Here is a 135,352-nt window from a genome sequence, read left to right on the forward strand (position 1 = left end):
GATGGAAGAGTGGCGAAAGGCACTAAGCAGCTTGGACTTGAAGGTGGACGTCTCTCTTCCATGGATCTCTGCAGAACCACTGTCCACCTGTCTGCTCCCCATTCCTTCCTGGAGGCCTACCTGTGTACACTGCAGCCTCGGGCCCTTGTGCCCTCCACCTCACAAAGGGGCTCAGGCAGAGGGGAACCTTGGCGGAAGAAAGAGGGAAGCGGGTATGCCCACTCCTGGCTCCTTCCCTGCAGCGTCCCCAGCATGGCCTGTGTCCCTTGACCAACGATGGCCCCTACACCCTGGCTGGTCACTGAGGATGAACTAGGGAGCACAAGATGGAGATGGAGCAGCAGCTGAAAAGGAGCTGGTGCCCTGTGGATAAACTACAGCTCTGATCATGGCCATGCAGGAAATTCCGTTACACTTGGGGGCGGGGGTGTCCCACAGCAGGCTTTCATTTACCACTGTTTTTTGTTTTTCTTTTAAATTTATTTGACAAACAGATCACAAATAGGCAGAGAGGCAGGCAGAGGGAGGAAGGGAAGCAGGCTCCCCGCCAAGCAGAAAGCCGGACGCGGGGGCTCGATCCTAGGACCCCGGGATCATGACCTGAGCTGAAGGCAGAGGCTTTAACCCACCGAACCACCCAGGCATCCCCCATTTACCGCTGTTTTGTAGATTGTTGGCCAACATGGCCACAGAATCTCTTCGTGGACCTCCAGCCCGCTGTATTCTGACACTAATGCTGCCCCCAGGCAGAGGCATAGTCTGTTCCTAATGCTTAAAATGGTGGGGGGACGCTCAGAAGTGGCTTTGATCAACAGAATGGAATGAAAAGATGCTGGGCAAGTTGCTCAGGCCAGGATTTAAGAGCTTGCAGCCTTGCTCCCATTCTTACCAAATCCAGCCACCACCGAACACCAAAGACCCATCAGACTCACCTGTCAAGAGAGGCCCAGCCCCAGTTGTTTGTATGCAGCTGCAAGGAGCCCAGGGCAGACTGAGAAGAGCCACCTGGTCAGCCCACAGAACTGCAAGAAATACCAACTCCTTGCTTCTTCAACCATTCAGCTTTGACATAGCCGGCTAGACAGCAATAGAGAACTCTGATGGGCAAGTACTTCTCTCCTTTGCAAATATTGCCCTTCCTTCACAGCCCTGCCCATTTTTCACCTCCTCCACTTCCTCTTCTGAAATCATCACTCCCTCTCCTGAACCCCACCACTCTTTGTTCCCACTTCCCTTGTTTGTGGCCCTTCTGGCATATTGCCTCATCAGCTACCAGGCACCTTCCTGAGACACGGGGTAACTTTATCACCTGAATCCCAATTACCCATATTCCACACCATTCCAGACATGACATGGGGTGACTTACACATTTAAAATATTATCTTACTATGCTCACAACACCAGAGATGGGTATGGTAGTCTTTATTCCTCAAATGGCAAAATTGAGGTTCGGAAATGACATGAATTGCCCAGAGTCACCGAAGAAGGGATGAGCCAGGATTTAAACCCAAGTTTACAACTCTCAGATGTCCCTACTGCTGTAGTTATGGGTATTATTTGTTCCTGGAGAGAAAGGATGTTGCTTCCCTGCTGGAGGGGAAGGGGAAGTCACAAGGACAGTTCCCACTGGCCATCCTGACCTTCACTACTGACATATGTCCCAAACCTAGGAATCCAGAATCTTCTCATCAGGGCATCTGTCCCCATGTCACCCACCCTGCAGACACACAGAAACATACACTCCTGGTGGCTGGTCTTTCTTCTCAGTGTCGATCTGCTCTGTATCTTAACACAGCCTCTCATCTTCCTTGCTCAGCAGATCAGGACCAGGGCTGGTAAGGTTGGGGCTGATGGATCAGGAAGGATCAGTCAACATGGTGTTCTCTAGCCCTGTCAGTAGAGGTGTGGCTGTAGGGCCACAGGGCCTGAGTGGGGGTCCAAAGAGAGGCTTTGATGAGCCCTCTTTGTCGAGGAATGAGGAGGAACAGAAGAAGGCTAAAACAGAATCCTTTCATCTGTTGAACTGATGTTTACGGAGACCCTCCCCCCACCCTTCTGTGCCAAGGTCAGGGCTGAAATAACAATGGATGAGCTCTCCAGCTGAGTTTCAGGGTTCATCTTAGTCAGTCAGGGAAACTGAGGCTTAGGAGGAGGAGAAGGCTGCCCAGCACCATACAGCAGTGACAGAGCACAGTTCTCCTTCTCCACCTTTTCAGCCCTGTGGCTGCCAGTCTATAGCTCAGAGGACCCAGAAATGCACAGGTGCTTAGCATGAGCAAAGAGACTGCAAGGCCACCCCTCCTCTCTGGCACAGGGAGGGAGGGGCGGAGACATCCAGGGTGTGGGATGAGGGAGTTTGTAGGAGATGGGGCTGGAGCATGTGCTTCTTTTGTGCCATTATACAAGGTCAAAGAAACTCAAGGTCAAGGAAGAAAAACCAGGTGAGAGTGGCCCCTCTCTTTCTCTGTCCCTTGAGTGACATGACAACAGGGGACCGAGACCTCAGAAATCCCTCTCTTCCAGCAGTCTCTCCCATTCACTGAGGGGCAGGCCAAGGAGAGGGAGGCTGGCAGGGGGTTTCGCAGCAGGGGTGAAAATCACCAACTCCAGAGCCTGGTGTCCCCTCCCGCACACTGGCTGGGACTTGGGGCCTGGTGTGGTTGGATTTGCAGAGGTCTGGGAAGGCTGTGAAGGTATGTTCAATAGATGCCTCCAGGAAGCCTTCTTAGATCATAGCACCTTCCACTGGGCTCCTAACGCCAATCCTGCCTTCTGGGGAGGCACTCAGCAGAACTCCAAGTGTTGGTCCACGGGGATATTGTACTTCAGCTTGTGGGCTTCAAAGAGGTCACACAGCTCCCTGATATAGCGCTGGTGCAGCTTGTCCACCTCCTCCTGTGAGGGGTATGGTGTCTTCTGCACCTCAATGGGCTTTCCCACTGCAAGGCACAAGTGTGGGTGTTGGTCTGGAGCAGGAACCATGGGGCTGCAGGAGCCCTACCCCACAGCATCCCGGCACAAAATGCTCTTACTGCCATCCCTTTCAACCCTGTGTTGGGTGATGGCTTCTAAGATGTTATGGTAACTCCAAGATTCTGATATAGTAACAACATCAGTGAGCATTGCCACATGCCATGAAACGCACCAGGAATGCACCAGGCGCTTGCCACGCATCATCTTCTTTAATCCCTGTAACAATCCTATGGGAACAGAAACTCTTACCCCTGTTGACAGGTGGTGTAATGAGGCTCAGAGAGGCTAAGCAACTTGTTCAAGTCACACAGCACGGAAGAATCCCATTCCAGTTTTCAAATCCTGGGGATATGCTCCACAGGGTTCTGGGAGCCCAACATGTCATGATCAGAGGTACCTGTAGATCTAGGACGAGGTGGGCCCACAGCCCACACAGCTCTTCCTCCTCCTTCTCTCTCCATCTGGCCTGTTCCAGGGAAGCCCTAAGTGACCTCTTTGGTTGGGATAATCGCTCCCCGGCCTTCTCTTGGCAATAGGTCTGGGGGCAGCAGGAGAACTAACACTCTTGAAAATATTGCCACAATACACAGGGAAAGTCATGGTGTAGGGGTACACCAAGTCTGTGCTCAACTAGCAAATAAACAGATGGAAAAAGACGAACCTTCCTCTATAGGCTTCATCAGAGGGATCTAGCTGGGATCCAAGAAGAAAGCAAATGAGGAGTCCCAAGAGCTGAAAAAGATAGTGCTGAGTCCATGGACGAGAGCTCATGCCCATTATTTATGGGATAATCCCTCAGGTTCTAATCCAAGTGTAGCATTTCCTACTCTACACACAATTCTAATAGACTTGGAATGCCCTTTTCTTGTACCCATCCTCTCCAGTAAGCCTGAGGAGATCCTTTGGGTCAGAATTAAACCTTCTTCTCTAGAAACATAAAAAGTCAAATAAATCCTGATCCGATCCTCATCCTTGTTACTCAAAGGCAGAGTGTTATTTTGGAAGTTACTTAACTTCTCAGAGCCTCAGTTTACCATTAGTGAAAGGGGGATGGTAGTCCCTGTCTTGAAGGTCGTTAGGGCAGATCGAGCTGCTGCACAGTAGGGACCCTGCCGGGCACACAGCAGCCACTCTGTAATCCGTGGTGACTATTGTTCCTTGTGCCTGTTTCAGTTCCCATCCCAGAGCGCCTTCTATCAGGCTTACCTGCTCAACTGATAAGCAGTGTCTGTTTCCTGGTCTCCTAAGTGTGTTTCCCCATCTAGAATATGAGCTCCAGGAGGGCAAGGATGTGTCTGACCTGTCTCCATGTCCCCTTGCAGCCCGGAGCCCAGGCCTCTTTCCCTGTAGCCCCCCACCCCCCACCCCACCCCCCGGGCCAGGCTGGCTCGTGGCTCACCCACAGTGGTGATGGGCTGGCGGTAGGGTATGAGACCAAAGCTGTACTGGAAGACACCACGGCCATGGAAGAGTGGGAGGGAGATGCCCATGATCTTCTGCAGCCGGTTCTGGATCCAGCGCAACCAGGAGCCAGGGGAGTTCTCGACCTGGTCAAAGAGTTCATTCTCCCCGAAAGAGAAGATCGGCACCAGAGGTGCCCTGGAGAGAGACAGGAGAGGATATGCGTGGAAGGTCTCATAGGAGGCCCCAGCTAGCTTCCTGCAGGGACCCAGCGACCGGGAATTAGAGCAGAGGATGGAGCCCTGCATCAGCAGTCAGAGGCCTGGGTTGTCTCCCAGCCCTGCCATAGCTTTGCTTTCTGACCTTGGGCAGATCCTGGCCCGTCTCAGGGCCACAATCTCCCAGTTGTAAGGGACAGACAGACCAGAATGTTTCAGAGCCCTCCCAGATAGAAAACATCTGTGAGCTTTGCAGAGAAATCTCTCTGGCCCCAGATAGCTTGTGTTTTACAAAGATGCTTCTAAGTAGAAGAGTTCTGTGATATGCCCCACACTCCATCCTCCCAGATCCACAGATGTCAGATCTTGTACCAGCTTTGGGCAGACATGTCCCTTCCCACTTAGTGCCTTTGATCACCAAGCCTCCCTTCTGCAATCTTCTCTGGTATGTGGGCATGCCATAGTACATCTCTCACCAAAATTTCATCTTTGTTGTAAACAGACTGAGAACCTCCCTGCCAAAATACAAGCCACTTAATCTCTGCTGTCTTCCCACCAAAATCTAACCCTTGCAAATCTCCCCTGGAGCCAAGAGCCCTCTCCCCAGATACCCATGCATCAAGGCGAGCCTGACGAAGCCTTTGCGGTTCCGGAGCAACAGCGTGAAGGCTCCTGGCCTGGCGTTCAGGGCCTCCTGGGCACCCCCTACAATAATGGCCAGCAGATTGCCACCTTCCTTCCTGCTCAGAATGTGAGCAGCGCTCTCCTTGTCCGACGTGACCAGCCCTAGGGAGAGAGGAGGGTGCTCAGGTATAGGGAAGTGGGCAGGGATGGTGGTGTGGGTGAGACAGGAGAGAGAGACCACCGAAAGTGGCCGCAGAGGCCCGGGTCCCCACCCCACTGCCTCCAGTTGGGCGTCCCCTGAGGACTGGAACTGAGTCCTCTCCCGGCTCGCGGCTGTGCAGAGTACTTCTTTGGGTCTAGCTACTTCTCCCATTGCACACGCACTTGCAAGAAGTATGGAAGTGCTGGCAGCCCTCCCCTCCCTAAGCTGCCTCATCCCTTGCCTCCAGCCTCATCCTCCTGGGCTACCCATGGGTATAAAGACTCACCCCCCGACATGATGTAATCCCTGAAGAAAGGGGCCCGGAACCACAGGCTCAGCATCATCAGACGGGGGCGGATGCCTGGGAAGAGCGAAGGGAAGCCCGTGCTGTCTGTGCACAGGTTGACAAAGGCTCCAGCTGCCAGGACCCCGTGGGGGTGGAAGCCCGCAAGGTAGTTCCGGGAGGGGTCCAACTCAGCAGTCTTGACCAGCTGCAAGGACAGCAACCTGGTGAGCTGGAGCGGGACCTGTGTGCCAATCCTGACCATGCCACTCATCAGGGTGACCTTGGGCAAGCCGCTCTCCATCTCTGAGGCTCAGTTTCTTAGGAATACTGAGATACGGTATGTGAATGCACCCAGGGACACCCTCTTATATTCATGGCTGACTCTGGACAAACTGCTTCCCTCTCAGGCTCTCCATCTGTAAAATGGGGACATTTAGCCCTGACCTGCCTACCACCCAGGGCTGCTAAGAAGCCCTGGTGTGCAGTACCCTGAAATTACCAAGATTACTACAGGACCAGGTATCATTTGAAGGCATCAAAGGGACACACGGGAGTGCCACCATGCTGGAAGAGCCCCAGTTTAACAAAACTCAGTGTAAGAAAAATGGGTACTTAAGACCTGGGAGTGAGCATTGCAATCTTGCTATCTTAGCAGCAGTGGTTGGAAGAGCACGCAGCCAGAAGGCTTATCTACCCTCTGTACAATGCAAGTGTCTCCCTGCTCCCCCTACACCAGACCCTCATTGCCCCTCAACCATTGTCGTCTGCTAGCAAGCAACTTGCCAAGGTCTGGTCATGTCTGCAGCATGGAGCAGGAGGTAGAGACCACCAGCCATCACAGATGGCCTGGGAGAGGAGAGCTGCTGTCTTTAGCTGCTCCCAGGTATAGCAGAATGAGGGTGGAAGGGCAGGAACTGAGCTAACAGATGCTGCTCTTGGCCTGCCCATTCCTGGACAGGCTGCTCCGTGGTCCAGGGTGCAGACTATAGCTGCGGGCAGAGACTAGGTGGTGGTAGGGGGCAATCCTTCCGCCACCCTGCCAGGAACTGCAGGCCCACCTTTTACACTGCTCTGCACTTCAGGAGCCACAGCCATCAAGAGTCTGAAGGCCCCAGAAGCCCCTGGGCCATGCCCAAAGCCCCTGATGGAACTGCCCAGTTCCCACAGCAGTCTGCAGCCCTTTCTGCCCCCAGGTCAGCTTTGCCATGGTGAAAGTTCGTCCTGTCATCAAGCTAAAACTTGCAGCGGGTGGCTCCCTGAGGATTCTTGCTGCCACCTTTGGGGTCCCAGAGGCCTGGCTGCCTGTCCTCAGAGCAGCCTGGAGGGACCTGAGGGCAGCGACAGTGATATGAGCCAACTGCCCCCATCCAGGCCGACCAACCCCAGATTCTCCAGCACTTCACCTGGACTTGTTTTCCGCAATCCCCCCACCCTGCCCAGTATGGCCCCCAGTTACCCACTGATCATTGGAGAAACCTACAGGGACCACAGCTGGAGAGACCACTGTCTCCCACACGAGGACAAAGGTCTCTGCTCCCACAGGGGAACTTATTAGAGGTGAAGCTAAAGCCAGAAGAGAGAAACCTCTAGTTAACCTCAGTGGGAAAGGCGCTTGCTTGGGAACCCATCTGGCATGTTCCTCTACAAACACACCTGGCTCCCCACACTGACGCACGGGCACACGAATTCTTCCTCAGCCAGCAGGAAGGCAATTTTGCACAAGCCCTGGAAAGGCAATTGCGCAATAGCTGAATACCTAAAAGCAGGACTGACCTTTTACCCTAGCAACTCCACTGCTGAGGAATTTCAGCACTGTATTTCATTTTGGCTGTGTCGTTGTGTAAAATGACACGTGGACGAGATTACTAACTGAAGCATCATTTTTTTGGTACTATCCAAACCTCAGCACCCCCTCCAGTGCCCATCAACAGGGCCCACTGAAGCAAATTCTCACAACATCCATACAGTGGGGCACAGGGCAGCCCTAGGGAGGTAGGAGCAAGATCTCCCTGGCCTGGCAGGGGAAGACAGCCCCAGTTACTGGTTAGGACAAAGCATAGGGCAAGTCAACGTGGGCAGAGTGTCACTTACTGTGCTGGGAAAGGGGACATGCACTTGTTCATTTGCAGACACACTAAACACTAGTGGTCCTAGTGGCCTCTGGGGCGGGGACTTTTCACCCACGTACCCCCTCGTCCCTTTGGAATTTTGAACAAGAACATATTGCCTATTTTGAATGAGCAATGAATGTATAAATGAACAAATGAATGAAAGAATGATAATCCTTAATAAAGAAGCCTTTGCATATAGAGAAATACCCTGGTGAATGAGGGCCCGTGTCTAGGCACGCGTGCCAGTATCTGCCCGGGCACTGATGTGTGCGTGTGCAAATGTGTGCACTGACAGGGCCATCACTGTCCCGCTATCTTCCCAGGCCCATCTCTCAACAACTGCCCTTGTGCCCTCTCACACGCTTGGCGGTGACCGCCACTGTCCTGATGGCTCCTTTATGGCTCACAAAGCACCCACGCCACCAGCTTGTGTAACCGTGGCCCTAAGGAGGGGGGCTGCAGTGTGAGAGCCCCCATTTGACAGCTGAGCAAAACTGAGGTGCGGGGGGGGGGGCGGTAAGCGACCTGCCCATACACAGATGACCTGAGCTCAGTTCTACTGTCTCCCGCTGAGAGCACCTGAGAGAGCCTTTGTTGCAGAACCAGAGAGACATCCCGAGACTCAGGACTGTCTCAGGGGCCATTTCCTTTCTAGTCAAACTTGGAATGTCCAGGGCTCTCAGGAGAAGGCGTTTCCTGCACCAGCAGCCTGCCCCTCCCGGCTCCAAGACCTGGCCCTGGAGAACCTGTTCATGACCTTTTATATACCTCGATTACTTGGCAGTTTAAAAATGCAGGGCAAGCAAGGTCTGATTCAGTATTCTGGCTCCGGCCTTGGGGCATCTGATTTGTGGCAGATTTCCCATAGGATTACGATATCTCCCTGGCCCTGGCAGCCTTGGTATGCCATCAAGATGGGCTTCAAACCCCCTCACCCCTGCCCTCTCCCCCTTGCACTCACAGGCTCACAGAACAGACACCCACTGACATCTGCAGCTGTATCTCCTCAATTCTAAGATACACCATTCCTTTGCATCTTAACATTATGTTCTCAAAATGCATTTGATGATTCCTCTGGAGGGATTTTTTTCTTAGTGGTACATAAAATACTGCTGCTTTACCATTAAGGATATCTTAGAGGGATGCCTGGGTGGCTCAGTCCCCCAACTCTTGACATATCAGCTTGGGTCTTGATCTCAGGGACATGAGTTCATGTCCCGTGTTGGGCTCCACACGGGGCGTGGAGACTACTTTAAGAAAAAAAAAAAAAAAGAATGTCTTAGAGTTTAATACAGATGTGCTAAGCATGGATAGCTGGAAGGACTGCCCCAGGTGGTACCCATTCCCAGCACCTCCCGTCAGTATACTGACGAGCCATCTTCTGTTCATGCTGCCAGGGACTTAGTGGTGACAACATCCCTATTTTACAGATGAGGAAACCGAGGCACGAGGTTAATTAACTGCTTCTGGGTCACATAGCTAGTAAAGTGGCAGAGGCAACACTTTAACACAGGTGGCCTGGCTCCTGCAGGCTCTGCCACCTTGCAGGAGTCCCCAGGTGAAACACGGTAGGGGTTAATGTGAAAGGAAGCACTTCCAGGAAGGGTGCCAGCCCAGGGAACACAGCTCACTCCTGGAGAACTTGAAAGGCAAAGGGGGAAGGTGAGGCATGAGCAGGGGGTCCGGGGTCCAGGGACCTGCAGGCTGGTCAAAAATTAGATTTCATTTTTAGGTGTCATGAGAGTCACAGCTGTTGTGGCATTGACTATCCTGGCTGCTGTGTGCAGGATAGACTGTAGCAGAGTCCAGATAAAGAGTGACTGGTCAAGATTCAGGTAGCTAGTGGGGGAGGAGTTTTGGAGTCAGACCCTGGGCCCCAGAGCAGTTCTCAACCAGGGTCAGTTCCCTGAGCCCACCAGGGGACATGTAATGTCTGCAGCCGTTTTTGGTTGTCATACCTGGTGGAGGGGAGTGCTACTAGTGGGTAGAGGCCAGGGATGAAGCCACCCCCACATCCATCATTTAGCCCCAAATGTCTATGCACAGAAAGCCTCCTGAGAGCTGATGGCTGGGGAGGGACAGCAAGAAGAGGAACTGAGCAGGAAGGAGGCTCCCTCCCTGCAGGGCAGCCAGAGGGCTGAGAGAACAGCTGTGCTCAAGGCAGAGGCAGGGCCCCTGGGGCAGGGTGGGTGGTCAGGACAGGCACAGCTCAGTGCAAAGGAAGACCTTCTTCCAGGCAGAGCCCTCCTGTGATGAAAGGAGCCATCACAGGATCAAGTGTTACTCCGTCCAAGTGCACGCTGCAGATCTGTCCTGGGCAGGCGGCTGGCTACCCACCTTCTTCTGACTCAGGCTAAGAGCCCCCAGTATTCTTGGTGGGGGGTAGGAGGGGGAGTGGGAGGGAGGGCCTGAAGTCCCCAGTGACGTCCACAGGGCTGTGAGGAACAGAGGGAGGTCCCAGGTGTGGGAGGAGAGGTATCCTGTGCTTCCCCAGGCTTGCAGCATTTCCTGACACCAGGCCACAGCAGTCCACCCTTCTCATGCCTTGGCCTGTGGAGACAGTGTTGACTCCAGGAGGATGAAATCTTCCCTGGGGGAACCTAGCTCTGGGGCTGGCCTTCAGCATGAGGTGGGATCAGTGTCTCCTATGGGAAACCCATCGCCTGATTCTTCACCATCAGCTCTTTAGAAGCCTGTAGCATGAGTTCAGAAAGCTGCAAGGCCCAGAGAGTTTCCTAATTCTGCTTGGAATTCCATCCGTAGATGCTAGTTCATAAAATCAACCTAAGAACTGATAGAAGAATCTCAGAAATCTATATGCATTTTACAAGGGAAAACAGAATTCTGTCAGTGTGTGCGGGAGAGTTACCTACCTTCCGCCCTTCTCAAGATCCCAGCGGGGCGGGGCCGTAAAAGTGTGTGGAAGAGTGGGAGGGTCTTCTGGGAAGAGGTGGGGAAGGGGATCTGTGGCCCTTTCCCCAACCCTGCAGGCTCCCAGCCTAGGATTGGCAAAGTCAAGTGCATGCTATCTCGCCCTCTGCTGGCGATGTGGTGGTACTGCCTGCCCTCTGCAGGGGGGATGCAACAGGCCCTCAGTGGGCATTAATCCAGAAACACTACACAAAGGACTGAGGCAGATCATCAGGGCAGTGTCCCACCAGGGCCAGTAGTGCCTGGCTAGGGGAGGATCAGGAAGGGCAGTGGATAGGATAGGCGCAGACCCTGTTTGTCTTTGTGGACAAGATCCCAGAAGCAAATATGGGGAGAAGTCCTCCCCCAACATGGACTCCTGGGTTAGTTCAGCGGCTGCTCATTCACTCTACCCTTCCACAAGAAGCACCCCTCACGAGTGTGGAATTCTCTGCCACTCAACTTCCTGCCCTCTTCCCAGCCCCCAGCGTGATGCCCTACTGCCTGGCCCTGCCCATGCCACCCTTGCCCTTTGCCCAGGAGGCCTGCTCACTGTGGAGCTTGGGGCTTCGTACCCCAGCTCTTGCCCAGCTTCCCCAAGTCCTTGCCAGGCCCCAGGACTCTCAAAAGGGAGTCAGGCAGGAGCCCTGAATCCACTGCTGAGTGCCCAGGAATCTGTGTCCTCCACTCCCTCCCCCTTTGCCAGCTAGGGACCTAGCGCCAGGAGGAGTGGGAAGAGGTGGAGCTCCAGGATGGGAGAAGCCAGGCAGGTGTGAAGGTCAGAGCAGCTGGGCTCTGGGCTGTCAGAGCCCTCCCCCCAACCACAGTCACGTGCACGTGTCTCCATGCTCCCCACTGACTTGGTCATGTAATACTAGCACCTAGTGTCCTGCCAACCTACATGGTGAGTTCCTGCTGGCTCAGCAAATCTGACCAACTCAGTGACGTGTGAGGCATCATCTGCACATTACATATGAGAACACTGAGGCTGAGAGAGGCTATGAAACTCCCCCAAGGGCACCACAGGCTGAGGTGGCACTGGCATTAGAACCTAGTCTGTCCTGCTCCAGAGGCCGCATTTTATGCCTTTCTTCTACCGTTTCCAGGGGACAGCCAGCTTTCCCTGCCTGGCACCTGTGTTCCCCACTGCCTGCCCACCCTGTCCCACCCAGCCAATACACCAGCCCTGCCCGGCCACTCAAGTCCCAGGATTGTCTGCCTGGCATTCGGTAAAGGAGGCAGTGGGTCTGTTCATGAAAATCTGAGGGTCCGCTTTACTCCGGACTGAGTTTGAGTCCAGGGTGAAGTATCCACAATGAGATGCCCCGAGTCAGAGTGAGAGGTTCAAACGTGCACAGGGGAGGAGGGTCAGTCTGCTTTCTAGATATCTGGGGAAACTGAGGCTCAGAATGGGCGAGGTTTTGCTCAAGGAAACCCAGCAATCTTGGAGATAGGGCAGAATAGAACTAAGAACCAGTTCAGGGCTCTCTCTCCTCTGCCCCTTACCCCATAGTTCATGCACACGCCTCAAAACCAGAACTTGTTGTGTGGAGTTGGTCACACCTTTGTCCCTCTCGGGGTGTCATTCTCCCCACTCTGATAAAGGGTGATGCTCGATGGTCTCTTGGGACCTTGAGCTTATTACCTTCACCCCCTCCCTGGCCGCTGAGGGGTTACACCTGTAGGATATATGTGTGTGCCCACAGAGCTCCTCCAAACCCTGACATTTTCCCAACCCTGGGAAATGACAGCCAGAACGAAGCGGGACTCTTCCCCAGGCCCCACAGTGGTGTAAGCTCTGGCCCCTTCCACCCAGCCCAGCATTCTGCTCCCCGCAGCCTGGGTGGCACTTCCCCCCCCCCGCAACCCCATCCCCACCAGTGCCAGTACTCACCGAGATGGGGAAATAGTCCCTCATGTACTTCCACAGGAAGCAGCGCCTTAGGGCTTGGATGGGCCTGCCCCCCTGCAATGGCTTGTCCCAGTCCAGGTACCACCAGGTCGCATACAGGACACTGACTAACCAGAATCTTGTGAACAGGAGGCCTATGAAGACCACAATGCAGATCTGGGCTGGGGAGGGAAGCAAGAGCTATGAGGGGTCTGAGAGGAAGGAGGTGAGACGTCCACACTGAGTCGCCGGTATGCCCCGCACTAGCAGCACCATCCCGTCCAGCCTGTGGCACCAGGAGGAAGAGCTCAGCTTCCCACGCCTTCAAGGAGGAAATGTACCCGCCAGTGTCTTGCTTGGAGGAGACTGGAACCTACATAGGTCCAACTTCAAAATTCATAGTTCCCGCTGTCCTGTCTCCCTTGTTCACTCTGGCCTCCTCCCTCCCCAACCCCCCACTCCCTCCATACCACCACCCCACCACCCCGTCCCACCTCCCTCCCTCTGTAGTCTGCACTCCCCAGGTGCTCAGTAAATGCCTGCTTCAGGACTGACTGGATTATCCGTTTCTGGTTTCCATTTTTGGGAACCTCAGAGAAAACGGGGACACTCTTTCTGCCCACCCTCTGCCCCATCTTTCCACAGATCAATCTGGCCAGGTCTTCCTCTCTTTAAAGCCCTGCCCTGGCTTTCCTGTAACCCTGGGAGGAGCTGACTGGCCCTACCCACCTCCTCACCCACTTGCACCCCCAGTACTCTGGCCACACTAACTGCGGTTCTTACAGCTTCCTGAACTCCTTTAGTCCCTTAGCTTTTGCGCATGCTGATTCCTCCTTCCCACAGTGCCCTTTCCCAGTAAAGAGGGAAGGAGAAAGAGGCCAAACCCCTGGCTGGCCGATGCTCAGGGGTGTAGCAGGGCTGGCCTAGGACAAGTCCCAGTGAGGAGCTCTCCCTCTGACCTGCAGGTCCGAATCCCTTGCCATAGGCTAATCCCAGCTTCATTTCAGGGTCAGCGGGTCTGTGGGCCATCCCTAATCTGATGCTGATGGAAAGAACACCGCTAGAGAATATGGCTCCTTCCCCACCCCCTTTCCTCCACTCAACACCATAAACTCATTCTCTTAAAGAAAGTCAGCTTTCAGTTGTATATTCTACTGGAAAGGACGGTAGTTGGGTGTGTCATTCCTGGCAGGTTTCTTGGTGGAGGGGACCTTGACCCAGTCCAAACAGTGGTAGAGCTCCTAAGGCAGACGACATAGCTCACTCGGGGCTCACACGTGTTCACTTTACACAGAGCAGCTCTGACGGGCCAGGTGCTAGTGGGCGGCCTTGAAGGACAGACACAGAGTCCTGCCCTCAGAAAGCTAACGTTGCAGGGTCCCCATTTGGGGCACTGTGTGTTTTAAATTGTTACTGCGATAAAAGGCGCATTAACATAAAACGTATCACCTTAACCATTTTTAAGCACAGTTCAGAGGCAGTAAGTCCATTCCCTGTGTAGCCCTCACTACCACCATCTCCCGGAAACCTCCCCCTCTCTCTCCCCTCCCCCTCCCAAATTTGAACCTCTGACTCCCTGAGCCCCCTCCCCCAGCCCCTGCTGGCCACCATTTGCTTTTCCGGCTCTACAAAAGGGACTGTTCTAGGAAGCTCGTAGAATCGTCAAGTGTTGGTCTTTTGGTGACTGGCTTGTGTCACTTCACATGATGCCACAGCGGCCTGCTCATGCCATCCGTGCTGCCCTGCGTGTCAGAATTCCCTTCCCTTTTGGAGCCAAATGCTACTCTCTCGTGGGTGCCGACCACGTGTTGTTCTTGTTCATCCAGTCCTCTGTCGATGGACCAAGGGCCTTTCAATCTCCCCCGTGGCCCCCATCTCCTGAACAGCTCCCAAATGGGGCCACATCTCCCCATCCTCTGCCAGCCTCGCTAGACCAGACTTGGCAGTCTTTTTCCTAAAGGAACAGGTGGTCAATATTTTAGACTTTGGGGTTCAAGACCCAACATGGATAATAATACATAGGTCCCTAACCATTTAAAATACAACCCCTTGAAAATGTAAACTTAGCTCATAAACTGTACAAATACAAAAGTGGTCAGTGGGCAGGATTCGGCCATGTGCCATAGTGTGGTGGCCCCTGATGGGGACTGGGATGGCTCCCTGCCATAGCCCATCCCCCCACACTCAAAACACAGTACATACCTCCCCTGCAGCCACAGGGAACTTCAGCTCCCAGAGTGGATCTCCCCTACCGTAAGCCCTTCCAAGGCTCCCCTTTGCTCCCAGGATGAGAGATAGGGTAAAACCTCCTACTCCCAGAACCAGGGGGCCCACATCCCTTTTCCCAGCCTTCCTCCTTCTAGTCCTCCAGGCCTGGAGCTACTAGACCTCTCTGGGCTGCTCCTGATATTCCCAGGCTCCTATGGCCGGGCTCGCAGGGCTGGGGGACCAAGGCCGGGTGGGGTGCGGGGACAGAATGTTCAAACACACTCCAGGGCCCCAAGATCACAGAAGGCATGCTGGGCCTGATGAACCTTACCCTCTGGGATCCCCAGGCCACAGCTTACCTCTAGGCCCCCAAGCGACCTTTGTCCAGGATCCCGCAGACTTGCAGTCAATCCTGTTAGGCCCCCTTCCCAGGCTGTCTCCACCAGCCTCTTAGCCTCTTATACACACCTCCTCCCACACCATCTGCCCTTCTCCTCTCTCTGCCCCTCCTTCCCTTTCTTCTTTTGGTTGTAGAAGGAACCCAGGACTCCAGACCTACAACCTTGGGCAGTTAAGTGATTTTGTTTCTCTGCCAGGGCTGTTTAAAATGTTTAAGAACCCTTGGGAGAGAGACACAGATGAATCATAAGGGAAACAGGATGCTGGGGGCCCGCTTTGCTGGGGGTGAATCCTTCAGTGGCAGAACTGCGAGGGGGTTCTGAGGGAGCATCTGGGTGTGTGTGTGTGTGATGCTGGTGACCAGCCGGTACAGAGGATCCCCGGACTGTAACACCTGGATAGTGGCATCCGTGCACAGGCTGAAGACCAGCCCCCAGGGAAGCACAGCCTACACTGTCTGGTGCTGGCATAGGAACTAAGGAATAGGAACTGTCTACACTGGCATAGGAACCAACCCCCACCCCCTGGCACCCCCCACCCCTCCCCCGTCACTCTCTACCCCTGCTCTGTCGCCCGCCCTCCTCAAAAGAGTTCCCTTTGGCAGAGTGGAGTCTGGGCCAGGGTGGTCTCCCTGGTCACCATCAGTGTGATTGTGGTGGGCATGGGGTGGGGAGGGGGACCTAAGCATACTTCCCATGGGACCCCAGCCCAGGGGTCCAGCCCAGTGTGCGCTGGGCAAAACAAGCACATTCCTCACTTCATCCTACAACAGCTCTACCAGCTGATTAGAATTAGAGACTTGCAGAGGTCAGGGGCTGGGTTGCCCAGCCAGACTCTGAACCAGGCTCACCTCGGACCCTCCCTCATGCCCCAGTCCCCTGGTAGTCTACCTTCCCTCACATTCCTATTCTTTCCCTGTTCCCTTCTCTTTCCCTACCCACCAGTCTGTTTCCTCCTCTCTGAAAGGAAGGCAGGAAATCCGTTCCTTCTGAGAAGCCCTACAGACCCTGGAACTTTTCCATAATCACCTAGGTTCTTCCACACACCACCACCAGGCAGCCTGAGGCAGGGTCTCTGTCCTCATACTAAGCTAGAAACTCAGTAACCTGTCCAAAGCCACACACAATGGCTTCTACCACACCCTGCTATCTCCATGCTCTGAGAGCTCTGAGAGCAGCAAAGTCCCCATTAGGGTGAATGTCTTTCCACCATCAATACACTTGTGCACCTGGAGTGGCAGGTGTCCATGACCTCCCAGCCCCCAGCCCCGCTCGCCTTACCCAGGGCCAGGAAGGAGAAGACCCACTGCAGGACCATGAAGGTCTGCAGCCTGCGCTCCCACGGCAGGAACAGCGGTGCAAACTTCACCATGCTGGCTCCTCTGATGGCTCCAGCGGCTTCTCGGAGCGTGTCTGTGGTGCGCGACACCAACTGATTTTTGTTGATATTGGAGGTTGCATAAGAGTTTGGGGGGGGGGGATGGGGGAGGAGCGTTCCCCACCCAACCCCACCCAGCCCCACCCAGCTTCAAGGCCTCTGGCCCTAAGGTGGCTGGGACGGGCTCCCTAGGAGAAACCTTTGAATCCACCTACGCTGGACCTAGGAGGAAGGAGGGAGAAAAGGAAGTGTATCAAGCAATGCCTTATCTGCCAATGACCTTTCTCTGCTGGAATCTTGCCCTTCACTTGAAAGGTGAAGCCCCAAGTAGATTAATATAATGCTGTCTTCATCTGTCCAATGACCTGGCTCCAATAACTATCTCCTGTCTCTCCTATCCTGTGGACTGCTCCTCCTTCCACAAGTGTGCAGTAATAGTTCACACCTAAAAATTCCTGGGCCCCAACATCTCCTCCATCTCCTACGCCATTTCTCAGCATGCCTGCATGGCAACACGCTTGGAAGAGCTGTCTGCAACCCCTGCCTTCACCTTCCTTTCTGTCCTCGCCTACTCCATACTTCAGATGCCACTTGTCCATGGAACTACCCTTGGCCAGTTCACCAACGGCCTCCATGTTGCTAAATCCAGGATCAGTTCTCAGATCTCATCTTACCCTGTCAGCATGACCTTGAAACCACCTGGCCAATGGATGTCATGCTCTCCTGGTTTCCTTCCTATCTCTCTGGCAGCTCCTTGGCCTCCTTTGTGGCTCCTGTCCTTTATCAGATTAAATGTTTGAACACCCTCCTGCCCCCTCAGACCTTGGGCCTTCTCTCTTCTCTTCACACTCCCTCCCTCAGAGATCTCATCCACACTCATGGCCTTGTAGTCTGTCTCCACAGTGAAGATTCTCAAATCTCTATCTCCAGCTCTGACATCCCCTGGGGCTCCAGGCTTGAATATCTAGGTGGCTACTTGACATCTTCACTTGAAAGCCTGATGGTCACCTCCATCATAGAATGTCTGAGACTAAACTTGATTTCCCCTTACCTGCCCGTGCCAACCTTCCCTCTGCTCTTGGCCATCTCAGTGAAGGGTAACTCCATGAACTTGACTGCTCAGGCCAAAGCCATAGAGTCACACTAGACTCTGTCCCCCTTCATCCACATCTATTGGTTGATTCTCCTAAATCTCTCCTTTTACATATACATCTTTGAACGGTCCCCCAATAATGGGTCCGTGATTAAAGGAGAGGCACTGATACAAAGCGAAGGTCAAGCAAAGTTTTATTTCGCGCCAAGCATCAAGAATCAAGCCGAATGTTCAGGGCCGTGCCTCTTACAGAGAGGGCCACCTCCCTCTGCTTCACAGACTAGCTTTTAAGGGCAAAGGCCATGTGGTTGGGCCTGGCCACATACAGGTGGCCAATGAAATTGTAACACACAGAGAAAGCTGTACAGTTATGTTTGGTCACACATAAGTGACCAGTTGAATTACAATTTACCCTAGTAGATATTTGAATTAGCCTAGGACCTTAGTGAGAATTGGCACCCAAAAGGCTCCCAAAGGGCGGGGCCCCGTCCTTGGTAACTAGGGAGACAGTATGCATCCCCCACTGATTGAATGTCTCCACCTGGCCTGACCCACCCTTGTATAAGGGCTTTGTTACCTGGGACTGGTTTCCGGGACTTGTTTTTAAGTAAGTCCCCTGGGGGAAGGGGGACAGGGACAGTTTTAAGGGTTAAACAACAAAGTTATTGTTTAACAGGATGGAAGTGCTCCGGCTAAATTGGTCCTTACAACCTTGAATTGAAGTGTATTCAACATATAGTAAAATGCACAAATCCTGAATGTACAAACGAATACACCTTCACAAAGTGAACACACTCATGGAACTACCACCCTGATCAACGAATAGAAAATGACCAGCACCCCATGTCCTGGTCAGCCACTCTCCTCCTCCCCGTAGGTCATCACCGTCTTTACCTGTGCTTCTGAACTTCATGAAGAGTGAATCTTACAGGATATACTCTTTGGGGACTGGCTACTTTGGCTCAAGATTGTATTTTTGAGAACCATCTGTGATGTAGGAAATACTGGAGTTCAGAGCCAACAGCCAAGAAAGAATTCTCGAGACATCTTTTGTGTAAAAAGGTGGTTTTATTAAAGCTCAGGGACAGGACCTTTGGGCCGGAAGAGCTGCACTGGGGTTGTGATTGATTATACACTTTCATGTGAGAGGGGTTAGGGACAGCATAAATTGTAAAGTTTAACAGGCGAGGTAAACATAACACCAGGTGAGGTAGGCACAAGGCAAGATTTATTAAAGGCACTCTCCAGCGAAGTTTCAGGGCTCAGGAGAAGGGGAGCCAGGAAAGTTGCCCAGGGAGGAGGTCGGCATTGTCAGGCGAGGTTCTGCAACTCGGGAAGGGGGAGTCGAGGAAGTCACGCTGGGAGGGAGTCGGCAGGGTCTCTTATCTGGCCAAGGCAGGGCATGGGCTCATATCCATACATGGTAAGGTATGTGGTGATTGGAGGGTATGGGGCAGGGGTGTCCTGATGCTCCTGTTTCCTGCTAGGTATCGGGTTACCTATGGAGCCGTGACCTGGGCATACATCCTTTTGGCGGGAGAGTCAAGGGTTAAGGAAGGGGGTGCCCGGAAGATGGCAGCCCCAGCGGTCATTTCTATTGTTCCTCCTGCATTCCTGGAGCCGCAGACCCAACATAAGTCTCTAAGGAATCTTGGAAGCAAGATCTCCAGGACCTCAAGGGGTCTAGCTATTGTTAGGAAAAGGTCATTTATTACTATCTAATAAAGCCATAGTCATGAGACTCTTCAGATGTATATCAGTGGGCCATATGCTTGGAGGATGAGAATGATTGTTAGCATGTATCTTGGGGAGGGGCGCTCGGGGAGCTCAGTCAGTTGGGCAGCCTACCCTTGACTTAGGCTCAGCTCATGGTCTCAGGGTCTTGGGATTGAGCCTCGCATCAGGTTCCGTGCTCAGCAAGGAGTCTGGTTGTCCCTCTCAATCTGCTCCACTCCTCACTAGTGTTCTATCTCTCTCGTTGTCAAATAAGTAAATAAAATCTTTAAAAAAAAAAATATGGGAGTAGAGATAAAGGAAGTTTGTAAAAGAATTTTTACAAGATAAGGTAGACTTATGGGATCCTGGGGGTCAGGATAATGTTAAGCTAAGATCGCCTTTTGCCCTTGGGGAGGTTTAACATGGAGGCAGCTGAGTTCCTGGAGGAATGTCACTCTATTTTAAGGACTTGTCAACGGGCTATAAGTAGTAAGGAAATTGAATGTTTCTTTTTCTTTGCCTTTGTTCCCCACATCAGTCTAAGTTGTATTTGTAGCACATTTGTTCTCATGGCCATATGAGATTTACTGTGTGAGTGGGCCACGATTTATCCATTGCATCGCTGAGAGGCATTCAAGTTGGTACATGTTTCTGGCTATTATGAACTGTACTGCTATGGATGGCCCCCCCCCCACACCACTTTATTGCAAAATACTTGCCGTGCATCACGATATAAGTTTCAGGTACACTGCACGATGATTTGATTGACATGTTTTGTGAAAGGATTGCCACAGTAGGATTAGTTTTGAAATATCATCTCATGCAGATACAATGAAAAGAAAGGAAAAGAATTTGTGTTTGTGATGAAAACTCTTAGGAGCTACTTTCTTAATGACTTTGCTATGTATCCTAAAGCAGCGTGGATATTTTTGTTCATGTCTTTTGGTGCAAGTCGGTGTATATTTCTGTCTAATGTGTGCCTGGGAATAGAATGCTGGTGTCCCTGGTATAAAGCCATATAGTTTTCCAAAGCAGCTGGTGCACATTTACACGCCCACAGCCCAACATAGGAGTTCTGCCTGCTTCATATCCTCCTTGACAATTTAAACATTTTAGTGAGTGTGCGGAAGGGCTTCATTATGGTTCTAGGATTTTCCTAATGCCAACTGAGGTTGAGCACATTTTAATATGTGTATTGGCCATGTGGATTTCATTCTCTCTAAAGTTCTTGTTCTGGTATTTTGTTGATTTAAATAACTCTTGCTTCAGAAAGCTGCTTTTCACCCCCACATCCAGCCCCTTTGACCGGCTTGACACCAGCTTTTCTATTGGGTCCTTCTGTCGTTAATGCCTCTTGGTCCTCTCACAGTCTCAGCACAGCAAGAGGGATAGCTGGGTCAAAGAGTGTGTGAATGCTCAAGCTTGGGAATAGTGCCAAACTGTTTTCCAAAATGGTGGCATGAGTTTACATTCTGACCAGGAATATGTGAGCCATCCCATAGATGCATACCCTCTCTGACCAAGGTATGCTCAGACTTCTTATTGTTTTGCTAGGGTGTGAAGTACTATCTCATCGTGGTCCTGATTTACATTTCCTGATCACCAATGGTAAACATGTCTTTATTTGTAGACATTTCCTTTGCTGCAAAAATCTCATGCTTAATTTTTACCATTTCTACCAGTGTTGTTTGTGGGTTTTGCCTGAATTTAAAGAAGCTTATCTATGCACTTATGCTACTGGTTCTTGGTTGGTTGCATATATTGTGACTCTCATTTCCTAATATTTAGTTTGTCTTTTCAGGTGTCATTTGATGAGCAAACATTCTTAATTATAAAGTAGTCATGCTTATAAAGTCTTTTAGTCAACAGACATTGCTTGGTCTGATTTAAGAAGCCTCTTCCCCTCTGTATTTTCCATTAAGAATTTCAAGTTTTGTTTTTCATATATAAATTCTTTTTTTAAAAATTTTTCATAAAGATTTTATTTATTTATTTAACAGACAGAGATCACAAGCAGGCGGTGGCTGGGGTGGGGGGAAGCAGGCTCCCCACCGAGCAGAGAGCCAGCCGGCCCAGGGCTGGATCCCACGACCCCGAGATCAAGACGTAAACTGAAGGCAGAGGCTTTAACCCACTGAGCCACCCCGGTGCCCCTTTAAAATTTTTTAAATTAACATATAATATATTATTTGCCCCAGGGGTACAGGTCTGTGAATCGTCAGGCTTACACACTTCACAGCACTCACCATATATAAATTCTTGATTCATCTGGATTTTTATAGAGTATGAGTATAAGAATATTTTATAAAGTATGAGTCAGGTTCCACTTTTGTCCTTTAAAGCAGATGACCATCTTTTGCAATTCCATTTGTTGAACAGCGCCTCCCTGCCACCCCGCCTCAAGGGTGTGACGTACCACTTCCATCATCCGTATCACATATGTAGCGGGTCTGACTCTGGGCTTTTCTTCTCTTCCATTGGCCAATTTCTCTACCTCCGCCAGTGCCACACCATCCCAATTGTTTAGTTCTCCTCTCTGGGACCACAAGCCTTCTCCTTGCTCTTCTAACCTGGAAGTGTCCAGACTGACATCATCCCTTTATTGTACCATCATTTTTGAATCATCTTAACAAATTCCCCTCCAAACTCTCCTAAAACATTGCAGTTCATAAAGTGTTGAATCCACAGTTCATTTAGAGAAAACACATATATGAATAAAAATGAAACAGGGGTACCTGGGTGGCTCAGTGGATTAAATCCTCTGCTTTTGCTCAGGTCATGATTCCAGGGTCCTGGGATAGAGCCCCACATCCGGCTCTCTGCTCAGCAAGGGGCCTGCTTCCTCTTCTCTCTCTGCCTGCCTCTCTGCCTACCCACATCCGGCTCTCTGCTCAGCAAGGGGCCTGCTTCCTCTTCTCTCTCTGCCTGCCTCTCTGCCTACTTGTGATCTCTGTCTGTCAAATAAATAAATAAAATCTTTAAAAAAATAAAAATGAAAGAAAGCAAAAATGAGTTAAATTCATGGATCATAGTATTGAGCAAAAGAGCAATAGAGACACCCAAAAGAAAACACAAGGAGGAAAATAAAGGTAAAAGCAGTAATTAATGAAATAGAGATTAGAACAAGACTAGATCTAATAAATACATTAAAAATTTTGTTTTCTACAGTGTGGAGATTCCTTAAGAAATTAAAAATAGAGCTTCCCTATGACCCTGCAATTGCACTACTGGGAATTTACCCCAAAGATACAGATGTAGTGAAAAGAAGGGCCATATATACCCCGATGTTCATAGCAGCAAAGACCACAGTCGCCAAACTATGGAAAGAATCAAGATGCCCTTCAACGGACAAATGGATAAAGAGGATATGATCCATAGGGACATCTGGGTGGCTCAGTGGGTTAAGTCTCTGCCTTCAGCTCAGGTCATGATCTCGGGGTCCGGGGATCGAGCCCCACATCAGGCTCTCTGCTCAGTGGGGAGCCTGCTTCTTCTCCTCTCTCTGCCTGCCTCCCTGTCTACTTGTGATCTCTCTCTGTCAAATAAATAAAATCTTTAAAAAAAATAAAAAAAGGATATGGTCCATATATACAATGGAGTATTGTGCCTCCATCGGAAAGGATGAATACCCAACTTTTGAATCAACATGGATGGAACTGGAGGAGATTATGCTGAGTGAAATAAGTCAAGCAGAGAGAGTCAATTATCATATGGTTGCACTTACTGTGGAGCATAAGGAATAACACGGAGGACATCGGGAGATGGAGAGAAGTGAGATGGGGGAGATTGGAGTGGGAGACAGATCATGAGAGACTGTGGATTCTGAGAAACAAACTGAGGGTTTGGCGGGGATGAGGGTTGGGTGAGCCTGGTGGTGGGTATTAAGGAGGGCACATATTGCATGGAGCATTGGGTGTGGTGCATAAACAATGAATTTGGGAATACACACAGAAAAATTTAAATTTAAAAAAATGTGTTTTCTAAAGAAATTAATGAAATAAACAAATTACCAACTGATGAATCAAGAAGAAAAGGGGCACATCACACAAAAACAAAATGAGAAAGGATAGTGGAGAAATAATTAAAACAGAAGAAATTTTAAAATTCAAAAAAAAATGATGTTGCAAACTTCAATGCAAATAGATCTGCATGCTTGGATGAAATTGACAGTTTCCTAGAAAATATAATTTACCAAAATGACCCAGTTAAAGATAGAAAACTTAGATTAATTTTCATAGAAGAAACAGAGAAAATTATCTCAAGGAATTTCCCCAGAAAACACTCCACATTTACCAACCCTTTAAAGGCTAGATAACTCCAATGCTCCGTAATTTGTTTCGAACCTTTTGAAATGAACAAAAACTTTCAAATTCTTTCTTATACAGCAAGTACAACATGGATAGCTAGGTAATTTTTTAGAAAGCAGCAAATGAAAAAGAGACTATAAACTTATTGAATTGCTTATGAATATTAATACAAAGTATTTAAATAAAATGCTAGAAATATTATATTAGAAAATACTAGAAAACATTCCATCACATATATCACGAACAAGTGGAATTAGGAAAGTCATTAATATAATACATGAGATTAATAGATTTTTAGAAACTAAATTCAATTAATTAACATATAATGTATTATTAGTTTCAGAGGTACGTGACTGTGACTCATCAGTCTTACATAATAATCAATGCTCATTACATCACATGCCCTCCTTAATGACCATCACCCAGTTACCCCTTCTCTCCCACCCCCTCTCCTCCAGCAACCTTGTTTCTTTTTTTTTTTTTAACATTTTTTTTTTAAGATTTTATTTATTTATTTGTCAGAGAGAGAGCGAGCGAGAGTGAGCACAGGCAGACAGAGTGGAAGGCAGAGTCAGAGGGAGAAGCAGGCTCCCTGCGGAGCAAGGAGCCCGATATGGGACTCGATCCCAGGATGCTAGGATCATGACCTGAGCCGAAGGCAGCTGCTTAACCAACTGAGCCACCCAGGCGTCCCCAGCAACCTTGTTTCTTATGGTTAAGAGTCTCTTGTGGTTTTTCTCCCTGTCTGGTTTCATCTTGTTTTACTTTTAACTCTCTTCCCCTATGATCCTCTGTTTTGTTTCTTAAACTCCATGTATCAGTGAGATCATATGATAATTGTCTTTCTTGATTGACTTATTTCGCTTAGCATATACCCTCTAGTTCCATCCATGTCATTGCAAATGGCAAGATTTCAATTTTGATGGCTGCATAATATTCCTATATGTATATACACACCACATCTTATTTATCCACTCATCTGTTGATGGACATCGAGGTTCTTTCCATATTTTGGCTATTGTGGACATTGCTGCTATAAACATTGGGATGTAGGTGTCCCTTCAGATCACTACATTTGTATCTTTGGAGTAAATACCCAGTAGTGCAATTGCTGGGTTGTAGGGTAGCTCTATTTTTAACTTTTTGAGGAACCTCCATGCTGTTTTCCAGACTGGCTGCACCAACTTGCATTCCCACCAACAGTGTAAGAGGGTTCCCCTCTCTCTACATCCTTGCCAACATCTGTTGTTTCCTGACTTGCGAATTTTAGCTATTCTGACTGGTGTGAGGTGATATCTTACTATGGTTTTGATTTGTATTTCCCTGATGCTGAGTGATGGTGAGCATGTTTTCATGTGTCTGTTGGCCATTTATATGTCTTCTTTGGAGAAATACCTGTTCATGTCTTTTGCCTGTTGCTTCATTGGATTATTTGTTCTTTGGGTGTTGAGTTTGATAACTTTTTTATAGATTTTAGATACTAGCCCTTTATCTGATATGTCATTCGCAAGTATCTTCTCCCATTCTGTCAATTGTCTTTTGGTTTTGTCAACTGTTTCCTTTGCTGTGCAGAAGCTTTTGATCTTGATGAAGTCCCAATAGTTCCTTTCTGCCTTTGTTTCCCTTGCCTTTGGAGACATATCTAGCAAGAAGTTGCTGTGGCTGAGGTTGAAGAGTTTGCTGCCTGTGTTCTCCTATAGGATTTTGATAGATTCCTATCCTACATTTAGGTCTTTCATCCATTTTAAGTCTATTTTTGTGTATGTTGTAAGGAAATGGTCCAGTTTCATTCTTCTGCATGTGGCTGTCCGATTTTCTCAACACCATTTGTTGAAGAGACTTTTTTCCCATTAGATATTCCTTCCTGCTTTGTCAAAGATTAGTTGACCATATAATTGAGGGTCCATATCTGGGTTCTCTAGTCTGTTCCATTGATCTATGTGTCTGTTTTTGTGCCAGTACTGTGCTGTCTTGATGATTACAGCTTTGTAATAGAGCTTGAAGTCCAGCCTTGTGATTCCATCAGTTGGGGTTCCCTTTTTCAATATTCCTTTGACTATTTGGGGTCGTTTCTGGTTCCATACAAATTTTAGGATTATTTGTTCCATTTCTGTGAAAAAAAGTTGATGATGTTTTGATAGGCATTCTATTGAATGTGTAGATTCCTCTAGGTAGAATAGACATTTTTTTAAAGATTTTATTTATTTATTTGACAGACAGAGATCACATGTAGGCAGAGAGGCAGGCAGAGAGAGAGAGGGGAAAGCAGGCTCCCCGCTGAGCAGAGATCCTCATGTGGGGCTCGATCCCAGGACCCTGGGATGATGATCTGAGCTGAAAGCAGAGGCTTTAACCCACTGAGCCACCCTGGCACCCCACTAGCATAGACTTTTTAATATTTGTTCTTTCAATCCATGAACATGGAGCATCTTTCCGTTTCTTTGTGTCTTCCTCAATTTCTTTCATGAGTGTTCAATAGTTTTCTGAGTACAGATTCTTTGCCTCTGTAGTTAGGTTTATTCCTATGTATCTCATGGTTTGGAGTACAATTTTAAATGGGATCGACTCCCTAATTTCTCTTTATTCTGTCTTATTGTTGGTGTCTGTCTTATTGTTGGTGTCCAGGAATACAACTGCTTTCTGATTGCTGATTTTATATCCTGCCACTTTGCTGAATTCCTGTATGAGTTCCAGCAGTTTTGGGGTGGTGTCTTTTGGGTTTTCCACATAGAGTATTATGTCATCAGCAAAAGTGAGAGTTTGATGACTTCTTTGCTGATTCAAATGCCTTTTATTTCTTTTTGTTGTCTGATTGCTAAGGCTAGGACTTCTGGTATTGTGCTGAACAGCAGTGGTGATAGTGGACATCCCTGCCATGTTCCTGACTTTAAGGGAAAAGTTCTCAGTTTTTCCCCATTGAGAATGAAATTCCCTATGGGATTTTCATATATGGCTTTTATGATATTGAGGTATGTTCCTCTATCCCTATGCTTTTCTGTGGATAGAGTTGCTGCTATTCTTTTCTTCGATCTCCAGTTGAGTTTGCAAGTGTTCAGAATGGTTTGATAACTGTCTAGCTGAATTCCTGGGACCAGATGAAATTTAGATCTCCTGCTCCTCGCCATCTTGGACTCCTGACACTAATAAATTTAAAAGAAAATGTACACAATTATATCCATAGATGCTGAAAAAGCTCTTAACAAAACACAGCATAGAATGAAAGTGATATGTCTTTTTAGTATAATAAAATATATACTTCGTTCCTAAAGCTAGGATTTTACTTAACAGAGAAATACTAGAGACATTTCCACTAAGATCAGCAAAAAATTGAAGAGGACCTCTACTAGTCAGCATTGTACTGGAGGCAGGAAACAAAGCAAGTAGAGAAGAGAAATCAGTAAGAGCACAAAAATTAGGAAGAAATAGAGAAAGTCTATCCCTTGCCGATGATAGGATTGTGTACCTACAAAGCCCTGAAAATATTTTGTATTTGTCTTTATTTTTACTGCCGCTGGAGTTCCTCATTTCTTTGTATAAACCCAAGCTTCACTTGGTATCATTCTTTCTGCCTGAAGAAATTCCTTTAATGTTTTTTATAACACAAGTCTTCTGGAATTAATTCCCTTGGCTATTGTTTGGCTAAAATCTGCATTTATTTTTTAATTTTGAAAGCTGTTTTCACTGGTAATAGAATTGGGGGTTGATGATTTTTCCCTTTCAGCTCTTTAAAGATGTAATTCTTATCTTTGTTCCTCTGTCTATAGTGTCTCTCTTTCTCTGGCTGCCTCCAAGATTTTCACTTTACCTTTGGTTTTTAGCAGTTTTAATATAAAGTGTCTAGGTTTCTCACTCTATGTTCTTGAGTTTATGGTTTCATATCTTTCATTATTTTTGGGAAATGTTCAACCTGTATATTCAATATTTGTTCTGCTCTGTTATTTCTTCTCCTGGGATTTCGATTACATGGATATTGGACTGATACTGTACAGCTCTTGAAAGCTCATTCTGTTTGTTCGTTCTTACTCCTTTTTCTCTTTGTGTTTTAGTTTGGGTAACTTTTATTGACCTATCTTCAAGTTCATGGGTCCTTTCTTTGGATGTGTTGAGTCTTCTGATGAATTTAGTAAGGTTCTTCATCTCTGTTTTTGAGTCCTAGTGTTTCCATTTGACTCTTTCTTATTGTTTCCTCCTCTCTCTTAATTTTAACACTAAGATCTCAGCATAGCAACCTGCCTATCTTTGAGCCACACACTCTCTTGGTTCCCTATGTTCCTCATCAACAAATGTGCTTCTTCCATTCTCTCCCTGCTGGGTCTCCATGGGTTGGTGCTAAGTGGCATCCCTCCACTTAGCTCCTGTCAGATAGCCCACTCCTTATACCCATTCCCCCAGGCTCCAGTGAGAGCTCCCTCCCCTTGTTCTGTAGTGCCTGTGAGGGGCAAGATCCCCTTGGTTTGGCACACAGTAGACACTCATATATTTATTGAATGAATTAAGAATGAATGAATGAAAGTATATGAAACATAAAGTGTTGGGGGACTGGAGGGGAACAAGCATGGAATTAGGAGTTGAATCAGGACCATTTGGTAAAAGGCCTTGAATGCCTCAGGGTTCTCACCCAGCAGGCTGAATTGCCTAACTAGAAAGAACTGAACTGACCTGGGACCAAAGCTAAGTGCTATGGGTGGACTACAGAATGCTGTGGATGCTGGCTGCTGAGTCCCACCCGTGTGGACAAGGCCCTACCTGTTCTGTTATTCTAACAGCTTCTTGCCTTTAGCAGAAGGAAGATGAAGGAACCTTTTTTGACAGTTTGGTCAGAGCCCAGGATTTCCCTCTGTGCCGCAGGCTGTATGCTGGGCACAGAAGAAAGATGTGGAGTGGTCCTGCTCTCTCCTCATTCCCTAGGTGACTTTAAGGAAGCAGAGACCTCCCTGGGCCTCACTTTCTACATCTACACAATAGAGATGGGGCTAGAGGTACAGGTAAAAGAAAAGAGGGGAAAGGGAAGTTGGGGAGTGGGGCAGAGGAAGAGAAAGAGAGGTGCTCCCTCTGGTGGTCATTCTGAGCAGCAGCATGCAGCGTGGGCTTCCCTCCCAGGTCAGGGCCTGCGGGTGCCCTGGAGAAGACGGGAGAACTGACTCACTGAGAGGGCTGAGGGATCTATTTCTGCAGGCTTTCGCTGGAGAACCGTTTCCTGGCCTTGTCGGGATGGAGAATTCGGAGCCCTCCTAGGGTTGTTGTCATCTGTTGAGCCCCTACTTGTGTGTCTGGGGCTTTGGGGTTTTGTTCTGTGAGGAAGTTTTAGTAGCTCATTTTACAGGGGAGGAAGCGGACTCGGAGGGCCTAGACAGGTTTCTCCAGCTCATCACACGAACATGACCTTGATTGATTGGTTAGTTTGGCTTGGGTTTTGTGGGGTTTCAGACCTTTTGGGCCGCACATAGGTCCTGGCCCTCTTCTCCCTTCGTTCACACTCTCTCTGGCTGACCTGGCTCGGGACGTGGTTGCTCCTTCCACCTTCCCCTCTCCTCTGGGCTCCAGATGGCCACCTGACGTCTGCGCTCACGCGTCCCGAAGGCCTCTCACAGCTGGCGCGTTGGGGTGTGGACTCCCGGTTCTCTTGCCCACCCCGTCCCCGTGCTGCACTCCTTCGCCTCTGCCAGTCTTCCCCTGTGCAGAAACCGGCACATCATCTGCCCGTTGGAGGCAGAGACCCAGGAGACTTTCTAGATTCCTCCCTTAGCTGGTCGCTCAGCTTCGCCCATCAGCAACTCCTGTCACGTTCCAAAACACCTCCCGCTTCCATGTCCCATCTCTGTTCTCCGTCTCCCAGACCGTCAGCTGCAGGCACAGCTGCACCAGCCTCTGGACTGATGTTCCTCCTCCTCTTCTTGGTTTCCTCCCTGGGCACATGGTTGTTGGGTAGGCTTGCACTATTTACCAGGCACTCCTCTGATCACTAGGAACAAGGTTGGAGCAGGACTGAGGCAAATCTTCAATGTTGTTGTTGTTCTTATGCAGATTCCCCGCTTAGCAACTACAGATGCCTTTCAAACTCTGCACCTTGGCCCCCAAGTATCTACATGATCTGGTCTCTGCAGAAGCTTCTGCGGCCACACTTTTCTTCTCCATCCAGGTGCATATGGTTTAGCCACACTGCTCTCCTTTCATCCTTTCACTCCCTTAACTGTGCCATCCCCTGCCACCTGGGGGCTCTACTTCTGCTGTCCCTTGGCCTGGAGTGCTCTCTCCCCAGCCTCTGTATTCCTGTGTCCTCTGCCCTCAGGTCTTGGTTAAATGACACCACACATTCCTCCCTCTCCTTGCATTTTGGATGTTTCCTCCACAGCCCTGATCGCAAGGAGTAGTTGAGATCAATAATCTTTTACGTTTTAAAAACAAATAAACCCCAAACAATACTCTTTTATGTCTGTCTATTACATAGTGGTAAGCTCCTTTCAGGCAGGAAACATGGTTATATAATTCACCAATCTATCCCAGCACCTCGCCCTTACAAGGCGCATTTACTGAAGAAAGGAACGTGGAATTAAGGCTTTCTCCTCCCCCCTTGGGTTTTTAGAGAGCTGAAGGAGGACCTACTCCCCTGAAGCTTCTTTTTTTCAGATGGAACACCCCAGGAATTGGTCTGGTCTATGCAGCATTGCCCAAACTCTGTTTATTGTCGTTTTGTGTTTTTTTTTTTTTTTTAAGATTTTTATTTATTTATTTGACAGAGAGAGAGATCACAAGTAAGCAGAGAGACGGGCAGAGACAGAGGGGATCCCTGCCGAGCAGGGAGCCCAGTGTGGGACTCGATCCAGGGCTCTGAGATCATGACCTGAGCTGGAGGCAGAGGTTTAACCCACTGAGGCACCCAGGTGTCCCTGCCCAAACTGTATTCTGCGGAACATTGCTATCTCAGAAAAGTTTCATGATGAATTGAATTTAGAGAGTTCGAGTACACAGCATGGTTTAGGCTGTGAGAAGTCCTGCTGTAAAAAGCCCATTTAGGTCTATTCATCCCTACTGTCCCCAACCTTGTCTGCCTAATTGTTTGGAAGACAATTTATTTAGAAAGTAAGCAGTCTCTGAGCTCAGGGGCAGTGGCCAGAATCTGCACAGGAAAGACAGCAGTCAGCCAGGAATAGGAACTGAAAGCTGAGGCCTTAGACCAGACAGGCCTCCAGGGTCTGAGTGTGGTTCCCCATGTCCTGGTGATGACACACATGCTGGGTACTACTGGCTGATTAATGGCCACCACAACGTCACCCCCAGATACTGTGCATGAGGCTAAAGGGACTGTACAGGTGTGATTAGGAAGGAGTTCTGATTATCCTGGATTATTCTGTATTATCCACGTGGACCCAATATGACCACAAAGGTCCTTGTAGGAGGGAGGCAGGGGTGAGTGTCCCAGGAGAAGGAGAGGTAATGATGGAGATGCAGACTAGAGTGAACTTGGAACACAGAGGAGGGTCCACAAGCCAAGGAACATGGACAGCCACGAGGAGCTGAAAAAGCAAAGATAGCAGATCCCCCCTGCCTCGGAGCCTCTAGAAGGAACACATCTTGCCAACTGATGCCCTGATTTTAGCCTAGTGAGACTGATCTCAGACCTCTGATGTGTAGAACTGGAAGAGAATACACTTGTGTTATTTTAAACCACCAAATTTGCAGCAATTTTTTTTCAGTAGAGATAGGAAACTAACATAGCCCCTTGCCAGGGTTCAGTAAGTCTTGGTTCTGAACTTTTTCTTTTCTCTTGCTGTGCCCAATAGCCATAGCAAAACCCTTAGCTAATAATCTGGATTCCAGGGGCACCTGAGTGACTCAGTTTAAGCATCTGACTCTTGATTTTGCCTCAGGTCATCATCTTGGGGTTGTGAGACCGAGCCCCAGGTCTGGCTCCACTCTGGGTATGGAGCCTGCTTAAGATTCTCTTTCTCCTTCTCCCTCTGCCCCTTCCCCTCTCTCTAAAAAAAAATATAATCTGGGCTCCATGAGCCAGCCTGTTCCTCTCTCTACTAGAAGACTCTCTCCCATATGTACCCCACCCAGCTTTCCAGACTCAATTCAAAAGCCACCTTTACCACGAGGCTTGCTGTGTACCCCCCACACCCACCAGGCAGAAGCAGAGACCCATGTCACCTGAGATGGGGAGCCCTTCCACCTCGCAGCACATCTCCCCTCATCCATGTCTCATTCTCCACCAGACTGAAAATCAACAGAGGTCTTGTGCATGGAATGAGCCGGCGGTGTAGTAGGGGAAAGCCCCAGGTGAAAGGGCTCCATTTTATGGTCCTCTGGTGAAACAAACACGCTCTGTCTGACCCGGCTGGGTGCCCTCATCTGTGCCTTCACCTAGGACGCCCCTCGTGAAGCCAGCATGTCACTCTGCATCCTGTATGGTTTCCTCAGGACATCCCACGAGCCCTTCAAGCCCAGTATGTTTGCATGCCATGAACCGACATCAACATCTCCCGAGCAGGTGCTCCTCCCACATTCCCCTGCCACCACTGGCACCACCACCCTCCCCTCCACGACGCTGACACTACCCAGAACTCTTCCTTCTCCTTCTTTCCACATCCAGTTATTTAGAAAGTCTTGTAATATCGACTTTAGGCACATCTCTCAAGTCCGTCTTCTTCCTCGGTCTCCACTGCCCCTGGTACACCCAGAGACCCCCAACATCTTCTCACTGGATCCTGCTCCAGCCTCCTCCTTGGTCTTTTTGCCTCCAGGAAGGCCCCAGCCAGCTCCTTTTCCACAAGTAGCCACCAGGGGGCGTTGTGAGAAGCTGCATGGAAGCGTGTTACTCTCCTGTTTCTGGCAGAGCAAAGGACAGACCACAGCTGTTGGTAAATGCCCACCACCTTCCTCCCCTGCAGGTCCCAGCCTACTGAATGGTGCTCCCCAGTTCCACCAAGAGATGGGCGGCAGCTTCCTTCCTCTGTAGCCACCTCTGTGACCCGAAGGGACCCCGCACTGTGAGGTCAGCCGAGTCCTTCTCAGGCATTCCTAGACTCAAGTCACATCCTCATCAAGACAAGCATTATAAACTTCTCCTGTGTCAAATACCATGTAATGTAGTAGACATTTTGAAAAGGATTTTTGTAATTTTGAGTTTTGTGAAGACCGAATTATTCATTTTGTTTTGTAATTTAACTATAGTTATTATAAGTACGTAAGAATTGGTTTGGGTTGCCCATGACTAGTTAGCATAATACTGCCTTTGTAGACATTTTAATTCAACATTTGTTAATTTTGATGTTGCTGTTTTTCTGCTCCCATTTTGGAGTCAATGTAGTTTTCTTCCCAGGGCTTAAATCTTGGTGTAAGCTGTTGAAAGTTTCAGGGGCCCTAAGCCACGAAGCCATGAGACCATTAAAATATTCCTGGACCTCTGCAAAGAGGCCTGGGTCTCCAAAGAGCTTAGGGCTGAGCATGCAGCTGAGCTGGATGGCTGGGGTGAGAGGGCTCCCAGCAGGTCACATACACACACACACACACACACACACACACACGTACATATGCACATACAGGCATCAGGGCCACTCCTGCTGTGCACTGAGTGGTGAGAGCAAGGGGGAAAGAGGCTTTGGGTGAGGAGGAAATCTGGAAAATTCTGAGCATCTGCTGCCTCCATCTTACACCTCCTATCTACCGTGCCCCCACTCCATGAGTTCTGTTTCAGATCTAGCTCTTTCTCTCTCTCTCTCTCTCTTTTTTTTTTGAAGATTTTATTTATTTATTTGAGAGAGAGCATGTACACATGAACAGTGGGGAGGGGCAGAGATTTTTATTTATTTGACAGAAAGAAAGAGTACAAGAAGAGGGAGCAGCAGGCAGAAGGAGAGAGGGAGAAGAAGGCTCCTTGCTAATCAGGAAACCCAAAGTGGGTCTCCATCCCAGGACCCTGAGCCAAAGACAGACGCTTAATGGACTGAGCCACCCAGGCGCCCCTCTCCAGCCATTTTTGAGCCCACAATCTGACCAGGCACTCAGTTTGGCCACCCGTGCCCTGGCTTCCTTCCCTTTTCAGGTGGTCCTTGACACCAGGGCACCAGGTTACCAATCTGGTGGGGAAAAATGGGTGAGAGGTCTATTTTCCACAAAGTTGATGCGTGTTGGGCACAGTGCTGGGTGCTTTAAGCAGGTGACACTATTTAAGGCCTACCTGACAGAAATCTTTATCTTTTCCTGACAGGCTGGGTCCCCTTCTCCACTTTCAGTTTTCCCAGTGCTCCACCACTCTGCAGAGAGGTAGAAGGCAGAATGTGGCTCCTCGTGGTCAAGTTTCAAGCCACAGTCTCCCATATTCATCAAGAGAATGTTCATTCTAACTAAACACTGCTTCCCCTGACCATTGCATTTGACCCTACTATTTAAGGCCTGCATGAAGGCATACCTTTTAAAATAGAAAAAAAAATGTAATTACTTAATTTAAGCAGTCATCATGAAAGATTCTGAGTCAGCAAACCAATATAATGGATTGTGGCTAATGTATTTTCCTTGCAGAAAGCAGATGGCTGGTATCCAGCTTCCATCAAAACTATAAAAGATGGCAACACAAACTTGGCCCACCCTTCCACTCTCCACCAAAACGTCATGTGGCTTTCTCAATTCCAGGGGCAATGTTTCAAGAAATTTAGGTCAAATACTGCTCAAGAAGCAAGAATTAAGTTTTCTAAACTGTCTTCTAGTTACTTTCACCATCATCATCATCACCACCACCATCACTATTTTCAACCCTATCACCACCACCGCTGTCATCAACACCACCATCCCCAACATCATCACTGCTACTACAACCATAACCAGCACCATCACCACTAACATCATCAACACCACCACCATCACCACCATCACCAAAACTACCCCTACCACCACCACCATCATCACCATCATCATCACCACCATCCCCAAAACCAACACTATCACCACCACCACAACCATCACTACCACCACCATCACCATCATCATACCACGATCCCCAATACCATCACCACTAATACAACCCATCACCAACAACACAACCATCCACAACACCACCCCTACCACCACCACCATCATCAACAACACCACCATCACCAACTCCACAACCATCCACAACACCACCCCTACCACCACCACCATCACCACCATCAACACCATCACCACTACCACCACTATCACCAATACCACCACTACCATCCCCAACACCACCATCATCACCACCATCCAGCCATCATCTATGAATGTCTACTATGTATCTGGCAGGATCTACTCCACATAGTTTTGAGGTTAGTATCTATTTTCCATGAAGAAAACTGAGGCCCAGAGAGAATAAGTCATTTCTCCAAAATCACCCAGCTGGAAAAAAGTAGGGTTGAGAGGGAAAGTGTGGTCACTCTGACTCTAATGCCTAAGTTTTTTCTACTGTGATATAATTTCTGTCCTCTTTCTCCTTTTATCACCCCAACACACCTCTTCCTTTGTTTATCAGCTCCTATTAGCACCTCCTCTCCAATCCTCCCTAATTTCTGGCATGCCTTCAAGATTAAATTCTTCATTTTCACCCACATGTCTTCATCCATGCTCTGTATAATGCACAGGTGGGCACCTTACAGCAGTGCTTACCAGTCTGTTATTATTTTATGGCCACTACTCTCCCATCCCCTCCACACTTATACTCCTTGAGGACAGACTGTCTATTGGTCAGTGTATCCCTGGAACCTAGGGCTTGGTTCATGATTTACTCATGGTTTACTCAAAAATCTGTTGTCTGAATCCATGAATGAATATATGGACGCATGGACAGATGAATGAAGAAATATGTGAATCAGTGGGGGAGTGATTAAGTGCACTAACAGGCAGTTAAAGAAAACTCTCAAATCTACATTTGTAAACTTCTCCAGTTCACCCCACTCTTATATCTCCAAACGCCTGTCAGAGCTTTCCACTTGGCACCTTTGCTGTCATGTAAAACTGAACCAGTACAAACCTAAACTCTACCCCAGCTGATCTCTTATTTCTTTTCTGACAATAGTGCTGCTATTCTTCCCAAGGTCCCCATCACAGGTCCTCTGATTGGTTCATTCAGTCAACAATATTTTGTACTTGTGTGTGTTTTGGGCTGTCTGCTACATGCCAAGCACAGTTCTAGAGAATGGAAACAGTATGAATAAGACAGACAAGTTTCTGCAGGAACCCAGAGGAGTCACAGTCAACAGTGGGGTGGAAGATAGCATAGCAGACAACAGACAGGTAAGAAGTTAACAAGATAATTCCAGAGCAAAATGAGTGATACTGTAAGGAAATACAGAGAATAACAAAAGAGAACTAAGGGATATCACACTAATAAGATGGGGAGGGAAGACTTGTTTGAAGATTTACTATTAACCAAAGGATAAGAATAAGCCATTTAGTAGAAGAGCTGAAAGAACATTCTAGGCAGAGGAACCAGCAAGTACAAATCTTCCCGGGCTGGAAAGAGCCTGGTGTGTTACAGGAACAGAAAAGGGGGGCAGATGTGGCTGGAGTGCTGTGAACAGCAGGAGACTATAGGAGAGGAGGTGTTAACAGACTGGAACCAGGTCCAGCAGGGGCTTGAAGGCCATGGACAGAAGTCAGATTTTATTCCAAGAGCAGTGGCAAGCCATTGAAAAGTTTCAAGCAGGGGAATGACATGACCCCTCTGGCAGATAGGCAAAGAGCTCCCCCCACCCCACCCCAACAGCCCCAGGTGCAGATGATTCACAGGTGAGTTATCTTAAGCCATTAAGAAAGGGTTAACTCCAATTCCATTTAAACCAGCTCCAATTCCATTTAAACCGTTACAGTGCACAGAAAAGGAAAGCATCCTCCAAATGCTTTTTGTAGAGTCATCATAGCTCTGGTGCACATCCCCCTCCCCCACCAAAGGCACAGCTAAAAGGAAACACACTGAGCTGCTTTATAAGTATCCACACCAAAAAAAAAAAAAAATCTTTTTAAATTTTAGTAAGTAAAACTCTGAAGCACTTTAAAAGAACAACACACCACAACCAAATTGACATTATACCAAAAAAGCCAAGAACGGTTTGATAGTAGTAAGCTACGTGATAATTACATGTGTTGAAAAATCAAAGTGAAAAAGACATGAGCATGTCTGAAGAGACTGAAAAGACATTTGATACATTCACCATCTATTCTGGATGTTTAAAAAATTTCTTAGTAAAATCGGAGCAAATGGATAGTTTCTGAATATTTTGTGCCAAAAGTCAACATCATGCTAAATGATGAGATACTGGAAACGTTCCCATAGAAGCGGGGAACAACAGTTCTACAGGCACATTAGGAGCAACTGGGAAAGAGGAAGAAATGAAAGATATAAATGAGAAATAGGAGACACAGTTGTCATTTTTGGTGAACGATAAATCTATAAACTATTAAAACTAATTAGAAAGTTGAGTATGGTTGATAAACAGAGATCAATATATGCAAAAAATCAACAGTCCTGCTGTGTATGACTATAATAAAAGATAACATTTAAAAAATATGTTAGTTCACAGGAGCATATGAAAAGATGTTCAACATCAGTAGCCATTAGGGTGACACTAAATTAAAACCGTGATGAGATACCACTGCCCACGTATCAGAGTGGCTAAGATAAAAAAGAAATGATAATACCAAATACTGGCAAGGAAGTCCAGACCTGGATCTTCCCTCCACTGCTGGTAAGAATGCAAGATGGCAGAACCATTCTGGAAAGTATATGGCAGTTTCTCATAAAGCTAAAAATACGCTGAAATGGCTCCTGAGCGCTTATCCTAGAGAAGTGAAAATGCGTTCACAGAAAAACTTTACATGCATCTTCAGAGCACCTTTATTTGCAATATCCCCAAACTGCAAACAACCCAAATATCCTTCCGTGGGTGGACAAGCAAAATGAACTTTGTCTACACAATGGAATAATACCTCAGCAATAAAAAGGAAAAAAGTGGTGATGTACGCAACAATTTGGGTGACTCTTAAGGCAATTACGCTGAGAGGAAAAGCTTACAAACAATATGATTCCAGCTAATGATGTTCTAGAATGTCAAAAGCTCAGAGATGGAGAATGGATTGGTGGTTGCCAAGGAAACCAGGGAAATCAGGGAAGGGTGTGATAATGAAGAGGTAGCAAGAGAGAGATCCTTTGTGGTGATAGAACAGTCCTGTATTTTGATGGCAGTGGTGCTTATACAAATCCATATACGTGATAAGAGGTTGTAGAACTCTGCATGAAGGTATGTTCAAAAATGAGTGCATGCAAAAACTGGTGAAACCCAAGCAAGGTCTGCAGTCAAGTTAATTGCATGGTATTAATGTAAAAGTCCTCATTTTGGTAATGTACTGTATGTATTTGAGGTGTTAGCACTGGGAGAATGGAGGTGGCAGCTACAGGGGTCTCTCTGTAGTGTTTCTGCAACTTCTCTAAGTTTATAATTATTTAAAAATAAAAAGGAAAAGACAGTGCTATTTCCAGTTACAACAAAAAAATATGACAAAAGAACATAAAAGAACTCAATAAACAGAGCTTTGCCTCTCTACATGAGTAGAAAGTCTCAAAATCCCCACAATGGAAATTCCTCTTAAAGACTAAATAAATTCAGTGAAATTTCAGAAAACATCTCATAAGACTTTTTGTTCTCATAAAAAGTCTCCAAAGTATTCAACAAGCTCATTCAAAGGTTCTTATGGAAGAATTAAGGGCAAGACTTCCAATGCAATGAAAGTTCCATGACCATAGAGATGGTTATCTATCTTGTTCAGTTCCGTACCCCAGAGTCTGAAACAGTGCCTGGTCCCTGGTGGGTGCTCAAAAAATATTTGTGAACAAATGGATGACAATCTAAAATGAGAGGAAGAAGAGAGGTTTGCCTACCAAATACTGAGACCTGCAATAATTTTAGACTATAATATCAGCATGGGGTAAGTAAACAGACTAATAAAACAGAATATAAAGTTTAGAAACACATCCACATACATATGAAAACTCATTTTCTACCAGAGGAAGCATTTTCAATCAGTGGAGAAAAGATAAACTTCAAACATGCTTAAAGAATGGGCATGTGTCATATGGTGATGGAAGGCAGGTAGCTACACTCGCGGTAAGCACAGCATAATGTATAGAAGTATGGAATCACGTGTTGTACACCTGAAACTAATGTAACATCATGTGTCAACTGTAAGCTTTCCAGTTAAAAAAACCAAAAAACCAAAAAACAGAATTGGGTGTTTATATGGAAAAAAAAAAAAAACCACCCTAGGTCCTTTTCTGTATTAAGATTTGCATTCTGCTATAAGTCACCCAAAAATGGCCTAACCAAAAATGGATTTCCTTTTTCTTATAAAAAGAATTCTAAATATGAACAAAAGAAAAACAATCACAAAAATTAAGAGTCAACAACAAAGTCCAGAAGCAGACTGGTGTAGCAGCCCCACAGTGTCATTAATGGTCCAGGTTTTTTCCTCTCTTTCTTTCTTTTTTTGCTTTTTTTTATTTGTTTGTTTTTTTGAAATTTATTTATTCATGAGAAAGAGAGTGAGCATGTATGAGTGGGGGGGAGGGGCAGATGGAGAGGGAGAGAGTCTCAGGACAACTCCCCGATGAGCTCAGAGCCTAACACGGAGCTTGATCTCACAACCCTGAGATCATCACCCAAGACCACGAGTGGAGCCAAAACCAAGAGCTGGACATTCAACCAAGACTGAGCCACCCAGGAAACCCTGCTCTAGGTTCTTTCTGTCTGTTCCTCCACAGTCTTTAGCTTGCCGCTTCTGTCTTTAAGATTGTCACCTCTTAGTGGCAAAAGGCTGATTCACCTCTAGACTTTGCCTATTTTTAAGAAAAGAAGTAATAGAAGAAAAAGGGGGGTGGAAGGGAAAACATCCTTGAGTCAATGTTTTCCCAGAAATCTCTAGCAGTCTTCTGCTTATACCTCACTGACCACTTCTGGCCACAAGGAAGTCGGGAAAGGTGGACCTGTGTTGAAATAACTTGAGCATATTGTAAGTCGGGCAGAAGGGCAGCCTGCCACCACAACTTTACATGGTGCACAAAAAATAGATTGAAAATATAGAGACAAAACTTCTCAAGGGCGGTAAAGGAGAATATTCTTATTACTAGCAGAGCAGGGAAGAGTTCTTAAAGATGCAGAAAGCATAAACTTTGACTAATATGTTTAACTACATTAAAATTTTAAACCTCTGTGTGTCCAAATATACTATAAACAACATTAAAAGATAAGCCACATACTGGGAGAAGATCTTCACAATACATAGAAGCCATGAGTGATTAATGCGCATAAAGAATTCATATAAAATAATTCTTTAAACAGCCTAACAGAGAAAAATGGGCAAAGGATATGAACAGGCAATATACAAAAACTCCAGTAGGACAATAAGCAAATAAAGATACTCAACCTTATTTATATTCAAATTTAAACTCCTGTAATTTAACATTGACACTCACCAGGGTGGCAAAAGTCTAAAAGTCTAGTCATTCCAAATATCAGTGAAGACGTTGAGAAACAAGAACTCTCACATATCACAGGTGGGTGTGTAAACAGGACAACACCTTTGGAGAGCAAGTTGTTTTTCATATATTGGAAGAGGCACGTATTGTATGGCCTAGAAATTTTACTTCTGGGTTACTTACTCTAGAGAAATGCTCTGGCATGGGGTATGGAGACACACATAAGAAAAAATATGTTGTACTATCTGTAATAGTTAAAAATTTGAAACAATTTAACTATTCCTCAGGGGAGGAACAGATTTTTTTTTTAAAGTGGTGTATCATACAACACGCTGCTAGAGACCAGTTATGATGGCCTAACTAGTCCTGGGTATACAAAATGGGTGAATCTCAAATTCCTTTTGGTGAGGAGATAAAGCATATCATAAAGGTTTCATAAAGTTTGATGCACATCAGAAAAAAATGTCAAATCATAAATGTTTAATACACATGAATTTATTTATTTAATGCTAAATACACATGTAGGTACATGTGTATTAATAAATGTGTGGAAACCTGCATGCTCACGGTAACATTGGAGGAAGGAAGGCAAGGTGTGTGTTCCTTCTGGAAGTTACACGTGCCTGTGTCATTTTATATAAGGGAGTTGCAGAGCAATCACCCACTGAGAAAACAATGGAACAGCTTGAGCAGCAAAATAGAAGGGGATAGTAATAGATTAACACCTTTGGAAAAAATAAGAATTCATGAATCCATGCTAGTATAAATGAAGATGCCGATGACTAAATGTAGAAGGAATAATGGAGTTGGAAAATCACTTACTTGGCAAACACTGTAGTAATAATTGTCTCAGGCAACAGCCATCAATGGTTGTTAAAAGTCGTGGATGAAAATTTGATGAGTAACAGGAGATCTATACAGTCTCAAAGTATCTGGCTTTAGTATACTATTTAGGTATTATACTAAATGAAGAAATTGGGAATATTTATCCTGAAAAGAGAAGATTAGGGAATATGACAGTTGTTTTTTTAATATGACTTTGAAATTCTGTCATATGGGGTCTTGAGGAAAGATGGAAATTGCAAGAATTTCTATTTTGGCTCAATATAAGGAAGAATTTTTTAGCTTGCAACAGTAAGTGGGGAAAAAAAGATTCAGAAACATATTAAATTATTCCCAGACTCAAGGAATTTTAATATTCATTTATTCTAGGATTCTAGGACTGTATCATTCTATTAGTCTGAGATTCTAGGACTACAAATATGATTCCAAGATTCTCATTCTTTTATTCTGATTCCTGGATACAAATATTTCATGATTTTGTTATAATCCCTGTTTCTGTGGTCTTTCCAGTCATAGTAAAAGCACTGAGGTATTTGACTCTAAATCTCACTTAGCTTCATAACTGGAAATCCAAATGCATTAGACCTTCCTACCCAACCTTTATGAATGGGATCAACTCTCCCCTGCTTGTGTTCTTGAAGATAAAGCGAAGGCTTCCAGCATTTAACCCTAAAATATACTATTTCTAGTAGGTTTTTGGTATATATCCTGTGACATAGTAGGAATTTCTACCTTGCAAAGAGTTTTTAAAATTAATTAAAGTGTGCAAATTTTTATCATGTTTCTCAAAATACATCTATGTGAGATGGTTGTGTGATATTTCTATTGAATCTGTTAGCATGTAGTATTATATCTACAGATTTTCTGTTATTAAATCAGTGTTCATTCTTGTATAAACATAACTTATTGTTGATAAATCATGATTGTTATGTACAATTCTGAATTGTTTGCTAGCATTTCATTTAAGATCTTTGTATATATGATTGGCTTATAATTTCTTCCTCTTCATATTATTCTTGTCTGGTTTCTCTCGGTACATCTATTATATTGGCTTTCTAAACTGGAATGGGAACTTTCCCCCCTTTTATTGTGTTTAATGGAATAATTTACCATAAATACAGATTGTCTGTTCTATGTAAGTTTTGTGAGACTCATCTGTAAAATCAAATAGATCACATATTTTGTTTTATCTTGTTTGGTTTTCCTTTGCACGTAGATTTTTTAACTACTGATTCAATTTATTGAATTATTCAGGTTTTCTAGTCCTTCTTAAATCAGTTTTAGTAAGATATTTTTTCCTAAGGTTTACTTATTCCCCTGAGTCAGTCAGTTGTCTCTTGCCACATAAGAAATCACCCCCAAACTTCAATGCAATTCTGATGAAAGTCCCAGGAAGTTATTTTGTGGATATCGATAAACTTATTCTAAAGCTTATACAGAGAGTCAAAAGACCCACAATAGCCAATGCAATACTGAAAGATAACTAAATTGAAGGACTGATGCTACCTGACTTCAAGACTTACTATAAAGCTGCAGTAATCAGGACAGTGTGGTACGGTGAAGGAACGGGCAACTAGATCCATAGGACAGGACAGTTCTCAAGAATGCACTTACATGAATATGTGCCACTGATCTTTGGCAAGGGAGCAAAGGCAACATAGGAAGAAAAAATAGTCTTTTCGGCGAATGGTGCTGGAACAACTAGACATCCCCACGATTTAAAGAAAAGGCTCTAGGTGTTAGCCTTTCACAGAGCTTAATGATCATAGACCTATATGTAAACCAGGAAACTATAAAACTCCTCGAAGATAACACAGGAGAAAATCTACATGACCCTGGGTATGCCAGTGACTTTTTAGATGCAACAACAAAGGCACAATCCATTAAAGAAAAAATTGGTAAGCTGGATTTCATTTAAAATTAAGCACTTCCACTGTGCATGGGTGGTTCCGTTGGATAAGCATCTGCATTCGGCTCAGGTTATGATCCCAGGGTCCTGTGATGGAGCCCCAGGTCATGCTCCCTGCTCAGTGCGAAGCCAGCTTCTCTCTCTCCTCCTGTCCCTCCACCCTGCTCGTGTGCACATGCTCTTTCAAATAAATAAGTAAAATCTTTTGAAAAATCAAATTGAATTAAATCAAACATTTCTGTTCTACATTCAAGAGAATGAGAAGACAAGCCACAGACTAGGAGAAAATATTTGCAAAAGACATATGTGATAAAAAAAAAAAAACTATTATCCAAAATAGAGTAAAAACTCTAAAAATTTCCAACAAGAAAATGAACAATCTGATTTAAAAATAGGCAGAGGACCTGAGCAGACACCTCACCAGAGAAGATGTACAAATGGTAAATCACATAAGAAAAGATGCCCTACATCACACATGATTAGGTAAATGCAAATTCAGAAAGCAATGAGATACTACTACACACCTATTAGAACGGCCAAAATCTGGAATGCTGGCTTCATCAAATGCTGGTGAGGGTGTGGAGCAACAGGAATTCTCACTCTGCTCCTGGGAATGGAAATGGTACTTTGGAAGTCAGCTTGGCGGTTTCTTACAAAACTAAATATAGCCTTATCATACGATGCAGTAATCACGTTCTTTCGTATTTACTCAAATGAGCTGAAAATCTATGTCAGTACAAACACTTGCACACGGATGTTTATAGCGGTTTTATTTATATTTTCCGGAACTTGGAAGCCAGGATATCCCTCAGTGAGTGAAAGGATATGTTAACTGTGGTACATCTAACGAAATATTGTTGAATGCCAAAAAGAAGTGAGCCATCAAGCCATGTAAAGACATGGAGGAAGCTTAAATGTGCATCACTAAGTGAAAGAAGCCAATCTGAAAAGGTTCCGTACTGTATGATTCCAATTGTATGGTATTCTGGAAAAAGCAACACCATGCAGACATTAAGAAGATCAATGGTTGCCAGGGTTTGGAGGGAGAGAGGGATGAGTCTGCAGAGCAGAGAGGATATTTTCAGCAGTAAAGTGATTTTGTATAATGCTGTGATGGTGGACACATGTTATTACACATTTGTCAAAACCCATAGAAGTTAACCAAGAGTTAACCCTAATGTAGACTACGGACTTCGGGTGATGTGGCACCACTGTGGGCTCATCGATCATAAATGTACCATTCTGGCATAGGATGTCGATAGTGGTGGGAGATGTCTGGGTACAGGAAGAGGGGTGGTTTCTGTTCAATTTTGCTGTGAACCTAAAATCTCTCTAAAAATTAGTCTATTTAAAATAAATATGAAAACAAAGTCTATTTAAAAAGAATTACCCCGGGGCACCTGAGTGGCTCAGTGGGTTAAGCTTTGCCTTAGGCTCAGGTCATGATCTCAGGGTCCTGGGATCGAGCCCTGCATCAAGCTCTCTGCTCAGCAGGGAGCCCGCTTCTCCCTCTCTCTCTCTCTGCTTGCCTCTCTGCCTACTTGTGATCTCTCTCTCTCTGTCAAATAAATAAACAAAATCTTAAATAAAATAAAATAAAATAAAATGAATTACCCCCAAACTTAGCACTTTCAATAACAAGAAATATTTCTTAATCTAGTGTTGTTTCTATAGGTCAGATTCCTAGATTCCTGGTCAGGAATGACTAGTGGGTATACTTCTGGTTCAGGGTCTCATATGAAGTTGTGGTCAAGATGTCAGCCAAGGTAGCAATCATTTGAACGTTTGAGTGGGTCCAGAAAATACACTGTAATTTGGGTCACTCGCGTGGCAGACAGCAGGAGTCCTCAGTCCTTCAGCACATGGAGCTCTCCCTAGCATTGCTTGTGTATCCACAAGATGGTGGCTGGCTGCCCCAGAGTGAAAGCACTGAGAGAGAGCCCAAAGGGAACCACATTGAATTTTCTGACCTAGTTGTGAAAGTCAAATGCAGTCATTTTCACAAGATCCTAATGGTTACACAGGTCAGCTCTAGTCAGTGTGGGAGAGAACTTCACAAAGCTGGGCCACCAGGAATTCAAGATCATGGTAGGCCATCCTGGAAGTTAACAACCCCATAAGGTTTTGCAAATTTATCAGCAGAAAGTAACTGTTAGTATTTGCCAGTCATCTGCTGTATCTACAACTGTCTGTCTTTACAATCCTTGTCTGTTGTTTTTTGTTTCTGGAAAAGTCTGTCAGAGATTTTATCTAAGTTAAGGAAGAACTTTTTGGATATTTTAATGGTCTCTAACATATGGTTGATTGATATTTAATCGTCTTACTATTTTCTTTCATTTTTCCCCCTTTGGCTTGCTTTGGTTTGTTCTGTACTCTCTTTCACTTCTTGAGTTTAATCACTGGAGTATTTTCACTCCTTTTTTGTTTCTAAACTATGTTTTTGGTTACACATTTCTTTGTGAATATTGTTTTTAGCTGTAGCTCATAAGCTTTGCTATGCAATGTTTTTGTTTCCTCTCAGCCCTGATTATTTTCTAGTATACTGTATAATTTCTTTTCAAACTCATGAATCAATTTTGAAGCATTTTACTTTCTGAACATATGGAGGTTTGTGACTATTTTATGTTACTGGTTCCTAATATCATTGTACTGTCACCAGAAAAGGGGATTTGTTTGTCTTTGGTACTTATTTATATTTTCTTTGTGCCCTAATACGTGGTCAAGTTTTATACATTCCTTATACGTTTGTAAAGAATGTATATTCTCTAATTGCTGGGTGCAGGGTCCATTAGATCCACTTTATTGTTTAAATCTTCTGTGTTCCTACAACATTTTATGTGTTTGTTTTACAAGTTGTTTAGATGCATTTTTAAAAAAATCTAATGATGATGATGAATTTGTGCATTTCTTCTTGAAATTCTGCCAAGTTTTGCTATATATATTTTGAAGCTATGTTGTTAGGTGCAAACCATATTATGTATGGTGAAATGTTTCTTCTACTTTTACGCAATGATTTAAAAAAAAAAGATATTTAAGTAATCTCTATACTCAACGTGGGTCTTGAACTCACAACCCCAGGATCAAGAGTTGCATACTCCACCAAGTGAACCAGCCAGGCACCCCATCTGTGATGACCATTTTTACCCTCAGTAATGCCTTTTGTTTTAAGACCAATTTTGCCTGATGGTAATGAAATCGTACAGCTTCTTTTTGGTTAGAGTATTTTTCTACTATATCTTTTCCCATCGTATTTTCCCCTATGTTTAAGTTTCAGTATGGTTTAAAAAAAAATTATTTATTTGAGAGAAAGCGAGCATGCCCAAGCTGGGGGAGGGACAAAGGGAGAGGGTGAGAATCTCAAACAGACTCCCTGCTGAGTGACGCAGGGCTGGATCTCACAGACCTGACATCATGACCTGAGCAGAAACCAAGAGTCTGAACCACCCAGAAGCCCCATATGTGTCGTATGTTTTAATGAAAACAATGTCTGGTTGCATTTTGCTTTGTTTTGTGTTTTTCTCTAATCTGACATTCCTTATCTTTTATCTTAAAAGTTTTCATTATTTACATTTACCCCCATCACTAATATATTTGGAAATATTTATGCCACTTTATATTGTTTTTGCTATCTGCCGTGTTTTTTTCCTTTGCTTATTTTTACCCTTTTTCTGGCCTTAATGAAGTTTTTTGTATTCCCTTTTCTTTCTTGTAATACACATTTTTAAGTTGATCTGCATTTTAGGTTATAAGTTCATCAGTACCTCCACTCCCCTTACAAACAAATAAGGACTTTAGAATATTGAAATATGATCATTCCCTCCCATTAGACACATTATTTTCCAGTATTAAAATGCTGTTTTCATAGCCCTCAAATTACTTTAATCATGGCCAGATCCAAATGCTCAAATGACTAATAAATGAAAACAGAGATCTTCAAAGCAGTGTTTCAAACTAGAGAGAAGTACTCTTCCTTTCTCACACAATCACATGGCCTGAGGCTGTTAAGCAGCTGCATCCTATTAGGTCTCCCAAGATATGTTTCTTCCATCTTGTTCTGCTACCCTGCCCTACCCAGGGTTAAATCCTGGCACCTGAATGTTCTTAGCCACCTAGTCATAGTCATTTTAACCACCCATGTTCTACCTTTGGGGAGGGAGAAAGATGAAATTGAATACAAGCAAATTCCTTTAAGGAAGTGACCTGGACGTTGTACAATAGCTCTTTGCTGCACAGTCTCTTGCTGGGTGACCGAGAACCCAACCACAACTTGGAGGCTTCTGTTTTAAAAGGGAAGAAGGTGAGAATGGGCTTCAGGAAAGAAACTGCTGTCTTCATAGACATTATCAGAATCCTGTGTCCTCTTCTGATTTTCGCTGTGTTTGCTTCCACCTTGGGCAGGGAGCTCCCCCTACCCCCCACTCCCAGTGATGGCAGAGATGATCACTAACAACTCTATTCTCGTGGTCTCTCATTTTAGCAATTCCAGTAAAAAAGAGAGTGCCTCCTTACAATTAGTTCTAGCTAAAGTCTAGGATTTCCCCCTGATGGCCCCAGTGTGGATCAGCTAGTCACTTTGGCGAGGGGGACATAGTGCCCTGGTAACAGGTGTGGGTCACATAGTCAGCTTTGGAAGGTGGGCTAAGTAGGGTTAATCCCATCCAAACCCTATGAACTGAAAGTAAGAAAGCAGTGGTCCCAAAAGTCAAATAATGAGATGCTGCTGTCATCAGAATGGATGCTGAGCAAGCCACGGTAACATAGAACCATTAGACTTATCTCTTGGGCCATTGGATGGTTCGAGAAGGATGTATCACTGAATGTGCTTTAGAAATCCAAATGAATGAATATGGAAGGTGATATTGATAAGGAAGTTGCCTGGAACGCTCTTACTTACACTTCTGATAGGAGAGCTTCTACTCATCTCTCCTTAGTCATTCATTCAGCACCTTGCAAAAGAACCTCTGTTATGCTGACCATACTGTTTGCTAATTATTTGTCTGTCTTCCAATTGTCCATAACACACCCCTCTAACTGAGGGGTCCCACAGAGCTAGAATTCATTTGGGTTCCACAGTGCCCAGGGCACAGAGTGAGCATCAGCAGATGAGTCTTGCTAAACGAAAAAAAGGGAAAGTCTCAATGAACTCTCAGTTCTCCCCTCCAATTTCTAGTTGCCCTGAAAGTCATTATTGGAAAGACATCAGCCAAATCCCACGGAGTTCTAAAGAATTGAGGGTCAGACCAGATTATGTTGTTTATAGAAATGTATCTCCTAATGACTGGAAAACAGTGCCAGGCATCATTTTATTTATGGAACTCAAATCAAATCATAAAAGACGAAGACCCAAATAGGAGGAAGTTCAACAGATAAGTGATTAATCAGAGTTGTCTTCTCATCCTGTTAGACTCCAAGGTTTAAAAAAAAACAAACCCAAAACACAGTGGTGTTTTGCAGTTCCTAATCTAAACACATAAATGACTTTCTTCCCTAGAAACACCAATGCCCCCAGCTTACTTGATGCTGAAAACTCTGCCTGTCTTGGAAAGAAACAGAGCTGAAGGCTAGTGAATGTTGCTAGGGATAAGGAGTAGAGAACAATGAAGGAAATGTAAACGGAGGGATATCAAGGAGAGACCAAAAGGTAGTAGGAGAAACAAGAGGTCTTCCTGAAGAAGGTGTTCAAGTGGCCGGCCTGCTTGGAAAGCTCCACCTAGGCTTTCCTGGGTGCGTCCTTTGAATACTAATAGCTAACATTCATCGAGTTATTGCTATACACCAGGTGTGGTGATAAGCATTTTTAGTGCATTATCTCATTTTAATTCTCAACCCTGCAAATTCAGAATTGGTACTCCTGTTCACAGATAAAAGATCAGAAAGGTGCAGTGACATGTCCATGGCCATACAGCTAAGGAATGTAAAAGCCAGAATTTGAATCACTGTGGACTTCATTTGACTCAAAGCTTCTGCTCTGAGTCCTGAACTCTCTTCACAAAACGACTTTGAGACAGTTCTGATTTCCTCCATTCTAAGAGGCTACTGAGGTCCAGGGATGACCCAACTTGCCCAAGTGACACAGTGTGTCAGAAACCAAATCAAGCCTGTCGAACTCCGAAGTCTACTGTGCGTCCTAGGTAGAGGAAGAGCAAAAGTCAGGGGTCAGGAACATGCCAGTAAGTCCCTGTGAATCAGGCACGACCCTGTCCTAGGACACGATTTCCTTGTCTCCTTTCCATCCCCCCCAACCTCCACACTTAAGGCCATTCCAAGAATATTCTTTTTCCTGGCTCTCCCCAGTATGTCCTCTGGGCTGAATGGGGACTTGGTAGTTCTTGGGAGGCTCTAAGACACCCTTTCCCCAAAGGTCCCCTAATAAAGAAACAGCCAGGGCCCCACCAGCCTGGGAACTCTCACATCCCTACACATCTGAACAAGGTTTATGCATGAATGACTGGTGCTTGAATCAGGAACCAGCCAAACTGAGTTCAAATTCCGCCACCAGCAACTGGCCAGTAACACCAGCTTTCTTTTTTAAAAGCGTCTATTCTGGGACAGACATTTCACTAGGGATTTCCTTCATATTTTAAAAATTGAATCCCCCCTCCTCCATGATTGGCCCCATTTTACAAAAGAGGAGCCTGAGGCTCCCGGCGGAGAAGCGACCAGCGTAAGGACAGCCAGTCGTCACCAGCCTGGGACTTGAAGCCACACAGGCCCCAGATTCTGCTGTTGCCTAGGAGCCGAGGAGGGAGGAGCTGCCAGAGCGCAGGGGGGAGGGGAAAGAACCAAGCGAGCTCCAGGCAGCGCGCGCTGACGACAGCAGGTGATTTTTTTCTGCAGAGCGCTTTCTCTCAGCGCCTTCCCTGGATTTTTTCCCTCAGTCGCCGAGCAGTAGATAAGGGTGGGGCCGCTTCCCTGCAGCAGAGACAGCAGCGGCAGTGGCTGCGGCATCCTCGGGAGCAGCTGCTGCAGCAATGCTCGGTCTCCGCTGGAGGTGAATCACCTCCAAGATCTGCTAGGTGGCCGGCTGAAACGGGACGCATCGGGGAGGGAGAATAGAGCCTCGTCCGTGGCCCCTGAGGCCACCCTGCTCGGTCCTTCCTCTACGCCATGGCTTAAGACCTCAGCCACCTCGTCTCGCGTCGCCTCTCTTGGCCGGGGTCTGCGCGCCGCCGCAGCAGCAGGGAGGGGCGCGACCCAGACGCCCTCGCCCGGGGACTCCGGGACGCCGGGTAGCTCACCCATCGGTGCCCGCAGCAGACTGCGCTCCCAAGACCTTTACAGGCGTCTCCCGGAGGCGTTTGCTGCCGGTAATCGGGGGGACTTTACGGACTTTATCTCAGTGATAGCTTGACCTTCCTGGGTGCTCTCTGAGGGAGGAGAGCGAGGTAGCTCAGGCCACCAAGGGAAAAAACAGTGGGAACCAGACTGGTCGAGGGCCGAGGGACTGAAGTAAGATTAGAGACTTGCTTTAGAGCCACAAAAAGAAAGAGGGAAGGCCAGCTTTGCAGCTAGCATCATGGCGTGGCCGTGCATCACGCGGGCCTGCTGCATTGCCCGCTTCTGGAACCAGCTGGACAAGGCGGACATCGCGGTGCCGCTGGTTTTCACCAAGTACTCGGAGGCCACCGAGGCCCCGAGCGCCCCGCCGCAGCCGCCGCCGCCGCAGCAGCAGCAGGCGCAGCCGGCGCACGCGCCCCCCTCGGCTAGGGCGGTCGCCATAGAGACGCAGCCGGCCCAGGGCGAGTTGGATGCAGTTGCCCGGGCAACGGGGCCGGCACCCGGGCCTAGCGGGGAACGCGAGGCGGCGGCTGCGGCCGGCCGGAGCGGGCCCGGCGCGGTCCCGAGCTCCGGCTCCACCTCCAGCGCAGGCCCCGCGGACTCGGTGATGCGTCAGGACTACCGCGCCTGGAAGGTGCAGCGGCCAGAGCCGAGCTGCCGGCCGCGCAGCGAGTACCAGCCTTCCGACGCGCCCTTCGAGCGCGAGACCCAGTACCAGAAAGACTTCCGCGCCTGGCCGCTGCCGCGCCGCGGGGACCACCCGTGGATCCCCAAGCCCGTGCAGATCCCCGCGTCCTCCCAGGCTTCGGTGCCGATACTCGGGGCCTCCAAGCGCCGGCCGCAGAGCCAGGAGCGCTGGCCCGCGCAGGCCGCCGCGGAAGCCCCAGAGCAGGAGGCGACCCCTGGCGGAGCAGGTGGCCCCGCCGCCGGAAAGCCCTCGGGGGCGGACGAGCGCGACACGCGCAGGAAGCCTGGGCCCGCCTGGATGCTGCGTCGCGCCGAGGGGCAGGCGCCGGAGCAGACGCCGCTGCCCGCCGCCCAGGCCCCGGTCCAGGCCGCGGGCCCGGAAGCTGGCAAAGGGCGGGCAGCGGCGGACGCCCTCAACAGGCAAATCCGCGAGGAGGTGGCGAGCGCGGCGGGCAGCTCCTACAGGTGAGACGTGGGCCGCCGCTCAGGCGACGGGGCGGGTCACCCTTACCCTTTAGCGGAGGCTGCCCTGGGGTAGGGGGTTGGTGGGGGGGGGGGGTTCCTTCTCCGCACCGCGGACCTCAAGTGCAGCCCCTCCCCCGCCAGACCACACCCTCTCCTCGGCCGCAGCTCAGACACCCTGCCAAGGCTGACTTCTTTCAGCTCTTTCTTAGGGGAAGGCTGTTAGTACTATCCGTCCCCGCCTGCCCAGGTCTTTCCCTTTACCACCGGGGCATCTTTCCCCGCATCCCCGCCCCACCTTGGATCCCCGCTTGCTGGACCGAGACCCTTGGCAGTTTCTTCACAGGCGGTGCCATTCCGCCCCACCCACTTCAGCGGCATCAGCCCCTCGCTGCCGGCTCCGCTGTTGCCTAGATCAACTTGGCGCTCCCCCACAGAGCCCCGTCCTCCTAGAAGAAGAATTCTTTCTCAGTGGCCAATCCCCTCCTCCCTAGCCCAGTTCCCTCCGCCTCTCATTCTTCCCTCCCTCCCTCAGTCCCTGGGAGACACCCAAACACCACACCCTTTTCTTGATTCCCCGCGGGGCTCTTACTGCTCACCTTCCTCCTTATGCCATCAGGTTTGGCGTCGGATTCCTTCCTCCTCTCAGTAGCTGTGTCACACGGAGCACGTTTCTTAACCTTTCTGGGCCTTAGGTTCTTAGGTGTAAGACGCGGTTGATCATAGATTATTCTTAGACTTGCTTGTTCATTTATTAATTAAATATTAACATTTAACTTATTTTTGAGCACCAGCACTATATGCCTGGCACGGCACGAGACATTGTGAGGATTACATGAGACGGCCGGGGAGAATTAAGCCTGGTACACAGTAGGTGATGAGAATGTCTTAGTGCCATTACAATCTTGTGCATGATCCCTCATTATTCTGATTTCCACTTCCTAGATACCTCCAGCCTTCTCCCCTATTGAAGCATTTCCTTTCTCCATTCTCTTTATGTTTTCCAGTTGTGTTGCTCATTCCATTACCACCAAGACCCTCCTCTTTAGCACATTTAAATTCCCTCTAAATGAATGCCTTCAAGAAGGCACATATCCATTTTCTCTTTCTTTCTCCCTCCCTCTTCCCTTGCCTCTCCCTCTCTCCATCCTTCTAGAATTCTCTCTGTGCTGCAGCCTCAGCCCTTCCAACTTGCTTTCTCACCGTGTGCCTCCAATATGTTTTTCTGAATGCTTAGCTCTCCATCCTCCCCTTATGTTTCCACCCAGATCAAGCACTAAGAGATCTCATTTGACTCTGAGCATGTAACATTAGGCTTTAGGGTCTCTGGGGAAACAGATGTGCAAGATGAAAAATTGAGCATTTATTAAAAATGTGGCTTATGGGGTCCTTCATCAATGCCACAGCCAGTTCCCTCCTTCCTGCAGAAGACTGTGGTTGGGAGGACTGCAGAGTTAGTGTCTTTTGCCAAGACCCTGTATGTAGCCTCATACCAGACTGATGTCTTTCTCCAGTGAATGTACCAACCACTCCCTCATATGCTGAGGGAAGCTTAGCGGAGATAGATATCCTCTTTTTAAAGACAAAATTCCTCTCTCTCCCAGGTTTTAAGTCTAGAAAGCATTTCTCAATGAGAAGGGGCAGCTAATATTCGGCTCTGACTCCATCTCCCCACCTCCCCACCCCACTTGGCATTTCTCTCTTGGTTTATTGTTAGAACAACCACAGTGGTCTCGGAGGAGTGTACTACTTTTTTTATGGCTTTGGGTTGGGCAAGATCCTTTTCCTTGGTTCAGAGCCATCAGAAGTAGAATTTGCACCATATCTTTGTTCTACTGCCAAGGGAGAACCAAAAAGAAAAGAAGGAAGCAAATAAACAGTGGGCATAAAAAACAAAACCAAGGTGTAGTTTTGTGATTCTGCTTGTTTCCAAGGCAGGCCCCACTTCATTCCCAAAAAACCCTAAGATTCGCCCAGCATCATCACAGATTTCTGATCTGTCCTCCTCATCTTCCTACCCCCACTCCCTGCTCCTACTCCTGGGTAGTAGTACCTGGTGGCAAGTGGAACCTTATCACCCACCATGAAGGAAACTACCCCTTCCCACCTCCAGAGAGTCAATGCCAATCAAGACAGATTCCAAATTCTCAAATCTCCTTTGGTGATCCAACTCGGTTTATATTTCCAAGTCAATAGGATTTGCTTTGTCCATGAAAAATGGGCTAGACAGTCAGGGGATGACCTACCCTTCAGATACAACCCACTCCAGGTATATTGGCTTGCACCTTTGTTCCATATGGCCTCTTCTCCCCAAATCCCACCTTCACCGTATAGTAAGCATGTCAGGCTTTACAATTAGGATTATACTCATACTGCAAGTGATAGGATTGAATGGGGGAAGGCTCTGCTTTTGCAGCTCGTGAAAATGATTATTTTTAGTGGCTATCAGAATCAGAACTCCACCAACCTGTCAAAAAAAAAAAAATCTCTGAGCACCTCAAAAGAATTGTAAAATTTAATTATGCATGTGACTTTGGGGCCAGCGGTTCCATTTTGCTATTTAATCAGAAGGGTTTGGAAGTATTAAGAGAATGAGTGTTGCTAAGAGACGTCAATTTCCTTAATGGACAATTTAAGTGCATGACCAAGTTGGTGTGAAATTTAACGTTGTTTTCTGTTTCAGAAGAAAATCCAACCAATAGGGAAATGCACTTCGGGTGAAAGTAGACATGAAGAAATAAGACAATTAATCAAATATCCCATAAAGAAAAAAAATGTATGGAAATTGTAGGCTTATCTGGAACATTGGTTTTCCTTCCCTATTGTCTCATGTTCTTTTCCTTGCTATGATTCCAAATACCTCCTGAATATGCCCACGACTGGCATAGATGAGTTTTAACATTGCCTTATTAAAAGCCAGGTTGGGTTCCATTTCAAAGATAATTTGATTTACAAAACGCTTTTCTTCTGCCACTCTACATAAATCATGGTGGCTTACACTATGGTGACTGGTTCATCTCATGGGCTTTCCAAGTGACATCTGTCAAATGACATCAATGTGAGCAGTTGGCTTAAATAGAGAAAAGTACACACAATCCATCAGCTTAACATATTGGCATATAATGTAAAATATACAGTCAGCTTGCGGAGACATATACATACTCATTGGTTTTTCTCTTACGATATACAGTATTCTCTTACGATATACAGAAAATACCAAACATCCTTTGACACGATGATTTTGAGAAACCTTCCTAAATCAACAGTTCATCTAATTCGTAATTTATCTGCACTAGCCTGGGATTTTTGCATTAAGTGCTATCTTGGGTATCTTTCATTATTCACAATCATGAAGTTGATTAATTTTTAGTACACTCATTTTACATAATGATGTTGTAATATTGAGAAGCATGTCTCTGTTACCACTTTGAACCTTAAAGATGGATTTTGCCAGGCAGCCACTTGTGACTTTAGACCTAGCATTCTCAATTAGAAAAGAGATGAGTCACGAGAAGGGGATTAAAATTCTCGTCTCAGTCCCATTGCCCCAGCCATCAGTTAATAGGGATAGATGGGGTGGCAGGTGTTCCCCATAGAAATGCTAATGAGAGACTTCTCCTGAAAGAAATCAGCTGAGGCACCAGGAGGTAGAATAAATAAATCAGAGGCAAAATATTTGACAAATGAGAGCAGTAACAAGGAAATTGGAAAGAAAAGGCGCCTTTCTTATCTGCCCTATAGTCTTCCATGAAGCTTAGAGAAAGGCCTGTCTGACGTGGCTTCTGCTGGCAGAACTGCCCTTTGCTTCTGGAGCAACTTCCCACTTCCCTAATTTCTTCCTGGGCAAGTCTCAGAGATAACTGCAAGGCCAGTCTCAGATACTGAATCTTTAAGGATATCTTCCAGGTGCTGCCATTCAGAGCCAATCTTTCTTGCATTCCCTTTCTATATTCTGTGCACTCCCATTGTCTGCTCGATTATAAGATACTGTTGTCTGTATCTGCCTCCGCCACCAGATCACAAACACTGGGAGAGAGGGCTGTACTTTGTTCATCTCTATACATCTCACAGTGTAACATTGCGCCCAGGTGCCATATAGGTTTGCAGAATCCAGTAAATTTTTAGAATTTGATGAAAATTTTGTTCACCTACACATTGATTCATTTCATTCAGTTTTATTTAGTTGGATTTATTTCAGAAAATGACCACAAAGCCCCTGCTGTGTATCAGACAGGATGCTGAGGATACCAGATGAATAACTTATAACCTTTATGTAAGGATGTTATGGCTGCCTTAATCTAGATAAAGTCCATTCTCTACTAGGTTAGCCCTAGAAGTAGATGTTCAAACGAGGACGGGCAGCAAACCTTACAGATCTCTTGTACCTTCACCCAGGCCAATGACCCTCAACCTTGACTACCATTTGGAATCATTGGAGAGCTTTAAAAATGCTGATGGCCTTGCCCAGAAATTCTGATTTAATTGGTCTGGGGTGTGGCCTGAGCATCTGAATATTTCAGAAACAGTCCCAAGTGGCTCTCATGTGCAATTCAGGTTATGACCTACTTCCCTAAGTCAAGGGTTCTCAAAACTCAGTACACCCAAGAATCATCTGGCTAGTTTTCTAAGATACAGATTCTTGGGCCTCATCCTCAGGCATACCGATTCAGTAGGTTTAAAGTAGAGCCTAAGAAACTACATTTTAACATGCAGTCTAGATAATTTTGATGGAAAATACTGCTTGGAGAAATTGGCTTTCCTTGAGGTATTGAGTTTTCTCATACACAAAAGCAGTGTTGGTTGCCATTTATTTAAGTCTTTAATGTCCTTCACTTACATTTTGTAATTTTCTGCACAAGAGTCTCTTTCTCTCTCTCTCTCTCTCTCACACACACACACACAAATGCACACACATTTTTTTAAAAGTTTTTTTATTTATTTGACAGAGATCACAACCAGTTAGAGAGGCAGCCAGAGAGAGAGGGGGAAGCAGGCTCCCCACTGAGCAGAGAGCTGGATGCGGGGCTCGATCCTAGGACCCTAAGATCATGACCTGAGCTGAAGGCCGAGGCTTAACCCACTGAGCCACCCAAGCGCCCCTGCACACACATTTTTAAGTTTTATTGTTCTATATTTAAATCTTTAGTAATATAACTGGATTTTAACCTTATGTATGGAATAAAGTAGGGAATCCAGTTTTCTTTTTTGTCTTATGGAAACCCATTTACCCCCAAAGTGCAACTTTTCCTCATTAATATCTCCATGAATCTCCTCTATTGCATAAGGGTCACATATGTTTAGATATATTTCTGGGATATCTGTTCAATTCCATTATTTTGAGTTAATGCCACACTACCACCTTTTCTTTTTGTCTACGATATTTCCAATTATTTTCCTATTGTGAGGAGTAGATTTTGTTACATTTTCTAATGGTTTATTGCTCATATGTGTTAATTTTTGGATGTTGATCTTGTATTGAGGAACTTTATCGTGCTCTCTAATTAGTTTTGTCTGCAAACTCCCTTGGGCTGTCTGTGGAGATAATGTATGTTTTTAGCAAATACCAATTTATTGTCTTCCTTTCCAATATTTATATATCTTTTGTGTGTGTGTGTACTGCTGCAGTGGTGAGGACATAGGATGTAGTTTTGATAGTAGGTGATAATAGGCATCTTTGTCATATTTTTTATTTTAAATGTTTAAATGTGGAAATGCTGCTTATGTTTTAAAAACTTCTTAAGTTTTATCAGGTTTGAGGTTTGCTCTGTGTTTCTATGAGATAGCATCATATCAGATTAAGAAACTTCTCTTTATCCAAATTTACTAAGGGTTTCTAAAAATGTGGATGGGTATTGAATTTTGTTGACTGCTTTTCCTGCATCAACTGAGATGATCAAATGGTTTTTCTTTTTGAATCTGTTATTAGATTATTTTGATATTGAACCATCTTTGCATTCCTGAGATAAACCTTACTTGTATAAAAATACAGTTTGTAGTGTTGAATTTGGTTTGCTATTTTTTATTTTAAATGTTTACACATATATTTATATCCTCCCCTATGAGGGAGTAGAGAAAATTAGCCATTAGAGAATGGAGCTCTGAGGGATACAAGTATTTGGGGGGTTTTGACAGCAGAAGTAATAGCCATGAAAAAGACAAAGAAGGAGTGATCAGAGGAGTAAATCAGAACAGAGACATAGCACAGAAACCACATGGAGTGCCTAACTCAGCAATGCCTTATGCCTCTTTGGAATTTTTTACTGAGGAATTACTGTGTGCAAAGCATTTTTCTAGATCATTGGTTGACCTTGTGCAGTTAACTCTTAGAGATATAATGTTGACCAAGACTAACCCACAAAGAGGAAAGGAGATAAGAAATGGGCAATTATTGGTTGCTATCTTGGGGGGAGGGGGAGACAAAAGGTACTTACTGCATATATGAATTAAAAAAAAAAAGTCAAGCCAGTGATAGTTCTAAATCTACAATCACCAAGAATCACTCAATTTCCCAGACACAAAACTAAAATACTCCAGTAAATGTCCACTAAGATTAAAGAGCTATCTTTATAATCAGTGCAGCTCTGGCTTTACAAATTATGTCAGTTGTATAAATGTAGAACTGCGAGCTTCTAATTCTCTGCTGAATGAAGAAAACTGCAAGATGGGCCTCAGCCAACAAACTAAAAATTCTCTGGATGTTCACTAAAAGTACTAGTTTTCACTATTAGAGTTAATAATAGTAGCTAATTGAGTGCCTACTATGTGCCTGGCAGACTGCTACAAATCTTAGATGCATTTTCTCCTACAACATTTACAGTAGCCCTGCAGGAATGGTACTAGTACTTCCCTGTTGGGGCTTAGGACCTCAGGGCCTCTTGTCTGCCCTGAAGCTTTTAGACTCGAACACACAGACTTGGCTTAATGCTGTTTCTCAATACACGCCACGTCCTCCATGTCATATTAACATGTATTATCTCAACTCAGTTTCAGTCCAGGAAACATGATTAGTGTCTACTCTGTATCAGGCTCATTCCTAGGATGACAAAGCTGTCCTCGCTCTTGAAAGGCTTCTGTGTATAAGCAGAGACAAGTGTGCTGAAAAGTACCCTAATAAAAAGTCTTTGCAGGGTCTGGTGGGGCACAGAGGAGAGAGAGGTTAAGTCTGCTTGATCTGAGGGTTGTTGGAGAAAGGGTTCAGGAGAGAAGGGACTGGCAGGGGATCTTCAAAGAGGGGGACATTGTGGGGAAGGGGTCAATTTGAGTAAATGGATGAGAAGAGAAATTGTAAGCAGTTCTGTGCCGGCAGCAATTAGAGGTCTCATGGGATGACAATAGAATAGTGAAGACCAGGTGGGGAGGCTGGGCCAGTTCCTTTGTCCTGTAAGCAAAGAGAAGAGCAGGATTAGGTTTTGGGATTTGGGAAAAGGTGACTTTGATGGTGGTGGAGGGATGATTGGGGGGCATGGAGCTGTAGTCTGGGGCAGAGATGGTGACAACCTCCAGCAAGGAAAGAAGGCAACAAAGCACTGACACTGTTGGATGCAATAATGTTTTGGCCAAAGAAAAGTAGGTCCAAAGGCAAAGAGAGGAGGCTAGGACATTGCCCAGATCTCATACTTTGGATGTCTGGGGAAACAGTCATTCACTGAGTAGATAACACCATTATGAACCAGTTGGATTTGAGGTGTCTTTTTCCAAGGTTGACATGGAGATGTCCAGTAGAAAGTGAAAATAGAAATCCGCCCTGCTGGTTAGCGTGTAAACTGGTACAATCCTATAAAACTCTTCAACATTATCTACTCAAGGTAAACATGTGTTTTACTCTAAGACCCAGGAACTGTCCTCATGAATGTACACCCAAAAGAGATGAGGACAAAAGAGTTGTACAAGAATGTATATAGCAGCTTTAATAATAATAGCTAAAAAGAAAAAAACAACGCAAATGTCCATCAACAATGGGACAAGTTGTGGCATATTCATATAGTGGGTTCTCACATGGCAGGATGTGGCCGGGAGAATAATGCCTTCCTCAACCCCCCACTCAAGTATGTCCACATCCTAATTCCTGGAACGTGGGAATATGCTATGTTACAGAGCAAAAGGGACTTTACAGCTGTCATTACATTAAGCATCTTGAGGTGGGGGAGTATCCTGAATTATGGGCCCGGTGTAATCACAGAGATCTTTACAAGTGAAAGAGTCAATGTCACAGTGAGGCAGTATGATAAAGACTCGGCCAGACGTTGCAGACTTCAAAGATGGAAAAGGGGGACATGAGCCAAGGAACGCAGGCAGGTTCTAAGAAACTGGAAAAGACAAGGAAATGGCTTCTCTCCTGGAGCCTTCAGGAGGAACACCTTGCGTCTGGTGACACCTTGATTTTTTTTCCAGTAAGATCCATTACAAATTTTTAACTTACAACTAGAAGATAATACATTTGCATTGTTTTAAGCCATTCAACTTGCGGCAATTCATTTCAGCACCTGTAGGAAACTAATACACAGTTTCTCAATCTTAGCACTTCTGACACTTTGGACTGGATAATTCTTTGTTGTGAGGAGCTGTCCTCTGCCTTATGGCATCCCTGGCCTCTCTCCACCCCATGCCGTAGCACTCCCCACTGCACCCTCACCCTTGCTAAGCCGTGAGCATCAGAAATGTGTCCAGGCATTGCCAGAAGACCCCTGCAGGGGGAAAAATTGCCCCTGGTAAGAACCACTGTTGTATGAAAAGTAAAATTACTGTAATACTTTATAATATGGATATATCCCACAGCCGTGGTGATGAATGAAAGGAAGAGATACAAGACACTTACTGAACAATCCCATTTATATGGATTTCAAAAACAGGCCAAAGGAATTGACAGTGGTGGAAGTCAGAATAGTGGTGCTCTCTGGGATGGGGCAGGTAACTAGTTGAGAAGGAGCACAAGAGAACCTACTGAGATACTGGAATTGTTCTATGTGTTGATCTGGGTGGCGATTATGTGGATTTAGACATGCAAACAATTAAGGTTTATGGACTTTATCCTATGTATATTATACTTCAACCAAAAATTTCAAAATAAATACAAGCTAAGTAAATGGAGATCGAGGTTGGATGCTCAAGAGAAAAGGCAGAACAGAAAAGATCTGGACCTGGAGCTGTCAGTGAGGATCAAACCCACAGGCATCAGAGTGGGTGGGGCATAAAGAGGGTGGGAAGAAGAGACCACTGGGGGCAGGGCCCAACCAGCACTGACATAGGGTTAGGCGGAAGAAGAGTCAGTGGGGGATGAGGATGGGCTGTTGGTGTCTATGTGGAGTGAGAGCACAGGCCCCAGCTCTGTTCCCATTTCCCACCTCCCCTACCTCCAGCCTCTGTGTTCCCACAGGAGCTACCCCACTTGTATGTAAAGCATCATAGTACCCTTCCCTAGCCTTGCTGGACCAGCATAGCCCATTGCCAGTGTATATTTTCTCCCAAATGACTGAAGACGCTTCTGCAGCACTAAGCCTGGTGTAACCTCTTTTGGTGGGAAAATTTGGCTCAGGCCCCCAGCCACAAAATACACCATAACTACCTCCTTGAAACACTGCCTTCTGCCTCCTCCACGGTGCTGCTCCCTGTGGTCACTGTCTATTTCGTGCAGTGACTTCGTGTGTCTTTTTGGCTCCCACTCTCCTAAGCCTAGGCTGTCCTCCTTCACCAACTTGTTTTTGCAGTGGGAAAGGGTTGCCTGTCTCACTCCTCCTTATCCTGAACTCTCCGCAGATTTCCTTCCCATCCAGAGTAAGAACTAGCACCTCGGGCTGCAGTCAAGGCTTTTCAGGATCTGACCTGTCTGGTTGTTCCCAGCATTTTTGCTCACTGTTCCCCACACTCACCTGATTCTTTTTCCTGGGGGTTCTCAGTGCTGGTTGTACATTGCAATCATGGGGGGCCCAGAAGGTGAGCCAGCCAAATCACAGTCTGACCTGGGCCTTGACCAGCCCTGTGTGTAACTGTGGCTGGATTTTGCTTCCAGTTTTCCCTCCTGCTCTTCTCTCATCTTCTCTAAATCTCTCCCATCCTTCAGGGTTTTTATTCCATTGTGAAAGAGGCTTATACTGTAAAAGCAGGGAATTAGGCTGGATTTATTTGATCATAATAGCATAATAATAATAATGCAGTGGGCTTAATATTATTTTTATTCTGAGTTCAGTGCAGCATCTTCAGAGCATGCAAAAGCTGGGGCTATGGGTTCTGAGGATTTAAGGTGCAGAGCTCATGATCCCCGCTCACAGGAGCTTGCCATCTTGTGACGCAGGTAACATGGATACAAGCATCCAAAGCACCAGGCAGGGCCTGCTGAAGGTTCAAATCAGGGGCCAGAGATCCCTAGGGCCACAACAAGGGCTGGTTAATTTTGTTGGAAGATTCGTGGATGGGATGGTGGGATGAGTCCTGGGAGGTGTACTGGTGTCCTGTTAGGGATTTCCTGACCATTAAAACTAAGCTCGAGTCATTTCTCTGTAACTTAAAAATCTCTGTGACCTTGAAAAAGTCTTTTATTCTCTCATAAGTAAAATGGAGATAATTGCACAGTAGTGACTTCAGAGAGGAAGATCGGGGGGAGATAACACTTTCCCCAGTGCATGCCCATCACACTAAGTGCTGGCCACATTTATTGCTATCATTGAAAGAACAGACTAGAGTCAGTAACCAATGAAAGTCTTTTAGTTATTCACTCAGCAAACCTCTGTCAGGTCGTGTAGCAGACACTATGCTAGGACATGGGGATATAGAAATGAATTGCACATATCCCTGTCCTAAAAAGAGCTCTAGCGAGAGAAACATTGAGAAAATTATAGTATTAGTAGTATGTGCAAAAGTAGAAATATGGAGAAGATACTGTGGAGATACAGAGGAAAGGGTGGGGGGAGTCTGCCTCAGTCTGAATCAGGGACCATTTTCTGAAGGAGGTGTACCTATGCAGTGTGTCAAAAGTGTGGAATTAGTTTCATTGGGAAGGCAAGAGGTTCAGAGTTTTATATTCCTTCCTGCAGGTCTTTAACAATGAGCTAAGAACAAAGAAGGCCACTTAAGAGTACAATACTTACTAGTAATTTCAGCTCCTCTCAGATATCTAGCTTTATCTTGGGACTTGTGTTCAAATTCTGCTCACCACTTGTTAACTACATGACTTTGGGCAAGTTATTTAACCTCTCTTGTCTGATTTTGCTTCCTCAGTGGTAAAATAGAATCAATAATATCTATCTTGCAAAGTCACTGAAAGACCAAATATTCCATTAAGTTTGTGACTTGTGACTCTCTTACCTGTCTTTTATTTTTTTAAAGATTTTATTTATTTATTTGGGAGAGAGAGAAAGAATGCGAGCACATGAACGGGGGAAGGGTAGAGGGAGAAGGGAGCCGATCATGGGGCTTGACATGGGGCTTGATCCCAGGATCCTGGGATCATGACCTGAGCCAAAGGCAGATGCTTAACCAACTAAGCCATCCAGGTGCCCCCCTCACCTGTCCTATTTTCCATTGTACTTCCAGCACCAAGTTCACTACATGGTATTTAGGAGATGCTTAATAGATATTAATTGAGCAAGTGAATACTGATGTATGTACACTATTTAACGTAGTACCTAGCCAATAGTAAGCACTCAGTAAAAGACAGCTATTCTCATCATCATTATCCCAAGTGCAGTTGAGTACCAATCAGCTAATAGAAAGAGGCAATTTTGCCCTTCTGGGTGCACAGATTCTGAATTTCTGGAAAGAGAACAATGAAATGCTTAAATACAAGATTTTCTGTGACTATTTTTGAGTCTGACCTGGAGAATCGGGGAAGACTTAAGAAGGGAGGGTAGCATCTGAGCTGGATCTTGAAGCATCAGTCTCATTTCCATAGGCAAAATAATCAGGCAGGCATGAGGTGGCACATTCCAGGTAGAAGGGAGAGCTGGAGCCTGGAGAGCTAACTAACATGTAGAAGTTGTGCATTCTATTTCCAGTATAGTGTAACCCTGGCTGCTATGACCATTTCATGTGGGCTTCTCCCTGGAGCTGGAACAAGGCTTTTAAAAAAAAATAGATAAGGATGACGTGCTATAAAAAGGTGCCCGAGGACAAATCCCCTTGCCTAGAATGAAACCCCTATGAGAAACACAGAAGAGACCTCTACCGTGAGAGGACTGTGGTGACAGCTCAAAGAAGTTCTGTTCCGGCCCTTCTCCAAGGGCTGGCTGGGAACTGGAGAGAGTCTTGGTGATTCCAGCTGCTAAGAATCTAATCTTTTTGCACCATTCTCTGGGGAGCCTTTTATTTAGCACATCATAATAGTCCCAACCCAAACTACATTTCTCGGAAGGTGATACATTATAAATGCTACCTTCTCTCTATCTAGATGGAAGAAGTTGGGGAAAGAGTGTTACTTTGTTAATAAATCAATTCAACCCAGTTCCTATTTGTTGAGTACTTCCTATGAATAAGACGCTCAGCTCAGCTCTGAGGAGATGACTGCGGAGTCCACAGTTTGGCACTTCCTGATTCAGTCTGTGTCTGTTCCTACTTCAGTAGTAGGGAGAAGCATGATGATGAAGGTGATAATGGTGATGGCGATGCTAAAGGGAGGAAGGGGCAGGAGGAGATGATGCAGCAGCAGAAGCATGGATGCTTTCAACTAAGCAAGGTCTTTAGGGGTGGGGGTGATAGAATAGGGAAGAATACACAAGAAAAAGTGAAGAACAGAAGGAAAATTAATAATCCCAGCTACTGATCTGATCGCCATGGTGCAGAGGATCAACCAAAAGACCTGGCATCAGAGAAACCTCAGCTCAAAGCCCAGCCTTCCCACTTACTGCTGATGTAACCCTGGCGAAGGCATTTCAAGTCTCCGAGCCTGAATTTCCTCCTCAAGAACATGGCGCAATGTTATACATGTCGTAGGTCGCATGGATGTGTACCTGTTTTATGAATCATTAGGTCCTCACGGTCAACATTTTAAATATTAGCACTCAAAAAGAAGCATGGAATCTGACTGCACTCCAGTTTAGACAGATGAGTCCCTGAGGGACAGGCTCTGACCTAAGTTGGATGACAGCTCTGAACAAGGTAGAGGCCGTTCACCATGGAGTGAGCAGGAGAATGAGAGATGCAGTATTAAGCATGCATTCCAGCTGCTGGTTACTAAATATAATTGTGATGAATTTGGGCCAGGGAAAGCACAAAGTGCTAGGAAAGCATTTGATGGGACCTGACAGGCCTAACCTAGACCAGGCATTGGAGCTGTTGTCTGAGGAGGTGGTGCTGGAGCTGAAGCCTGGGGGGTGAAGGTGAGCCTCGATGCCTGCCTGGCTTCCTGTGGGCCTGGCTGGAATCCCTCCTCCTGGCTTCATTTCCTGGTCTGTCAGTAATGGGTTGGCCCAGTCCCCTCTGCAGGCCTTCCCGGCTAGGAACCACATTCCAGGATCCCCTTAATCACCCGAGGGCATGATGCCAAAGCGCCCTGTCCTGAAGCTTGCTGGAGAAAGCACAGGGCCAAGGAGAAGAGCACGACTGCGACGGGAAACTGATGACATTGAAGAGTCAGATCATGGCCAAGGATTTGGTTTCATCCATTTGATACTGCTCTCATTCCCTCCTAAATATCTGATGCTACATTGTCTGAGAAATCTTTGAAGAACTTTCTCTTTTTTTTTCCCTTAGAAATTAAAAAAAGTACACTACAAAGAAGAGTGCAGCACCCATATTGTTACTACCCAGAATTTTTAAAATTAACTTTTTATTATATTTACTTCCAGTTTTGTTTGTGTCAAAGCATGTTTTTCTTTCATAATAAAGTCCTCTTGGCCCACCTGACCCAGACGCATTCCACTCTTCCCTCTACCCCAGGAGGCTACCACTTATGACTTTGGGGTGCATATCTCTTTATCTATAAACTACAGAAGAAATTACATATGTGTGTATGTGTTAATTTATTTTTTATATAGTATTTGATGACTTTTTAACAAGTTTTTTTCTTAGGTATTAATTTTTGTAATAATCTCTGTACCCAGTGTGGGCCTCCAGTTCATGACCTCAAGACCCTAGTCACATGCTTTACCAACTGAGCCAGCCAGGTGCCCCTGTGTTTACTTAGATGACAGCTAACACTGTGTATCATTCTGTGATTTCATTTTTTTCACCCAACATCATACATGATGAAATACAAACAAGCAGCCATAAGCACCCACTTATTTATAGTTCCTTCCTTTTAATGGCTGTAAAACCTGCTAGCATTGAGTGTATCACATGTTATTTATCTTACTTTATTTATATTAGGTTTTCTTAATTTTTAACTATCAAAAATGGTGCTACAGTGAGTATCCTTATACATGTCTCTGTGAAAATATGTAAGAGAAGTGAATCTCTTCACTTGGATCTAGGTTATATGCATTTTGCTAGATATCGGTAAATTGCTCTTTTTACTGGCTGGACTCATTTATACTTCAACGAATCATGTAAAAAGTATCCTTTTTTCTTATAATATAACCATTTAAAATTTTGCCAATTTTATAGTGAGAAAACGGTCATTGTTTAATTCCTATTTCCCCGCTTTTCAGCGAAGCTCAGAAACTTTCTATGTGTTTATCAAAATCTCCAATTTCTCTTCTGCGGACTGCATGTTCACACCCCATGCCTGTAGTCCCTAAGGTGTGATCTCATTTTAACTGACCTACACTGACACTGACAAGTCATCTTCTTTTCTGTGACTTGGCTTTTGCCTCCATTTCCAGGGTCTTTGTCACATGGAAATTCTTCATTTCAGTCTATTCACTGTGTTCAGTCCTTGCCTGTGTGGTTTGTGCATTTTTTTCCTAATTTCAGAAAGACTTCACTGGCAAAGTGATAGACACAGTCTTTTATACTTTCTTCTGATAGTTTCAAGGTTTGTATTTTACATTCAGGTTCATGGTACATCTGGAACGAATTTTGAATGGTATGAGTGTGAGATAAGAATATATTTCCATGTGCTTCTATGTGGAAAGGCAAAAATCCCAAATTCATTCGTTTAACAGCCCCTTCGTTCCCACTGAATTAAAAGGTCCCCTCTCTCTGATAGCAAGTCCTATCACTTGTGTGTGTCCGTTTCTGGGTTCTCTGCTTAGTCGCATTGACCTATTTGTCTATTCCTAACAAATACTACACTTAACCTAATTATGATGGCCCTATGATGTGTTTTGATTTTTCACAGGGCAAGTCTCTCTCTTGGTTCTTCTTTTTTAGAATTGCCTTGGTCTTACTTAGACATTTACCCTCCCATATTTATTTTGGACTTTGTTTTCAACTACTACAAAAAATACTATTGAGATTTTGAAGGCGGGTTAAAATTACAAGTTAATCTGAAAATTGACATCTGTGTAATATTGAGTCTTTCTGTGTATAAACAAGATACATCATTCCATTAACTGAGGTCTTGTTTTATATCCTTCAAAAGGTCTTTTTTCTATGCTTTTTCCTAGACGTTTTCTAAATTCTGTGGCTATTGTAAGTAAGGTTTTTTTTTTTGGTTACCTTTCCTAATTGGTTGTCGGTGATGTATAGGAATGATATTGATTCCTGTATGTTTAACTGGTACCTGTAAACTTGATGAATTCTCTTGTTAATTCTAAAAATCTCTTTTGAGAAATTTCTTGGATTTTCTATTTACCATGATTTCCCTTTGTTCCTTCTTTGATTCACTTCAGCCTTTTACTGAATTGATTAAATTTTCTCTTTCCCTTCTGTGTAGAAGTTGTGCATTCTATTTCCAGTTTTTTGTTGGGTGGTTGGTTTTTTAGTGTCTATCCATCCATCTTTTTTAATCTGTAGGTTTGACTTACAATTTCAAGTTGGTCAGACTTGACCTCTGATCGCCCCTTCAGCTTGCATGTTCTTGTCTTATAGTTTAGCTCAGCTTTGATTTACAAATCCTCTAATTTAGAAACAATTAGTAATAAGATTGTTATGTCCACTGCTTACTTAGATTTGCCTCTGTTTTCAGTAATATTTTGCTCACCACTGGTTTTTGAATCCCACTCTTGATTTCTGGAAGTCTTCCCTTTGTCTGAAATACTTTTTTCTCATCCTCATACTTTAGTGATAGCTTGCTGAGGGAAGAATTCTGGATAGACATTAGTTTTCTCTTAGCACTTTAAAAATATCTCTCCACTATCTTCTGGCCATGTTGTTGCCTATGAAGAATGGACGATAATGTAAACTGCTTGGATTAGTACTCAGCACATAATAAAAGGATCCTAAGTATTATTGGCAGCCGTGGCCATCGTGGCAGTAGAAATAATAGCATCAACTTTCTGTACATCCTATCTCATCTTCCCAGCTCTGTCCTGTAGGTGCTGTAATCTGAGGCTCAGAGAGGTTGGATACCTTTTCCAGTGTTGCACCGCTAATAACTGAAGGCATAATTTACACCCCTGAATAGGCCACCTAAAACCTGTTTCCCCCTCCCCCTAGATCACATTGCCCCTATTATCATAATGGTTTGGACGCCATTGTAAACTAGAGGCTGGAAGGAGTATTTCCCAAGACCACCAGTGAGAAACTGGGAGACAAGGGCCTGGGTACTGATGCTCCACACTTCCAGAACAAGCTGGGACAAAAGCACGGAACAGTGAAGGGTTCTTTGGAGGGACCTCAGAGTCCCTCAAAGTTTATAGTTGTAGAGTCATTCTTATAGTTAAGAATTCTGGTTTTCCAGGGTGTTGAAAATATAAGCTGTTAGTATATCGAATCCTCCTAGGGGAGGAGCTGCTTTTCACTCATTCATCCATCCGTTCCTGGATGGAACAAAGAAGTCACTCAAATTATTGGCAAATGAGTGTGGTTCTGACATAAATGTTGGCTGGTATTTTTGTTTGTGGTGAGGAGAAAGTGAAAGGGAAGCAATGAGGGTGCCTGAAGACGCGTCACAGCCGCACTCATTAGCGAACGCTGTGAGCTTTTCGCTTCCTCTGTTAAGCATTGTGAGTACTGGAAAAATATTTCCTCCATTTTTTTTGTGCTCCCTACAACGTAACAGCTTACAGAGATGACACACTCTTACGTTTAATCTGCACTGTTAACATTGTATTCCATCACTTTTTTAAGTCTGAGCAGCCAAGAAACCAATAAACCCAATCCTGGTTTGCCCCATTTGCTGACTTCCGCTCCCAGCCATGGAGCTGGAACAGCTCCACAGAAGCCACCAGTACACAGCGTTCCCATCAGTGGGTACAATAGACCTAAGTTATCTCAAGAGCATGGATGATGGTGACATGGAGCAAAATAATTAGAAAGTGATATTTTGAGCATTTGTTACCTTTTCCTTTGATACAGTAGGTTAATTTATATTTATAAAATTACATTTATTTATACTGGCTGTGCTTAACAGCTGGCTCAGAAAATTTAATACATGGCTCTCTCAAGATAGCATGAGCTGGCTCCAGCACCCTACCAACATCTAAAATAGATATGGAAATTGGAAGGACAGAGAAATCTTCTGAAAGACTGATGTTTGAGTAGGGTTCTGAGGGTTGAGTAGAAGTCTGCTGTATAAACTGAAGGGCAGCATCTCAGGCACATGGAACAGTATGAGGGAAGGTAGATCCCAGGGCTTCTGAGGAACATGGGTGGAAAGTAGGGAAAGGCCAGAGAAGGAGGGCAGAGCTCATTCATGAAGGGTCTTGTGGACTCCTTATCCTGAAACTCCAGGGAACCACTGAAAGATGTTAAACGAGAGAGAATGAGTGTTTGGATCTGCATTCTCAGGAGACCTGTCTGGCACCTGGGAGGGGAGAGGTTTGGAGAGGGCCAAGGCCGGAAGCAGGGCATGCATAGTGCCAGCATGGTCAGGAAGGTGCCCGGGAGTGGAGGTCAGGTGGTGAAAGGGGAAGTGCATTCCAGAAACCCAGAACAGCATGTGCAAAGGCTTGAGATGTGAGAAACGAAACCAAGTACAGAAAACAGGGAGGCCCGGGTATAGCCTTCCTGCCAGGGAATGGCAGGGCTGTGACTGGAAATCTGAGCACTGTTGACACAGGGTCAAGGACTCCTGAACCAGTAGGGGTGTTGGATGTAGTCCTCTTTCTGGATTGCATGGGCAGAAAGTGGTGTCAGTGTGCTTCACTCTCTCTGAACCAAACTATTACATAATTGCAATGTCCTTTGGCTTACCTGATTGAGCTTTTGGCAGGTCATTGTGATGTGAACTAGCCTCCGGGAGGCTGATCATCTATGTTCTTATTACTCAAAGTGTGGTCCATGGACCTGTACCATCGGCCCTTCTTGGGAGCTAATTGGGTATACAGAATCTCAGATGTTACCCCAGATCTACTGAGTCATAGTGCATTTTAACCAGACCTCTGACCTACAGTCGGAGAATCCCTGAGCTAGGGCAGGCTTTCTTTCACGTGGCCTAGACCACCTGCCCTGGAATCACATGTAGTACCTATTGAAGGTGCAGATTCCTCAGCCCTATCCCAGACTCCTGGGTCCTGCCAGGCCTTCTGGATCTGAATTTCTAAGGTTGGGCCCAGAACTGGAAATTTCATCATGTTTCAGAGTCATCCTCATGCACATCAACAGTCCACACTTAGCCCCAAAAGACTTGGCCCACATAATCATGTTTGACTTGAATCAGAAAAATCGAACTCTTTCAACTGTCCTGATAAATTATTTCCTTCCCTTTCTATGCAAAGCACTTTGTAGGTCATTGTCTGCCAGATGTAGGTGCTCAATAAATGCTAGCAGTTGGTGTTATAGTATTTGTTACACTTGAAATGTCATGAGTTCCTTGTCAAGGCTAGGAGCAAGCAAGAGCTAGGAAAAAGAGTGTGTGTGTGTGTGTGTGTGTGTGTGTGTGTGCGCACGCATGTTGGGGTGGGGGTGAGTAGAAGGATGCCAGGTACTAGATAACTCAGATGTCCTCTCAGCCTGTTCCCCGCCCAGTGCCAACGACCATCTGCTCAGAGCAGCCGCCTGTCTGGGAATCGGGGGTATCCATGGGAACTAGCAGGGAGGGTGCCAAGAGGACTCCATGGCCACCAGCCAGAGGGGAGAGTGGAAATCAAGTGGAACTGAGAGTGATAGACTTGTGTGTGTTCAGCGGAGTGGGAGGTGGTCAGCTGTGAGAGCAAGGGTGGGGCCTGAGCACAGCCAGCCCCGAGGCTCAGCGCCCAGAGGAAACCAGCAGACAACTCTAGCTGGCACAGCTGTGCCGGGAGGGTCACTTGAGGCATGAGGCAGCCTGAAGAGTAGTATTTCTCTCTCCCCCTCCTTCCCTCCCTCCCTTCTTCTTCCTTGCCTCCCTCCTTTATTAGGAAGCTTAGTTTTGTTTTGTTTTGTTTTTTTAGTACAATTTGTAAACAAATAAAAACCAACAGTGTCAGTTGCCTCAAATCCCACTGCTCATATACAGATGCTGTAATTTGAGTATTAGTTCCTCTTTTTTTCTCTTCATATTTTCATAAAGTTAAAATCATGCATTTCTGGTTCTGTATTTGACTTTCCAAAAAGTTCTTCTGAGTAATTTAGCTTTGAGAAAAAAAAGAAAAAAAAAAAAAAACAACATGGGATTTGGAGTGAGATGCCACCCTACATTCACATCCCCAGATTTGCCTGGTTAAAAACCGAGGCTGAGGCCAAAATGAGAAACTAATCCAAAATGAATATTCCTAAGTGGATGCTGTGGCACCATCTTAGCTAGCAGTGCCATTTTAGTTTTTGAATTGATTATTTCTTATGTATTTGAGCCAGCTTGATAAAGCCTGTGCATAAAGGGGGAAAAAAACCCTCCCAATAGGGAGAGAAGAATGAGGAATTATTTTGCTTAGATATTTCTGAAAACAGCAATAAGATTTAAAATTGCTGTATTGACCCCAGAATGTGATCTAATGAGGTAGGAAATATTAATTTGGATAATGTCTCCTTCATTTACTGTGAGCTGTCTTCCCATGGCACCAAGAGCACTTGTGCCCCAAGGGCAGGTGCCACATCTCATGTGACCAGTTGAGGGAAAAGTGAATGTCACCAGCTGAAAAGTGAAAACCTGCTGGGGAGACTACGGGTGCCATGTCAATCCGTGTTTCTCAGAAATTCTCCGAAGTGGGGCCGTCCAAGACATCGTGGGTAGCTGAGTTTACTTTACTCCATGTGTTTCCACGCTTTTAAAGATTTCTGTCCTCTTAAGTATTTATCTACGAGTCAGTGGTCTGTGGGCTGGGATGTGAAATATGTGGACAAGCAAAACAGAACGGTGGAGCTGTGGGTCGCTTGGTGAGACAGAAGGGAGCATGGGGCCAGGAGTCCAGAAAGATTTAGATTCTTCTATTTCCTGCTCTGAAGCCCATGTCTGGGTGCTCATGAGCAGACCACAACCTGCCCTTTTAAATGTTTCTGTCCTCTGAAGTGTTTATCTGTGAGTCAGGACTGTCTGTTTTCATGGCAAACGAGAAGGCTGGAACTGCTCCTTGTTTCTCTCAGTGTCAGTAAATGCTTCCCTTCCATGACTGAAGGGAGCCTGTGATAACCCAGCATTCCACACGATCTGCCATTTGCTTTGACACTTGGCTTGAGAGCAACAACAGAAGTTTGGGAGCAACTTAAAAATGGACTACAGATTCTAACCCCCAAAGTGAACAAAATCACTGATAGAAGGCTTCAGCTAAACTTGACTTTTAAAATTAATTTAACGAATATTTTTTGAACACCCAAAGTGAACACTACAGTGAATTAATCTAATAGTTGTTCTGAGAGAAAGCATTTGTCCTCAGGTCACTTCTAGTTGAGTATGAGACTGCTTTCAACATGCAGGTTTTATTTTTATTCGGGCGTGGCAAGGCACCAGATTGAGAGAAATGACTGCCATTGAAAGGATCGTCTGTTCTCGAGAGGAGGGGATGGCGGACACCATACATGCCAGGCCACATGGGGAAGCCCCAGGGTTGGTCAGGAGGCAGAAGGAGGAAGGGGAAACACGGGCAAGAGACTTCATTGTGGTTTTCCCAGGAAGAAGTGGGTCAGGCAGGGGAAGCAGGCTAAGGAGGTGAAGGACTGGCTTGTTTGAATAATTTTAGTGGCCTCTGGGGCACAGGGGCTGTCCTTAGTTTTCTGGTGCCTAGCCCTGGGATGATTAGGGCAGGAGGAGTTTAGTCCAAGTGTGAGAACCCAATAGAGGCAGTGTCTGGGGTCTGGGCAACGGAGGGTTGGGTATGCATACAGAAGGCATGTTTACTGCCTCTAGGAATGGCTAGCCCTGGAGTGACCATGGGGAGCAGCTTCCCCAGATGCCAAAACACCAAAATAAAAAGACATGCTTAATACAGAGGTAGGACAGGTGCTTAATTGTAGCATTGTATTAAGTGGAAGACTGTGAGTAACTAAAAAGAAGCACACTTTGGGTGTTAAGAGGAAGAGATTATTTCAAGAATACTTATTTGGACAAAGGCTTAATGGAAGAGATGGCTTTTCAGCAGGATGGCGTGGGGAGGTTGAGGGGTTATGTCCAAGCTCCTACCACTCAGCCACTTGGTCCACCCTGAGCCAATTATTTAAACCCCCTGAATAATGTCTCTTCTGTTTCTATCCCAAAGTTGTTATGCAGGTCAAGTAAATACTTCAGTGTTTCTCTTGCTGTGCGCTGTCCATGGACCTCTGTGAGAACCGTGGTGTTTGCTTAAAGCTCAGCTTCCTGAGACCCAGAGTCAGACTGTGAGGGTGAGGCCCAGGAGGCCACATTTTAACAAGCCCCTCACTCCCACCTGAGGTGATCCTTAGGAATACTGAATTTGGAGACCAGCCTAGAGAAAACAATGCTAGGCACATTCTAGAATCTAGAATGTATAAAGAGGGTTCCGTGTATTTCTCACAAACGAGAGCTTTCACCCACCGCCATCTCTCATACGTATCAGCTCCTTAGACAAGAATTATGTCTGAGTGGCCTGCCTTGTGGAGCATCTATCTGCCCAGCTCCATGTTAAACGCATACAAAGAGACAGCCCCCGAAGCCCTGCCTCCTGCGGCTCTCAGACACAGGCTGTGGCCAGCTGCTCTCAGTGCTGGATGTTCCAGATGTTCCCACGGGCCCCAGGATGAGTGCAGACTGTGCCAGGCTCCCCGCACAGCCTGGCCTCCGATGCAGCTGTGCCATTTCAAATTCCATGTTTATCCGCATGGGTTTCTGTTTTTACCTCCCATTTCTAAAAATATGAACTGACAGACTAACCAAAAGATTTTTGGCACTTTCAAGGGAAAATAGATGGGTAAGAATTATTGAATAATTGCTAAGCCCTCCAGCCTCGCCTAATTGGGTTTTTGGCAGACAGATGCTGTAGGAACTGATCGTGACTGAAAGTGGTCAGAGAGGAGTGTACCACTTCGTGAGCGCACTCGCCGGAGCCAGGGAAGTCTTCAGTCCTCTCGCAAGACCTGGGAGGAGCATCTTTCCCATCTTTCTGCTCAGGCAGAATCAGGCCCTTGCACCAGGCTTCACGCGAAGGAAGGGGAGGCTGGGCCTTCCACGGACCCCGACTGACTGCAGAGTCACCATGCTTTCCCGGCCAAGACTGCCTCTGAGAAGATGCTGGGTCCCCAGGGCAGGGTCAAAAGGCATGCTTCTCACTAATTCCTTTTATAAAACCGTGATGATACATCTCTCATTTTATGAGCCCCAAAAACTTTTACTTTGCTGACTTTCGGGGAGATAATTCTTTTTTTTGTTTTTTTGTTTTTTTTTTAAAAGATTATTTATTTACTTATTTGACAGAGATCACAAGTAGGCAGAGAGGCAGGCAGAGAGAGAGGAGGAAGCAGGCTCCCCGCTGAGCTGAGGGCCTGATGCGGGGCTCGATCCCAGGACCCTGGAATCATGACCTGAGCTGAAGGCAGAGGCTTTAACCCACTGAGCCACTCAGGCACCCCTCAGGGAGATAATTCTTATCAGATCTCTGACATAACAACCCAAGTTGTGGCTGCTGATTTTGCTCCACATTTTCCTTCCCGCTCCCCCCGTAATTATGCAGTAATTATTTTGTGGGTAATTACCTCATTAGTAATCTGGTGTAAGAAAGCTCAGTGAGAGAGTAATAAGAGGGCATCTCTTCATAGCTACAAGATTACAAATGACAAATACAGTTTTAATGGCCCTTAAACCTCATTAAAAGAAAAGGGAGAACTTTTCCTGCCCAATATTTTGGAAAGTGTCAGCATATCTCTTAATCCATGTTCCTCTAAAGAGCCAGATCCTAAGTGAGTGAAGGCATTCAGAACATTCCAGGGCAGAGGAGCAGCAGCAGAGACCCTGACCACTAGCTTCACGGGCCCCGCCACTACTCTGTCCCTGGGGGAGAGGGAGAAACGTGGGGGAGGGTGTCCTAAAAACAGGAAAAGACACGTGCCCTGACAAAGGGACTAGTGTCCCAGCCATGGTCTCTGGCACAGCGCTGCACAGTCGCTTCTATGGAAACCAACTCAGAAGCCCCCTGGGCAGAGCCTTTGTCCAGCTTGGGCCTCCCTGGCCCAGCTCTCAGCATGAGGACTGGAGCAATGGGGGTCAGGGCTCCTCAGTGTCACATGACTCCTCATTCATGCCCCCCGTCAGGCTCCACTGACCCCCCAAATATCCCCTACTCTCTGACCACAACCATCCCTTGGGGTCTTTGTGGAATTTGCTTTCACCCTTTGGCCCATGAAAAGCTGTGGATACCATCTCTGGTGAATTCTTGATCATCAAGACTCAACTCGTGGCCTCCTCTACATTCCTGCCCTCTCTCCCATAGGTAGAATAAACCTCCTCATTTATTTGCCCTTAGCACTTTTGACATACTTCCTGTATGGCATTATTCGAATATCCTCTTTACTTGGAGTCTCTTTCACCTGACCTGGTGGCACTGACACAGCTACTATAGCCCATTCCATTGTCATCCTTCATCTGGATCATTCAGATAGCCGCCTAACTGCTCTGCCTGTGTCCTCGTCCTCCTCATTCTTAACCTCCAAAACGAAAAGCAAATCATGCCCCTCAGCATGAGATGAGTGCCCAAATCTTCTCCTCATTCTTAACCTCCAAAACGAAAAGCAAATCATGCCCCTCAGCATGAGATGAGTGCCCAAATCTTCCAGCTTCTCACATAAAACGAAATCAGATCTCTCACTCTGAGGTGCAGTGCCCTACCCCACCCACCCTTGCTCCTCCAGTCTTATCTCCCACTCCTCCTCCCCTCCTTTTTGTCAGCTCCAATCCAGTGACAGTTGGCCTTTGTCCTCACACATACCTCTTGCTCAGGGTCTTAGCATTCCGCCCGGAGGAGGACTCCTTCACCAGAAGCCCACAGGCTCACTTTCTTCAGGTCTCTGCGCACACATCAGTTCATCAGAGAGGCTGCCCTTGACCCTAGATAACACAGCACACACATACATACATACAAGCACACGTGACTCTCTGTCACCTTTACTAATCTTGATAGAACTTCCTGCCACCTGGCATATTATGGAACGACTTATTGGTTTAGTGTCCATCCTCCGTCACTGGACTGTAAGTCACTACTCTCCAAGGCAGCAGGGATTTTGTCTATTCTGCCTTCCGTTCTATCCCAATCCCCTCTCAATGGCACCTCAGGTAATATATGTGGACTAAATGAAGCAGCGAGTTACTGAGCATCATCCAGTGAGCCCTCAATAACTACTGATGGAAACTCATAAATACGGCCAGAGCATGTGCCAAAGCAGAGAGGTTTAATTTCAAGTTATATGAGGATTAACATAAAGAACTAATAGTCAGATGGACTTGTTGGAAAGCCTTCACGTGTCCCATGGGATGGGGGATTTATGAACAAGCATCAAGAAATTTGAAGAACACAATGGAATAATTTCTAATGCCGTGTAAATGTTAATGCAAATGAAATGCTTATGTAAAGGTATGTTCCCAAGCTATTGGGTTTTGTGTAGGTATTATCAATTGCTGTTTTTAATGACAATGTATATTAGCAGACTATCCTGCTGCAAACAAAACAAAACAAAAATCAGACTAGAAAATGAGAGGCCTGAGAGTGCTGGTTCTAGCCCTGCCTCTAGTTTGCTATGGGATACGATGGAGTTCCTGGCCCTCTGTCTATTTTCCCAATCTATAAAATTAACATACTGGATTAAATTATTTCTGGAATGTCTACCAGCTTTAAAATTCTAGGCCCTAGAGATTGTTGGCTGGCTGGCTGGCTGAAGCAATAGACAGGGACTGTAGTGTCCACGACATCACCCAAGTCTTAACTCTCTAGGTTGGTTCTGGGTCCTTCTTCCCACTCTCTTCCCACTCTTTCCTAGCCCAGAGCAGCTTTACTCTTTATCTGAATTTTTTTAATGTACACCCCTAAAGTCCCTATATCTGCTTTGAGTAGTAGACAGAAAACAATAGAATAGAAAGTCATATAAAACATAAATAATGGTAACTGAAGGGTATTTATTTAGTGAGAAGGGAAGGGAAAAGGGATAGATATGTTGACTTACATCCAAGAATCAGGGAGCATATAAAATTCATGAGCCTGTTTACTTGTGACTGTTTTTGAAAGGTATTTCTTTATAAACTTTTGCACAAGAATTACAAAATATTACACATTGAATCTTCCCTCTGGCAAATTATGATCACAGATGTTTGGACAAGGAAGGACCCAGAAGAACATCTGAAAGGGAGGAGATGTTGGCCTCCTAACCTGGTGTCTTTGGGCAAGCCCTCAAAGTTGCAGTGGATGAGAACACAGAGAAAGCCTGCCTGTGCTCAGGTCTACCACTCACTAGCCAGGTGACCTTGGGTAGCGCACCCCCTATACCTCATTTTCCTGGAAATAGAATGGAATTAATAGGGTTGAAGAGAGAATTAAATAAGAAAGCTCAGTGAGGTAAAGTAACTTGCTCCCAAGGTGACAGAACTAGTCCTTTTATTCCCAGAGACCTAGTAGGAAATAGATGTAAAAAGAGTCAAAGAAGACTGTCTCATGATCTTAGATTATCTGTTGATTAAACCAATGGATTTGAAGTACAAAATGTCTATATGGTGCCAAGGGGTAATTCCACCATGGCAAGAGATCTGCTCACCCACGCACTTTGGCGTCCACTGCAACAAAATACACCAGAAATGCCTTTGCCGGGGCAATCTGTGGGATCGAATTATACTATGCCCGCTGAGTTACACAACCGGATAGCTAGTGCCTGTCTCCTGCGACAGCAGAAATGATCACTTTTCATTGATCTCCTCTTAGATCTGACCTTGGTATTCCTTCCTGTCCCCCCTAAATATAGCAGAGCCCCTGAGGATATAAGTATGTTCCCTTTCAGCTGAATTTCCCTGGTCTCGTGTGAGGCTGGGGCTCCAAAGCGAGCAATGACAGAGGCTGGATCTGATCCTCCAGCCTGCATAATCTTCTAGTCACCGGCCTTTGTGCCCCTTCCCCCCTTTCCCCTTGTCTGCATTTTGTGAACTCAGAGTGCCTGGCAGCCATCATTCCCACAGCTGCGAAGGCGTGTCTGTGCTGTGGCCTGCTGGCCCCGTGTTAAATGAGCCCATGCAAAGGAGGGGCCTGCTGAGCAGAGAGCCTGAGGACATGGAGCTTGATCCCACAACCCCAGGATTATGACCTGAGCCGAAGGCAGAGGCTTCAACCCACTGAGCCACCCAGTCACCCCTAGAAGTATTTTTCTTAATGGATTTCTGCCCTTTGCCCAACCCCCTGCCTACTTGTGAGAAGTCCTGGGAAGGAAGGGCATGGGACAAGGAGTGTAGCCAGTGGCACTGTAAGGGTGTTATACTGGGCCAGATACTTGCCACACTTGTGGTGCACTCGGCATCATGGACGAAGAAGCTGGGTCACTCCACTGTGCATCTGAAATGAAGGTAGTCTGCTGTGGCAACTAAACTCAAGTAAAAAAAAAAAAAATTTTTTTCCAAAGAAAAATCTCCTACAGTATTTTGTTAAATCATCACAGTACCATAGCAAGGTAGGTTACAGCATCCCTGGTTTACAGGTAAGGAAATGGAGTCTTACACAGGGCAGGGGACCTCGTTAGAGTCACCCAGCTGGTAAAGGGCATATTTGGGGCTCCAAATCCCAGCTCCTGCTGGCGGGCCATGCTTTGTTATTGCTGAGAGTAGTAGAGATTGTGGAAGAGTGACCAAAAATAGCTAGGGATGGGCCACAGGCCTGTGGACAATGACATCTCACCACAGGAAACCCTCCCCAAAGCAAGTCAGATTATGCTAGTTGCCCCAGCACGGTGGGCCTGCCACCTCCAGCCAGGTGCTGTGCCGGGCCCTTTGCAGACACTAGCTCCTCCCCGAGTCATGGCCTTTCACCACAGGGTCACCAGAGTTGACCTCTGAGCAACTATATAGGAATCACCCTACGAGACTATTTCACATACAGTTCCCAGGGCTTCGCCTCAGGGGTAGGAACAGTTCAAATTTTTGTTACTAGGAAAGAAATGCTCTCATGGTGTTTGGTCCTCCAAGTCTGAGAACAGGTGTTCTTAAAAAGCAGTAGATCCTTGTCATTAATGAATCACTTCAAATCCCTCGCTGCCTTTTTCTGAAGCCTTTCTAAGTTAAGCATTTTGTATTTAAAATATAGTTATGGACTCTTTTACTGAACAGTGGATTTAGGAAGGATATGAGTGGGAAGCTAGAATTCAGCATCACTTGAGCGAGTTTTACCCAGAGGAATTTGAGGGAACTTATTTTTAGGACCGACTAGTAGGTCACAACTCTAAAATTCAGGTCCTGGTATATATAGTCTGAAATTTGGCTTCCTGTCTGGACTTCTGTAATACTCTATAATATATCAAGTAGCTTCTTGGAACTAATTAGATAAAACATAATAAATTAGGTAAGATACAAAATTAAAGAGACAGATTCAGTTCTACTCAACATCCTCATGCATGCTCAGCTGTGCACTAGGTACAGCGAACTACAAACACAAAGAAGTGGGTGAATCCTACCAAACAGTCAGAGAAGAATTAATGCCAAGCCTTCACAAACTTTTCCAAAAGATAGAAGAGGAGAGAGCACTTCGCAACTCATTATAGAAGGCCAGTATTTCTCTGATCCCCAAACCAAAGACATGGGGCTCCACAGTGAAGGTAGGCTGTGTTTAAGCCCAAGTCACGTGCTGGTTCTCTGACTGGCAGGCGGATTTCAGGGAGAGGGCTGAAACAGAGCACTGTGAAGACATTGATAATGGTGATTCTTGTAGTGGTTCTAATTACACAGCACATGCACACATGCACACACACAGATGTGAAATCACATGGCGTGTTTTTGTCAAGCATTCTCCTCTAGGGTAGGTCTTTTCCTTGATCTAGCTATCTCATTGCTGTGGATTTTTAAAATGTATTAACAGGGACTCCTGGGTGGCTCAGTTGGCTGTGTCCGCCTCTTGATCTCAGCACAAGTCTTGATCTTAAGGTCGTGAGTTCAGGCCCTGCGGCAGGCTCCATGCTGGGCACAGAGCCTACTTAATAAGAAAGAATGTATTAACAGATGATAAAACAATTAAATATATATCTTAGGATCAAGAATTGGGACTTTTGTTCTGATGTCAACAAGATTTACTCTCACTGACTGATTTTTTTTCCTCTGCCCATTTTCTGCCACTCAGCTGAACTTCCCTCCCAGTATTTTCCCACTGTCCAGTCTATGTGCTCCCCCACCATTGCCCCCGCCAGTGTATCTCCAGCCATGTCTTCCAAACTTGAATTCATATCTCAATCTAGCCCCTTTCATTGGTTCACGAATTTGCGTGTCATCCTTGCGTAGGGGCCATGCTAATCTTCTCTGTATCGTTCCAATTTTTAGTATATGTGCTGCCGAAGCGAGCACTAGCCCCTTTCATTGGTGTATTTAGTTATGACCACTGTAGTTTATGTTAATCCTCTGACACACAATCACATAATGGCAGCTATGGAATAAACTGCTTTCCAATCTCTTTGGTCTCAAAAAAATATGTATATTTTTTGTGTCCGTGTTTAAAGCAAAGCTTTTTATCTTTTCTAGTGGAATCTTTATTACACACCTGAGAACAGAATTGATTCAGGAGAAATGTACTTGTGATTTGAGGATGCAAAACAAAACAAAATCCCTTCCTAGGAACCGCTTTGTTCAGCATAGGCTGACCTGCTAGAGTCCCAAGCAAAGACATGGTGGAAAGATCCAGACTTGGAGTCCTTGTGAGTTTGGGCACTGTATTCCCACTTGCCAGCTCTATGACTTTAAAAAGGTCACTTTACCTCTCTGAGCCTCTACATTCTAATCTCTAAAATAGGAATAACTTCCATCTTGAAGGGTTGGTTGGCTTAAGATTAAATTAGATCAAGCATATAAATCAATATTAGACCTTTTGGTATATAGTAAGTTTCCATACATTGAAATATAACTTTTACATTGAACAAAAGCAATTCTTAGGACATAATTATAAGGTACCTTTAATTCTGCTTCCCACTATCCTTTTCTATTTATTCTGTGGGACAAGTTCTTTTGCTACCCTTGCTTGAAAATTTGGGCTAGTTGTATAACTTGTACAGCAAATTTCAGTAAATAAAAGTCCTCTGTCATGAAAATGTCCATCCCATGTGATAGTCAAGATGTCAGCCTGTTTAAAGTTACTACCTTTTTCCCTCATGAAGCCCTAGCCTGCTTTAGAGGAGAAGCCCATGGTGGGGCTTCTACTTCACTTGTCCTATTTCTTGCCCCCTATTCAACCTGCCCAACTTTGGGGTTCAGGGGTGAAGAGCAGGAAGCAAAGCAACAGAAGTGTTCTTTGGGGACTAGTGTGGTCACAGTGATTGGTGCTCTCCGGACTAGTAGGCTTTCCTACTAGTGTTTTGGAGGTGCTTTGCTGGGTTCCCTAGAGACCCCACTCATCACTGTAGACTTCTCCCTCCAGGAGAGGGATAAAAGGGAATCCCTCTAGCAGGTCCCACACTCCTTCCTACACCCTAGGCATCCCACAGTCCCTCCAATTTCTTTCTGCTGAGACATGTTTCTGCTGAGACACCTTGAGGTAGTCCTCTTGAACCCATCTGGCCCCAGGAACTGCCTCCTGTGTTCTTTGCCCTAACCGCAGACAGCTCAAGGCACCCCCAATGAAGCCCTTTCTCCCTCTCTCTGCTTCTGGACAGACCAGCCAGCCATCTCTGACCTTCAGACTTCTCTGGAGAGTCACTACTGTATCCCCCAAGATCCAGGTGTCCTTGAGCCTCTCTCTTGACTTTAGTTGGAGGGAAAGCAACCCCTTAGTGGCACACAGAGTTCTCACCAGTGCCCTGTCCCTGTACCTTTCTCAGCCTTTGCTCTGGAAATTCTGCCCTTTAACAAACAGCATGCCCTAATTTCCAATGCGGTACTGTCTCCTTGCCTCAGCTGAGTTCCCCCCTCAGTCCAGGGACACGACTGCTAACTGTATTATTCTTGTCTAACCTCAGCATCTCCACTTACTGCTGTCCAAGGTCAGGACACTTAACTACCCTCAGCTCCAATTTCCTCATCGGTAAAGTGAGAAGGGTAATAACCCCCGACCTTAAGAGGCCTCTGTGGTGATTAAATGAGATAGTGCCTAAACTTACTTCCCTCAGTTGCTGGCACTGGCAAGGTTCTCCGTAATGTCCGCAGTTTTCACTGCCATCACCATTATCAAGATGAATCTTAAAGCGGAATTACAGGTCCTTTTGTTAGCAACGCCCCGCCCCTTCCCTTCTCCGCCAGAGCCCGCGCATGCACACACGCACAGGACACAGAGACCGCTCCCCTGGCACAGTGGTGGCTGTTTGGAGATGTCTCAGTCCCTAACCCCCTTTGATGCTGGCTTTCCTACACTGGGCACCCCTGGTGCCCTGTACCCGCCCTCCTGTAACCCCCCTCCTGTAACCCCCTCCTCCCAAATTCATTTATCTCTTTATACGGTCTCTCACAGCAATCTAATTAAGTGGTGGGCTTGTGCAGAGCCATCTGCGGCTGGATTGTCATCCCTTGGTCTCTCAGGATCCCTGAGACTCTCCCAGTGGCCCCAGAGTTTCCCGAGGCAGAAGGATGGGGCTAATCCCCATTGCTGGGAAGTCACACGCAGGAGCCTCTGTTAGGTGAGGACAAGCCTGAAGATGATTTTTGTGTCTCATGTGACGCAGCTCTGCATATTTGTCCTTCCGCTTCCAGTCATTTCTTCCTAGGTTTTGCCTAGTCTGGTTTTGCTTCAAAAAGAGAAAACCTAAGCGATAGGACAGTGCGCCTGTCTCCAACTCGGGCTGTGTTTCTTCTGTCACCTTTCACCATGAAACCCCACAGTGGTTGGGGCCAGGCTGTGGGCCTTTCCAGCCCCATGTGCTGCTCTCTGCTCTAGCACTGCTCATACCACAGGAATCCAATCCATTTCTTTCTCTTCTGGCCCTCACTAGCCGGTGGGCTCCTTGTCCTTTACCCACATGTGCTCACATGGTGCCTGGCTCACCCTTTCTCAGGCCTCAGCTAGTAACTCCGCCTCTCTGACCTTGGTTTCCTCACCTATAAACTGCAAAGTAATAGTGCCCATCCCAAAGGGTAGTGCTGAGGATGCAGTCACATCAGGGGGACAAAGCTCCTTGCACACTGTAGGCCTTTAGTAAACAGTGATCATCTTATAACTGCTGCAGATGCTCAGCCATTGAATTAAATCATTTGTCAGCAGAGTTGACAGTAAGTTCTAATACATCATCATTAAACAGAACATATGTGACTCTGAAGCCTCCAGTCTCTCCCTATCCCCAGACTTTCATGGTCCTCAGGGGGCCTGAATCACCCAACCCAAGTGCCTCCCAGTCCACGTCATCTCTTCACTCCACCACTTGAGTGGCTCCGGCCACCTCCAGAGTCAAGTCTGAATTCCTGTACTTGACCCAATCCCACCTGGCTTGCCTCCACTGCCCTTTATGTAATCCTTGGCGGTAAAATGAGGTGAGGACGTCTTGGGGTGCATTTCCAGTGTTGCTGCTTTGATTCTCACACAATTCTGTTCATTCAGCCCGCCTTTTCTGAATGCCTGCTCTGTGCCGGACCCTGGGCAGGGCCCTGGCCTTCTGATCCTACCCTCGGGACCTCTAGCCCAGAGGAGAATATAAGCGTCTTCCAGACGTGGCTGAGATGGGGAAGGACACACTTTGGGAGCTGGCAGAAGTCCTAAGCCTGTCTGGAGATCAGTGATGGCTTCACAGTATTGTGAGGCAGGGATGGGGGGTGGTCAAGCAAAGAGCCTAGGAGAGCATTCTGGCAAGAGGGAAGAATATGAGCACAGACTAGTGAAGACCAGTGCAGGCACATGGCTGAGCAGCTCAGGGGTTGCAAGTGGGAGGCAGCAGGCCTGCAGAGGTGGGCCACAGCAGGGCCAGAACCAAGGTCTGGTTGAGGAGTCTGGCCTTGACCCTCCAGGTACAGAAGCAGCAGAGGTCCTTTAATCACTTCTCCCAACACAGCCTCCCTTCTGGTTGCCCAATCTGCACATTATGTTAGGCTTTACATTTTACACTAATAGTTACATAAAAGTCATTTTTAAATTTTTCATTTTGTTTGCTTTGTATACAGAAACAGATTAACATAAGACAATAGGAAAATGTCAGATCTTTAGTTAGTCATTCACTCTGGAATTTGATTTCTGGCCCTTCCATATAGCAGCTGTGTGCCCTTGAGCAAATCATTCGTCTCTCTGGGCCTTGGTTTTCTCATCTGGAAAAATGCCTTAGAGCACTTCTGTGGGGATGACATGTGACAGCATGTTTTTGTGGGGCATCTGGCACATTGGAGGCCCTGACACATCCCTTTTCTGCTCTCCCTTCTCCATCACTGGCTTTCCAGTCACCGGATGCCAGCCCAGTGACCTGCACAATGACAAAGAGTGCCAGGGCACTGATGTGAAGAAGGGTTCCATGAAATATTCACTGCTTCTCCGAAGGACCAGGGGTTTTGAAGGAATGTGTTCCCCCTGGCTGAAAGCTCTCAAGCTCACTGGCCAGAACTTGCCAATCCAGGCTGTCTGCTTGCCTTTCTCAGGAGGGCCACCAAGGCAAGTCCAAGTGCTGAGTTTGCGTTCAAGAGTTTGTGGGTATGATCTTCCTCTGCATAGCCCTGGAAAGCTCAGAGTCGGGATACTGACAGGAATTTTAGTGCCTCCTCTTCTATGAAATATCCTGTTTATCTTATCAAACCCCCTCAGATTCTCTTGGGAACCTTGAACTCCCAGAGCACATCTCAGCGCTAAGCTGGAAGTTCCTTAAAGGGAACGATACTCAGAGGTGCTTCATGAATGCTTAGTCAACAGAGCACCTGGCAGAGGCTCAGAGACATGAAGACATGGTTAAAAGATCAGTTTGAAGCCCTGTTGCATGAAAGGTGTCGTGTTCAGTATGTTTGCTGACCAGTGGGCCCAAGCCGGGAGCCTCAGGAACCTAAAGCACAGTGCGATGCTTGCCTTTCTCAGGAACGCACACCTTTTCCTGATGGCCCCGCAGATTATGCTAGATTGTGTCTTTAAAGATTTTTTTTTTAAGATTTTATTTATTTATTTGACAGAGAGAGATCACAAGTAGATGGAGAGGCAGGAAGAGAGAGAGAGAGGGAAGCAGGCTTCCTGCTGAGCAGAGAGCCCAATGCGGGACTCAATCCCAGGACCCTGAGATCATGACCTGAGCCGAAGGCAGCGGCTTAACCCACTGAGTCACCCAGGTGCCCTAGATTGTGTCTTTAACCTGTTCTCTCTACTGCCTTCTTTGCCTCTATCTGAGCTGAATTTTGAAGTAGTTGTTTCCCCAGCAGAAAGTGGAAAGACAAAATTCAAGGTGAGGACAGGCCCATGCAAAGACACGACTAATGAAAGTGTTGCAAGCTTTCACGGGGCAGCTTAAAGAGGTCAAATTGTGGAGTTGAACAGACCTGGGTTCAAATCTTGACCTGAGTGACTGAGACACCCCATGTAAATTCCTGCACTGATCTGGGACTTGGGAGACTCCAGCCTTCTGGGGCCACCCCGAAGATTAGAGAGCAAATATGTGTAAGTGCCTCCCACCTGTGGCGTAGAGATGAGATAGGAAATCATGCAGCCCTGGTTTTCCTGTTGCCCCTTAGCAACTGGCCTCTATGGGTTTTTTTAAAGAACAATTTACGTGAGAGGTGGGGGAGGGGCAGAGGGAGAGAGAAACTCCAAGCAGACCGTTCTGAGCATGTAGCTTGACGCCGGCTTGATCTCACGATCCTGACATCATACCTGAGCTGAAACCAAGAGTCAGGCACTGAACTGACTGAGCCCCCCAGGCGTCCCACAGCTGGCCTTCAAAGGTGCCATACCAAATGTACTGCCCCCCTGGTTGCTGGCCCCAGCAAGTGACTAACAAGACTGAGTGTCATGACAGTGCAGCTTCACGAAGAAATTCTAGGTCCTGTTTTTTTGTTTTGTTTTGTTTTTTGTTTTGTTTTGTTTTTTAAGATTTTATTTATTTGGGACGCCTGGGTGGCTCAGTTGATTAAGCAGCTGCCTTCGGCTTAGGTCATGATCCTAGCGTCCTGGCCTGAGCCGAAGGCAGCGGCTTAACCCACTGAGCCACCCAGGTGCCCCAATCCTAGCGTCCTGGGATCGAGTCCCACATCGGGTTCCTTGCTCAGCAGGGAGCCTGCTTCTCCCTCTTCCTCTGCCTGCCATTCTGTCTGCCTGTGCTCGCTCTTTCCCCCTCCTCTCTCTGATAAATAAAATCTTAAAAAAAAAAAAGATTTTATTTATTTATTTGACAGAGAGAGATCGTAAGTAGGCAGAGAGGCAGGCAGAGAGAGAAGGGGAAGCAGGCTCCCCACTGAGCAGAGAGCCTGATGTGGGACTCAATCCTAGGACCCCAAGATCATGACCTGAGCCAAAGGCAGAGGCTTAAACCACTGAGCCACTCAGGCGCCCCTAGGTCCCATTTTTGACAAAAACGCCTCCAGATTTCATGGCCTGAAGAAAAGTCTCACATTTTTCTCTGACTCTGATGCCTCTGAGTATGTCTGTTATTTCTTTAGAGTTCACAGGTTGCTGAAAGACTTGCTGGGGGAAAAAAATTGCATTGTGGAAAGAGAGGCACCAAAGCCAAGAACATTTAGTTGTATCTGGGTAAATGAAGTCTGTAATTCCCCTTACCAGACTGCCTACCCTCTTGCTGCCCCGCTGCACTCCCCCTGCTGTGCCCCCAGAGCTCCCGCTACCTCAGCTGAGAGGACGCTTAGGCAGCCCAAAGCAGAATTTAATGGTATCACTTCCAGTGAATCATTAGCAACACAAAACAAGCATGACATTAAATGCACCAAAAATGGCATCATGGGGATCACCTACTTAATATTTTTATGCTCACCATTACTTAATAATTTCTGAGATTTGGTCGTGCTCCAGCATTGGCAGACTTAGAGTGAATTTGTATTTCCAAACAAAGGAATAGTTTGCAGCCTTCACACATGATAATTAAACAAGAGTTTGTAAAACATGAAAAAATGTTTTCTTTTCCAGTTATTTCCTTATGACAAGTTTCTAGAAATGGCATTGCTAGATCAAAGGATAACAGTTTTAAAGGCTTCACTCCTTAATTCACATAGTCAATAAATATGCAGTGAGGACTGATGATGTATCAGATCCCAGGGACAGGGACAGGGTTGGGGAGGCACAGAGGTGTCCTGCTGGGTTGAGTCAGGCTGCACTTTCCCCACACCCTTGCCAGCGGAGGCTGCAGTGCTGCCTTTCGCACTTGAGCAGCCCACACAAAAATAGTAATATATTTCCAGAGGCTTAAAGATTTAAATGGAAGAAATAAACATGCAGAGTAGGATTACAAGTATTTCTATGATTGTATCATAGGGAAGGTTATAAGGTTCCATAAGGTTATGGAATCATATATATAAGGATATGGAATCAAGAACAAAAGATAGTAATTCTTTGCAACTCTGCTTCGAAGCCACCTTGGCCCTCCCAGGCCTCACAGATGGGCTTGCAAACAAATAGCCAGGAGCACGATGTGGGAAATCAGACAAAGAAGCTGGTACAGGGAAGTCCCAGGGCATCGAAGCAGGCCAGGATCACCTCCCTGCAAGAGGAGGGGGGGTCAGGGAAGATGTTCCAGCTGGATTTTTTAACAGCTTTACTGAGATATAATTCACATAAGATACAGTTCACCCCTTTTAAGTGCACAGTTGGATAAGATTTGATAAAGGAATACAGTGGTAAAAACCATCCCTTAAAGGGTTTTAGAATGCTGCCATCCCTTGTGTTCATTTTCAATCAACCCATCCTCCCGACCTAGGCCTAGACAGCTCCTGATCTTCCTGTTTCTACAGTTTGCCTTTTCTAGAAATTTTATATAAATGGCATCATATAATAGGCAATGTTCTCTGTCTGGCCTCTTTGATTTAGCATGATGTTCCCGAGATTCCTCCATATTGGTTCATTCCTTTTTGCTGCTGAGTATCATCCGTTCAAGGGATTTACCCATTTTGTCTATTCATTCATTAGTTCATGAACATTTGAGTTCTTTCCAGCTCTTTGGCTCCCATGAATAATGCTGTTACTAACATTCAGGTACAAGTCATTTGTGGGTGTGTATTTTCATTTCTTTTTGGTATTTAGGAGTAGAATTGCTGGGTCATATGGTAAGTGTATGGTTAACTTAAAAAAAAAATCCCCCCCCCCAAGGTAGCTGTACTGTTTTACATTCCCATCAGCAATGTAGAAGAGATTGATTGCTCCACATTTTTTATAACATCAAGCAAAATCAGTGTGCTTTATTTTAGCCATTTTCTCAAGTATGTAGTGGGATCTTACTGTGGTTTTAATTTGTATTTCCTAATGACTGCAATTTTTTCATGTGCTTATTTGCCATTGTAGGTCTTCTTTTGTAAACAGTCTATTAACATTTTTCCCATTTTTAAATTGGGTTCTTTGTCTTATCATTGAGTTTTAAGAGATCTTTATATATTCTGAATGCAAATCCTTTACAGATGTTTTGCAAATATTTTTCTCCCGACTATGCTTGTCTTTACCTTGTTTGAATGGTGTCTTTTGAAGAGTAAACAGTTTAATTTTGGTGAACTTAAATTTATCATTTTTCTCTTTTATTGTTTTGGGGTTTTTTGTCAGATCTAAGAAATCTTTGCCTACTCCAAGGTCACAAAGATTTTCCTCTGTGTCTTATAAGTTACATGGTTTTAGGATTAACATTTAGGTCTCTAGTCCATTTCTAATTACAATTTTGTGTATGGTGTAAGATAATGGTTGAGATTCGTTTTCTTTTCACATGGATATCCACTTTTCCCAACACATTTGCTGGAAACACTTACGGTTTTCCCTACTGAATTACCTTAGCACATTTTTTCAAAAATAAATAAACCACATATGTGAGCAGTGGTATGATGGTAAATGTTTAACTAGCTCTCTGGAAAAAAGGAGGGGCCTGATTTGTAGTATTGGCCAACTTCCTGATATTTTCACATGGCTGATTTCAAGCTACCAGTAGTTGAATAATCAATCAGCTCACCAAATTACAGAAGATTTAACAAATTTAATCAGCTCTGTACCCCAAGAAAAGCCAGCTACAATGCACTAACTATATGCAAAAATCTCTTTTGTTCTTAGATGAATGTGTCTATCTTCATGCAGTAACATACCTGATTACTGTAGCTTTATAATAACTTTTGAAATCAGGTAGAGTAAATCTTCAGACTTTGTTTCTCTTTCTCAAAATTGTGTTGGCAATTCTAGATCTCTTACATTTCCGTGTAAGTTTTAAGATCAGCTTGTCATTGTCTACAGAAGTCCTCTTGGGATTTTGATAAGGATTGCTTTGAACTCATAGATCAATTTCTAGAACTGCTGTCCTAACAATATTGACTCTTCCAATTTAGGGACATGGTGTATGTCTTTATTTAGGTCTTCAATTTCTCCCAGCAGTGTTATGTAGGTTTCAGTTATAGGCATTGCACATCTTTTGTTGAACTTGTTCCTAGTATTTTACTCTTTCTGATGAATGGATTTAAATTTTTTTTCTTTTTCCAATGTCTCTTACTAGTCTATAGAAATATGATTCATTTTTATATATTGAGTATCCAGCAACCGTGCTAAACTCATTCATTTGTTCTAGTACTTTTTGTAGGTTCTTGAGGATTTTCTAAGTGCAAGATCGTATTTATGTAAATAATGACAGTTTTACTTCTTCTCTTCTAATCTGTGTGCCTTTAATTTATTTTTCTTGCTTTATTATACTGACTATGACCTACAGTACAATGTTGAATAGAAGTGATGACAGTGGACATCTTTGCCTTGTTCCTAATTTTGGGAGGAAATCATTTGGTCTCTCACCATTGAGTATGATGTTAGTTGTAGGGTTTTTGTAGATGCTATTAGGTTGATGAACATCCCTTCTGTTCCTGCTTTGCTGAGGGTTTTTGTTTGTTTTTTTTAATCATGGAAAAGTGTTTGATTTTGGCAAATATTTTTTCTATGTCTATTAAGATGATCTGTGGTTTCTGTCCTTTATTCTATGAAAATGTTATATTATATTAACTGATTTTAGGGTGGTAAACCAACCTTGCATTCCTGAGATAAATCTCACTTGTTCATGGCTTATAAACCTTTCCATATGTTGCTAGATTTGATTTACTCCTCTTTTTTAAGAGTTTTAATATTTATATTCATGAGAAATACTGGCCTGTAGTTTTCTTGTAAGGACTTTGACTGGCTTGGTATCAGAAAAATATCTGATATTACCCATCTTAAAATGAGTTGGGAAATGTTCTCTTTTCTAAAAGAGGTTGTTAGGATTGCTATTTATTTTTTCCTTAATGTTTAATGTAACTCACGAGAGAAACCATCTGGGGCTGGTTTTTCTTTGGGGAAAGATTTTAAATTACTAATTAAATTTCTTTACTTGATATGTACTTATTCAGTTTTTCTATTTTTAGTCAGTTTTGTAATTTGCATCTTTCTAAGAATTTGTCTGTTTCATCCAGATATATTGACATGAAGTTCTCCTAGTATTCCCGCATAACTGAATTACATTTTAAAGAATAAATTAGCATGGGTCTCAATAAGATACAAAATGCCATTTTCTTCGGCACCAGCTTGATTTGCAAAAAAGATATTTACTAAGTACTTCCTGGGCACCAAACAAAGAATGAGGAAACTTAAGCTTATTGAACATTTCTCTAAATGTATCATGCAACATCCTTGGAACTGTGTGGAGCTCACCTCATGGGAGTATCCTCCCAGAATCCTAGGTCCGCCCCCAGAAGAAGGCAGCACTTTCAGGGGATATACTCTCAGTGTTTCTGTTTCCTAAGGAACCATCTTTCTGCAACTAATGGATGCAGAGCTTTGGGACCCAACTAACCAGAAGAATGCAGCCTTCTATTTTCAACCTCAGCTGGATAACTCTGTGGTCTATTGGCAAAACCACCCCAGGACTCCCATGACTAAAACGCCCAGCTACTAATGGGGAAGTGGGGAGCAGGACAGAGTAAAGAGGGAGTCATTGTGATTTTCCTATAAGCTCTCCTCTAGTTCTTATTTTTTTCTACCTGAGGTGTGTTTGTATGTGTACTTATTTTAACCACCACACTCCCTCATTCTTATCCTCTACCTGACAACTATAGCTTTCCTATTTTGCACTTTTTTCTTCCATACAGTTCTTAGCATAGTGCCAGTAAATATGGCAACATCAATTAATTTGTGTAGAATCACACTGACTCCTAATTGAGGAATTTTATTTATTTTTATTTTTTTAAAGATTTTATTTATTTATTTGACAGAGAGAAATGTCAAGTGGTGGGGGTGGGTGGGAAGCAGGCTCCCTGCCTAGCAGAGAGCTCAATGAAGGGCTCAATCCCAGGACCCTGGGATCATGACCTGAGCCAAAGGCAGAGGCTTAACCCACTGAGCCACTCAGGCACCCCCTAATTGAGCAATTTTATTTTTAACTCTTTGTCCTCATAATTCTATACATGTTGTGCACATGAGCTTTCTCTGTGTGAAACGCTATTTCCCATGAGGCTCCCTGCATTGGGCTTGTGAGCCTCATGCAGTCTGGGACAGGACTTAGCAGTTACCCACAGAATCTTCATTTACCTAATGAAGAAACTGAAGCCCTGATCTTGTCATTGCCAACTGCTACCCATAGTGGATCTTTCCATGTAAAGGAAAGGGCGGATTCTTTTCCACTCGTTCTCTGTTCACATTAGATGTGCTTCAAACTTTTCTTTATATACAGACATTGATTTGCTCAAGTACATGCCTTCTGCATTTTAGAAAACTATTATATATGTGTTGTGCATGTGTTTACTGGATGTTAATGGCCAAGAACTGTGGTCCTAAATGCTTACAGCATTGGTATTCTCCATCAGATCCCCTTTCTCCCTCTCACACAAAAGAAGCTGAAAGACGCAAGCAAGCAAATACACAGGCATAGCCCATAAAGCTCCTCTCCCGACCCAGTCATTTCTACCAGGAAGAAACAATCTTTCGTTCCCCTCCAAAGAGAGAAAAGCCGCTCTAAGCCCCTGCACCCCTCTAGGCTCAGGTGTTTTTTTTTCTTTTTAATCTCCAGATCCTACTTCCTTGAACAGGCTCCTGACAATAGCTTGGCAACCGACAGCGTTCACTGGCTTGTTTCCAACAGATTTCATGAAAGAGCCTGCTTCCCTTCTTCGAGAACACTTTAATATAACAAACGTAGGCAAGATTTTTGAACAGAAACTTAATGTTTCTATGACAATGTAAATTACCTATGAGAATCCGTAGGAAGATTTTAGACCATTAAGACTTAACAGCACGATTTTCTTCCATCATAAAACAGTGGAAGAATGTTGTTGGAAACTTTGTTGTCAAGAGGATGAGGAGAGAATTTTATTTCCCAAGAACTTAGATATGTAATAAATCTGGGCCTTATGGGCAGAGACATGGAATTTATATTCTATCGCGGCTGGCAGTAATCCATTATTGAGTCCCTACTTTTGTGGAGAAGTGATTTGCACCAATTAACACATGTAGATATTCTCCCCAGCAGTAGAATTATTCCTTGTGTAATTCTATCTCATCATTTCTTGTAATTGCTAGGCTTTTTCAAATTAGAAATGAAAGAGCAGCCCCTATTCTCTTCTTTGGCAACGCTTTCTCTCCAAGGCCAAACTCTCTCGCCATTCTTCTGATGCCTGCCCCCCTCCCTCTCCTGGAGCCGGGGCTTCATCAATCAACTGGCTCCCTGCCTGTCTTCAGTCTCCCCCTCCCCCCATAATTGCTCTTTCAGTATCTCCCCTTGAATCACTGCAAGAAAATGTGTGTAAGTGGGGCAGGTCCTTAAGCGAACGTCTGTGTATGGTGGACATTCAGTATTGGAGATTCAATTAATCAGGCATTCACTGAATGCTACTTTGTTCAAGTCTAATGTGAAATGCATTCAGAAATAAACCTGGCATCGGAAGCTGCAGCCCAGATTTTGCCCTCTCTTAGCACCGGAATGTTGACTGCAGTGGTCAGAAATACAAGCACTGCGGGGGGGCGGGGGAGTGGGGGTGGGGGGGTGCCTGGGTGGCTCAGTCGTTTAAATGTCTGCCTTCGGCTCAGGTCATGATCTCAGGGTCCTGGGATGGAGACCACATCAGACTCCCTGCTTAGTGGGAAGCTTGCTTCTCTCTCTCCCACTTCCCCTGTTAGTGCTCCCTTTCTCGCTGTGTCTCTCTCGGTCAAATAAATAAAATCTTTTTAAAAAGAGAAAGAACTACAGCCATGGGGACAGACAGCTGACGGCGTGGTTGTCTGAATCTCCCAGCCCGACTACCAAGCCGGTGGGAGCTGTTGTTGCTTCCGCCGGTTCACGCTACATTGCTAGCTCTGGGCCTGGAATATAGAAGATACTCAATAAATTTTCTTGAACAAACAACTCTGTGATGAAAACCAAATGCATTTATTATACAGTTACCCAGCATGGGCTTTGTCGCACTGACACAGATGGGCAGGTCCTCTTCAACGACAACATTCTCCTTGAACCCTGCATCAGTCCTGTGATGTCGGTCTCAAGCTCCCTATGGTTCAGAGCAGGGGAGGGCCTGGCCCGAGGGTTGGAGCTGGGCTGTAGCCCAGGTTTATCCCACTCTCCAGCCTGTGCCCTTGCCAGTGAACCCCCTTCTCTGTCGCGGGCTCTGTGCCATTTCTCACCTTGTTAAACCCTGCCTGTACCTCCCTGTATATGCTGAGTGCTCTGAGACACGGTTTTCTCCTGAGGGCCTGTGTTTCTTTGTTTCTGCTGATGACCTGGCCTCAAGGCAGCCTCATCTTTATCCGCTTTGTGTCATCGGAGGTCTTGCTACCTCCTAGTGAGGGCCACAGTATGGTCCCACCCTGCCCTACCCCCCAATTTTCTTGCAACCAGAGCAGGACCTTCTGTTCACTTAGTGCCACATTTCTGCTGGAGCTTGAAGTTCCTGTTCTCTGTTCACACCAGGGCTCTCTGCTTTGCGAAGTGAAGTGTGGGTGTTTTAAGCCCTTTTTGAGGAGAGGAATAATTTCTGATCAGGGTGCATATTAGAATCGATTGCTCTGTTAACACCTGACTACCAACACTTAACAGCTTAAGCCGACCAATGTTTACTATCTCCTACAGTTTCTAAGGGTCAGAAACCAAGGAATGGCTTCTAGAATGGTTCTAGGCACTCTCCCAGCATCATCTGAATCCTTGCGGGGGCCTGAGGCTCAACCTCTAAGATGGCCCATTCACGTGCCCTTCAGCATGACACTGCGGTTCCTTGCACACAGGCCTCTCCGTGGGGCGTGTATGTGAGTCCTCCTGTCGTGGCCACTTTCTGTCCTCAGTGGGAGTGCTCCACAAGGAAGCAAGCAGGAGTCCCACCTGAGAGAGGAGTGTGCAAGAATCTGTGGATATGGTGAGAAGTGACACAGATGCCCGAAGCCAAGAGACTCTTGGACGGCCCCCTCGTGCCCTCGCCCAGCTGGGGCAGCCGGGACTTCTGGGGCAGCCAATCCTTCGGCAGAGAGAGGGGGAGGCTGCGTTTTGAATCGCTGGCCCAGGCTCCGCCAGCATCGCACAGATGCAGAGAGACCGTCCTGATCCTCGACGATGGCACCTCTGGGAGGGAAGAGAGAGACCTACCCAGGCCACCTGCGTAATATGCTCAGTGAGTGCTGCGGAGGGATAAGGTCAGAGAACAAGCTCCACGCAAAAGCGGGGGGGTATGGAGGGAAGAGGATGCTGGGCATGGGAACGGGAACAGCAAGGGCGAAAGTTCGGAGGAGGGGCAGTGCGGCAGGTGTGTGGGGAGGGGCCGTGGTGATGTCACTGGCAAAGTCAGCCATGGTAGCTGCGGCTCGGGCTCGGTCTTGTAATTCGTTTAAGGAGCTTTGTGCCGCACCTGGCACCGAGCAGGTGCTCACTGAGTGACGACGGGGTGGCTGGTGAGGACGAAGTAAGGCCAGAAGGATAACTGGGGGCTGAGTCACAGGGCCGTGCACGTCGTCCTGAGGAGCCACAGCGTGAGCAAACTGGAGGGGGCCTTGGCTTGGAGCACAGCTGGTCCTGTAGTGACTGGGATCTGCCTCGGGGTTTAGCAGGGAAGTAGTGTGCTCATAGCGGAGCTGGAGGACAATCTCTCCTGGAGCCTGTGCCGATGAATCAGAGGGAGGAGGGAGAGCCTGGGACTCTGATGCTGAGGTTCTGAGGCCACGGTCCAGGGAGAGGAGGTCTCGAGGGCTGAAGTGAGATGGCACAGGGGGACTGGACAGGAGGAGGCAAAAGTAGGGTGTTTGTTGCCTCCTTTAAAATCTTTGCCTGGTCAGCAAACTGCTTTAGCAGCTTCTCAGAATGCAAGAATGCACCTATCTAAAGGCCCCGTGGGAACAGTCTAGGAACATCTTGTCTACCAGGTCTCTGTGAGGTGGCTTACCCTGGGCCTGTCTCTGCTGTTCCTTGATGGGAGCTTGGAGGCTGGCCCAAGCTTTTCTCCACAGATTTTCCAGCACACAGGAGCCATTAGAGGAGTCTGTTAAACCCAGACCTGAACATACTGGTTGAGCCTACTTCCCCGTGTAGTTTACCCAGCCACAGAGGGTCATCATAATCCCAAACCCTGCTCTGTCCCTGCAGGGATTGTGCAGGAGAGGAGAACTGCATCGAGCCTGGAATGATTTGCTGTGGAGGGGATCATGGGCCCGTGGCAATGCAGTTGGAAATCCCATCCCCATGGCTACCCTGGATCATGGATACAGGAGGAGCCATGGCATGGGGAGCCTCTCTGGGATGCCAGGGGCAACAGCCAGTAGATGTGGGACCCTCCCATATGCTCACAGCCTCACTGGAGCACCCAGACTGGCTGAAGGGAAGTGCTGTCTTGTGATTGCTGCCCGGAGCCGAAGCTGCCAGGAGCTTGCGGCAGGTTACACATCCACCCCCAAGTGTGGGATGGCAGAAGGGGCATGGGCTTTGAGCCAGACAGACTCACGTCCAGTAACGGCTTACTGGCTCGGCGAGCTCTTCACCTGTCTGTACTCAGGTTCCTCATATATAACGTGGGGCTAATAACAGCAACCTCACAGGGATGATGAAAAGGTAAACTAAGGCTGGATGCACAGAGAGCTCAGCCTAAAGGAAGTGGGCATTGGGAAGTGTTAGCAAACTCTTCTTTTCCTTACCTGCCCCCTGATTGTCAGGGCTTCCTTCCTGCCCCCAACCCTTTGCCACCATAGTGACTTCACTCACTGGGGGCTCTGGGCAGCCTCCTGTCAATCTAGGGAGGGTGGATTTTACGAAAGCTTGGGAGACACCAGATGCTTGCTTTAGTATGGACAACTCTTTCCTATAAGAAGAAAAGACCAGAAAGGAGATCAAGTAAGAGCTAATTCCATGAAATAGTCACTCAATGCCAAGCCCTTAAGTCCCATGGAGAATGTGAGAAAGATATGGAACACGGTTCTCAGTGGGGGCCTGGGTGAGGGCCAGGGCCTGGCACAGCATGTAGATACCAGGGGGTTTCTCACCCAGCTCTGCCCCTAACCCGCAGTTTGACATAGGGTAAGTTAAAGGATATCCCTTCACAGCCTTGCAGATGAGGTTGGACTAAAAAGTCGGGTTCCATCTGGAATTTTCTGTTATGTATCTCATCCCTCAGGAGAGGTAAAGTGAACTCATAAAATAAAGAGCAATGTACAACTGCATGGGTCACCACAAAGTTGGACAAGGTAGTAAAGTATCCAGGAGGCAAGAGAGAGGAAACTTTGGGCTGAGAAATCCAGGAGGGAGTCCTGGAAGAGGAGAGCCCCAAGCTGGGCCTTGAAGATTAAAGAAAAGTGGGGCAGTCTGAGAGGAGGACATTAATGGAGGAACAGTGCTGCTTCGCTCAGAAACATTCAGCAGCTCCCCAGGCCAACTGCAAGCATGTAAACAAAGCATTCCAGGCCCTGTAAGCCTGGCCCCAGCTCCTACCTAGCCTGGTCACCTGGACATCCTTCCAAGGACACCATCCTCCACACCCTGAGCGCTCACCTGCTCTCTGAACCTGCCTCAGGGACTCAGAGTGCTGCCTGAATTCCCTTTGTCCACTTCTCTGTCTCCATCTTTTAGTGCCCCCTTGAAAATTAAGCATCCTTTTCCTTCTGTCCCTCTGTCCCATTTGCTTAGGACCACACACAGACAGATTCTGACCTACTAAACTGTAGCCACCTCGGCCACTGGGTCACATGCCCTGTAGGACACATGCCCCACCCATGGCTGGTGTTTGGTAAATGTCAAATGATTAAAGGAATGAACCATCGAGCTGAAATCCAGCTGCACGGAAAGGGGAGTCCATGTGTACAGGGGACCCTGGGCTGGTGGCAAGAGGCTGTGGTCGTGACTGAGCTGAGAGCGTGGCCCATGCTGTTCTGGGAGAAGCATCTCAGGGCTGGAGGAGCTCAGGGGTCATCTCGTGCAGCTGTGTCACCAAACCCTCCACGGCATTGCACTCAGCAGGCCTGAGCCGCACAGGCCCCTCCAGTGAGAACAGGCCAAACACACTGCAGTGCCGACACATGGGAGAAGTGTAGTGGAAGGATGTGGGCTGTGGGGCCTCACAGACCCGGGCTCATAGATCAGTCCTGCTTCTTTGCCAGCTCTTTGGCCTATGCAAGCCACCTAACCCCTCTGAGCCTGGGTTACCTTCTTTTGTAAGAGAGACACAATATGACCGTCTCTCAAAGTTGTTGTAAGGATTACAGATAATATACCAAAGCAAACCCCAAACAACCCTCCAGCTTATAAAAGGTGGGTAACAAATGGTAGCTGATTCTACTTGTGTGACAGATGCTTAGTTATGGCTTGTGGCTGGGGAAGGTTTTATGGCGAATTTGAAGAAAGTTCTAAGTAGCAGAATTTGGGTTTCAGCTGAACTGTCTGTCCTAATTGCAGTGGCCTTATCATGGAACTCACTACATGGCTTCATATGAAGATCAGTTGTTTAAGATCAGGGTCACCAGACTGATCCCACGAGGACAATTGTCCGACGGATAATGCTCACTGTGAAATGCCTGCCAGCCCAGAGGCCTGGCCAGAGATGCAGGAAAGCTGCAGAGGCTGGCCTGGGAGAGATGATCCAGAAACAGCTCTCAGGCCAGTGTAGACCTGTGTCAATCCTGATTCTGGAAGCAGGCAGAAGTAGGAGCAAAAAACTCAGGGTTCTGACCTCATATATGCAGTAACCAGGTCGTTACCAGTAAGCCACGTATAAGGGGCTTTGGCAATACTCGGGTCCTAAAGGGTGGGAGGAAGGAGGGGGGAGCCTGGAGACTTGGGTGGGTCATGGTGGCCACAGTGCCCAGTGTGACCCAGTCCAGCCCAGAATGGCTCAGAAGTCAGGTCGAAGTAGCTGGGTGAACCCACGGAAGTGTAAAACGGTGGAGGAGAGCACAGGAAAAGATATAATGCAGCCTTGAGGCTAGAGCAGATGGGGGCCATTAACAGAATTGGAGGGTCTCAACCCTCCAAGTCCCCTTCTCCTCCCAGTTTCCCCAACTCAGTGGGTAGCGCTGACATCCACAAACCCAAATCCTGAATCTCTCCAGATTCCCTTTTGACCCTGGCCTCCCTCGACTCAGCCGCTTTCAAGTCCTGCCCACTTCCCTCTTGACTTGGAGCCACTCTCAGTCCCGACTGCCACTGTCCTGGTTCAGGCCTCTGTCTTCCTCCGGGCTCACTGCACAGTCTCCTGCCTGGCCTCCTGACTCACCTTTCCCCGTATATGCGCCATTCACACTGCTGCCAAAGTTCTCTCTCCCCAAACTAATCTGTGACATTCATCTTTGGCTTGGAACCATCTGGCAGCTCCTCGATACAGTCCAGACCATCCCCTCAGCATGGCTGGCAGGACCTCACGATCTGTCCAGCCTCCTGTGCTCTTCCCCACAAGCTTCAGCCCAACCACCCAAACTGTGTGCAAAGGGCCATGTCTCAGCTGCCTCTTCGGGTACCCCTCATTCTGCCTGGAACCCTTGCCAGCTCCCCATCCCATCTCTGACTCCACTCCAGAACCCACATCTCTGACTCCCTCCCACGCTGGCATAGGCTGTGTTCCCCACGCCCCCCTCTTTCATGGCTCTTTTCTTACCATCCTGGACAAATCTCATTCCCTCTTGCGCCCAGGGCTTCTCTTACTGAGTTTGGCTCCACAGAGCTCAGCATCCTGCCAGAGAGACCCTAGGCACTCAGGAAATGTGTTGCAAATGAATGAATGAAATAAATTGAATGATGAGGGAATGAAGACAATTTGGAGGGGGAGACAAGATGCTTTGGTTCTAGGGATGTTGTATTTGAGTCGGTGGGGCCCCTAGTGGGGGTCCAAGATGCACTGGAAAGGTGAGTCTGATGCTTGGGTGGTGGGGAGGACAGTCTCTTAAGAAACTGTGATGTCTCTCCTCACAAATGAGCCAATTCCCCTCAGGAGGTCAAATGACCAACGGGGGGCTCTGTGTTAACCAAACCAGCTTGACCGACTCAGAGACCCTCTGAGCTAGAAGGTCATAGGATAAAGACATTGTCTGGTCTGAGTCTTTTTTTGACCGACTCAGAGAAGGGTGGGGCTGGGACTGCAAGACTCTCACAGCCTCAGCTCTTTCTGTCATCCCTCCTGTTTGTGCCACTCGTCTCTGAGCCCCGAAGGAGGGCCTCATCAGTGAGGGTGACGAGGGCACTGGAAGAACCTAGCCGCACTTATGCACACCCTACCTCTTCCTTTCCCACAACACAGCTTCTGGGGGCTCCCAGTGGGAACAGATCCGTCGGATGTCATGCACTCAACAAACAGGATGGACCGCATGGCCTCTATAAGCAGCCGCATGTACTCGACCCTGCTTCAGACATTGTCCCCATCTAGTCTCCAGCCCTGTAACAGATCAGAAACAGCTGGTTAGGAGCCACCATAAGAACATGGACACACTGACTCAGGAAAGAGCAGCAGATGGTGGTCATTAAAGGGTCAGGCCCGATAGCCATTCACACCAGAGCACGCGAAGACTGTCCTGCGTGTACTCACCGAAATACCCATCCTAACAGTGACTCCACCTGTGTTTGGTACATTTTGCTTGTTTGTATCTGCAAGCATTTAGACATCTCATGAGTGTTTTCATCTACAGGGATTAAGACTGTTAAATTTCTGGCAACATAAGAAGCAAGCTCTCTGCTAACAGGAGGAGGAATTATCCTTGAGGACAAAGGGTCTCAGCATGACAAGGTGGGGGAGGGGCCTTGGTCCTTGGCTGTGGCATGAAGGCACCAGACACACCTTCTAACACGTCTCATTCTCACACTCTTGACCTCCCACGTGCCAGGCATTCAGTCCTAGAGGTTGAACCCAGGCATGATGGAGTGGATTGAGTGTTTTCAGCCTCATCTGAGATACTGCAAAAACAAGGCCCAGAGATTAGAATTGCCTCTCTATGATCACACAGTTGTAGCTGACAGCCTGTCTTCCTATAAGGGCTACTGCCACAGCCTGCACCCATGCAGCAGGAAGGAAACCACGCGCTGCCCCATGAGGAGACAGGGAAGTTCACTGCTGAGCCGCTCCTCCATCAGCAGTGAGCCCCGCTGAGAGCTTTGCTGTGCTTGCAGCCCTGTTCGAGAACCACTGTGTCCCACCAGATAGTGTTTCATATCGCTTATGCTTTCTTTGATTCACAGAAACGAATTCAGAGCATGGACGGATATCAAGCCTGTGAAACCGATAAAAGCCAGGCCCCAGTACAAGCCTCCAGATGATAAGATGGCTCACGAGACCAGCTACAGTGCCCAGTTCAAAGGGGAAGCCAACAAGCCCACACCAGCGGACAATAAGGTCATTGATCGCAGAAGAATACGCAGCCTCTACAGCGAACCTTTCAAGGAACCCCCAAAGGTGAGCTAGATATTGTGGGGAACCCCTCAGCACAACCTAGATACAAGGGCTTAAGGGCAGCAAAGTGTGAGGGCGGGGCTATTGCCCACCTGGCCCAACCCCAAGGGCTCCTGGGAAATTCCTCCTCTTTTTGGTAGCACAGAGACCAGGCAACAAGAACCTTGGCTAAATTCAAAGAAATGTTTAAAAGGAACAGTGCCTAAAATAAAACTGCTTGAGGACTGGCCGGTTTTCAGAGAACTAGCTTCTAGATTTTAAAACCAACCTCCAAAAAAGTGGCAGAAAACCCCACCTGAGCCCTCAGTCCCTCCTTCTTAAAACAGCCGCTTTTGCCCCTGAAGTGCTAGCCATTGGAGGTGTCTTGCTGGCTTCCTCCCACCCTGCCCCTGCCAGCATCCTCGGCTCCAATCCATGGACAACTCCTTACTCCTTTTTATCCTTTTCCTCCATAAACACTAGGCACCATCAGCTCAGAGCACCTGTCTCATCAGTTGCAAGATGTATTCCGGGTAATTTGTTACTGTAATAGACAGTTTGTGAATGATTTACATTTCTAAGTAACTTTCAGTGGATTCAGGGATTTCCATTAATAACAGTACTTTGCCTTATTTGCATCCCAGTACACACTTGTGAGGGGGAGAACCGAGTTGGAGACTCAGCTGGAAGCAGGAATCATAAATGCCAAGGCTGATTCTGTGAAGTCAAGCCACATGGGGTTGTGCAAATATCCCCTTTTATCTATAAGAGCAGGAAAAGCGTGAGAGCCTTTCCTCTGCTTTTGTCTGAAAGTCTTGCACTGAAATAGTTTCCTGTTTGGCCCTGGACTAAATTCTAGGTAAAGTGGGAACTAAGTCAGCTTGACTGGACTCCTCCACTTGGAGCACTGAGAGTTCTGTGTTCCGTGAAAGCCCTCATTCCTGGGCAAACCAGGAGGTACAGGTCAGAGGTGACTGAAAAGCCCTGGAGCTCCCTGAGTGAATGTCTTAGCCTGGGAGGCCCACAGCATCTCTGGCCATATTCCGCTTTGCACAAAAGAAGACTCAAGAGAAGGAAGGAGGGAAGTTTGGGGAAGGTGAACCCAGAGATGGAGGGCATATCGAGGGACCATACACAGTGACCCCAGAGTTCTTGGGAGAGAGAGGGCCAGGCCGTTTCCTGGGAGTAAGGGGGCAGAGTTAGAGGTGAGGGTTTGGGGGGAGTGGATGGGCTGCTCTGGGGAAGAGAATCCTGGGAGCCAGCAGGAGAGGAAGCGTGGATGGAGGGCAGTGTGAAGGCCTCTCTGAGGTGAGACTGCCTGGCCCATTTCTCCACACGAGCTCACCTTCCCGGAGACAGAAACAGGAAAGGCCAGTTTATACGGTCAGTGGTGATACCGTCCCCGAATCTTTGCATCTTCTACCAACAACGGTTTATTTCTCATTAATAACTGTCCACCATGTGGGGGGGGCCGGCAGCCCTACTCCTCGCCGCCTCTACAGTGTGGCCCTCGGGTGACAGAGAGCCTCTCTCGTGGCCGAGAGAAGAGAGCAGGGGGAAGTACCGGTTGGCCCTCCAGCTTCCTCTGGAGGTGACCCCATCCCTTCTGCTCACATTTCATTGACTAAAGCAAATCCTAGGCCTGCCCGAATTGAACAGAGTAATGAGGTACAATCTTCCCATGGGGAGGGGCAGCAGGTATCGGCAAAACAGCCATACCATCTACCACCACAGTTGTTCTGTGGTGACAGCCACCAGGCTGGGGAGCCCCTGTGGCCGGTGAGCCTGTGGCCAAAACCCCTGACCATCCGGTTCCAAAGCCAGATGACCTGAGTCACTGAAAATACTTCAGACACCATCAGGTGTCATCATGACGGTTATTGTCGAGCTAATCATGTCTTCTCTCTAACTTCTCTCGCCCACTCCCTCCCTTTCTGTGTTTCTGTATTTGCGGTCTGTCTGTCTGTCTCTCCGAGCAGGTGGAGAAACCTAGCATTCAGAGTTCCAAACCAAAAAAGACCTCAGCGAGCCATAAGCCCCCGAGGAAGGCCAAAGACAAGCAGGTGGTGTCAGGCCGGGCCTCCAAGAAAAAGAGCGCAGAGGTCCCCACTGCCACCCAACCCGAAGACAAGGAGCAAAGTAAAGAGATGAACAATAAACTGGCTGAGGCTAAAGAGTAAATTTCACTGCACTTTCCTTTTATTCTTCTTTTCCTTTTTTTTTTTTTTTTTTTAAACCAACCAACAAAAAAGGCCACAAAATTGCTTAGAGGTTTCTCATCTGCCTTGGTCCTGAGTGTTCCAGGAGCTCTTCGGTTTGGTTTCTTTTGATGGAGGAATGCCGTCTCCAAGCCCAAGCGGCATGCCTCCTCTCCAAATCGAGACCTTGCCAGGCTAAGCACGGCGCAGGGGTCCATGCCGCGGGGCCCCCGGAACACCAGGAACCCCGGGAAGCGTTGCTCCCTGGTTGTGCCTCCCACAGCAGGTGAGACTGCTCGCTGGCTGCTGAGGGAGGGAGGCAGGCCTTGGCACGCAGAGGCCATTCCCAGCAACTGGAAGTCTCCCGGTACGCTCGGGAATGCCCATAGGATGCCCTTCTCCTCTTCTCCTCCAAAGTCTGTGTCAGTGATCCACTCTGAACTGTAGGTAAATGTGTCCTTTTCCAAAATTCAGAAGGTTATCATGTGCTAGAGAAGCTCGCTTTGGGGCTTCAGCGGTAGATGGCATTTGTGGAAATATTTTAAAAGCAAAAAACCTCGGCCTTAATGTCCATAGGATGAATTGTGTCCGTTAAGTCATTTTTTTCATAGACTTTTCTGTTAGAAACGTGTGACTACGTTTAGTTTCCTATCAGTGGGCTTGAAATTGTATGCCAAGTAATAGATAGGCCATTGATGATTAAAAGCAGGCCAGGGTAAGAAGGTTTGGTGTTTTAGGTACATTCTAGACATCATGGAGAGATCCGCCGGCATGAGGAGATTGTTCTCCTCTGTGTGCCCTCAGCCCATCCAGTGCCAGCGGTTTGGCAGAGCAGCTGGCCACAGATGACTGAGGAGGAAAGTTCAGGGGCCAGGGGTAGTGGACTTAGAATGTGGCTTCCTCGCTTCTGAGAAACACAAGGTGGGAAGTCGACGTCGTGGCAAGTGTGGCGGTGTTCACCCTCCCTTCCCGCGTGCTTGCTCTGTTCCTCAGGGAGGGCAGAGGACGCTGAATTTCAGGTTAGTGGAAATGTCTGTGACTTAGCTGAAGATTAGGAGAGTTCCTTACTAAGTGATTAGCAAGCGTTTCTGACCTCACTGATGAGTAAAAGCAGCTCTCTGTATTGTGTTTCGCGTGTCTGTGTGGCCAACGCCCCCTGGGGGCGGCAAGTGGCACCTTAGTTGTGCTAGAGTTGTGTTGTAGGCATTAGAGAGTTGTGCAAAGACCCCCAGTGCTCACAAGGGAACCCAAGATACCTACCAGAAAAATTACATTTGCAAACCTTGTGGCGTGTACATTGCTCAGTTTGCTTTGTTGCCCTGTCCTTGAAGCCCTTTCTGTTGCCGGCACCGTGACACGGCTGGGCTGTGGTCCGGTGCCACGCCCCTGCTGTGGAAGGACAGCAGCGGTGAGCGGGGTCCCAGGCTCCTCACCGCGGCACTCCCTTTTGGTCCCTGTGGTGTGTAGGAAGCTGGGCCTCCCCCAGTCCTCTCCTGTTCTGACCATTCAAGCAGCAAAGTCTCTGTTGACACCATTTTGTCGGTCACCTGGGGCTGACAGAGAATTCTTCTGCAAATTCACTGAGCGTGTGCTTTGTGGGCAACATCTGTTAAGAGCCTAGAAATAAGGCTCTTGCCAGGCTCACTGTCATCTTCCTTTCTATCTCAGGGCATGCTGCTGAGAAGAAGCTTGGAAGAAGGTAGAAAATATGAGTGAGTTTCAGTGTTCGAGCATCCCAGTTTGGGATGCCTGTCTGGAAATGACCAGGATAGCTCCCAGTACTGATTGTAGCTATTTGATGGCTAATCTTAATGTTAACCAGAGAGCTCTATCAACACGAGCTTAACTTTACCCAGACAATTACCAATGGACGTTTGTTGTCTCGAGGCCCGGCATCGGTCAGGTGTGTTGATGTTAACCGCAGTTTGGATTTCTCCGTAGAACAATCATGTATGTTCTGCAGATCAAGTAAATCAAAGTGCACGATCCACAGGGGAACATTCGTTCCACATTCATGTCCTGAATGCCTGTGTGCCAGACACCGTGCGAGATGTGCAGGGCACTTTACATATACCTGTGTCCCCAACAGCACAACCAGAAGGATCCATACGACTTGATCTCTGTGTCTGATTCAAGTTTGTTCACCCAAACTATGGTTTCCCACCCACCTTGCAGCTCCAGGGACTGAATTTCCAACTCTGCCCCGCCTGCAGCTTGAGACATGATCCTGTATAATGTCTTTTCAACCCTTCAGCCGCCCCATCTTTTTAACTCCTGCAACTGGGAAAATTCTTACTTGTAGTTCACTTTGACTCTTGAATGTGTCATTTCATGGCAAGAAACCTCCTTTGATTTCGACTGTTTACAAATTAAACTCAGCCAGTCTCATTCTGCATCTCAAACATGCTGATTGAAACTGATTATGGTTTCACAAACAGTGTTTCCGTTTTGCCTTTCTGAAGATGACCAAGCTTCCAATGCCTGGCTGTCCATTTTTTTATATCTTCCTACGGATCCCTGAGTTCCCCTGGCAAGAGAGCAAGGCCTGAAGCTTTCCTAGTGTCTGCTTTGCTTGCCTGCAAAAATAACCCCTAAGGCTGTGCGTTGGCTCCCCCAGTTTTTTGTTACTTGCTGGTGCTTCCAACCGGTCCGTTCTCTCTTTGCCTCTCCAAGGCAGACAGGAAGTGTCTAATTACGATTTTGTGGCCTGGGTTTTGTTGCATACCACAGATTGTCTATGTAATGTGTAGCGCACACCTCTCTTGGTGCTATTCCTAACTATTCCTGCTGTTAGTAAGAAAATGACAACAAATATTCATGTATAGCCAATTGATTGTGACGTGCTTGTGGTCTGTGCTTGTTCGGAAACAAACAAACAAACAGTTTTTTTTTCCAAGTATAAATAAATGCTAAAGACGAACACCACTTTCTTGATCTTATTTCCTCAGTAAGGCCCAGCTCAGTAGGTGAAGGAACCAACCTTTGCCATTTGAACCACCCCCCACGAGACGGGCTGTGCCCTGCAGTTTTTCTAGGGTTCTCCCTAATGCAGCTTGACTCTTTTAGATTGCCTCTCAGATTCTAATTGCAAGCAGTCAGAGCTAAGTGTTGGGAAAGGCGAAGATGGACCGAGAGACCCACTGGCCTACAAGGTAGTGTAACGTTTTGATCCCATGTTGCTGGGGACAAGTGACTGCCTACGCCCAGCACTGCGTAGTCGCCACACTGGGAGGCTGGGCCCCGAGTCTCCACCCCCTTCCCCGTCACCCTGCAGGACTGGCGGTTCTGGTTTTTCTCCTCCCAAGGGATGGCAGACATGCCTTAACTAACTCATTGAATCTGGTCACAGGGAAGGCTCCACCCTCTGGGGCTGGCTCACTGTGTGGATTAGCGGGAAAGCCTTGTGTGTGCCTAACACCGGGGAGTGGAAACAGCCGTAAGAGAGGTTTGAGTAAGGTAACAACAGACCAGGTAGCTGCTTGCTCATATGAAGGACAGGTCTCTTCCTACTGGGGTGGGGAGTCAGAAGGCTGCACTGGGAGGGAACCTTGGAGAGTGGGTGGGTTATGGGTGTGCATGGCACGTGGGGCAGGCCTTCAAGCAGGAGAGCAAACCTGGTAGGGAACATCAGAGGTAGGGCCAGGTTTAACCGCTTGGATAACCTTCTGCTAACCTGGGAGATAAGAGAGGATAGACTTTTGGAATGGGATTTTTCTTCCTTTTACTAACATGTGTTGATTGAATACCTATTATGTGCCAGGCACCGTTCTGGGCACTAGGGAACCAGGAGGACTGAGACCTCACCTCTGGTCACTGTGGGTCATGAAGGAGGAGCCTGTTCTAGCTGGTTCCATGGATCAGGGAGAACTTCAATGGATGAGCAGGTGATGACCAGGTGACCAGAGTCTGGGGTGGCCCAGGCGTGCCAGACAAAAGGAGCTGCAAGAGCAAAGGTGTGGAGGGGTCCGACACCAGGTGAGCTCAGGTCCTGGGGGAGCAGTTCACTCAGGGAGGGTCAAGGCAAGGGCCGAAAAGTGGCAGAGACCATCATGGAAAGTCGTACCATGTGAGTGGGTGGTTACTAACTGGGATCTCCATTCCATACACCCAGATTTCACTCTCCACCCCCCCGACCTTCGCATGCTCCCTGCCATCATGCTTCTTGCCCTTACCTACATATCAGGCAACAACCACAGGTCCTCTCTTGCTTTAGGCTAGGAGCTCTAGGCTGGGACTTTTATTCTACTGCTGGTCCCCAGTTTCTGGGTTTGGGGGAGAAGCAATGGTGGGAATCAATCAAGGATCGTATATATGAAAACCCACTCTATATTTGTTTTCCAGATGAATAGGAAACATTCCACCCACCTGCCTGTTTTTGTATAAGGCAGAGAACACAAAATTCTGCAAATACATAAGGGTCTATTATTCAACTCTTGCGTGACCACTTAAAAATTGTTTTTTTTTTTTAAGATTTTATTTATTTATTTGACAGATAGAGATCACAAGTAAGCAGAGAGGCAGGCAGAGAGAGAGAAGGAAGCAGTCTCCTGCTGCTGAGCAGAGAGCCCGATGCGGGGCTCGATCCCAGAACCCTGAGATCATGACCTGAGCCGAAGGCAGGGGCTTAACCCACTGAGCCACCCAGGTGCCCCAAAAGTTGTTTTGATCAAAACCACGGATGGAGAGAAGTAAAAAGACAGGAAAAAAACAAAGAGGTAGCAACAGAGACAGAGAGGGGAAAAGACCCACAGAAATACTCATATATGAGAACACTGATGATAAGCTGAGAGAAGGTGAGATGTACTCCGAGCGGGGGCAAGGCCCCGGCAAGGGAGGAGGCAGGAAGGTGGGGAGAGAGCCTTGCCAGCTTCATCTGTGTGACCAGCCCTCAGGCCTCACCCTGAGCCGCAGTGTCTCCACGCTCCCCAATGCTGCCCCAAGCCCAGGAGGCAGATCTATAACTCATTACCAGTGTCGCCTCCCCAAACAGCTAACAAAATTAAAACCAGCCCTCAAGTTTTAAAATAGGTCATTATGGTTAAATTAGTTATAAGCATATTATCATTCTTCCTTACAGTTTGCATGTTCTTATGAATTCATTCCCTGGTTTGGTTTGTTTTTGTTTTTGTTTTCTGCTAGGGTTTAAAAAATTTATAACCTTTTTATCCTAGATTTGGGGAGTGTTAAGTCCCACTTCACAAAGGCTAAAACCCCCCCTTACTGTGTCATTGTGGTTTCAAGATCCTTTTACTGCGAAAATGTCTTAAAGCAGCTTACATTTTCAAGACCACAGGTATAGAAGTTTCTGTCAGCATGTAGCCTGTGGACCATCTACAGTTAAGGCGGGGACCCTACCCCAGGCTCACCTGAGCCCACTGAGACAGGAGAGGCAACTGTCTCGAAGGACTGGAATGAAACCTTTCTTAGCCTCCCCTCTTACAGAAGCAGGCACATTCCCAAACCTCCTCCATTGCACCACCCTCTGCTGCCCAGATGCTCAGAACACTAGACCATCCCAGACTATCTGTAATAACAGAGCCAGCCCCGTCACATGCATTATCATGAGAACCGGTTAGCACTGGCAGCCTACAAGGTGTTTACAATGTTCCTGGACGGCACTGCTGCCAGCTGTGCAAACCTGTGTCATTCCTAAGTGCTGTCAGCCTTGCTGTCCTCCTCTGAAGATGGAGACACTGACCCTCACCTCAGAGGAGAAGACCGAGGGTGAAATGACATGCTGGCTATAGGTAACCCACAATGGCCACTAAATACAGGTCATTGCAGGCCTCCCTCCTTTCCTTCACACTGCTTGAAATGTCCATGTTTACAATCTTTCTCATAGTTCACTTTAGGTCACCTCAGACAACCTGAGTCTGACTGAGGCAAACACTCTGAGAAGAAGGCTTTTAAAGAATTCTAGCACCTTGAGTCCACAAACCTAAGCAATAACATTTTAACAGTTTACATTTATTGACTGCCCACAAAGCATTTCTTCTGTGCCATTCCATTGAGCCCTCCCACGTGGAGTGGGTGGGTGCCCCAGGGAACAGACAGAGAAGGGAAGCTCTGACGGGAGGGAACCTGCCTGGAGCCTGGGTCTTCTGCTAGGCAGCCCGCAATGCTTCCCTCCCTCATGTGAGGAAGGCCGGGGCTGGCCTGAGGTGAGTCAGGCTTCAGACAAGCTCTTAACTAAAACTACACCCACAACTCACAGGGCCACAGTCTGGTCAGCCAACAGCAGGCCCACCAGTAGGTTTACCCAGGATCTTCTTTAAATCATGGGCTCCAAATACAAATGGGGGGGGAACTAAGAATTTGATCAGATCTCCACATACAACTGGCTCGAACATCCTGACTCAACGGTCTCAGCCAAATATACAGGCTTTCTCCTTTGGGTACTAGATTAACTGACTGGGTAACTAAAATGCGTGGTTATTGAACCCAGAAGGATCCAACAGATTCTTCATTCATAAGGAATCTATTTGGGACTGGAGATACCAAGAAAAAGCTGGCGTCCATTTCCTGAGGCACTGGATCAGAGACCACCATTTTGCACTTTTTACTTCAAACAGTAGAACTGAGCTCAACTCTCTGTCCCTTGTCCTCATATAAATGGTCCCCAATCACTCATTAACCTGACATTATGTGTAACTATCCCAACCCAGACATCTTATCCGGGGCCGAGGGAACCTCAGATGCCGCGGTAAATAAATTCCTGCCACTGCTACTGGTTTAAGCTGCCAGAGGGATCTTTAGAACATGCAAATCTGACCATGTCACCCCCTGCCTTCAACCATCCGTGGGCTCCTTGTGGCCCGCAGAAGCTTCTTGTCCCCCCAGCGCACCATGCTGCTTCTCACCTCCATGCCTTTCCCCACGCCGCCCCACCTGCTCCGAATGCCCTCCTCCTGCTTCTCCACCTGGCTAACTCATCCTTCGAGACTCTGCTCAGGCGACCACTCCGGGAAGCCCTTCCCGCACCTCCCAGGCTGGGTAAGATGTTCCCTGTGTGTGTCTTCATCACAAAACTCATCACATAGACTGTGCCACCTGCTCGTGTGCGTGTCCCCCTGCTAGACTGTGCTCCCCCAGGGACCAGGACTGGATCCTCTGTTCACCTTTATAGCCCTAGTGGCTGGTCCAGTGTCTACCTGGGAGAATGTCTGCTAAATCGTCTGTTGAATGAATAACGAGTGAGTGAATGAGTGACGATATTCGCCATCTGCCTCCATGTTCACCACGGTGCCACGGCAAGGCTTTATTCTGCCTACTAACTAGTAACTGTCTCTGCGCATGGGAAAGGGGTGGTTTCAAGAGAGGGCACGGCACAGATCACAGAACAGCCAACGGCTGGTTCTGCAATGGCCAGCCTGCCCCCGTTCTTTATGTAGCCACTTTTTTCAAAGTGGGCCTGACTTCAAAAAATCATAGACTCTTCGTTATAGGGTAATCTTATGAGGTTGGCTAATCCCACCCCCTGCCCAGTGCAGATCATCTAACTTCATGATGGCAGAGAGACATCCCCCAGGGGACATCTCTTAGGTAGAAGGCAGGGGAATTAGAGCCAACAGGCCTGGTTTTAAATCCAAGCTCTACTCTTCACTAGCTGTGTGACCTTTGCTGAGTCTCTTAATCTTTCTGACCCCTAAAGAGATAACAGTAATACAAGTATCTATCACTCTCCCAATCTGTTTGGTTCCCAAATCCAGAAAGTAGGAGTTAGGTCAGCAAGAGACATAGGGACGTAGTATTATTTGAATCTTTTGATTCTAGAGTTTAGGACAGCAGCTGCTAAGGACTCTAATGGCCGGAGATACCACTTCTGATCCACAGGGCTGTCTGTTACGAGGGCCCAATGAGGGTCCGTGGGAAAACCTACTATCAACTGCAAAGTGAAACACCCTTGTCAACAGTTCATTCTGTGGATGGTTTTGCTGACCTCCCTGCTGACCCACCCCAGGTCCCCACAGAGTGGTGGCTGGAACCACATGTGGTTAAATCCACTCCCTTTGTCACACAGCCTGAGACAGAGCCCACCCAGCGCTGGGTCTTGCTGCCCTCCCTCCCGCAGCCCTTCTCCGGCCCCTCCTCTCTCTCCATGCACACCCTGTAATCACCAGGTTCAGATTCCATTTCCGCAATTACACTTTTGTTTTAACCGAGCCCGTCTGGACACATGAAACTAATTTTGATTAATTGCTCAAGATTCCACCCTTCGTTTTAGGTGGGGTAGGAAGAAAGGACCAAAATTGATTTGCAAGTTCCCAGGAGCACAGAGCTAGACCAGAACTGAGCCTCTACTGTCTGGTTGCCTTAGTTCAGCACTTCACATTTTTTTTTTCTTAAAAGGGTCATTAGCTGGATTATCAGCTCTTTGGCAGCCCATTGAGACAGTCCACGCTGCCTTTGCCTTTGCCTTCTCGGCATTAAAACAACCAAAGACACGTTTTGGAAATTCTTATTATACAACGGGGAGTCTATTTAGTTTTTCTTAGCAGGTTATATCTAGAAAAGCTATTTTAACAGCAAAAGGGAAAACAGCAACAACACAGGGCAGAAAACTTAGTGTGCCCCTCTCTCGGTGCTTCACAAGAACGCGTCTGCTGCAGGGAGCCTGGAGTGGTGGCTGGAGCCAGGAATCTGCCCTGGTCTGTGGTTGCATGCCGGTAAAATGCAGAGCTGGCTCAGCCCTGGGGAAGGGAGAGAGCATTTATCTGACCTTGGCGCCCTCATCCTCACTAAACCCTCACGTAAGGCTAGAAAGTTTAGAGGTCTTTACAGATAAAGAAATCAAGACTTAGTAATTAAATGGCAAAGTCACACAACTTATAAGAAGTGGGCCAGGATTTGAATCCAAATTTGGGTCACTAAAACCCACTCTTTTTCCTGCAAAGAGGGATCACCTCTAGGATTTCCATTGTAAAAGAAGTTGTGCCTCCTCCTAAAACAGTGGCCTCTTCGTCCTGTCCTGTCCCTGCTCCAAATCCTTCGAGGACTCTATGTACTCTTCTCATCTGTGGGAAATGAGTCAGGTGAAGGTTTGTTGCTATTTGATCCGCACAGTCAGTACCCCTACCCACCTTCTGCCCCACAACCCCCCCCCACCAGAATGAAGCCTTGTGGTGGCCGCATTTTTCCTAGCTGTGGTCCCAGCTCTTTCCCCTGTGCTGATGTGCCACATCTGGGTGCACTCTGGATGAGGGAAGCTGTAGGCTGGCAGACCAAGGGGCATCTGTACAGGGCTTACAGGCGTGGGCATAGTGGGTGCTCTCAGACCAGGATGCTGCTGATGTCTGGGATTGTCTTCTTTGCAGGGTCTGCTGAATACCAGGTGGGAAGCCTAGGCGCGTCGTCGCGTAGCGAATGCAGGAAGGGCCGAAGTGAAGGGGGCCTGGTTGCTGGGGGCCTGACCCCCAGAGGGGCAAGTTTTTCAGGAGATGCATTTGGGATCTTAGAGCTGGGGACCAGCAGAGGTCAGTGGCACCAGCCTCCTGTACCAGGCAGAACAAGTCAGGGTCATCTCAAGGCGGACCCTGTCCAGACCTCTGCGGAGGAATTTGGAATCTCTCTAGTTGAGGTCCCATCCCCCAGGAATATGGTGGTAGAGAGCAAAGAGCTTAACGGAAGTCTGTTCTCCCTGGTTCAAGTCTTGATATCGCCACAAACTCGCTCTGTGAACTTAGGCCACTCGCTTCCCCTTTCTGAGCCTCATTTCCACCTGCAGCTGGAAAATGGGGGGTGTGGGTGAGACCCCGGTACCCTTCCCACCTGCCTGGCCCACATGGCTGCTGTGAGAATACAGTGTGCCTCATCAGGAAAGGTTACATTTGGAAGGACACAAAGGGGCAAACAAAGTTTAAAAGAGGACAGGATCTGTGCGTCAGGTAACGGCGGCTGCTGGAGTTGGATCTTGTGTGAGTTATGTTTACAACGTCTCTCTCCTACTGCGTCCCCACCCCATGCCAGAGCTCTCTGCTTCTCCGCTCTGTTCAGTGACTCGGCACATAGTAGGCACTTGCTAAATTTTCATGGAAGGAAGGAGGGGAGGAGAGAGGGAGGGAGGGATAGGTGAGGCAGACCGCGGTCTCGCCCCCGTCTGGAGAGCTCTGTGGGAACACAGGAGAAGGAGGACTGACCGCTGCAGGTGGAGGGTTTCACGGATGAAGGGGGTCTGGAACTAAATCTCTACTTGCTGAGGAGGAGAGGGGATTACAGACGGCTGGGGAGTGGTGATGGGCAGCAGCGCCGACGTGGCTGAGAAGAAGCCCAGAGCTCAAGGGACAGAGCTGCCAACTCCAGAGGTACTGAGAGATGCCTGCAGACCTCACTGTCAGCTCTGGGGGTGACACTGGCCAAGGGGTGGGGAGCCAACCTAGATGCGTTGTGAGGAGAGCAGCAGTCGGGACAGTGAGGACTCTGGAAACCAAACATCTGAGCTGTGGTCAGGTGTCTGCTGCCCAGGGAATCCAGGAAGGGGGACACAACAGCTCCTCCTTCCAGATATCCGCAAGGCTGGCCAGGAGAAGGCAGCACAGCTGCCTCTGAAAGGGCAACACCCGAGGGACCGGGATGGGGCAGGAATGGGAGGGACTGGAGCCCACAGAAACCAGGTTCGATGACTCGGGTCTGTCCTTCAAGCCCTGGTCACCTTTGATTTGGCTCAGGAGGGCTTGTACTTTCATAGAGCAGGGAGGGAGGACTTCCCTAGCAAAGAGACCTTTGCGCCTCTCTGGTTAAGAGACACAGGCTGATGAAGCCTTCGGGCCGGGGCTGCTGGGGTGCTGGCTTTACAGCGTGCACGGTGTGTTTACGGGTCCGTCCCCAGCTCTGCACGGGGTCTCCTTACAGGCCCCGGGGTCATTTACTCCTGTGACCCTAGCACAGTGCCAAGCTTATGGGAACAGACAGGAGGAGAGTTAAAGCCAGTCCACCGTCTCCCCAGCCTTCTGCCAGAGCCCCTGAGGGGCAGTCGGCCTGGGTCCTGACTCAGCCCCTCCTGCATATCTTTGCTTCAAGTGAGTTTGCTCCATCCCCTCCCTCCCACTAAGACATTGGTTGAGAGGCCCATGTTTTCGTCCTGAACCTGCTAGCCATTGGCTGTGTGATTATTGGAGAATCACCTGCCCACTCTGGGTCAGTCTCCTATCTGCAGAGTAACACAACTGGACTAGATCACTCAGTCCCTTTTTGGAACTAACATCTGCGAACCATCACCCGTATTCCAGGATCATGCCATGAGTGTTCACAGACACTAATCCTCCCTAAATGGTGAGCACTGCAATCCCCATTGTATAGATGATGGGTACTGAGGTACAGAGACTGGCATGCCCGTCATGACATCGCACGGGCTAGAAAGGTGTTGGGTCAGCATTCAAACCCAGCTCTTCTGGCCCCTAGCCCAGGCCATGCCCTTTCTCCCCCAACAGGCTGCTCTTTACATACTTTTTTTTTTTTTTAAAGATTTTATTTATTTATTTATTTGACAGAGATCACAAGCAGGCATAGAGGCAGGCAGAGAGAGAGGAGGAAGCAGGCTCCCCGCTGAGCAGTGAGCCCGATGCGGGGCTCGATCCCAGAACCCTGAGATCATGACCCGAGCTGAAGGCAGAGACCTTAACCCACTGAGCCACCCAGGCGCCCCTGCTCTTTACATTCTAAGAAATGATCTTTGTTAAAGCACCTGGCCCTGAGCCTGGCACATGGTTCCTGCTCAGGCAATAGGTGTTTCTTTCTTCCCCAGAGCTTTTCCAAGCTGTGGAGGAAGGGGACTCATGGACGCGGACATAAGTTCGTGATTTCTGAACAGGGCGCTCCTACAGGACCACTGCCCCAGCTCTGGGCTGCTTTGATGGTGCATCAGGAGATAGTCTAAAGGGAAAAAGAAAGAAAACAACCACAGGGGTGGATGATGGAATTAGAATTGTGTGCAAGGGTAGGAACCAGCTGGAGGGAAGGAGGCCCTTTCTCCAGATAGTCTTGGGCAGGGCTCAATAATCCTGCTTCCAGACTCTGATAAAATTGCATCCAAGGCCAGTGTGTGTGTACCCAGGAGGCATTGCCTGTCTCCATAGTAACAGGAAAAAGGGCAGAAAATTAAGTTCCTAAGACTTAGGATGTCTCATGTGAACTTGGAACATTAAATTTTGCAAATAGGACAAAGCCTGGCACAGAAAGGTCTCATTTCATTTATTCATTCACTCAACAAGTACTTACTTGGGTCCTTCCCTTTGTTTTAGGTACAGACAATACAGTGATAGGCAAAGGCAGCCTGGTCCTGCCCTCTGAATGCTTCAGTCCTGTAGGGAAAACATTAATCCAGAAGAATGCAAGTAATGAGCTGTGTTAAGGGGTAGGGGAGGGTCAGGGACTAGGAGAGCGTGCAGCAGGTGACCGGGTTTCATCAGTGGGGTCAGAGAAGTCTTCCCTGGGAAAGTGCTCCACTGGGCTGAGAAATGGAAGATGAGTACACATTAACCAAGGCAAGAGGGAGCAAGAGAATGTTCCAGGAGACAACAGCATGCGCAAAGCCAGAAATGGAAAGAAGCAGGACATACTGAGGAAGAGAGCAAAGTCCTGAGAGGCTGGAGGGGACCTAGAGCCGGGAAGGCGGTGGGAGCAGGCTGGTCAGCTAGGTGGGACCATGCAACAGGCTTTACTCTTTATTCTGAGTTCAGGAAGCCTTGAAGAGTTGTAAGCGGGGAAGGAAGAGGGTGCTTTTTGGAAAGGTCATTCTGATTTCTGTTTGAAGAATGGATTGGATAGAAGAGGCTACCAGTGAGAGGCTGTGACAGGGGTCCACGGAGATGATGGCACAGCTTGGGGGGTGGCAGGGAGGAAGGGAAAGACGTGGGAATATTCCAGAGAGAAGTGTTAGGAGCTGGAATGGGTGGTTCCTGATGGATAGTGTGAAGATTTTAAGGAAGAGGGAGACAGAAGGGAGGACCCTGGGGTTCTGCCCGGGACCATGGGTTAGATGATGAAGCAGGTCTCAGCAACGATGATCTGTAACTCTTTCCATTTGATCTTCTTTGTTGCCAGCACTGTGATGGGCCCTGGGGTTGCAGGCCGGGGGGAAGATGGGCTCATGGTCAAACCGGGCTGGAGCGGGGCGGTTACATTAATGGAGGCACATGTGAGTGTGGGAGAGACTGTAAAGTGATACAGAGGGAAAGCTCATTTGGGAAGATGCCACCAGGACCTTGTGAGGAGATGATGGGGTCTGAGCAAGCGGAACTGCCAAGGATAGGCAGAGCAAAGTGGGTGAAAGGGGCCATCCAGGCAGCAGGAGCAAAGCAATAAAGTACTGGGGGTGGATAAAGCAGCAGGGGCTAGCCAGAGGGCAGCAGCCTAGGGTGAGTGTGCAGCGCTGGCCGCCCCTCTCCCTGCCTTCATCAGGGGCTGCCGTGAGGGTCTGGGGTGGGCTGCAGTAAGGAGTATGTGAGCATCTGGGAAGCTGTCACTGCACCTAATGGGAATGGAGGTCACCGTGTGATGTAATCTGTAAATGTCAAGAATCGTGATTTCATATCCCTGTCCAACAGGATCATCCGATCCTCTGTTGTAACAGTTCCTGCATTTGTATTTGCAGTTTCCCCGGGGGAAACTGAGGTCTATAGTAGTTGAGTAATGGCCCGAGATCTGGCCGGCAATACACAGCACAGAAGCCAAGATAAACCCAAAGGGTTATTCTAGTTTACGGGCGGGTATGCGGGCAGGAAGGAGACAATCCGCAGCTGGCTGGGGGCCGCAGATGTGGTTGTGCGGGTTAGGCCATGCCCAAGGACAGCTGGCCCGTGGGCTGAGCGGGGCTGAATGCAGCCCATCTCCACTCAGCACCCGGCTTCATCTCCCTCACACAGAAGGCACTGTGCATGTGGCTTCTGCCAGCCTTACTGGGCATGATGGGGTGTTTTTACAGATGGGGAGACTGGCAGAGCACCATGGAACCAAGTGATGGCCAGTCAGGGTCAATGTGAGTTTTATGTTGCCTTTGAGGGTGGGTCTGTTCATAGGAAAAACCAGCTGAGGCTGCTTTGGGTTGTTTTTTTGTGTGTGTTTTTGGTTTGTTTTTAAGATTTTATTTTAAGTAATCTCTACACCCAGTGTGAGGCTCGAACTCACAACCCTGAGATCAAGAGTCACACACTCCACCAACTGAGCCAGTCAGGTGCCCCAAAGCTGCTTTGGTTTTTTGTGTTTTGTTTTGTTTTTAAGATTTTATTTATTTATTTGAAAGACAGAAATCACAAGTAGGCAGAAAGGCAGGCAGAGAGAGAGGAAGGGAAGCAGGTTCCCTGCTGAGCAGAGAGCCCGATGGCGAGGGGCGATCCCAGGACTCTGGGATCATGACCTGAGCTGAAGGCAGAAGCTTTAATCCACTGAGCCACCCAGACACCCCAGCTGCTTTGGTTTTTAAAAATGAATGTTTAATTTATAAAAGTAACACTTTAAAATCTAATAAAATTCAACAATCTCCTTTAAGGAGGATTTTAAAACCTAAGTAATTCAGTTCTGCTAAATAACTTAAATTATTAGTAATTTACAATAAAGTAAGCTTAAAAATATAATTATTAGGTTATCATAAAAGTTCCATTGTTGTTTTCAAAATTTATAAAATTGTCTAATACCTTTCAACTTAAAAATCACAAATTTGAATTAATTATTCCATTATACATTTTTAAAAAGATTTTATTTATTTATTTGACAGAGAGAGAGATCACAAGTAGGCAGAGAGGCAGGAAGAGACGGGGGTAAGCAGGCTTCTTGCTGAGCAGAAAGCCCGATGCGGGGCTCGATCCCAAGACCCTGAGATCATGACCTGAGCCGAAGGCAGAGGCTTAACCCACTGAGCCACCCAGGTACCCCCAATATGCATTTTATATTGGAATCACAAAGCTCATCCCTTAGACATTCTGATATGCCAAATTATTTTAAACATCACAAGTATTTTCAAAAATAAATCTACACAGACTTTTCCTTAACTTAATCCCCAAAAAGGGTAATATTATAGATTTGATTTTATCATTTCTAATCTTCATTCTAAACCTTCCCATGAATAAGGAAGGATACTTACTAAGGAAACAGGTTCCTAGTGAAAGCAAGCTAGAGTTATTCATCCAAGCAAATTCGGGGTTAGCCCCCAGGTGGCCGAGAGGCCCATTGAACAGACGTGGGGCATGGCACGGGAGCCCCGGCCTCCAACATGCAGGGAAGTGCATTTTGCCCACGTTGTGGGGCTGTTCCCGGTTTCATGCCAGCCAGGGACTCTGAGTCCGTGTCCTGCCAGTGAGGTAGGTCTTGCAGTGCAAACCCCCAAGACCAAGTTAAGCTCTCCCCCCTTTTGTGTCTCCTACCTCAGCTCTGTCACCCCTTCAGGATGACCCCACCCAGGGTGTTCACTCCCTGATAGGATTCATCTAATCGATTTTCCGCTTGCTTCTGTTTTGAATTGGGCAGCTTTTAGTTTCTCTCTGACCAGCCAGCAAGTATTAGACGTCTTTTAACACCATCCTTGAATTCTGTGCGCTTCTCGTGGCCTTGCCTGGCGCTCTCTGCCAACACTAAGGTCCCACTGATGGCAGCCAGCTCTGTCCATCTGGGTCTGGGCATGCTGAGTCAGGGAGCCACGCTGGCCCCTGTCAGTCCACTGCGATGCTCAGAGCCATCCAGAGGGATGATGGAGAGCCTGCCTATGCCACTGCTACTATGTACTCTGATGAGAGAGGCAGGTCCCAGGGTAGCTCAAGATGCTAAACACAGTAAGAAGCTTCTGAATCATTGGGGTGACAGGTCAGAGCAAAAATGGTCCAAATATGTGTAACTTTACTTCTAAGTCAATAGAAGAATAATTGTAATATTGCATGGTAATATCCCGTGACAAGGGGCTAATTATCTCTCATCGTACATTTCTCAGTAAATATCCTTCCAGTGACATAGATGACAAGCTTGGGGCCCAGAGAGAGGAAACCATAAGCAGCTATGAAAATGTGAGCAAGCAGGGGTCTTACTGGGCCAGCTTTAATCAGCACGTAAGAAAGACATTGTCCTAAAAGCTAATAGGAACTGTTAAAATGCTGAAATGGTTTTAAGCGTAAGACTTGATTGCTCACAAAGTATAAGAGAGTAATAATAGTTACCCTGTGCTGAGCAACGCAGGGGGACAGAGCGCAGGCCCCGGGAGTGGAAAGACCCAGACTCTAGAGTCCATGCAGGTCCCTCACTTTCCACCCCACTTCCTCTCTCGGGACCTCAGTTTCTTCATCTGAAAAGTGAGGGTGATAACATCCATGTGGCTTCATGGGGTGACTGGGGTGCTGAAATGGGCTCTGAGAAGAAGCAATCTGGAAAGTGGACTGTGCTGGAGGTGTATGAGGGTCGGTGACACCGGCTGAGTGGCCGTTCCTGAGTGGCGAATTTCAGCCTGGCCTGCAGGAATGAGTGTGTATTCTCAGCTAGACTCTGAATGTGGCAAGGTTTGCCCTTGGTGTCAGTGATGTCACCTATTCTCTGTGGACAGGCCAAGGGATGAGGCGGGGGTCTGCAGTGAATCCTGGTGGGAGGCTTGGACTCGGCTGCAGGTAAATCAGCCCCAGAGCCTTGGAGTAAGTGAGGGCAAGGGCCCAGGGATGGTGGAGGGAGCCAGAAGCAGGGACAGAGCAAGGGGAGCAGGGCCTCCTCACTGCCTCAATGGGGAGCCCCAGCCAGTCACCTGCCCAAGGTGGGGGCAATGGCAATGGCGTGGGCAACAAGGAGGCACAATGTAGATAGAGAATTTAAATGCACTGATAAAACCTATCGAAAGCCAGTCTGCTTTTTTTTTTTTTTTTATCACCTTATGAAAGCGATTCTAAACAATGTTCATGATAAAATACTTTCCCCCTGGCAGGGACAGTGCTCAGAGGGACATTCTCCTGACCTCTTTATTGTTCCTCTCCACAGTTACCCTTAGCAAGGGATCTGGGGAGGGGACAGAGCCTTGGAAGGCCCTGAGAAGACAGTGCACTGGCCTATGGGGCCATCTGAGCGGACAGGCTTGCAGGAGGGCCCAGCTACCACGGAGGCAGGAGGAGCAGCCTGGGTGGACAGTGGGGTAGATGGGCTGCTGCGACACCCAGCCCACAGGAGGACTCTGAGACCAGCTCTGGTACTGCCCTTGTCACCTGGGGACCACCCTCTGTGCCACGCGCAGGTTATAATCAATTGGCAAGCACATTGAATGACTGATTCCTGAGCCTACCCCTCACTCCTCCCCATGTTCTGTTCTAAGAACATGCAAACCAGATTTTCCTCTCAGCTCTCCAGCAAGAGCTGCCCTCCCCAGGCTCCACTAGGCCAAGACTTATCAGGCAATCTGTCCTCTGCCTACTCCTTGGCCTGAGCTTGGGCCCTCACAGTAACTACCTCTCTCTCCCCCCGCAGGAGCCAGGTCGAACTCTCCAGTGATTCACGTAAGAATCGAGGTCCTACAGCCACAGAGCCAGACAAGGATCAAAGTCCTGCGGGCCCAGGGCCTCTGAAAGATCAAGGTCCTGTGATCCAAGAGCGTCCGAAGGATCAAGGCCCCACGGCCCCAGAGCCTCTGAAGGGTCAAGCTCCTGTGGTCTTGGCACCTCTGAAGGATGTGGGTCCCATGGTCCCCATACCAGTTAAGGATCAAGATCATGTGGCCCCCGAGCCTTTAAAGAATGAAGGTTCTGTGATCTCAGCGCCAGTGAAGGACCAAGCTTCCTTGGTCCCCGTGCCTCCAAAGAATCAAAGTCCTATGGTTCCAGGAACAGTTAAGGAGCAAAGTCCCATGGTACTGGCATCTGTCAAGGATCAAAGCTCCATGGTCCCTGAGTCTGTGGCTCAAGGTCCCACCGTCCCAGCACCTGTCAAGGATCAAGGTCCTACCGTTTCAGAGCAGCTGAAGGGTCAAAGTGCTACAGTCAGAGCACCTGTAAAGAATGAAGGTCCCATGCCCTCTGAGCCTGTGAAGAACCAAGCTCTAGTGTTGCCAGAGCCAGTCAAGGATCAAGGCGGAGCAGTCCCAGAGCTTCCGAAGGATCTCGAGCCTGTGCTTGCAGGACAGACAAAGAATCAAAGTCCTGTGGTCCCAGCACCAGTCAAGGATCAAGGTCCCGTGGTCCCAGAGCCTCCAAAGAATCAAGGTCCTGGGGTCCCTGAGCCTGTGAAGAGTCAAGTTCCTATAATTCCGGTGCCTCTGAAAGACCAAGACCTTCTGATGCCACCACCAGCCAAAGACCAAGGTCCTGTGGTCCCCGAGCCTCTGAAGACTCAAGGTCCCAGGGGCCACCAGCTGCCCACTGTCTCACCTCCACCCCCAGTCATGATCCCAACCGTCCCCCACGCAGAATATATTGAGAGTTCCCCCTGACACTCACCCCTTGACATGCCAAGGAAGGAGCTGGCCGTGGAAGTGCTCCCTCCCAGGGGCAGCGAAGACACATATTTAATCTGCATGAAACATGTACCGTATAGTCTTGCTGGAATCTAATAAAACTTCTCCCTCTGGCTCAGCAGTGTTTCTCTTGGGTGTGTGTGTGTGTGTGTGTACATGTGCACACACAAACATGTGCTCACATACACCATGAACATTTAAAATTGGGCATGCAGGACTCTGAGAAATCCCAGCTCCTGCGAGTAGACAGCATAAGATGGGAAGGGGTGAGAGAAGCTAGGAGATTGGGGAGGGGACCCCATCACGAGGATGTGGGACAGGACAAATCCATGTTTCTCCTTCACTCTCACACTCCCACAGCACTTCCTTTCTGACACCACATGTGGAACAATCATCTGACACCAGCTGGGGTCCTGGCATTTGACTCACTTCTGACATCATTTACCTGGTTCCAGACCCCCAGGTTTTGAGGGCTAGGTCCCACAACACTGTCCCCACACCCACATTTCAGATGCCAACGGCAAGTCCCAGGTTATTACTTATACTTCTGACTGTGGGCTATAAGTTGGGATTTCCACAACCCCTTACCTGGGTTCCATAATTTGCTGAAATGTCGCATAGAACTCAGGGTAACACTTACTTAGGTGTACTGGTTTACCATTAAAGGACAAAGGATACGGATGTACATCCAGACGGAAGAGATGTATTGAGTAAGGCATGGGGAAGGTGCATGAAGCCCTCACCAGGCACACCACCCTCTCAGTACCTCCAGCAACCCAGAAGTTCTTCAAACCCCATATTTTGGGGAGTGGGGGTTTTGGAGGGCTTCATCATGTAGACACGACACATTATTAACCCAATATCCAGACCCTGTCCGCTTTCCAGAGGATAGGGGTAGGGCTGAAAGTTCCAAGCTTCTAACCATGGCTTGGTCTTTCTAGTGCCCAGCACCCATCCTGAAGCTATCCAGGAGACCACCAAGAGTTGCCTTGTTACAGCAAAAGAAAGTCTTATCACCTAGGAGGTTCCTATCACCTAGGAAGAGTTTTAGGAACTCTGCCAGGAACCAGGGACAGAGACCAATATTTTCTATCATTTCACAGGTTGGGTCCCATGAAAACTGAGGAACAGGTTCCAAACCACAGTAGGCTGAGTCCTAGATTGGTCAGAGTTGAAGCCTAAAAAGGAAAGAGGAACAGGGACCCAGCTGGCCCAGGGTAATTCTGGATGACAGTTGTTAGCCAAGGGTTCAGTCCTAAAGCTCATCCAGAGGTCATCTTTCTTTCTTTCTTTTTTAAGATTTATTTATTTATTTATTTGACAGACAGAGATCACAAGTTGGCAGAGAGGCAGGCAGAGAGAGAGGAGGAAGCAGGCTCCCCGCTGAGCAGAGAGAGCCCGATGCGGGCCTCGATCTCAGGACCCTGAGATCATGACCTGAGTTGAAGGCAGAGACTTAAACCCACCGAGCCACCCGGGTGCCCCCAGAGGTCATGTTTCTTTTTTTCTTTGTTTCTTTAAAGATTTTATTTGACAGCGAGAGAGAGAGAGAGCGAGCGAGCGAGCATGAGCAGGGGGAGCAGCAGGCAGAGGGAGAAAGAGAAGAGCCTCCCTGCTGAGCAGGGAGCCCGATGTGGGTCTCAATTTCAGGACCCTGGGATCATAACCTGAGCCAAACACAGACACTTAACTGGCTGAGCCGCCCAGGCACCCCCAGAGGCCTCTGATCGGGAGTCCCAGGACACTCATGAGGGTAGAACTTAGCGTCTGCTAATCCCCATTCAATGTCCAGGACAGCCCAGCTAAGGCTTCCAGAACAATCCTGAGGTCCCTCATTCATTTACACACACAACGGACTTTTGCTTAACATCCACTTTGTCTTGCTCGGTGTTGGGCATTAAAGTCACAGGGGTAAAGAAGTCTCAGTCTCATGAGAATAAAAGCTGGTGTGGGATGAGGCCCAAGGACACAACTAGAGGCGTGGTTTTGAGAGGACAGTGAAGAGGGAATTCTTGGTGGGGGGAGCCAGGAAGGCTTCTGAGAGAAAGAGGCCATGGAGTACAGACAGCCTGGGGTCTCATGTGGTGTGGGTACAAGGTAAGCCCTTTCTGGAAGTCCTTGAGTGAAAGGAACCCGATTTGCATGAGAGCTTAACCAAGGGGTATGGCAGGGCTCTGTGGCAAAAAACCAGGTCCAGGAAGAATCTGAGGTCCTGAGGGAGGGAGGCAGACTGGGGAAGAACACCGGGGCACATCTAGGGCCAAAGCTCCACCTTGGTCAGAGATAGGTCCTGTGAAGACACCACTGTAGGGGCCAAGACAGCCCAAAGATAGTGGGGAAACTCCACCTGTTGCTCCCACCAAAAGCCACTAAAACCAGCTCCCAAGGAGCACTCCTATCCCTTTAGGGCCTTTAAGACCCATTATGGACACCAACCCCCTTTAAAGGTCTCTTTCTAAAGGGTTCCTTTTAAAGGAGCTCGGCTGGGTTGTTAAGAGAGAAACCATCACAGAAAGTACTGAGGACTTCCAAATAGTTTTTTGAGCAGTTGGCCCAAGACAGCCTCCTCGGCCCACTCCCAACAGCACCAGGGTTTTCTGCTCCCAGAAACCTCTCTCCTCTCTCTCTCTCTTTCTCTCTCTCTCTCTCACACACACAGGTTTTTTCCTGGCCCCACACAGAGCTTGCTGCCATACTAGTTCTTAGAGTCAGGGCCCTGCAGAAGAGAAAGGCCACACTGATGTGAAAGGAGTGTTGTGCGTGGAAACCTTCCTCCTTTCAGTTCTCCCTCTGACCCACACACCCAGTCCTGTAACTCACACACCCCCATGGGCCAGGCCAGTGATGGGGCCATCTCAGAGACGTGGAACCTCCAGGGGCAGGCGTCCAGGAGGTCGGGAGGGGTGGGGCAGGTTGGGGGGGGGCTCTCTGGGAGTCAGCTCCACGTGCAGGAGGTTAAAGCTTTCCCAGTGACAGGGTCCCAACGAAAGAGAAGTGGGCCCAGTTCAAAGCTCTGGAGACTTTTAAAAGGTAGGACAAGAAATGCACAAAGAAAGCTGAGAAGGCTGGCCCCAAGCTGTAAGAAGAAACCAGGGACCTTCGGTGCCAGGCCTTAATGCCCAGAGTCCAGGGCTGAGAGAGGGCAGATGAGGACCCAGCTGTGGCGGCTGGTTAAGCAGCTTCAGCTGGGGAGCAGGCTGACCTGGGCTCCAGCCCCATGCCAACCACCTCAGTTTCCACACTTGTAAAGCCCTCCCAACAACTATTAGAGATTGTGCAGGCTGGGCTGGGGGGAAGCCTCCAGCCCAGGGCTGAGCTGCCGGCCTAGGCCCCACAGACCAGCTCTCCACTGCATAGGAAGAGGGCCCAGTGAAGGAGGTGAGGGCCAAGGCCTCCTGTCCAGGGCTGGGGCCGGAAAAGGCAGGATAATGAACTCTCAGAAGCAGACTCCATTCCCGGCCTGATCCTTCTCAGCTGCAGCCATGTCCTGGCCTCTCCCCGGCACCTGGCACCTCCATCCGTCCTCCTCCCTCCCAGGTCAAGCCCAGATGCCAGTGAAAGGACCCTCTGCCTAACACTCCACAGACACAGACACAGAGCACCACCAAAGGGTTTGGGCGTCCACTGAGGAGGCCGGGAGGGATGGGACAGGTTGGGGAGCTCTCTGCAAGGGGAGGCTCCCGTTCCAGGCCAGCGCCAAGCCCAGGTCGGCCTGCGTCTGAGCCCACATCCGAGACTCGGGTCCAAAGATGCCCAAACTCAGTTCAAGGGCCCCTGAACCTGGCTGGAACTTTCCTACCAGGGATCCTGCCCCAGGGTGTTGTCTGCCTGCTGGCAACGCAGTGGAGACACCTTACCACACAGTGGGGGACAAGGACACGATGCGTGTGGATCCACGGTAGGCCACAGGGGGCGGGTGGCACTGGGGCGGTACCTTTGGTAGTCTTTGTCTCGGGCAGCATGGGCCATCTAGAGGAAAAGGATGGGGAATGAACCCCGAGGGACCCAGTTCTCAGAAACCTGGAAAGGTTTGTGGGTTTGTTTTGTTTGGGGGTTTTGTTTTGTTTTTTGTTTTTGCACCAATTTCCAGCCCTCCACTTCTAATCCAACACTACGACATGCCCACTCTACCTGCTAAGTAAATAGGGAATCTGTCTTCTTTCTTTCTGGCCATCCCCTTTATACCTCACAATTATCCCAATTTGTAATTCTGCATGGGAATTACGTCACAGTACTCAGGGCACAAGAAATGTGCTTTTCTTTACTCTGATAAATCAAACGAAATCTAGTTGGAGTCCCCTCCTCTCACTGCCAGGGTTGGCAGAACCTCTACTCTTATTAGTCAGTTACCAGGAGGCTGCCCCCCTCCCTGGGGCCAGTCACAAACCCAGGCGGCTCAGGCCATCCAGAGAGGAAGACACACTGGTTACCGCTGCAGCTACTCCCAGCCTCAGCCAGGCAGGCACTGGTGGCCCCAGGCCCCAATACCATGCTTGGCTGGGAGCTCCCAAAGCCTGCCTAAACTGAGTGGTATTTATGCCATTTCTCCCGGGACCCCTGTAACCCATCCCCCATAGGCCCCACAATCCAGCTCGCCAGCTCCCTGCCCTTTGTACACACACCCACCTCCTTTCCCAAGTCAGGCCACTCTACCTCCTCACCCATCAAAGAACCTACACTTTTTTTTTTTTTTTAATTTGAGAGAGAGAGAGAGAGAGAGAGCATGCCTGCCTGCACACACAAGGAGGGGAGGGGCAGAGGCAGAGGGAGAAGCAGACTCCCTGTTGAGCCCGGAGCCCAATGTGAGGCTCAATCCCAGAACCTTGAGACCCAATGACCTGAGCCAAAGCAGACACTTCACTGACTGAGCCACCCAGATGCCCCCAAACACCTACACTTGAACCCCCTCTCCTCCTCAAGCAGGCCACTTTAGCATCCTCAACGGGCTTAGACCTAATTCTTGGGGGGCATCTCACACTCCCACCAGCAATGGAGGAGAGCTCCAATTCCTCCACAGTCTTGTCAACACTTGTTATTGTCCCTTTTTTTTTTTTTTTTTATAGCAGCGATTTCTTTGCTGATTCCAAATCTTCCACTTTTTCTTACACATCCAGTGTGTGTTGAGTGGATATCCAGGAATCCAGGCAACCGACCGCAGACTGGGGCAGGAGGGTGGACTCCGTTTGGTACATGTTGAATGGGAGACACCTGTGGGACAGTTGGGGAGGGGTGTCTAGGAGACTCCTGGATGTAGGGGTTTCAGCCTTGGACGGGGATCTGGAATAAAGGCAGAGATGGGGACCTCATTGAAATTTGGGTCTCCCCAGCCCTGGAAAGATATGTGAGGCCACAAGAGAGGGTGTGTTTACTCAGGCAGAGTGTGGAAAGTGAGAGGAGGAGGGTCTAAGACAGAGCCTTGGAAAACACCAGCATTTAAGGGACAGGAGAGGAAGGAGCCCCTGAGGGGAGCCTGCCAAGCAGCAGAGAGGTCAGAGGAAAATTAGAAAAGAATGTCGCCTCCAGGAAAGCATCAGGGGAGAAGGGGCCTACAGGATCTGAGACCATGAGTGCTTCCCTCCCATATGGGTTAAGAAGTGTCCACTGAACCAAATGGGTAAGAAGTCAGTACATGTTGAAGTTTTGTGATGAAGTTCATTATACTGTTTTCTCAACTTTCATGTATGCTTAAAATTTTTCCTATTTCAAAATGATTTTTTTTAAATTCCCATTGCACTCGCAGTAAAGAGATCACTGGCGAGCTTGGCACAGAATCTCTGGAGTGGAAGAAACAGGAGCCTGATTCTAGGAAATGAAGGAGGAAAAGGGAGAGAAACAGAGTATATTTTCACCCTGATGCTGACTGACACCCCAGAGAGCGATCCCTGAGCCCACACACCTCAAGTATTCTGAGAAAAGCGATGACTGTGGATGACAGTCATTAATTACTTTATTGGTAATAAATAATTACCCGGCCTCCTACCCATTGGGACCATTCTCAGGTAGGCCCAGCAACAAGCCAAGAGCTCTTTCTCGAAAGGAAGAAAATTGCTCACCAAGGAGAGCCTGGATTTGCTCCTAAATCCTAGACGGTTCTTCTATCAGGGATCAAACACCACCCTCATCGGCCGCAGATAACCAGAATCCCTTTGGGGTCGTCGAAGCTCCTGGAAGAGCTGCCTTCCCTTCCGCCTGGACCACCCAGAAGTCTTCTTCTGCTCTGGAAGCAAGCAGCTTATAGGCAACTCAGTAAACTCAGAGTGGCTCACCAAATCGTGGTAGAGATTGCCTCCCACACACACAGAAGCCCAACAAGGGTACTTTCTTTCTTTCCCTTTGTGGGATATGATGGTTAATTTTATGTGTCCACTTGACTGGGTCACAGGGTGCCAGGTGACTTGATAGTGCATTTTTCTGGGTGTGTGTCTGTGAAGGATGAGATTAACAATTCAATCTGTGGCCTGAGCAAAGCAGACTTTCTCCCCAGGGCAGGTGGGCCTCACCTAATCCGTTGAAGGTTGGATTAGCACAAAAGGCTGAGTAAGGGAGAATGTGCTCTCTGCCTGATTGTCTTCAAGCGAAGACATTGGTCTTCTGCCTTCAGACTAGAATTTACACCGTCTACTCACTTGCTTCTCAGGCCTTCGAACTTGGACTGGAACTATTATCATTGACTCTCCTGGATCTCTGGCTTGCCAACTGCTGACCTTGGGGCTTCTCAGCTCCAAAATTATGTGAACCAATTCCTTACAGTAAATCTCTTTATATCTATATCTATCTACAGACATTTATATCTATATCTGTATCACATATGTCTGTATCTTCTACTAATTCTGTTTCTATGGAGAGTTGTTAACACTAACCCTGACCACAGAACACCCAGAAACTTCACTCGGGGGGCAGGATTTATGTTCTTATGGGATTTATCTCCCATTCTCAGCACATCTGTGCCTCATCAGTGCATCTGAAGCACCTGCTACTTTCCACTCTCCAAGTCCTAGGAACATGCTATAGTCGATGGAGCAGGCAAGGATGCTATCCTGTCATTTGGGAGGACAATCAAAATCCCCAAAGATTAGGGATGCCTGGGTGGCTCAGTTGGTTAAGCAGCTGCCTTCGGCTCAGGTCATGATCCCAGCGTCCTGGGATCGAGTCCCACATCGGGCTCCTTGCTCCGCAGGGAGCCTGCTTCTCCCTCTGACTCTGCCTTCCACTCTGTCTGCCTGTGCTCGCTCTCGCTCGCTCTCTCTCTGACAAATAAATAAATAAAATCTTTAAAAAAAAAAAAATCCCCAAAGATTAAATCATAGCTGAGAACCAGCAACTCGATGGGTTTCAAGACAAGAGGAGAGAGCTATCCTGCTGTCTCTGCCAAGAGAAAGAAGACTGCTTCTGGTGTGCTCCATAGAGGAAGAGAAAAAAATTAGCTTCAGAGAGTTTCACATCAAGTGACAAAAAATATGTACATTTGCTCACACAAACACACGCACATAAAATCCACACCTCGAATAGCAGCTACAACTGGAATCCTCATCTGAGCAAGCCACTGATGGCTCCCTGTCACTCTCTGAGCCCCATGCCTTCTGCACAGACCATGCCGGCAAGTTAAAGGACACAGTACAGACACCATCCCTGCCACTTTGAAGTCTTTGATGACGGCACAAATTTCTGTGATTCTCCTGGAGTCGAACCATTGTTTCAAGCTATTGATTGGTGAGAAGGAAACAGACATTCCAGGAGTTTTCACTCGTCCCTTTTCTATGAGAATGGCCCTTATTCATAGGCCTGGAGAGTCATGTGTGAATTCCACCTATAAATTTTTTTTTTAAGATTTTATTTATTTATTCAACAGAGATCACAAGTAGGCAGAGAAGCAGGCAGAGAGAGAGGAGGAAGCAGGCTCCCTGCTGAGCAGAGAGCCCGATGCAGGGCTCAATCCCAGGACCCCGAGATCATGATCTGAGCCAAAGGCAGAGGCTTTAACCCACTGAGCCACCCAGGCGCCCCTCACCTATAAATTTCTATTGTTAACCCTGAAACTAAGAGAATAATTCCAGGACAGGTCCAGCGTCTCACTGGGTGCCGTGAGCCTGGACTTGGGTCTAAACTCCAGTGACCGCTCGGTCCACTTGAGCCCCTGCACAGTGCTTCTCTGTGTCCTCAGAGATTAGCATTACATAGACTCAACGTCTGCTCACCCCTGAAAAGGCTGTGTATTTTCCCTTCACAGAGCACAGTTCTCTGGCAAATGGCCCGGGAAAGATTTGGTGGTTGGGGAGAAGTGAAGCTCTCTCTCATAGTGGCTCCAATCAGGCTCCCATAGCCCGAAAGCGAAGTGTCTGTCTGTTTACTGTTTTGTTGCTTCTGTCCTACAGATGAAGGACTTAAAAACAGCCTGTTTGGTCCCTTTGGTCCTATTTGGCCTCTGAACAATTAACCTCTGCTGAAGATACGTAAATTAGGGTAAGTTAGACCCTTCCGATCACTGCCTGACTTCTGATGTTCCAGAAGGCCAAGTGCTGCTGCGTGTGCTCTGCTCCCCGGGGCCCCGACATTTCCACTGAAATCATGGAGCCCTTTTCTGTGGCAGCGTGTTCTGCCAGCATCCTTAGCTTCCAGAGAACAAGCAGCACATCGTGTTTAAAGACACTCCCCTTGCTAACATAGTTCCTAGCATCTTGCTGAAGGGAGTTTCCTACAGGCTCCGTAATAGGAACTCAGGAGTGTGGAGCTTGGCTAGGGGCTATGTGAGTGGGTCACACCTGGTAAACCCACCTCAGCTTTCCTCCCTCCCTTAGTCTTTGGGTTCCTTCCTCTATTTTTTTTTTTTTAAGATTTTATTTATTTATTTATTTGACAGAGAGAGAGATCACAAGTAGGCAGGGCAGCAGGCAGAGAGAGAGGGGAAGCAGAATCCCTGCTGAGCAGAGAGCCTGATGAGGCACTCGATCCCAGAACCCTGAAATCATGACCCGAGCCAAAGGCAGAGGCTTAACCCACTGAGCCACCCAGGTGCCCCTTCCTCTATTTTAAAGCAAGAAATTCCTGGCGTTTCAGCATCAATAAAGCACAGGTCCCAATTAAATCTGGGGTTCAGCCAACAAGCTAAGTCAACAATGAAAACCAGCCCTCACTGCCCAAACTGGAACACTGAATCTAGGACCTCAGGTAAATGTATCCTGTATTACAAATAAAATCAGGAATGCCTGGGTGGCTCAGTTGGTTAAATATGAATGAAATTAATTGATTGATTAATTAGTTAATTTAGGCAGATGAAATGATATTTCTGCCTCCATGGACTAGCACCCACAGAAAACGTTCCCACCTATGTTTTCCAGATTTTGTGCTAATGGGAATTAGCAAAGTCCTGCAATGCTTTGGGTGTGCACACATCCTCCTTCTAGACTTGACTCCAGGGCCAGCCTCCAGAGGCAGGTGAGCATGGAACTCCAGCCGTGGGACTGGAGACAAGGGGAGTGAGTGGGCCATGAGAACGCCTGCCTCTGGCAGGTAGCCTGCAAGCACACCCAGCTTTTACTGCTCCTGTAGTCAAGAGGTGGAACGTGTGCCTCACCCCTGAGATCTGGGCACCTTACGACTTGCTTTGACTGACAGAATGTGAAGGAGGTGATATGAGGCCAGGCCCCAGGGCCTTAGCTCCGGACTTCCTCCTCTCAGAATCCTGAGGCCACTGTGCCAGGGAAAAGCCAGGTCGCAGGACCACAGGTCAGGTCTGTCAGGCTCTGATGCCTCAGCCGCCAAGCACCAGGGCATCTGCTGGGCCACGTCCTTTGAGTGAGCATCTGTTAGTCACCTCCCCTGTACCAGGCCTTGTGCAAGGTCTAGGATGCGGCAGGACACAGGCAGACCAGGGCCTGCTCTCAAGGAGGTCTCAGCTGGGGTCTGTTTCCTCTTCCATAGGTGTAGGATCACAGGGATCCTTGGGGTTAAGGGAATCCCGTTGGTGACTGTGGAGTGTGGAAGTCATGCCTGCCCACCACTTTTCTCCTCCACAACCAGGAGGCTTGTGTTTCCATAGAGGCCAGGCCTTGTCGTTGACCTGCTGGGTGGCCTTGGGCTGGCCACTTCACCTCTCTGAGCCAGTCTTCTCATCTGTAACATGGGACAGTAGTGGCTACCCCTTAGGGAAGCTCTGTAGAATTAATGAGATCACCCACAGCAGGGCCAGACCCATAGTCCACACTCAGGAGAAAGTTAATCCCCATCTCCCCACACCTGCCCAACACTCAAGACCCTCACAATTGAGCAGTCCTCTCTCGGCGACTTTAACAACCAGCGTGGTAAGAATGACAGGACCTCCCTCCAATGGCCTCCGTTGGAAAGCTCACACAGGGCCTGGATGGGCCACTGGAGGCACTGTCCTGGCATTCGGCCCCAGCCTGCCCTTGACCTGTCCCCCTCTGCCACCTACCTGCCACCCTCCATGCCAGCAACTCCACTCTTCACTGTGAGGCGGGAGCACAGACTTCTCACCACCCCCCGGGATGTGCCCAGATGGCAACAAATGGCCTCAGGGCCCCCTTTGTGTCAGGGGGTTGCCGCTCCCCCATCCGAAGGCCTGATTTCCTTTCCTGCAAGTTCCCAGCTGGTGAGGGAGCTGCTGCAGGCTGAACTCTGGGTCCTGGAGTCCTTGTCTAGTCTCTGCGCATCCCTGAGCTGTGCTTGTAGGGTTAGGATGATCATTAGGATGATCACTCCCGCCTAACTGGGCTATTGTGGGGAATAAGCGGGACGACATACATAGACCGTAAGCAGGCTACACACCTTTAGAATCTGGCCAGGTCCCCTCTTGCCCTTCCTAGGTGGCACGGAGCGGGAGCTAGCCAAAGTACTAGAAGCAATTCCAGCTCAGCCCCCTGGCTGTGCTGGGGGTCTCTGCAGGTTATCTCCCTCAGCCTCAGTCATCCCACCACTAACACAGGGGTAATTCCTACCTATCCAAGCTGCTAAGAGGTTTGGATAAAATAATATCAAGTGTTCAAGTCTGGAACGCCCTGGGCTCCCGGCCCAGCACTACCATTCCTGCCCCGCAGCCACCTCTCCAGTAAAGCCAGAGGCAAGACAATTTCCCCAGTCAGGGTGGACCGGCCCTGCGGTTATCTGCTGACATTTCAGGGCCTGAGATGGGCCCTAGCTCCACAGAAGGAGCCCTTGTCCTCTGGGAAGAATGACCTGGGAATCTCAAATCCAATCACCCTCCAACCTCCAACAAAATTTCACTGGAAAAGTTTTATTGAAAAAGAAATTGTACAAATAAGTTCTTGGTTTGACAGCAACAAAGGCTCATTTTCCCCCTGCCCTCCCCACCTTTGAACATCTACAAAAGGAGAAAAAAAAAAGTTCATCCCCATGATGCCTGATCAGAGTCTGCCCATGAGTGCCCCCCACCATGAGCAGGTTCCTGAGCCCTCTCTCTGGGGCCAGGGCCATCATGGGGGTGCTTATCCCAGGGCTGCAGCACCTCATTATTTTAGAGGGGAATTGGGAGTGGACTGGAATAGAGCTGGAGAGAGGGCTGAGGTGATGGTAGGGTCAGGAAAAGAGGGTCCCCATTCCACAGGGCTGGGCTGAAGCCCCCTAGCTCGATTCCATCTCACAGATGAGAAAGCACTTGGCTATAAATATGAACACTGATTGAGGCAGGCTTAATCCCAGGATGCTGAAGGCAGGACACACCAACTGCCCCAGGGCCCACAGAATGTGGGGTGTCCGGGCTCAGCATCATGGTATCTGGGGGCCCACATCCAGACAGTCAATTCTGCCTGGGAAGATCTGCTTAGACACCCAGGAAACCTGCTCTGTTTTCCCACCCCCACCCCATGGCACATCCAAGGTCGGTACCTCAGCTACCCCCCATAGCACCCATGTGTCTCAGGAGCCTTGGGCTGCCTCCTGCCATCCCTGGGGCCCTACAGCTCATCTCGCATCTTGTCACCTTTGGGCCGGACCAGGCGCCCAATGAACAGCAGGGAGCCGGTCTGGGTGTCTCGAACCAGGAAGATGAAGGGGTGGTCAGCATAGAAGAGCTTGGGACTGCGCAGCTCCTCACGCCCGTAGATGTCTTGGTCAAAGGGGTTGCCCTCTGTGTCCCACTCGAAGGCGGTAGCGTGGAACACGCTGGCCAGGTACAGGTCCTTCTTGCCTGACATGCGTGACAGGTCTGCCTTGTTCTTGTCAATGGCCTCAGTCAGACCCAGTCCAGCCAGGTGTTTCTGTGGGAGAAGGGAGGTACCAGGTGAGGTCACATTGGGCAAGGCTCCTATTCCCTCACGCTCGGCCCATACCACCCATCACCTCCTATGCTGTCTGTTCCCCTCCTGGTCCTCTTCTGTGTGCTGGTCATGACGTGGGCCCTCTGAACCATGGCCTCATCACTCTCATGACAACCCTCCAAAACCTTCTAATCACCACTTCGAAGATGAGGAAACTGAGGTTGGGAAAAGGGAAGAATTTATCCCTGGTCCTGCCAAGCAATCCGGATCAGTGCTTCTCAAAGCAGGGGTTGTGGACAGCCACTGTGGGCAGCACCCAGGAGCTTATAGGAAACATACATTTCCTGACCCACTCCCTCCCATAGCCACTATCTCACAGTCTCCAGGGCTGGACCCGGGAACCTTAAATAAAATATCTAGGTAACTCTTGGCACACTCAAACATGAGGAAGACTAATCTAAGGATAGCTAACCCTGGGAGTTAAAGCCTTTCCAGAGTGACAGATGCCTGGGACTTGCTTCAAAATAATCTGACCAGGGAGGAATGGGTGTGTTTGGGTGAATCCTTATTGGTTATGAGTTAATGAGGGTTGAAGCAGGATGATGGATACAGGAGAGCTCATTATGCTGTTCTATTTTTAATATATTTCCATAGAAAGAAAACACAGCCCCACAAACATGCACACCCCAACCCCCAACACACACACCTTCCATGGCTCTGCAGAGGCCCTGGAAGCCAAGTACAAGCTCTTTCACACGTGAACTGTGTTTGCACCGTAGCCTCACCCCCTAGCAGGTTCCAGCCGTCTCCCTTTCCAAGAGCCTCACTGAACCATCAGCGCCCACAACGGTGTCTCAATGGCCGATACGCAGCCCGGTAAGGAGCTTTCACCACCCCATCTTCCAGGAAGCCCTCCCTCTCCCCGAAACTGCAGCCCTGCCTTCCTGCGACTCAGCACCCCAGCCTCGCTCTGTTTCAGTGCCTGGGCCTGTCTCTGGCCCCCGACTCAGAGCTCTCCCAGAGCAGGGCCCCGGTCCCACATCCTCCCTGGCTCTCAGCGAGGAAATCACAGCCATGGAGGGCTGCCATCTGAGTCCCTGGCAGCCTTGGAACAGCCCACTTCGCTGGCAGGACCAAATGGGCACCTGACCTGGGGTCCTGAGGGTCAGGAGTCCTGAGGCAGGTGTTCCAGGCCCAGCCAGCGATTCCAGTCCCAGTGACCCTAGACAAGTTACACCCTTCCCATTTCCCAACTCTGTGTACCCGCTGGACAGGTGTGTCCACTCAGGATGCCAAGAAGACACATGAGAGAAATGGGGACAATAGAGTCAGGTAGCAGTGACTACAGGAGGAGCTGGAAAGGGCCTAGGACAGGCTCAGGACACAGGGATGGCCCGTGTCTGGAAAGTGCAGCTCAATCCACAGTACAGTCTCACAAGTGCCCCATTTTGTCTCAAGCTTTCTGTCCACTGCATCAGCAGTGACTCTGAATCAATCCTGTGAGGGAGAAGCTTGCCAAGGAACCCTTTCTGGCATCCAAGGCAGGAATGAGATAAAAGCTTCCTCTTTTGAGTACATAAAGAAGTCTCTCTGGACAGACAAGGCCACTCTGAGTTTTCACATTGAGGACTAACTACAGCTCCACCACTGACTAGCCAATGTGACCTCAGCGAGTCCCGGCTTCTCTCGGAGCCACGGGCCACCACCCAGGGTGGTCACAAGGGGAAAAGACTGTTGAGGACATGGCTTT

The 135,352-nt window shown here is 47.4% G+C and overlaps 3 protein-coding genes across 7 annotated transcripts in view; 1 reads left to right on the plus strand and 2 right to left on the minus strand.

Moving 5' to 3' along the window:
* Window positions 1-2,784: 2,784 nt before the first annotated feature.
* Window positions 2,785-16,594, minus strand: MOGAT2 (monoacylglycerol O-acyltransferase 2; the record flags this gene model as incomplete). Its single annotated transcript, XM_082682562.1, has 6 exons — window positions 2,785-2,939; window positions 4,373-4,572; window positions 5,204-5,378; window positions 5,705-5,909; window positions 12,620-12,798; window positions 16,504-16,594. The coding sequence occupies 6 exons, from the start codon at window positions 16,592-16,594 to the stop codon at window positions 2,785-2,787; spliced, it is 1,005 nt and encodes a 334-aa protein (XP_082538688.1).
* Window positions 16,595-49,718: 33,124 nt separating this feature from the next.
* MAP6 (microtubule associated protein 6) lies at window positions 49,719-121,490 on the plus strand. 2 transcript variants are annotated; one of them, XM_082747177.1, is made up of 4 exons: window positions 49,719-51,381; window positions 100,585-100,798; window positions 102,754-102,950; window positions 120,391-121,490. In XM_082747177.1, exons 1-4 carry the CDS (start codon window positions 50,468-50,470, stop codon window positions 121,346-121,348), a joined length of 2,283 nt encoding a protein of 760 aa, XP_082603303.1. In that variant the 5' UTR covers window positions 49,719-50,467; the 3' UTR covers window positions 121,349-121,490. The 2 variants fall into 2 exon arrangements, with proteins under 2 accessions (XP_082603303.1, XP_082603304.1); XM_082747178.1 differs by lacking the exon at window positions 102,754-102,950 and having other exon boundaries at window positions 49,723-51,381.
* Window positions 121,491-132,604: 11,114 nt separating this feature from the next.
* SERPINH1 (serpin family H member 1) overlaps window positions 132,605-135,352 on the minus strand; it is a 9,497-nt gene continuing 6,749 nt past the window's right edge. For all 4 annotated transcript variants that reach the window (XM_082747181.1, XM_082747180.1, XM_082747182.1 and 1 more), the window contains one exon: window positions 132,605-133,602. In XM_082747181.1, the coding sequence (XP_082603307.1) occupies window positions 133,300-133,602 (303 nt within the window). In that variant the 3' untranslated portion in view covers window positions 132,605-133,299. The remainder of the gene's footprint in view (window positions 133,603-135,352) is intronic.

This window comes from Mustela nivalis (genome assembly GCF_964662115.1).
Source record: "Mustela nivalis genome assembly, chromosome: 9".
Lineage (NCBI taxonomy): Eukaryota > Metazoa > Chordata > Mammalia > Carnivora > Mustelidae > Mustela > Mustela nivalis.

Excerpts from the sequence above, each read along its gene's own strand:
- MAP6 (XM_082747177.1), top strand. The coding sequence starts at position 50,468 with ATGGCGTGGCCGTGCATCACGCGGGCCTGCTGCATTGCCCGCTTCTGG. Across the intron at positions 100,799-102,753 it reads CTTTCAAGGAACCCCCAAAG|GTGGAGAAACCTAGCATTCA; the intron begins GTGAGCTAGATA and ends CTCTCCGAGCAG. Across the intron at positions 102,951-120,390 it reads AAACTGGCTGAGGCTAAAGA|GAGCCAGGTCGAACTCTCCA; the intron begins GTAAATTTCACT and ends CTCCCCCCGCAG.